This window comes from Bos indicus x Bos taurus, chromosome 11 (genome assembly GCF_003369695.1).
Source record: "Bos indicus x Bos taurus breed Angus x Brahman F1 hybrid chromosome 11, Bos_hybrid_MaternalHap_v2.0, whole genome shotgun sequence".
Taxonomy (NCBI): Eukaryota; Metazoa; Chordata; class Mammalia; order Artiodactyla; family Bovidae; genus Bos; species Bos indicus x Bos taurus.
In genome coordinates this window covers 13788531-13932709 of record NC_040086.1, presented here as the reverse complement: position 1 = coordinate 13932709, position 144179 = coordinate 13788531, and the positions used below count along the sequence as shown (strand labels likewise).

General features: G+C 45.0%; 1 protein-coding gene across 2 annotated transcripts; it reads right to left on the bottom strand.

Moving 5' to 3' along the window:
• Positions 1-23886: 23886 nt before the first annotated feature.
• TGFA (transforming growth factor alpha) lies at positions 23887-142560 on the bottom strand. Of its 2 annotated transcripts, none has more exons than XM_027554949.1 (6): positions 142285-142560; positions 104820-104873; positions 44549-44669; positions 31443-31592; positions 30190-30299; positions 23887-28056 (listed from the first exon to the last, which is right to left on the bottom strand). In XM_027554949.1, exons 1-6 carry the CDS (start codon positions 142322-142324, stop codon positions 28049-28051), a joined length of 483 nt encoding a protein of 160 aa, XP_027410750.1. In that variant the 5' UTR covers positions 142325-142560; the 3' UTR covers positions 23887-28048. The 2 variants fall into 2 exon arrangements, with proteins under 2 accessions (XP_027410750.1, XP_027410751.1); XM_027554950.1 differs by having other exon boundaries at positions 44549-44666; positions 142285-142558.
• Between the last annotated feature and the right edge of the window lie 1619 nt (positions 142561-144179).

Sequence of the window (144179 nt, the reverse complement as noted above, 5' to 3'; positions counted from 1 at the left end):
TTCTAGGCAGAAACACCTTGAAGCAGAACCTAGGGACAGAGGCTTTTGGGGTTAAGAGTGAAAAGTTGGTGGGAGAGATAGAGACAGGATCTTGGGCTTTTGAGGGAGAGATGCTGAATTCTTGTCTAGGTGGTAAACATGAAAATGAGCTTAAAAAGCACACTATAGGAAAGAAAAGCCTGAAGAAGAAAACCACTCACAACTCTGCTATATAAAGAAACACTACTTTTTAATCTTTTCTTTTATGGTTTTTTTTTTTTTTTCTTTTTCTCTTGCAGTCTTCTTTCATGACTTTAGATTGTGAGCGTCATTAAAGCTTTTGGCACACTTACTTTTGAATGGCAATAATTTAAATTTATTAAACGTACAATTTAAATCTATAAATAATTTAAATCTATGAATGGCAATAACTTAAATCTATGAAAAGTTATGACCAACCTAGACAGCATAATAAAGAGCAGAGACATTACTTTGCCAACAAAGGTCCATCTAGTCAAAGCTATGATTTTTCCAGTAATCATGTATGAATGTAAGAGTTGGACCATAAAGAAAGCCGAATGCCAAAGAATTGATGCTTTTGAACTGTGGTGTTGGAGAACATTTTTGTGAGTCCCTTGGACTGCGAAGAATTCAAACCAGTCAATCCTAAAGGAAATCAGTCCTGAATATTCATTGGAAGGACTGATGCTGAAGCTGAAACTCCAGTACTTTGGCCACCTGATGCAAAGAACTGACTCATTGGAAAAGACCCCGATGCTGGGAAAGATTGAAGGCAGGAGGAGAAAGGGATGACGGAGGATGACGTGGTTGGATGGCATCACCAACTGGATGGACATGAGTTTGAGCAAGCTCCGGGAGTTGGTGATGGACAGGGAAGCCTGGCATGCTTCAGTCCATAGGGTCACAAAGAATTGGGCTGAACTAAACTGAATTTAAATCTAATACTAAGGCCATGTCTCATGTAACCCCAAATATTCTAATTCTGTCAGAAAAAAAAAAAAAAAAAACTTCTTGAATCTTGGCTGGTTGCTGTGTTCACTACATGTGTCACTGGTCAGTAGGATGCCTGCATCCCACGCTTGGGAGCAAAGAAGTGGGGTGATAGGAAAGAATAAAATCTGGCAGACAGAGAAATCTAAGGAGAGAACCAAGACTAAGCCAGTCACCGGAGATCTTTAAGTGGAATTTAAATGCCAAAGTGGGATTCCCTCTATGAAAGTTTAACTAAATAAACATCCTGGTGTAAATTGCACAGGCTTCCGGGCTCCTTAGGGGCTCTGGGAGTGGGTGGGAAGTGTGTACATATTCATTCTGCTAATGTTACTCTCAGATCACCAGGTTAAGAGTGGAAGAAAGGGTACCAGCAAATCCATTCCTGGTCAACTCAAAGTACTCACAGATGGCCAACAGGCACATGAAAAGATGCTCAATATCGTTAATGATTAGAGAAATGCAAACCAAGACTACAATGAGATATCAACTCATACCAGTCAGAATGGCCAGCACTTAAAAAGTCTGCAAATAATGAACGCTGGACAGGGTGTATTCTCCACACCCCCTACATTGTGGGTGGGAATATAAATTGGTGCAGTCACTATGGAGAAAAATATGGAGGTTTCTTAAAAAGATAAAAGCAGAATTACCATATGATCCAGAAATCTCACTCCTGGGCATATATTCAGAGAAAACTCTAATTTGAAAAGATACATGTACCCTAGTACCCCATAGTGTTCACACGACTCAGCGACTTGACTTTCACTTTTCACTTTCATGCACTGGAGAAGGAAATGGCAACCCACTCCATTGTTCTTGCCTGGAGAATCCCAGGGACGAGGGAGCCCGATGGGCTGCCGTCTATGGGGTTGTACAGAGTCGGACATGACAAGTGACTTAGCAGTAGCAGCAGTAGCAAGGCATAGAAGCAACCTAAATGTTCATCAACAGATGAATGGACAAAGAAAATACGGTACATATATACAATGGGATATTAACTCAGCCATAAAAAGAATGAAATAATGCTATTTGCAGCAATACGAATGGACCTAGAGATGATCATACTTAGTGAAATAAGTCGGAGAAAGACAAATATCACTTATAAGCGGAATCTAAAAAAATACAGATAGATGTATTTACAAAACAGAAATAGACTCACAGACACAGAAAACAAACTTATGGATACTAAAGGGGATAGTGTGGGTAAGGACAGGGAGAGATAAATTAGAAGTCTGGAATTAACATATACACAGTACTATATAGAAAATAGATAAACAACAAGGACCTACTGTATAGCACAAGAAACTATGTTCAATATCTTGTAAAAACCTATAATGGAAAAGAATCTGGAAAAAAATATATATATAACTGAGTCACTTTGCTGTACACTTGAAACTAACACAACATTGAGAATTAACTATACTGCAATTTTTAAAAATGGTTTAAAAAGTCTTGCCGAGGAGCAATTTCCCACAGTTAGTCAGCGAGTGAGGTCCTCTAGCTGTCCCCTCCCGGGCAGGTGCCCTGGGGCGGGCTGGAAGGGGTGCGAGCAAGGAGGGCCTACACGAGTCCCTGAGGAATCAGGTGGTTACATGGCCTCTGAGTCTCGTCTTTGTGTCTGTCACCTCTCACTGCCCTCTGGTTCAGGGGTGGGGGGCCCTGGCAGACACACTATACCTGTTTGTTATTATGTGAGTCTCCCCGAGGGTATGTTCCTGTGCCTTGTGCAATGACGCTGAGTGGCTGGGCACAGGTCTGCATGCATTTCCCAGGCAGCTGGCGTGATGAAACCTGGCTGGGCCAGTTCCCCAGTGAACACTTGGCTCCCCTCGTCTCTACCATGTTCCCTTGACAGACACCTGACCTGGTAGAGGGAACCAGCTTCAAAGATCCTTCACAACACACCTACACTAAGATCTTGCTTTGTGTGCATGTAACACAATTCCCAGGGATCAGTGAGGGTGAAACCAACCAAACTGATGTGCAGGGCAGATTGTTTGTACTGCTAATAGTAATGAATACAATAGTTATTTATTGAGCATTTGCTATGTGCCAGTCTTTGGGCTAAGGGCTTTTATGTATTAACTCATTTAAGCTTCATGAAACTGCTCTGAGTTTTAATAATGAGAAAACGGAGGCCCATGAGAGCATACAACAACCAACCAAAACAAAACACCTCCAGCAGGCCAGGAGGGCTGAAGGAGAGCTTCCAAAGGAAAGGACACGAGCTAAGACCTGAAACGTTACCAGTTTTTGTAAAGCTTATATTTGGTCAACAAACTGAATTCTTTAAATTAATTGCAATAGAGTTTTTAGTTGCTTTGCTATGGTTTGCTAACGGTACAGTTTAACCACTTGTAATATTTCTTCTTTAAAAAATATTTATATTTCTAATTAAGGACAAGAAGCAACAGTTAGAACTGAACATGAAACAATGGACTGATTCAAAATTGGGAAAGGAGTATATCAAAGCTGTATATTGTCACCCTGCTTATTTAACTTATATTTTGTACATTATGCATAATGGGGGGCTGGATGACTCAGAAGTCATGTCCGACTCTTCTGCGATCTCATGAACTGTAGCCTTCCAGGCTTCTCTGCCCATGGGATTTCCAGGAAAGAATAGTGGAGTGGGTTGTCATTTTCTTCCCCAGGAGATTTTCCCACCCCAGTGATTGAACCTGTGTCTCCTGCATTGGCACGTGTATTCTTTACTGCTGAGTCACCATGGACTATAGTCCGCCAGGCTTCTGTGTCCATGGAATTTTCCAGACAAAGAATACTGGAGTGGATTGCCATTTCCTTGTCCAGGGGATCATCTCAACCCAGGGTTCACACCCACATTTCTTATGTTTTCTGCATTGACAGGTGGGTTATACATGGGAGAGATCTGGAAAACTAAGCAACTCACTGAAATGGCTGAAGCTCTCACCGTCTTCAGCTAAAGACATACCATCATACCATCTTCAGCTGAAGACAAAGGAGGTGGTGGTTTGGGGCTTCAAAAGCAAAGGCCATTCACATGGAGATGAAAAAGCAAGTGTTTGGTAAATAAATGGTTGATGGACCATGCAGAGACAATGGGACACAGAATTTTAATTAATAGACTTTGCTAGGTTCCTCCCTGCCTACACACCTGGTTCAAACTATAGTTTTCTATGGTGATGGCTTCCTTCCTAGAAAGCTCCTCTATCTATTTCAGGCAGTTAGAGGGAAGATCAAAGTTTCTTCTTGAGTTTTTTTGGCCTTGATTGTCTTCAGCTTGAAATAATCTGCATGACAAAGAGACATTTTGGGGTGGCAAATTTTGTTGCCCTACAACCCTATTGGTTGTGGTATTTTTTCTTTAAATGGACTTCAAGTTAAAAAATCTAAAATTTCATTTAGAATTTTTCAGTGTTCATCTATAAATGAGACTGAGCTATAGTTCTCTGTTTCTCCTTCCCTAAGTTGTTTTTGAACATCTTGTTATTTTTGCTTTGAATTTGAAATGAACAGTTCTCTAAGCTCTGGAATGATTCTAATTCATTGAAGGAGAAAAGGAAGACTTTCCTAAGCAAGACAAGAAACCCAGAAGCAATTAAGGAAAAAATAGACAAAATTGACTACATACATAACATTTTTAATGCAGTATGCGTGCATGCTCATTTGCTTTGTATCTGACTCTTTGCAACCTATAGCCCACCAGGTTCCTCTGTCCATGGGATTCTCTAGGCAAAAATAATGGAGTGGGTTGACATGCCCTCCTCCAGGGGATCTTCTCGATCCCGTGATCAAACCTGCATCTCCTGTATTGCAGGTGGATTCTTTACCCACTGAACCACCTGGGAAGCTCTACCACAGCACAATACACCATGAAGTCAAGAGATAAACATGTTGGGAAAACATTTATAATACAAATGACAGAAAAATAGTTACTATCACACAAAAAGTTTCAAATTATAAGGAAAAGAAAAACAGTTGATTAAAAATAAAGAATTTGAATAATAATTCAAAGAAGAGAAAATCTAAATGGCCAATTATCATATAACAAGATGTCCAATGTCATTAATTGTCAGAAAATGTAAGTTAAAACATCACTGATACACTTTTTCACGTATTATGAGGCAGGAAATAGATGGGCCCCAGGGTAAGCAGCTGGAATTCGTTCCCAGTAGACAGAAACTCCAAAATAGCAGGAGCAAGAGAGGAGGCTGGACCCTCCCCAGGTAAAAGAGAAGAGATCACATATTTCTCATTCTCAAATTCAAGGAACACTTCCCTATGATAAAGCTCCTTGGAGGTCCAAAGTGGAGTGATGTCAAGCTAGCCATAGGTCTCTTGACTGGAATCCAGCTTGGCTAAGAGATGGGAGAGCACACACATGGGAGGTTCCTGATATACCAACTGCAGACTCAGGACCAGGCAAAGCAAGATGTTTGGCCAAAGGGACTCAAAACTCCATAAAAGCTATTCAAATTACCACAAGGCTGTGGCTCTCTCTCTGAGCCTGCCTGTGTCTATCCACACGTACTCTTTTCCCTCCTAATAAACACTTGTTTCACTACTGTCCATTTCTTTGTGGATATTCATTTTCTGCAAAACTGTACAGGCCAAGGCCTTGTCACTGGCCACTTCTAGTGTCCAGAACTCAGCAGTCTCTCAGCTGTGGCCTGACTTCAATCCCTGGCCAGGAACCGAAATCCTGCTTCAAGCCACTGCAGGCCAAGGCCAACTTAGATCAATTAGATCAGTTAAAATGGGAAAGGTTTTTTTTTTTAAACAATATATAGAGGTTGCCGGAGAAGGCAATGGCACCCCACTCCAGTACTCTTGCCTGGAAAATCCATGGACAGAGGAGCCTGGTAGGCTGCAGTCCATGGGGTCGCTAAGAGTCGGGAACGACTGAGCAAATTCACTTTCACTTTTCACTTTCATGCATTGGAGAAGGAAATGGCAACCCACTCCAGTGTTCTTGCCTGGAGAATCCCAGGGATAGGGGAGCCTGGTGGGCTGCCGTCTATGGGGTCGCACAGAGTCGGACACGACTGAAGCGACTTAACAGCAGCATAAAGGTTGCAAAAAATAGGCACTCAATCTAAAGATAGATACGTGAATTATTATAATTTATTTAGAACCAATCCTAGCACGTGTGCTGTACTGCTAAGTTACTTAAGTTCTGACCGACTCTGCGTGACCCTGTGGACTGTGGTCCGCCAAGTTCCTTTGGCCACCCAATGTGAAGAACTGATTCATTGGAAAAGACCCTGATGCTGGGAAAGATTGAACACAGGAGGAGGAGGGAATGACAGAGGATGAGATGGTTGGATGGCATCACTGACTCGACGGACATGAGCTTGAGCAAGCTCTGGGAGTTGGTGATGGCGTGCTGCAGTCCATGGGGTCGCAAAGAGTTGGACACGACTGAGTGACTGAACTGAACTGATGGCAGACACTGTTAGTTGTGTATCCAGCATCCACAGCTTTTTTCACGGAATGCTTTATCCTGTTTCCTCAATCCGGAATTTCCCTGAAGGCTCACTCTAGGTGGGCGACTACAGTGGGTTGCAACTTAAGCCTTTGTATAACTGGATAATGAGCAACACTCTGTTCTTTTTGTTCACACTAAGGATATCAGCAGAAAAACATATAAGAGCTTGGGTTTCTCAAGCAATACCTAATGTTACTTACCTCCAGACCCTTGTTATAGGAGGAAAAACAAATCCTTATTTGTTTAAGCCTTTGTTAGTAGGATTTCTGTTACTGGTAGCTAAATATACTTCTAAGCAGACACATGCAAAATTTTGACCTAGCCATTCCCATGTGAGATTCCATCCTAAAGAAATTAACATACCAGTATATAGAAATTTATGCGTAATATTGATTTTTGGAAGCAAAGTACTAAGAACAAATGGAATGTCTATCAAAAGCCATACAGCTCAATAAAATGTATTTAGTATATTCGTACAATAAAATGTATAACTATTAGAATGATTTGAACTGATATCTATTCACCTTGAGGGGTGTTCATAATGCATATTCTGTGAAAAAGAGCAAATTGAATAGTTAATACTTATAGTATAACCTATTATTTGTGAAAAAACTGTACAAGTGTATAAATGTTTGTGTATGTCTAAACAGCACAGAAAAGATAAAATGATAAAAAGATAAAAGGATAAAAATGCCTATAGGAATGAGGGAAGTAACACAATTGAGTGAAAAAAACCCAGTAGAAAAAATAATCTGCCTTAAGTTATCAAACTCTATTTTTATTGAACTGTGAAGAAAAACATCTAATGTGATATAAATATACATGAACAAATTAACGAATTTCAGATCATCACTTTTATTACTAGAAAGCTGATTTTTGTGTAGGAAAGTGAGCCATTATTTCTTTTTTTTCAAAGTTATTTCTTGTCGAATAAATTTCCCAAAGACACACTTTGTCTAGAACGAAAAAATCAAATCACACATTTGAGGAACTACAGTACTTGTGAATGCCCTTCAAAGTCGTTTTGGAGATATTATCTTGACAAAGGAAAATGCCAAGGCTTAATCCTATTTTAATTAGTGAGCAGAGGTAGGCACCTTCCTTCAGATGACGTGGGCAGTGCAATTTTTCCCCCCTCACAGTTAAAAAAATTCCATTCATATTAAGACACTAGTTAGTTACATAACTTCTGTGTAGTGCTGCAGCCCGCCATATTGTGCTGCCAATTCATTGTGTATTGAAATGTCTGGGTTAAGCCAGAGTGGGAATCTAGTATACAGAGTTAATTACTGTAGTCATCAGTCATCAAAATTACTGATGACTACAGTAATTTTTTTAGCAAACAGTAATTTTTTTAGCAACAAAGAGATTCCTGGTGAATGACACAACAAACTTAAATTCTCTTTCCATACTGAATGAGGCCTCCATCAAATTGCTTCATACGAAATGCCAGCTTAACAGCAACATCGCAACAGCACTGTTTGTAGTTATGCTGACTAATTTTGACATTTGCACATCAAACTTTTCAAGAATGTTCTCAATGCAAAATAATTTATTTCTCAACTTTGTGCTAATATGGTGATATGTCCAAACACTCTTTGCTCATGCTAACTGCCCCCGCTCCCACCTAAAGACCAAAGCAAACGATACCTTTGGATTCCATGAATAGGTTCACTTAAATGTATATTAATTATATTTATGCTCTTATCAGTTACAAGAAAAAAAAATCACAAATTATCAAATTGTTTTCACCCACTTGTCCTGAATGTTTTAAACCCTATCTTCATCATGCTGAGCAATAGTATTTTCAGTAAATGTGTATTTATGTATAGTTGAGACAAAAACAATGGAAATAGTGCATTTCTTCAGTTCGGTGATTTTTTTCATCTGTTTTTCCTTTTCTACACAATGGGGTTTTTAGTTATCTCTTTTGTTTAGTAATAGCTTTATTGAGATGTATTTGCTATACCCTGAATTTCCCCCCATTCTAAGTATACCATTAGCAGTTTTTAGTATACTCACAAAATGTGCCAATGTACCATGACTGTTGCTTTAGTACATATCTACCTTCCTCCACAAAGAAGCCCTGTGCCCGTGAGCAGACACTTTCCTCTCCCCTCCTCAGATCCTGATAACCACTAATCTACAGTTATTTATTTTACATATTAAGCATTTCATGTATATAGAATCATACCAGTGTGTGTCTACTGTGACTGGCCTCTTAGTATTGTGTTTTTAGGATTCATTTATGTTGTAGAATATATCAGTCCTCTATTTCTTTTATGGTGGCTCAGGTGGTAAAAAATCTGCCTGCAGTACAGGAGGCCCTGGGCTTGATCCCTTGGTCAGGAAATTCCCCTAGAAAAGGAAATGGCAATCCACTCCAGTATTCTTGCCTGGAGAATTCCATGCTCAGAATTCCATGAGCAGCCTGGTGGGCTACAGTCCACAGGGTTGCCAACAGTAGGACACGACTGGGCAACTGACTAATACCTTCAGTATGAATATATCACTTTAAAAAAATCTATTCATTCGTTGATTGACATTGGGTTTTTCTACTTTTTAGCTGTTATGTATAATGCTTCTATGAATATTCATGCACAAGTTTTTATGCTGACATATATTTTCAGTTCTCTGAGTTTATACTTAGGAGCCAAATTTCTGAGCCATTTAGTAATTCCATGGTTAATCATTTCAGGAATTGCTAAACTGTTTCCAGAGTGGTTGTGTCATTGTACATTTCCACCAGCTATGTATGTAGGTTTTAATTCCTCTACATCCTCATCAACACTTGTTATTATCTGACCTCTTGATAATAAAGTTTTGATTTGCATTTCTTTTTTTAATTTTTATTTTTTTTAATTACAAAAGTACGATAACACATTTACAGGAGACTTGAAAAATACAGAGCAAGATTACATATAGTTCCACTATATATTACATTTTTTTAAAGTAGATAAATTAAGACTCTAGTTGGAATTTCAATATCAAACTCTTGAAAATTAATAGAATGAATATACAGAGAAGTAAAAGGATATAATAGACCTGAAAAGCTCTGTGAACCAATTCAACATAATTAAGATTTATACAATTTTCATACAACAGTAGGATACAAATTCTAATGATTAATGATGCTGAGCATATTTTCATGTGTGTTGGCCATTTGTATATCTTTGGAGTGATGTCTATGCAAATCCTTTGCCTATTTTAAAATTGGGCTATTTTTTTGTTGAGTTGTAAGTTCTTCATATGTTACAGTATATTTGAAAATTCTTTCCTTCTGTGGAGTGTCCTTTCACTCTCTGGATGGTGTCCTTTTAAACACAAAGATTTTAATTATGATAAAATCCAATTTATCTAATTTTTCCTTTATTGCTTGTGCTTTTGATGTCTTGTCTAAGAACTTTGCCTAGCCCAAGGTCAAAGATTTACTCCTATGTTTTCTTCTAAGAGTTTTATAGTTTTAGTTCTTATATTAGGGCCAAGAGGCAACAGTTAGAACCAGACATGGAACAACAGATTGGTTCCAAATTGGGAAAGGAGTACATTAATGCTGTATATTGTCATCCTGCTTATTTAACTTCTATACAGAGTACATAATGTAAAATGCTGGGCTGGATGAATCACAAACTGGAATCAAGATTGCCAGGAGAAATATCAACAACATCAGATATCCAGATAATACCACTCTAATGGCAGAAAGTGAAGAGGAACTAAAGAGCCTCTTTGTGAGGGTGAAAGAGGAGGGTGAAAACGTTGGCTTACAACTCAAAATTTAAAAAAAACTAAGATCAAGACACCCACTCCCATCACTTCATGTGAAATAGAAGGGGGAAAAAAATGGAAAGAGTAACAAATTTTATTTTCTTGGGCCCCAAATCACTGTGGCTGGTGACTGCAGCTATAAAATTAAAAGATGCTTGCTCCTTTGAAGAAAAGCTATGACCAACCTAGACAACATATTAAAAAGCAGAGACATCATTTTTCTAACAAAGTCTGTAGAGCCAAAGCTGTAGTTTTTCCAGTAGTCATGTATGGATGTGAGAGTTGGACTATAAAGAAGGCTGAGTGCTGAAGAATTGGGACTTTTGAACTGTTGTGCTGGAGAAGACTCTTGAGAGTCCCTTGGACTGTAAGGAGATCAAACCAGTCTATCCTAAAGGAAATCAATCCTGAATATTCATTGGGAGGACTAATGCTGAAGCTGAAGCTTCAATACTTTGGCCACCTTTTAAGAGTCAACTTATTGGAAAAGACCCTGATGTAGGGAAAGACCGAAGGCAAAAGAACATGGGGGTAGCAGAGGATGAGATGGTTGGATAGCATCATCAACTCAATGGACATGGATTTGAGCAAACTCTGGGAGATACCGAAGGAGAGGGAAGCCTAGCGTGTTGCAGTCCATGGGGTCACAAAGAGTCAGACATGGCTTAGTTGCTGAACAGCAACAACAAGCCACTGTTTTAAGTTAGTTGTCATATGTGGTGTGAGATAGGGTCCAATTTCATTTTTTGCTGGTGGACATCCATTTGTCCTAGCACCATTTGTCAAAAGACTGTTCTTTCTTCATTGAATTGTCTTGGCACCCTTGTCAAAAACCAGTTAGCCATAGATGTATGGTTTTATTTATGGACTTTCAATTATATTCCTTTAATCTATTTTTAGGTCAATTTTGTTCACCCTTGTGCCTGTGCCACACTGCCTTGATTACCATTGCTTTGTTGTAAGTTTTGAAATCAGAAACAATGAGTTCTTTTTGTTCTCCTTTGTTTTAGCTATTCTAGATCACTTGCAATTTCATATGAATTTTATTTTTTAAATTTTGGCTGTGCTGGGGGATACATTAAATACATTTCTCAGAATTTTCCCTAAATAGAGTGATCTGCCTATTTAAATTTTCTGCTGGTGACTTACATTTTTAGCAAGAAATTGATCAATTTATGGAGGTTTAAAAGTCATTAGCATAATGATTAGCTTTCTTTGAAAATAAAATTATTCACTATCTATTATTATAATGCTTTATTACTTTAAATTTTGGAGTTATCTACCACTTTTTTCTTGTTTGAACTTGCTTGAGGTTTGTTCTAAGAAAACAGTCTTGAATTTATTCATTGAACTGAATGCTTTTTTCACTGTTGATTTATGTATTCCTGGTTTTATCTTTATTTTCTTCAGGCATTTAATCGACTCTTTTGTAAATTAATGAGGTGAGCATTTATTTTGTTTGTTCTTTGGTTAACTTAATAGAGATTATTTTACTTCTGAATCAATTGACTACAGCTTATACATTTTGATATGTAATGTTTTTCTGTTATTTTGTAGTTGGTTTTCAATTTTGTATTTATCCATCTGTCTCCTGGCCAAAATTATTTGAGGCTTTTTTTTTTTTTCCTTTTTCTTTTTTTATCTTTTGACTGCACTGCACAGCTTTGATCTTAGTTTTGACCAGGAATCAAACCTGTGCTCCCTGCATTGGAAGTGTGGAGTCTTAACCACTGGACTGCTGGGGAAGACCTTATTTGAGTCTTTTCTTAATGAAAAGAGTAAGTTGTTATTATTCTTGTAGATGTTCAAATTATATGATCAATTTATAATTTTAGCATATTGTCTTTAGAGAATGTAAATCATACACTTTCTGGGTCAACCTTAAAGTTTTCTCTAATTCAAAGTGCATGGCTTTATGAAAAAAAGATTGTTTCCAACTTACTTTATATATGCCCTTTACCCTATGTCAGTATTTCAAATACTCAAGTAAACACCCCAGTCACAGATTGAATGCTTTTGAGAGTGTTTATGACTTCTCAAAGTTCAACTTAAAAACCATACCATTGGCACTGGGTTCTCAGTACACTTTTACTAGAGTTACATCATCTGTACTTTCTTTTCCAGAATGAAAATAACATAGTGTTCACCTCTATAGAGTACTCATTAGTATGACTTATAGTGTGAAGCTGTTGCTACTGAATTATCTCACCTTTTGTTTGACTGCAAAACTATTTTGTCCTAATTGAAGATATTTTTAGTGGATATAGGATTTAGGTGCAAATGTCCTTAAGATCAGTGAATAGACCCCTGCAATATAACAAAATAATAACTCACTATCTAGTTAATTTATCCATTCAATTTATCTAGGAATTTAGCCATCATCCACCTATTCATTCATCCCTTCAATTAATTTAGATAACTGCTATATGTCATATTAATAAGTCTGATGTTAAATATTTAGTGGTGAAGAAAACAGACATAATTCCTGGAGCTATTATCTAGTGGGGGAGACAGACATTAATCTAGTCAAAAAATACATATATAATTAAAAACCGTGATGAGTGCAACTATTTTCCTAGTGAACATAATTCAATGATGAAGAATAATTGTAGTGAGAGGGCTAGTCAAGATAGATTGAGTGGAAAGTAAGGGCCTCTTTGTTGGGATGACATTTAACTGAGAATAAGGGATGAGAAGGAGCTGGCTACAGAAGAGTTGGAATGAGAAAGCTTTCTAGGAAAGCAAGGATGGTTCAATTTTGAGAACTATTAATATAGCTTATTATCTTACAAATAAAAGGAGAAAAACCGAGATAACAACCTCAAGAGATGCTAAAGAGGCATTTGATCTAGTCCAGGGTCTTTTGATTTTAGGAGATAAAAGTATATTCAAACTGGCTCAAGTGAAAAGAGAATTATTGTAAAAGTTCAGGGGCTCAATATAGCAGAAACTGCTGTATAGCCAGGTACCATCGGAGACTAAATTAGACAGTGCTTAGGAATGGGAATGACTTTATCTCCCTCCATTAGATGTGGCATGCTTTTTTTTCTCTTCTATGAATTATTTTTGCAACCTTTTCCTCAGTTTTGTTATCAGTTTGCTCAAAACCCATCATAGATGGCCCCATTTCCCCAACCCCATTTTACCCACCATGGTCTTTCTCCTTCCTGGTAATTCATGGACTAAACAGCAACTTATCAAAATTATTTGGCTTCTCAGAGTACTCAGGGCTGTCACAGTCTGGGGCAATAAGATGTGCTATCTTATAAGAAGGGATGCTCTCTGACAGGCATCTTGAAATGTGTTAGAGGCATAATAGAGTACACATTTGGCTGAATGCTAAATGGCTGTTTTTAGACTCAGTAGTGTACTAAACTGGAATATCTTCAAAAGGCAAAATGGGAACTTCTGGTTACAAGAAAAAAATCCAAATTTCATGAAAAAACTTGATTTTTATTACCTCTATTAATTAAAAATATTTAATTAATTATAGCACATGCCTTTTTTTTGGTCACATCATATGCTGTTGAACCATGTAGTTTCAGCTGTAGCTTTGGAAGATTTTTCCACTGTTAGCACTACACAGGTCGCTAAGATTTGTGTGTGTGTGTCTGTGTCCAGATGATGGAGGGTAGAAATGAATGATCCTATGGCAACTTCCAACCAGAGGATGATGGGAGTTGATAGATAAGTGCCCCAGATCTTCAGAGGCTCAATTCGGAGGTGACATTATATTGTTCCTCAGTGGTGACATTATGTGGTTCTTCAGTGGGAGCCCAGTAAGACTGAACGCCAATTTCACACTGTGGTAACTAGTTCAAGGTACCTGTCATTGGCCTTTTCTCATTCTTTTCCTCACTCTTTTTGGCCCTTCGCTCCTGCTTCCTGGGATTACCTCCAAAATAAATTATTTATCTTCAAGTTTTCATCTCAGACCTTGCTTTTGGGGGAATCCACATTTTAAAGTGGACAAATTTTAAAGTTTGGCATTATGGAAGGGAGATATAATTTTTTAGTGGTCAGTTGCTAGATTGCTCCTGTACTTGCTCTACTGCCTATTTCCAACATATAAAAAATGTTTCAATTGAAATAAGAGTGTAATTCACATCATTGCCTGTTTTGATTTGAGGTCTCCCTAGGAATATATAGGAATCCATAGAAATTATTACTGAATGCAAGTCTACATGCCCTACGCACAGTGAAGCAAATAATACCCAAGCGTCAGAGTTTGGAGCAGAGAAAGGTTTATTGCAGGGCTCATGCCTTAAAATCCCTGAACTCCCTCAAAAACTTTCAGCAAAGCACTTTTATAGGAAAGGTTTGGGGGCGGAGCATGGTTAGTTGTTGCAAACTTCTTTGTGTCAGATCCTTTATTCTTGAGTTCCGGTCAAGCTGAGGTTACAATGGTCCTGTAAACCTCACCAAAACAAATGTTATTCTGTGTTCTGACAAAAACGGGCAAGGTCCCAAGACTCGACTTTCACCCTCTGAGGTCCGTGTCTTGGCTAAGAGGAGGGGTCCCTGCACAGGCTGGTTACCTTGCCCAAGAACATTCACCCAGCACCCAGTCTGGGTCTTCCTGCCAGTGCTGAGGCCTGGCTGAGGAGGCAGATCTCAAGGCCAGGTTCCCCAGATCCCCCTCGGCAATCTTCACTGAGAGAGCCAGGCGCCCAGGACTCAGCTGGCCCTCAGGCTCCTCAGGCAACCCAAACAGGGGCTGGATCCTGCAAACTGCCACTCCTGGATACTATCACCACCATCAGGTCGAAGTGGTGGGGATAAGGGAAAGATTCAGCTGCTTTGAGGTCTGAGCCCAGCCAATGTACAGCCATGGCCAGGGCTCTGGAGCTCTGCTGGACACAGCCCTCAGCCTGCCCCTGGGGCCCCCAGCTCACTCACTGGCCCGAGGCCGTGCAGCCTGGAGGGCCCTGGGGAGAAGGTTGAAACCCACCTCTCACTGAACCTTCTGTCAGGACCATGGTGAGGCTGACAATTGGCTGAGTGGCTAAGTGTCTCATACCATTCATTGCATGCTGCAAGCCTGCTCCATCCCTATTACAGACAAACTCAAGAATGACTAAAGCCCTAGGATAAAACCCCTCCCATCATTCTCCTCTTATCTATACATATCTTCTCATTCCCAGTCAGAAGATGCTCACAGGGCTCCGGGCCTAGTAGTTAATTTACTAGACTAAAGGAAGTTTACTGGATACAGACTATCAGTGAGAAAATAAATGGAGCCATGGAGAGAGTGAACATTCTCCAAAGGCTCTACTCTTTTGTATGGGACTAACCTAGAGAGTAGAATGGTACAGGATTAAAAAATTCCTGTCACATTAAGTAGACACATAGACCAACGGAACAGAATTTAGAGCTCAGAACTAAAGTCTGCCTATACAGTCAACTACTATTTCACAAGGGAACCATGAATACTCAATGGAGAAAGGATAGTTTCTTCAACAAATATTTTTTAGAAAACTGGATAAAAACATGTAGAAGAAGGAAATTGGACCCCTATCTTATTACACTCACAAAAATTAACTTGAAATGGATTAACAGCTTAAATGTAAGATCTGAGACTGTAAAACTTTCAGAAGAAACCATAGGGAGAAAGGTCTTTGAATTGTTTTTGGCAATAATTTTTTGGATGTGACCCGAAAGCAAAGCAACAAAACCAAAAATAAATAAGTGGGAGTATATTAAACTAAAAAGCTTCCACACAGTAAAAGAAGAATAAAATGAAAAGGCAACCCATGGAACAGGAGAAAATATCTGCAGACCATCTATCTAATAAGGGGTAGATTCCCAAAACACATAAGGAACTCATGCCATGCAATGCGATCAGATTCAAAAATGGGCAGGGGATTTTAATAGATATTTTTTCCAAAGAAGACATGCAAACAGCCAATAGATACCCAAAAAAACACTTGACATCCCTAATCATCAGGGAAATGCAAATTTTAAAAAATTTTTTTCTAAAAAAATTAAAAGCAGAACACCCATTTATTTTAGCAATCCCACTTCTTGGTCTATAACTAAAGAAAATGAAGCCTGGTTGTCTTTCTTGTGCACTGCAGCATTATTCACAATAGCCAAGCTATGGAGACAACCCAAGTGTCCACCAGTGAATGAATGAATGAATAAAGAGGTACCCTGTACACACAATGGAATATTGTTCAGCCATGAGAAAGAAGGGAGCCCTGTCATTTGTGACAAGATGGATAAGCCTCGAGAGTATTATGCTAAGTGAAATAAGTCAGAGAAAGACAAAGACTGCATGCTCTCACTTCTATGTGGAATCTAAAAAAGTTAAATTCAGAGAAACAGAGCAGAGTAGGGCTGCCCAGGGCTTGGGGTGGAGTGGGGGGAGAAGGGGGAGAAGTTTGTCAAAGGATACAAACTCACAGTTGTAAGATGAATGAGTTCTGGGGATACAAATGTACACAGCATTGTGACTATAGTTAAAAATACTGTATTGTATACTTGAAACTTGCTGAGAGATTAGATATTGAATGTCTTCACTGCACACACAAAAAAATGGTATCCATGTGAGGGAGTGGAAGTGTTCATTTCTCTACTGTGGTAATCATTTTGCAATAGATACGTGTATCAAATCATTGCATTGTGTACCTTAAACTTATGTCATATCTCATTTCTATCTCTATAAACCTGGGGGGAAATATTTCTGTCAAATTCACCTGGATTGTGACAAAGTTCATGGTAAGATACTGGTCAGAAAATGTATTTCTGCCTGGAATCAAAGCTCTTACGATAGATAGGAAACCAGGGAGAATCCCAAAGACCTATCTGACCTGTGAGGTGCCTAATGGTAGCATAGCATCCAGGTCTGGATAACCTAGCCCCACAGGACCCAGTGAGCCCACATGACATTGGTCTCCTGCCTCCAGAGACAGACATTGGTCCAACTAAAGCCCTGTATAGCTGAGGATCTTGCTTAACAAAAAGTTATTGCATCACCTTGCTTCAGCCATCAGGCTAAATGCTCAGGCTACAAAGATGTATAGGAAAGAGGTTGTTGACCTTGAGAAGCTCATGACCTGGGACACAAGATGATCCTAGGTACAGGACAACTTGTGGAGAATTTGCTAACAAACAGTGGCAGCAAAGTGAGATGACTGTCTTAACATGAATATTAACACGTACAAAGTATTCTGGGTGCCTAGGGAAGGCGCTGCATGGCGGCTTCAAGAAGGCTCCAGAGAGAAAGTGAGGTGTGAGCTTGTTCTTGAAGGACCACAAGTTTGCTCAGGCCAAGAAGCAGAAAAAGCCATTCCTAGCAAAGAGAGCCGCAAATGAAGAGAGGTGCGAAGGGGCCTGGCAGACAAGCGAACAGCTTGAGACTGAAGGCTGCAAACGAATGGTGACCCGCAGACAGATTTCACTGGGGCCCCAGGGTGGTTTATGAATTTGAGCCATATTTAGAAATGGAAATATTTCATGAAAAATACAGATTTTCTGCTTCTTTTGAAAAAAAAAAGAAAATCAGACCACCTTGCTGGATACTCATCATGGGCTGGAACTGCGACATGATCACCCCCTTCAGAAGAGGCCTGTGCACCCCAGTTTATCCCAATGTCCACCTCCCACGCCAAGTTCAATCTACTCATGGGCATTTGTGCTGCCACCTAGCAGTTGCGCTAATTCAGATTAACAGCGTCACTCCTGGTGGCATTTGAATTTTTAGCCTCTCGTTAAGCACTCCTAGAAATTACAGAGCAAGGTGGAGGTTGAGGGGACCAAGATTGGCAGAATTAAAACTAGCAACTGTGGGGAGCCATTACCACTCAAAGCCAAAGGGACAAGGGGAGGAAGTTGTGTAAATGAAGTGTGATGAGAGCTGGGAGGAGGAAGGGCCCTGGAAGCCCAGGGCTTGGGGTGTAATTATTGGAAACACAGCCTTGGAACTGGAAGGGGGGTGGTTGAGACACTCATGTCTGACTCTTTGTGACCCTGTGGACTGTAGTCCAGAGGCTCCTCTGTCCATAGGATTTCCCAGGCAAGAATACTGGAGTGGGTTGCCATTTCCTTTGCCCGGGGATCTTCCCAACCCAGGGATTAAAACCAAGTCTCCTGGATTACAGGCAAATTCTTTACCCACTGAGCCACCAGGAAAGCCCTAGAAGGGAGTGGGGATAAAATACCTGTCTCAGATAAGCAATAAGAATATATTGTACAGCACAAGGAAATACGGCCATTATTTTGTAGGAGTTTTTTATAAGTTTTTTTTTAATGTGGACTTTTAAAGGCTTTATTGAATTTGTTACAATATTGTTTCTGTTTTATGTTTCGGTTTTGGGTTTTTGGTTGTTTTTTTTTTTTTGCTGTGAGGCCTGTGGGATCTTAGCTCCCTGAGCAGGGATTAAACCCATACCCCTCTGCGTTGGAAGGCGAAGTCTCAACCACTGGACCACTGAGGAAGTCCCTGATAGTCAGTTCAGTCGCTCAGTCGTGTCCAACTCTTTGCGACCCCATGGACCACAGAGCACACCAGGTTTCCCTGGCCATCCCCAACTCCCGGAGCTTGCTCAAACTCACGTCCATCAAGTCGGTGATGCCATCCAACCATCTCATCCTCTGTCGTCCCCTTCTCCTCCTGCCTTCAATCTTTCCCAGCATCAGGGTCTTTTCCAAGAGTCAGTTGTTCACATCAGGTGGCCAAAGTATTAGAGTTTCAGCTTCAGCATCAGTCCTTCCAATGAATGTTCAGGACTGATTTCCTTCAGGATGGACTGGTTGGATCTCCTTGTAGTCCAAGGGACTTTCAAGAGTCTTCTCCAACATCACAGTTCAAAAGCATCAATTCTTCGGTGCTCAGCTTTCTTCATAGTCCAACTCTCACATCCATACATGACCGCTGGAAAAACCATAGCCTTGACTAGACAGATCTTTGTTGGCCAAGTAATGTCTCTGCTTTTTAATATGCTATCTAGATTAAATGGAATATGATGTATAAAAATATTAAATCACTATGCTGTACACCTAAAACTAGTATAATGTTGTAAATCAACTATAGGCAAGTTTAATAAAACAGATGAGAATTGCACCATAAAAACAAGCAAATAACCTTGATCTCTCCTTCAGAGCCTCCCACAAGCTGAACCGGAAGCCAGAGGGCAAGAGAGCCCTACAAAGGCTGTCCACAGCCAGGCACAGGGAGAGAGGGGTGGAGAGTGGCTTGGGAAGGCACCAGTATATCTAGGCATGTGGGGATGGAGAAGAGCCAGGAAAGGCCCTCTCCTGTGATCCCTGCATAGGGGCCCTCCTGAATATGGTTAAGCCACAGACTCTGAAGCCAGCAGGCAGAAGGGAAGAGGGTTGGACAGGGCCTGAGATGCCCCTCCATCACCAAGAAGCTCCAGGAGGCTACAAGACGCACAGCAAAACAGGGGGAAGACAGAGGCTTAGGTCTGGATTCCCAAAGACTATTCTAGACGGGTGCTGTGGGTCAAACCTGTGTCTCTTTACCACTAGCACCACTTGGGAAACCCAATATCTCGCGGTTTTCTAAATGTCTTTGTTACTGAGTTTTAATTTAACTCCACTGTAGTCAAAGAACATGTTTTGTTATAATTTGAATCTTTTTCAGTTAACTGGGATTTGTTCTGTTATCTGATCTATATCATTGCTAGGTCTTTTTCTATGATTCATTTTTCTCCTAACGATAAGTAATATTTTTCTCCCTCACATGCCTGGTAATATTGAACTGGAGGTTAGACATTGTAAGTTTTATTTTGTTGAGAGTCTAAGCCTTGTTCTGGGATAGAGTTATGAAGAAATGTTCACTCTTTCCAGATCTGCCGTTCATCTTTATCAGGTGAGACCAGCACAGGCGAAATGGTCCTTCTGAGGACCAAGGCAGTACTCTTCTGAGTGCTCAAGCCCTGTTATCCCAATGTTTCTCAGCTCTGGTTGTGGAGAATGGAAACTGTCCCCAGCCCTCTGTGAGGCTTGGGAATTATTCCTCCTGCTCTTTCCCAGTGTTTCTTTTCCTTGCCCTCAGGAATTTTCTTCACATGCCGATTGCTAATCAACTAAGCTAACAGGCAAATTGCTGCAGCCCTCACCTCTCGGATTCTCTGCTTTGCACTTTCTCCCTACCTTGACTTCCCTAAATTCTCAACTCTCTCCTCACATCTCAAGGTGACTACTGTGCTCTGTTTAGGTTTCTCCTCCCTGAACTTCTGCCTGAAGATGCAACTGTAGATTTCCTTTATCTCCTTCTCATCTATAAGAGCATCATTCTCCTGTATTGCATTGCTGTTTAGTGTCTGAAAACCAGTCTTATTTTTTTCTTTTTTTTTTTTTATTGGAGTATAACTGCTTTACAAAGTTGTGTTAGTTTCTGCTGTACTACGAAGGGAATCTGGAGAAGGAAATAGCAACCCACTCCAGTATTCTTGCCTGGAGAATCCCATGGACAGAGGTGCCTGGCGGGCTTACAGTCCCTGGGATTCCAAGAGTCAGACATAACTTAGTGACTAAACCACCACCACCTCCACCTGAAGTCAGCAGGTGGGAGGGAAGGGGACCGGGCAGGGCCTGAGATGCCCCTCCATCACCAAGAAGCTCCAGGACGCTACAAGACCCACAGAAAAACAAGGGGAAAACAGAGGCTTAGGTCTGGGTTCCCAAAGACTATTCTAGAAGGGTGCTGTGGTAGGTGAAGGTTTGGAGTGCTGGGATAACACAGGAACTCTTGGGCTGGAGATGGTGGTCAGGATGCTGGAGGAAGATGGCCCCCAGAGGTCTTCTGGCTCACGTTGTAGCTCACCAGGGCACCCACTATGTCCCTGCTGGTGACCCAGTCTCTGCTTGATCACTTAGGTGTTAGGGAGCACAGTAGTCCAGGGGATGGCTCTAACCATGAGAAAGACCCGCTGCTGAGCTGAAGTCAACCTCTTTGTCTCTGGCCCGGCAACTTGAGGGCATATTGAATACCTTCCTATGTCCAAGGACACTCTTTCTCACTCCTCTGGGTCCTTAACCATCTCTCAAGGTGCTGCCCTGGGACCACGACCCTCTGAATGTGGCCCCTTTCGCCATCGGCTCTCTGGAAATATTTCTCCTACGCTCCTCCCCTATGCCTGCTTTTACCTTGAATTGAATGCCACTAGAGAATGGAGGAGGCCTCCCTTGAGCTGGACAGTTTATCAATGGCATTAGTTTTATTTCAAGAATCAGGCTGAGCAAGTGGGTGTTTATAAGTTTTATCTCAACAGCTCCCTGAGCTAAACAGGCAGGGACTGGAGGCTCAGAAAGACTCAACACCACCCCAGGTGACACAGCCCAGAAGTGAGGCTGTAACCATGCCCCGGTCTGCAGCTCCAGGCCTCTTTCCACCACAGGGACCCAGAGCCCCTGGGCTCTGTCTGGGGAGCTTCTTGTACAAAGGCAGGGGGAGACCACGCTGGAGGGCTGGGGCACCACTGTTCTGTTCTGATGGGACAAGGTTTAAATGATGCCAGCTTGTCACAGCACAGTCCTTCTGGGACGTCACATTTCTAGACCTGGGGAGAGTCCTTCCCTGGAATATGCAGGGCAGTTAAGCCCCGGAGTGGAGCTCTTCTCCTGCCCAGTTCTCAACCCCACTCCCCTGACCCTGAGAGGGGCTCCAGTGGCAGGCCTGGACTTGCCCTAGAGGGCCTCATGGCAGCGGGGCTCCTCCTGTCCTGGGGCACTTCGTGCTGCTGCGCCTCAGGGCCTGAAGCTTCCATTGAGTAAATGTGCCTGGAGAGAGGTTTTGTTTTTTTTCCTTCTCCCCAATCTCCTTTTTATTTTCAGGATAAATGTCACCACATTTTAATCTCACATCTGAAATCTGGCTCCTGAAAAGCCATTGTCCAGGCTTGCATGACCTCAAGTACCCTGCAGTACTCCTCAGGGGCCCCTGTTCCCACAGGTGTTCTCTCTGTTGCTTGCTTTAGATCATCTCCCTTGAAAGGAGGGCCCAGCCTCCATGTTTCCCCAGGGCTAACATCTGCTGGGTATTAAGGGATTCTTAAGCAGGGACTAGGGTGGCAAGCCCTGGGAGGATATCTCAGCTCTGGGCATCAATGCTCTCTTATGCTAAAGGCTCCCTGGGGCTTGGTGTATTCCAGAAGTCAGTAGGGATAGGATTAGAATCATGGGGAGAGATTTTAAAAGATGTTCAAGCTCCACCCCAACAGATTCTAGGATTCAATTGATTTGGGGAGAGAGATGCTAGCCTAGTAGAACAGGCATTGCTAGACCCAAAGTTGTGTGACCATGGGCATGTCATTTCCTATTTCTGAGGATAAAAGGCAGAGGCATAAGGCTCAAGACCTTGGAACCTAGTCCTGGGGAGAGCAAACTGGAAGACGGAATTTCAAGAGATGGGGAAAGAGAGTTGGGGTTAGAATTCCAGGCTGCTGCTGGGCAGGGAGCTCCAAGCTAGGGAGGGCAAGGCTAGGCCACACTTCAGCACCCAAAACTGGCCAGGCAGGAGGCAGGACACAGAGCAACCAGGCAAAGCAGGGGTCTGAAGTGTGGGCCGACAGCATCCACAAAGACCAGGCCCCAACTATGCACAGCATGGATGCGAGTGGGCATCCGCACATCACCTAGATAAATGAGGGAAGGTCTGGTTGATTCCAAGTTCAAGGGAGCTTTTTCCTGGGATAGGTCCTTCCCCACCACCCTAGATAGTCCAGCATACCAGACACCAGAAATGGAAGAGGGAGCCTTGGCAGGAAGGCTTGGAAATTAGGGAGAAGAAAGGGGCCAACTAGAAAATTCAGTGGTTTAGAAAGCGGGCCTGGAGATGTCCCTGAAGACTGATTAAGGTCATGAGGGGGACACTGAGTTCAGGTAGAGGTCTGTCCCCCCCTCCCCTCAGAGGTGGGTAAAGGCCTCCTGAGGGACAGATACCAGACAGGACACTCAGAACAAGGAGTTGCCTGGGTGGCTGTCTTCCCATGAAGCCAATGCTAAGACCTTTGAGGCCTGGACAGTGGGCTCCGCAGGCACCTCCTTCACTTCAGAGAGCTGGATTTGCCTTTCGACCTAGCTCTTGCTTCTCACAGCGACGGTTTCACTTTCCCCTGCTTCACCTTGCACACCAGCGGCCCATGCATGGGTTAGAATGGCAGAGGCTTGTATGGGAATTTAAGTGCAGTGAGGCTTGTAAGAACTGGGTTGACAGTTTTAGAACAAGTGCTTACAGTCAGAAACTGAGCAGAGGGGAGTGGGGGTGGGTGTGAGCAGTGGTGTGGAAGGAGATGGACAGGCCTGTTTTTTTTTTTCAACTAGGCTGAGAAGATCCAAATAAATGCAAGCCTTACCTCAAGACTGTACTACCTGATGGCTGTTAACCTTGAATGCTACGGGGTAAATTGTGTTAAGTTTCACTTCCCCTGAACATCCTCTAGAAAACCGTTCCTAAAAACTCTAGGCCCACATGAATTTGCCCTTCCTGGAATCCTATAGCACCATGGTTCTCAAACTCGAGTATGTATCAGACTCATCTGGAAGGTAGAGAGTGCATGGCATCTTGAGAGTTTAATAGGTCTGGGGTGGGTCCTGAAAATGTGCCTTTCTTAGAAGCTCCCAGGTGATGCGATGGTGCTGGTCTGGGGACCACATGTGGAGAATTACAGCTATTAACACACACACTCCTCTACATCACAATTTCAGGCTTTATTTGTATTTTGTCTGGAATGAGTCTGGAATTATTTTCTGCACGTCAGTTGATCTCAGGCAGATTCTGATTCCTTGGGGCAGGGGTTGTCTGTTTCGTCTTCCACACTAATTAGCGTATTGTTGGACATACAGTAAATGAAATATATATTGAGAAGAACTTCAGAGAATTTGGTTTTTACAAGCATATAGGGATCAACTAAAGTTAATTTTAGGATTCCCACATTTTGCAAAAGAGCATCTATTTTTTTTTTCGCACCATTCACATTTGCAGAGAAAAATCTTAATGTACTTCAGCCATCTCCCAACCTCATGAAAGAAAAGCTTCAGTCTTGATTTAGGAAAAAAAAAAAGAGTTCATTCCTTCATCCTTCCAAACAAGGTACAGTACAACTGACAACAATACACATTACTGAAAAACACAACGGCATTTTATATTGCTCACTACTCTTTAAATAAGTATAATCCAGATATTAAAGAAAGGAACTGCTAATCACATTAATGCATTACAGAAATCAAAATTAACTTACCACACAAAATAAATTAAAACATTAAATATTAACCTTTTCAGTGCAACATATACAGAAGTCAGAGTAACAAGTTCTAAAAAAAAAAAAGCATCAGGTTTGTTATAATAAGATAGTGAAAAGTTGAACACTTCAGTATTATTACACTAGGAAGAGGCGTTGTGTTCAGTACTGTGTGTGTTTACCATGAGACCTTTTAGAAAGCCTGATAAAATCAGTGGCTAGAGAACAGGTCTTCTATTGGAACATTAAGAACAAACATACGTGTTCTTCTTGTTTTTGTGATGTCCTCCTTTGTCCTGGGCTTTTGAATCACCCCCCTGCCCCCTCCTCAGCTGAGCAGGTTGGGAGAAATCAAAGCCCAGATCCCACTATGGGATCAGGATCTCCCGAACAGTGTTGGAGCCTCTTTGAACTGTTCCTGTCAAAATGGCCTGGAAGACCAGCCAGCGGTCCACGTGCACTGAAGCAGCCTGGACCCGGTGGAAGAGCAGCCAGAGGTACATGTGCACTGAAGCAGCCTGGACCCGGGAAACCTGAAGATGCAGACACGTGCTCCACCTGCATAGACCAGGCTCCCCAAAGCTCTGGAGGTGCACCTCCTCCCTCACCAATGCGGGTGGGGGTAATGTCAATTCTACCATCTCCTTTCATGGGAAAATAGAGTCTGGGGACATTCTGCCCCTCTCCTCTGCTGGCACACAAGTCTTGCTTGTTTACCACATGTGTTCAGATGTGTCTTCCCAATCAGGACTGGCTGCTGTATATCCTTCCATCTAGAAGAAGATGTTTCCTGCCAGCATGCTTAAAGAAGTCACAGCCTGTACAGCAGTGGGAAAATCCAGGCTCCACTGAAGATTTGGAAGCAGTCTCTCTCTTCCCCTGCCCCTTTTAAATGGGGGTTTTGCATTTCTCCTGAGACAGATATTGGAAACAGCTGTGTTCCCCATCCCCTGGTTTGCAGCTGCTCACCAGGTCAGATCTTGGGAACAAGTCCCTAATCATAATGAACTTGGCTTTGTAAAAAGCAAGGAAACACAGGGAACCTACAGAGTTGGATTAGAAGACGATTTTTAACCTGAAAAGGGGGCATTTTTATATCTAACCAAAGAAGTACCAATGCCACAAATGGCATAGGAATCCAATGCTTAGTGGCCATTCTGATTTCTGAGAGAGAAATCACTAAAGAAGCAAGGTTCTCATAACCTGGACATGGACAAAGGTCCGCCTTGATCCCAGCCTCTGCCTCCAACTCTCCCAGGGTGGCACACATTTGGGCCTGTGCACTGCATGGCTATATCAGCACTGGAAGCGGGGGGCACCGGCAGCTGTGACTGGAGCATTCACAGACACTAAGTATGAAGTCCCCATGGGAAATCAAGAAGGTTCTTGGTTCTCACCTCCTCACCCTTCTGCAAAGGCCCTTAGGTGCCTACAGACTGGACACTGATCCTTCCTCAGTAGGTGGAGAAAACCCCACAAGACATTCCCAATATCAGTTCTTGCTCTTTAAAGGCAACCAGACCTCAAACAGTCTCTAAAAGACTGAGGAAAGACTGTTCTAAAGTAAATATGTGATTTCAAGTTAAAAACCAATGATGCCACTCCACTTCCATTAGTCTCTCTATACCGGAATCAGACTTTCAGGAGAGCCCGATGAAAAAAGGGGGGGGGGGCGGCAAGCTGGGGTCCACAAACCAGTGTCAACTGCATCTCTGGGGGTGAAGCCCCAGCCCGCAGATCCGCTGCTGTAGGACCTGTGTAAGGAATGCGAACTTAAGCGTATATTCTCTCATGACTAGACCCCAGAAGCTATGTCAGTTACGCTGCTGGCGAACAGATCCCATTTCTAATCTCGGTGCTTTGGGTGCAGCGTCATTCAATACAAGTGCCAGAATTGCAACACAGGTCATATAATTTTCTTAACTGTGAGAAACACAGAGAAAATGCATTGAAATAGACATGCTGGGCAGAAGAATTCCAGCAGGACAAAATGACCTGGTAGGAATTTCAAGCTCACTTGACATATTTTAAAAGTCCCTTTCATGAAGTGAGGAGCTACAGGCACTGAAGGGTTAATAGGTAGAGATCTCCCATTTTTCAAATATTGGTGAATAAGAGTTCCCTCACATAAGGAGTTTACAAATTATTTCATTGTTTCCCTGTTTGCAAATTTTAATAACAATTCCTAGGGATGAGCTCCACCACGAAGTTGGAGTGAACCGGGGTTTCCCACAAGCAGGCCCATTGGGTTGGAGAGTACCCAGGAGAACAACTTCTCCTTCTCTGAGGGAAAAGCAAGACCCACGTGATGGAGGCAGCTTATTAAGAGTTTTTGTTTTAAAACAAAAAACAAAAACCTAGCATCCTGAATGGAAAAGAAAAATAAAATTACTGGAATATTTCTCCTAGTGCTTAAAAATAAATAGGAAAGTTCAATTTGTCCTTTTCAAAATAAAGCAACAAATCAACCAAGTAGCAACATGGAAAATAAGTGACTGGTCCCCTTTCATGGGTGCAACTCCAAATGCCTGTTGCTCTCTGCTAAAGCTCTATGTCTAAACAGATTCTCGGACGGCCCACCAGAAGGTTAATAGGTTTAATAAGAGCAGTGTAGTCACTGTCGTGTTTCCTCCTTGTAGATACACACACAGACTCTCTTCCTCTTCCTCAATAAGGTGCCAGGCCTCCACTGTAAGCTCTGCTAACTTTTCAGCAGGAATGTATCGTAGGGCATTTACCAGTTTTGTGTATTAAATGGCATGATCTCTGAACCCCAATCTTTGCTCCCATCAGTAACTCCTCCTCTTCTTCCATCTCCACCCATCCTGGTGCTTCCCCCACCACCGCCCCAAGTTTTAGCTGTCCCAAAGAGACCAGGCATTTCGAATCAGTCTAGTTTTTTGGCAAGCAATACATGGATCATTGATGTAGATGTCTGAAAGGCTTTTACACTTTTTACACTGACTTAAGAGATTAAAATAAATCATCATCCATCTAATAAATAAGAAATTAGCTCTGAGGACGGCAACAGCTCAGGAAGGTCTTCAACGTCATGTGTCCATGGAAGACACTGGGCTGCTTGAGGGTTTCCTGACAGAGGACTGGCATGCCTCCTCCTCCACTGGCATCTTCATGTAGCAAAAAGCAGTGATGCTTTTTTCCACCATTTTCCCCAAGAAGCAGATAAGAAAAAAAACTGTAACAATTATAGGAACTCCAGTGTCAGGCACGATGGAGACTATTCTGGGGAGACGGGTCTGGTATCCGTAACTGGCAGAACACACCTACACACACCTGGATGCAGATGACGAAGCACATAGGTCATTAGGTAAATAGGAGGTCCACCCCGTGCCATTCATTTCTGACCAGTCTTTAAACTGTGGTCCACCGATTTCTTCTCCAGGTCACACCGGATAACCCCAAGCAGACAGAGTTCTGGACAGAATTTTGAAGGAAGGCCCACGTAAGACAAAAAGCCTGCACAGGTGATGGCAGGCAGAGAAGGAAAGGCCTGCTGGCCCAAGCCTGGCAGCCCTTGCTGTGCCGAACTCAAGAAGCCCTTTTTCCCTCTGGCTGCTCCAGGCCACCTGGCAGAACTCCTCCTCTGGGCTCTTCAGACCACTGGAAGGAAGGAAAAACAGGTTAAGCTCTGCAGGCCACACTCCAGCCAGGCTGGGAAAACTGGCATGGGACAGAAACTTGGGGATGCACCAGCCCAAGTCACTGGGTTCTCTCGGGCAGTCAAGTCCACATTCTGCTGGTTCGACCACAGGGGCAGTAGCTCCTGAATCTGTGCTTTCAGCACCAAAGGAAAGAAGGGAACAGGGACACACACTGTTGAAGGCCTTCATTCAACTGGAGGTGATTCAGCCCATCTGCTGCCAGTTCCCTCATCAGCAGCGGCTTAGTGGGCAGCTCAGGAGCTAGTCAAGGGCTCTGGCAGCAGAATGGCTTCCTCTAAGGCCATGGAAGAATAGACCCCCTTATTTCTCAATGGGTGGGCCCTGAGGGCCACCCCACTCCAGTACTTTTGCCTAGAAAATCCCATGGACGGAGGAGCCTGGTAAGCTGCAGTCCATGGGGTTGCTAAGAGTCAGACATGACTGAGCGACTTCAGTTTCACTTTTCACTTTCATGCATTGGAGAAGGAGATGGCAACCCACTCCAGTGTTCTTGCCTGGAGAATCCCAGGGACGGGAAGCCTGGTGGGCTGCCGTCTATGGGTCGCACGGAGTCGGACACGACTGAATTGACTTAGCAGCAGCAGCAGCAGGGTCCTGAGGGTATCCTCTGTGCCTGTCATGGGGAAGCAGGGTGCACCCAGTCCCCAGCAGCTCCTGAGTCCAGTCCAGCCTGGACATCTTCCTGCACTGGTCTCTCCCGGGTTCCCTGGAGGTGGAGTGTACCCATTGTCTTAAGAAGAGGGGCTTTAGCCTTGGCCATCTCTGCAAGGTCAGACCCATTGCTGGGTTTAAAGCCAACATTCTCTCAAAATGTAGGTAGAGAAGAAGTGACATTAACAAGAAATTTACTCCACCCTAAATGACTCTGCCAAGGTGCAGACTGAGGGTACAAAAATACTATCAATTTTCTTAAAAAGCCATACACAATTTTTTTCTATTGGTGTTAAAAGACCAAACAAAAATGTTTATCTTCATTAGCTCAATGCATGGTACCGCGAGGTAGTGGAGGAAACGGGAGTGGGGACTTCAGAGGCCCTGGGTCTCATCCTAGCTCCCCCAGGGACTCAGACCTTCCACACAGGTCTTTGGCAGACTCAGTTTACCCACACCCTCTTCAAGACTACTGCGAGGATCAATGAATTAGCACATTCCTAAACCAAACGAACCGCTCATGCACAATTACTATGGCTCTTGAAATGAAGATCAAGTAACAGCGGCCCCTTGCCTTCAGTTCCCTCCAGGTCAGACCACCAGGAGGCCTAAGCAGTGCAGCAGGCACTTTCTCCCTGCCCTTTCCACACAACCTTGAGCTGACTATTTAGTAGAGAAGCCACCCTCAGGTGGATGAGGCTGGGGTGATTGTCTCTTGACGAACCACTTCCTAAAAAGGAACGCTAAGTTTACGACAGTCTTTTTGGTCAAACAAGCATTCCAGAAACTCACTCATGTGTGACTTTTCAGAGCCTGTCTGGATTAATTTGCTATTTGACTCCAGGAGCCTGGAGCTAGGGATGCTTGGAGAAGGCTCTGGAGATGTGAGTCTGGCATTCTAGCCAGATGTCCAGTCTTTTTCACGGATGTTGGAGAAAATATTCATGGAACAATGGTAAGCTGAATGAAGATCACAAGATTCTAAGAGTTCAGAGTCCTTCAAGACCTTCTAAAAGCCGCATCTATCATTTCACTGCTGGGAAAGGGAAGATGATTTCTCAAGAGAAAGAGAAAGGACATCTGTTGTGTGTCTCCAGTCTGTGATACACCAGGTTCTTCATCTCAGTACTTATTTAATTTGCACGACATCTTTTTAATGAGAAAACCAAGGCTCAGAGATGTTAAGTTACTTGTTAAAGGTCACACAGTCACAGGTAAGGATAACAGAGCCACCTTCTGAGGAAAAGACACATTGGAATAAACTGAATCTGACTTGGTAGGATAAATGTCCTCTTCTTTTTCTCCCTTCTTTCTGCTTCACCCTCCAAGAACTTCTGCCCTGACTTGAAACAGGCGGTCCTTTTCTCTACCCAACAGTGTCTCCTGAGGGAAAAGTCCTCCCTCGAGGCAGCCTCCTTACCTGTTTCTGAGTGGCAGCAAGCAGTCCTTCCCTTCAGGAGGGCGCTGGGCTTCTCATGCCGGCAGATGAGCGCCCGGCACCACTCACAGTGTTTTCGGACCTCGCAGCAGCTGCAAAGGTGCAGAGAACACGGGCTGGGTAGGAGCCTGGCAGGAGTGCCCAGCTGGGGCAGTGGCTGCCGGAGGGGCCTGCTGGGCAGCTCCGGGCTCTACTTATCCTTCCCCTGGAGCTTCCGGAGGGACAATCACAGCACAGGGCTGAGGGCTTTGCAAGGAGGTAGCCTTTGGGGCCACTTGCGGAAGGATCTGTTGGCCACCCCCAAAAGACCAGCTCTATGTGGCCGCTCCTCTCTGGGTTGGCCAAATAGGCTCCAGTTGACAGAGGGGACCAGTCATTCCACACCCCCCATCCCCACCCCGGTGGCCCAGCTGTTTGCTCCATAAAGCAGCAGTTGGGTCACTTAGAACCACTGTCAGGACTGGGCCAAAAAACCACTTCAGGCTGGCAGGGCTGCGTGGGTTCAGGATGGGGTCATCCATCAGGAGCAGCCAGCAAGCAGTAAAGCAGGGACTGTAGGTAGACTGTACGGACCCACGGAAGGAATGAAAGAATAAGCCAAGCAACTCCATGGCTTCAGATCTTTTTCTGAAGACTAACACTCTCTGGTCATGGCAAACTCATCCTCTCAGAGCACCTGCTACCCATATTTCCAGGGAATATTGGGCCAGTATTCTGGCCCAATACTGGAAATACAACCCTCGGGTCTGTCCCTTTGCAGAGCAATCCAACTGGGAGATATAGGCAAGCAAATGAGGCTAAGAACACCCGGAAAGGGGCTCAGGAAGGCTTCCTGGAAGATGCCAGGCAGCAACTGAGGTCTGGAGGAAGAGCAGAGGGAGTAACAGCAACAGTGGCTTTAGGATTTGCAGAGAGGAAGTGTGGCTGTTAACTGCACACAGGAGGCTTGGAGCCTTTCCAGTTCCCTCTGGAACCCCTGCACACCCCCATCACAATGGTGAAGACTCCAAGCCTTTGGCTCTGCTTCCAGTCAAGGCCCACTTGCTGGAGATCTCCCAGGCTGTGTGCCCTTCATACCGCTCAGCTTTCACCAAAATCCTTCTTCGCTTTGTTAACACCAATCAGACATCACAGCGGTAAACTGCCAAGGTGGCCCTGCTATCTGGGAGCGCTGCAGATAGCCCCGGGAAGGCAGGCAGGTGGGGGACCCGGCCTCAGGGGCAGTGAAGACTTACTGTATCAGCACACATGTGATGATGAGGACAGCCAGGGCCACGATGGAGACCACCACCAAGGCGGTGATGGCCTGCTTCTTCTGGCTGGCAGCCACCACGGCCAGGAGGTCTGCGTGTTCACAGCGTGCACCGACGTACCCAGAGTGGCAGCTGAGGAAGACAGGGACATCAGCACGCTCTCCAGGCAGAGGTCTCATTCACTGTACTCCCCAGGAGGACTGGACTGGAGAGACCCAAGCCCTACAAAAAAGCCCAAAGGGGCCCCTCCAGCCCTGGCTATTGGAGGCAAAGGTGTCGGTAAAATCGCCCCGACTCCCCTGCATAGGCTTCTCTTGCTTGGAGAACGAGGTAACTCATCAGCTTATCTGCGGAGGCAAGGTGCTGCTGAAGCACTCTGTTATCATGGTTACTATGCCAGATCCTGGGGGAGTGAGGAAGGCAGCAAATGTGTCTAGGACGTGAAGCTCATTTTGGCAGTTCATAAAAAACCAGGTTATTTTTAAACTAAATGTGTGTATTCAGAATTCCCAGTGATGAGAGAAAGAAAACACACTAAACCATCAGGAGACAAAGACTGTGGCTTGATTTTTATATTCTTTGTCAGGGTTAATTAGTCCTGCAAGCATTTACCAGGTGATCCAGCGCACAGGGGCACGTACTGGAGTAGAACCAGCAGCACTGTCTCGTAACTGTAGGGCCTGAAAAGCCCCAGGGGTCTTACATTTGTGATTCCCTTAATCTGGGGGCTTCCAGACCCCAGATGCCAGGAGTCACAGGATAAATACAGGGTATTTCCTGGAGGATAGCTTTTGCTCCATGTTAACAAAATCTTAATCATTTTAATGTTAAAAGAACAAGTACTGTATGGGTTTAAAATTAAGGCAAACAGGAGATGTTGCAAAAATGGCTGCCTAAGGCCACAGCCTGGGATACTGGAGCATACAGCTTCAGTCTCTAAGACTGCTTAATGGTAAAGTTTCCCACTGGTGCTCTTTATTCCAAAGCTCAATCGTTATGTACCTCATTTAAAGGCATTTTTAGTTTGAATTCAGGTACTTGCTTTCAGTTAAAGATTAATTTACATTTGACCCATGTTTTCTCATTTAGTTTGCACAGAAAAGTCAAGTCATTTGCTTGTGACCACCATGCCAGGGAGGCTCAGGAGGTAAAGAATCTGCCTGCAATGTGGGAGATCCTGGTTCAATCCTTGGGTCAAAGAGATCTCCTGGAGAAGGGAATGGCCACTCACTCCAGTATTCTTGCCTGGAGAATTCCTTGGACAGAGGAACCTAGTGGGCTACATAGGGTTGCAAAGAGCCAGAAGAGAGAGAAACATATTCCCAGATCTGTGGACCCCAGGGTCTGGGTTACGGCTCACTCAGCAGCTGCTGCCCCTGTATACTATCCAGGATTGGGATAAAAACACTGCAGATTAAGCTCTTGATCTTAAAACAGTAAAGGAGACTTGAGGTTCTAGGGCCAACAATGCAGGGTTCTCCGCAGACCTAAGGAGGGAGCAGGCTCTGGGGAGGAGGAAGATTCGGGAGCTCTGGCAAGAAGACTTTGCTTGAAAAAGGATCTGGACCACGGAAGTGTGAATAACAGCGCAGACTCTCACAGGCTCAGGCTAGGAGGGAGATGACTTCGGGGTGGGGATTATGAAACAGGGGCAAGTTTTTTTTTTTTTTTGGTTGGTTTTAATAACAGGATCACGTGAAGGCCAAAGTCAGGAAACAGCTCACCCTGTACGCAGGGGAGAAAACAAAGGCACTGGTCCCTTCCCACCAGGAGAAAGCTAAAGTGTGGACTGAACTTGAGACTGAGAGGCGATAAACAGCAGGCACAGGTAATGCACAAATGAAGCTGTGAGTGTCTACAGAGAATCTTGCAAAGGGTGCCACCTCCAGCCATTGTGAGTTTTCACTCTGCACCCTGATGGCTCTCACCTGGGTTGTGGGCTTCCTCCTCTTTTCATTTAGCATCCAACACCCCATATCTGCAGGACCCTGATCTACCCCCTCTACTTTATCTTCTGTCACTTAGATTTCAGCCAACCCATCAGTCCTCCACCCCCCAGTGTCAACTAAACTAGTGCCAGCACATAGACACTCAGGACACACACCTGTTTGTGAATGAATGAGTGAATGAATGATTACCTTCCCCTTGTCCATCTCAGCTACTGCTACCTTCTCTGCCTGCAACATTATTCCTCACTTCCTTCCTCAAACTCCATCTCAAAGACCACATTCTCCAAGAAGATATAATTTGAAGACTCATTCATTCATCCATCCATCCATTTTCCAAAGCTCTTTCCATGGATCTCTATAGCCTGTCTTTCCCTAAAGGCCCTCAGGACAATGCCCACCTCTGTGACTGCCCTTCCTGCCAGCTTCACTGGAAGCCAGCATCCAGGCTCCTACAGGCAAGACGGAGCTCTACAAAATTTCTGGTGAACCACTGAACAGAAGAGGGTTGGGGAGCCTGGGCTTTGTTAGATGTCTAACCAGGAATTGTGGCCAAGTCAATGAGACGTCTCTGTAGTTGGGTGTTGGTGTTGTTTCCTCCTAGGGAGGAGAGTGTGATGACAATTTGCACAGCCATTATAAAGATCCAGGCCATAGGAGAGGCAATTTCACCCAGCTTAAACTCCTCTAATCCACAGGCTCTGGAAAGGAGGATTCAAACATCTCCTCAATTGCCTCAACTGCTTAGTTCTGGAAACCCTGCTGCTGCTGCTGCTGCTGCTGCTAAGTCACTCCAGTCGTGTCTGACTCTGTGCGACCCCATAGATGGCAGCCCACCAGGCTCCCCTGTCCCTGGGATTCTCCAGGCAAGAACACTGGAGTGGGTTGCCATCTCCTTCTCCAATGCATGAAAGTGAAAAGTGAAAGTGAAGTCGCTCAGTCGTGTCTGACTCCTAGCGACCCCATGGACTGCAGCCCACCAGGTTCCTCCGTCCATGGGATTTTCCAGGCAAGAGTACTGGAGTGGGTTGCCACTGCCTTCTCCGCTGGAAACCCTATGAACTAACAAATCAATGCTGGGGACTCCAAGAAATCCTATTTAAATAAAAGAGTGGGAGCCTAGTGCTAATTACAACATTAGCTTATTGAAGGCTATGCTAAACTCCTACATGAATCATCTCTGTTAATCCCAACAGTAACAACTGCATGGGGAAAGAGGGTGGGGAGTGGATTCTAGAGTTTAAAAACTAAGGATCTTAACTGTGAAGGAGACCTTTCTGGTGTAATGCAAATTGATTTGGAAGATACTCTGGGATATTGATTCAATGGCAAACTCACAAACCACATAGCAAAAGGGAAGATGGGCTGCTGACTGCCCTGTAAAGAGGTCTTTCTGCTGTGGGTATAGCAAATTGCAAAGATGCCCCCAAACAATGCCATCTTAACTCATCAGGAAAGACAGCCCCCAGACTGAGTCACACTTTGCTGACTTTCTTGTTCTTCCTAACATGTGAGTGCTGGGCCCTTCACAACCAGCCTTGCTTCAGAACTGCTCCAGTGGAGGTCCGAGCCTCTTTGTCCCCTTAGGGTCACAGCTGCAAACATTCAAACCCCAGTCTCATTGAAATAGGGTGCTCAGCGTGTTTATGAATGAAACCTTCCCTGGTGAGGCACAAGAATTACATGAGTTGTTGCCAAATATTGGGTTGGCAAAAAAGTTCATTTGGATTTTTCTGTAAGACCTTTTGGCCAACCCAGTACATGAGACTCTAGGTCACGGCCTAGGTGAGCTCTTAGAGTGGCGAGTCTTAGCACCAAGCAGCCCAACTGCAGTGGGAGGCAGAATAGCCTGTGGCCTAGATACTCAAGCTCTTCCCAGGACCTCGAAGATCAAAGCCTCTGAAAACGGGGCCTGGGTGTCTTAAAGAAAAGGCTGAAGGTATTCTGATGAAGCCAAAGTTGAAAGCCACCATGAAGGCTGACCAGTGAAATCAACTCTAGCTGCACATTGGAATGGCCTGGGGAGCTTGGAAAAAAAAAATCTTGATGTCCAGGCCACACCCCAGACCAACTAAGTCAGAGTCCCTGGGAGTAAGGACTGGCATCAGTATTTTTAAAGCTCCCAGATGATTCCATTGGGCAGCCAGGGTTAGACTTTCTAAGGCAATTTAGACTTGCTGGTTTGGGGATGGACAGAGGTCCTTTTTTTCCCCCATCACTCATTTGGAATATAGGCAGCCTTCTCAGTTGCTCTTTACTGGGGTGGGGGGGGGGGCCAAGAAAAGGTTTGGTTACAAACATTTTTTTTAAATTTCCTAAGCTTCTACTAATATTAGGCTTAATTATGCCAATTATTGTAGCATAAATCACACAGTGAGGGGAAGCATCACCTCACCTGGTCACAAATGACTCACGCTTGACTCAGCTGCTGTCTTGACCTTAGGTAGGTACCAGATCCCACCTGGCTGCACATCAGAATCACCTGGGAAGCTTTGGAAAATGCCAAGGCCATGGCCACACCCTTGGAGATGCCCCTGACCAATTGGTCTGGGCACCCAAGTGACTCTAATGTGTGGCCAGGCCTGAGAACCACTGAGGCAGAACGGTCATTTAAGCTATAGACTCGAGAGCAACACTCCAAAGTCTGCCCCTTTCCCCTCTCTCCCCTCTCTCCCCTCTTCCTCTCTCTCTGGGCATTTCCCTAGGGTGGGAGCTGTACAATGGGTCTTCTCATTCAGGTGCAGGAGAAACCCGAGATGCAGCACCTCTGTTTAAGAAAGGAATCTGAATAAAATAGGAATTATTCTGTCACCACGGGGAATGGCAAATGTGTAAGCCTGAACATTTTTTTATACCATTTGATTATTCAATTTCATCTGTTGAGAGTGGGTATTGTCAAACACAAGGAATGCTGAGTTTGTCTTCATAATTTTGAAAATGAGCCTCTGGAATCATATACAGGCTGTTTTCCCCAAATAAGAACCGAAAAGAAAGTAATGCCCCAAAAAAGACAGGGCAAAGTGCAGCACAGGAGGGGCAAGGATCCTGTCTGAGCTGAGAAGCCGTGGTGGCTGAAGATGAGGGGCAATGTGCTCCAACCAGGGGGTCCCTGGGACCTTCTCTGCTGTGTGCTGATTCAGTCTGGAGGTGGCTTTGGTGTTTTCTTAGGAGCAAACGACAATAATTAAATTATGAACAATATGCCTCTCTTTCTCCTCTGTTCAGGGCTTTCAGACCTTCTAGCCCTGTCCAGTTGCCCAGTTTTTCCCCCTAAGTCCCCTTTGCACCTGGTTCACAGTGCCTTTTAAAATTTTAAGGAAATGGTGATAATGCATGTAAGCTGTGCTCTTACAATTTTTTTTTCTTCTTAAGGAAAATATCCTCTAATTAGAAAAATAATGGTTCTAAGCAAATTGGAAAGTACATAAATTATAAGAGAGTGGAGAGAAAAAGAAAGTTCACATTACTGCACATCCGACCACCTCAAAGTCGGACAAGTAAGTACTTCTATATAGTTTTCTTAACATAGTTAAGATTTTTTTACAAATATTATTTTGTATCAATTTTTCAATTGATCAATCAATTGTATACAAATTGTACAATTTGTATCAATTTTTGTATCAATTTGACATCTCTTCACCATTTTACTATGTCATTAGAAACATTCAGGAGCTGTTTGAAATGGTTGTAAAGTAATTTATACAGAGTTTGCTTCACTGAACCCTTACCATTTAGACTGCATCCAATTTTGATTTCATAAATAATGCCAGTGGCTTATCTTTGTGTATATACTTTGCTTGCATTTGAGATTACTTCCTCGGGATAGGATCCCATAAATGGGCACAGCATGGTATATAGACTTGGAGCCAAATTGTCATGGGTTTGAATCCCATTCCCCACTTTATGCCTGTGTGACCTTGAGCAAGTTACTTAACCTCTCTGTGCCACTGATTCTGTGTCAGTAAAACACAGAGTAACAAAACTTACCTCATAGAGTTATGAGCATTAAACGAGTTAACATCTTGTGAAGTGCCTGACACAAAGGAAGGGCTGTATGAGTGCTAAAAATGTAAATAAAAGAAAGAGAGCATTTTAAAGGCTCTTGAGAGACACTGTCTTCATAAACAATGATGTACTCTCTGGCTGGAGGCTAGTGTTCTGAATTTCAGTCAAGGCTTTTGGCATGGACCCTAAGATAAAGTCTTTAATATGGGGGCCAAGGACAAAGTTGACCAACAGTTAGGGACTAAGGTTTTAGAAAAATATTTATACCAACTTGCCTTAACCGTGGAGAAAATCCACAGGGTTGCGGTAGGAGTGGGGACACTGAGCCGCAGGACACTTGTACTGGGTTTACCCATCCTTGGCCTTGGGGTTTCCCTGCTAGCTCAGCTGGTAAAGAATCCTCTTGCAATGCAGGAGACCCTGGTTTGATTATTGGGTTGGGAAGATCCCCTGGAGAAGGGATAGGCTACCCACTCCAGTATTCATGGGCTTCCCTGGTGTCTCAGATGGCAAAGAATCCACCTGCAATGTAGGAGACCTGGGTTCCATCCCTGGGTTGGGAAGATCCCCTGGAGGAGGGCATGGCAAACCACTCCAGTGTTCTTGCCTGGAGAATCCCCATGGACAGAGAAGCCTGGCGGGCTACAGTCCAAGGGGTCGCAAACAGTTGGACACGGCTGAGTGACTAAGCACACATTCTTGGCCTCAAGAACAAGATTTGCCATGACCTATAGCCTCTCTGCTTGGGGCACTTGGGGAGGAGTGTACTGGAGGGGTAGGGGCTTCCTCATGGCACATGGTCTACTCGACTTTCACTGTCCCTTCAGCAGGACCTGAATCCTTCAGCTGTGGTCATGGTTAACAATGTACTGATCACAATGGTGATGGTGCTGATGAAGGCTGCTCTTATACTCTGCTGGGAACTGGGCTTGAATGTTCTCCAATGCTGTAACAGCATCTTATGTAGTAATTCAACAGATGAATGGATGAAGATGTGGCACATATATACAACAGAACACTACTCAGCCATAACAAAGAAATAAATAAGTCATTTGCAGGAACATGGATGCAACTAGAGGTTATCATACTAAGTGAAGTAAGTCAGAAGGAGAAAAGGCAAATACCATATGATATCCCTTATATGTGGAATCTAAAATACGGCACAAATGAATTTATCTACAAAACAGTAACAGACTCAGAGACAGAACAGACTTGTCTGTTGCCAAGGATCAGCGGGTGGGAGAGGGATGGACTGGGAGTTTGGGGTTAGTAGAGGCAAACTATTACACAAAGAATAGACAGACAAGTCCTACTGTATAGCACAGGGAGCTCTATCCAATATCCTGGGATAAACCATAATGGAAAAGAATATAAAAAGAATACAAACATGTATATAACTGCTACTCTGCTGTATAGCAGAAATTAACACAATACTATAAGTCAACTCTACTTCAATAAACAATAAATTTAAAAATAACTTTCTGTGATGATGCAAATAGTGTCTGTATGTGTGGCATCTAATATAGTAGCCACTCGCTGCCCAGAAGTACTAAGTTCCTGAAATGTGGCTAGCGAGACTGAAAAATGAAATTTTAATTAAATAAGTTAAATAGCCTCACATGGCTAGTGGCTCCTATCTTGGACAGCAAAAACTCTACATGCGTTATGGTCACTGGGGCCTCCTTACAATCCTGAGAAATACTCATCTCCCCATTTATTTTTTAATTTTAAATTTTATTTTATTTTTAAACTTTACAAAATTGTATTAGTTTTGCCAAATATCAAAATGAATCCACCACAGGTATACACAAAGAAACTGAGGCTTAATGGTCCTAGGTCACTTGGGTCTGTCTGACCTTGAAATTTATGCCTTTAACTGCTGTGTGACCCTCAGTATCTGCTTCCGGTGAGGGCAGAGAGAAGGCGTGCACTTCCTCAAGATCTGTGGTTGGGTGATGTCCTAACTTCTCCCCCGAACCCCACCACCTGCTGGTTGTTGAGGTGAAAGATCTACATGAAGTGGCTTAAGTACCAGCAGGAAAACCGCCCCCAACCCCAGTCTCTCGGGAGGCATGTTCCCATTTGCACGGGCAGCCTGCGGGCTTACTGAAGGCGGTCACCCCTCTCTGGGTGTTCGACTGTTCAGATCCCAGTGGATGGCTCTGTGGCCAGAGCCAGGTGGAATATTTTCCTTGGCCAACAGCAATGTGCTTTCACACTTTGCTGTGGGAAAGTCAGGGAGTTCAGTCACCGAGGGGCAATTTGGGCTGTGAGACACTTCAGCAAATTGCCACGGGCTCCCAACACTGGAACCCTGAAAACCTGTCACCTGGGTGGCTTTCTTCAACTGTTTTCCTTTGTTTGAAGGTTCCTGCAAGCAGCAGACCAACACTTTGCAGAAATTGCCTCAGGGGAAAAAAATGGTGCTTGAGTCCTAACCTTGCATTTCTCTGGTTTTACTAACTGCCTTTGGAAATTCTTCGCCTATTTGTTTTCTAAAGTGGTTGGTGCCTAGCAGGGATTTATTAAAGAGAGACCAAAAAAATGCAATCTAGGGTTCATGTGGAGCATAAATATTTCAGGATGATGTTCACTACCTTTGGCAATTTCTGACTAGTTATTTAACTTTTTTTCTTAATTTCATATTTTAGTGTGAGATGCCATTTTAACTCTGGAGACCCAAATACTAGTGTTCTTATGGAAAACAAAGCTTAAGAGCCTACAGTATTTTAGAAAGAACTCCCTCTTTTCAGACTATAATCTTTGGCCCCTGTGGGTTTTCCTTGTAAATTCATGACTGACATGCCCTTAACCTCAAGGTTTGTGAGTTTTACTGATAGAATGAGTGTGTCAGTTCCCCCAGAGCTAGGGCGGTTCTTAAGAGCAGGAACAGCAGGCTTTGCTTTCTCTGCACAGACACAGAATTTCTGATCTAGTGGCAATGAATGAATTAGAACACTCTTCTAAGTACTGAAAGTACAAAAAGGTATAAGGTATGGTCCTGCCCTCACTGAGCTTAGAGGCTCATGTCGCGACAGAAATGATCAAAGCTGGCAGTTGTGAGCAGAAAAGAAGGGCGACAGGATGATGGACTGGCCGCAGCTTCCGTGTCAGGGAGCAGTGGGCAGAGGTAGAAACTGGGGAACCGGAGAGGGCAGGCTGTGCTCCAGAGAAGCTGGGTATCTGCTTGGAGTTGTAAACCTGACTTCCAAAATGCAAGCAATTAATTAAAACCACCAAAGAATAATTCAGGTTCATCTACTGCTACATGAAACACGTCTGCGTGCCAAGACCCAATGGGGAAACTGAGGTAAAGACAAGGTAAAATCTTGCATGGCCATGCCTCCCCAGAGACGGTCAGCTTCCCCAAACTGCAAAAGCAGATTCTATAGACTCTGCCCTTGACCCAGAGGAAGGAATCCTTGAGAGTCTGTGCTCAGGGCAACAAGGTTGGGAATGACCCTGACGTTCCCCTGGAGGAAGGTTTGCCTGCAAAGGGGCAGTGCCAGTACCCTTCCTGGAAACAAAAGCTTAGCTTTTTGAGGCGAACTCTGTGAGGCTGAGGCAGAAAGAGTGCCCTCTGGGGCAACAAAACAGAACATGGGTTTGGGGGGCTAGAACTGATGGGACTGAATCCCAGCTCCACTGTATATGGGCTCCGGGACTCTGGGCAAGTTGCCTAACTTCTCTGAGCTTTAGTCTTCTGATTTACACAATAAGGGCGAGAATCTCTACTTGAGAGGAAGGATGAGAGAACGGCATGCGTCACTGTATGCAGAGCTGGGGCTGGCACACAGCCACAGTTTTTACCCAGAGCTCACTATTATCATTTATAGTAATAGTTACAGTGTGAGTGGGGAGAGAGGCGGCCAGCTGTCCAGAAAACCAACATTGATGGCGTGTAAATGTGATGGACAATGATCTCCTTGAGCCAAAAGCAGAGCTTGGCACCCAGACTGAGGAGAACAAGAGCGCCCCCCACGCCCCACTCTCAGAAGGCTTCCACCAGCCAATGGGGCTCAGCCACAGGTCGGGTTATCGCTCTGGGTCTCTGCTGACCCAGGCTCAAGGCTGCCAGCTCTCAACATTTAGAACAGCCCCTGATCTGCTGGAAACACTAACTTTCTGACACAATTTTGGCCAGAACTGTCCTCTCTCTCCAAAGAAGACCCTCTCATCGCATAGCCGGGGGTGGCCTGAGGTCTTGGCACTAGACGTGACTGGAAGGAAGAAGACCCTCCACCTGCTGCACTGGAGACTTCCTGAGATCTGGGCTAAAAAGTCGCGCTTCCTTCAGGGCCAGTGTTTTTCCACAATGATCGGGCAAGTAACAAAAACAATCCTATCAGTCCCCAAGGTTCCCATGTGTATTTTCATAAGAGTGGTAATCATGAATGACAGTGACTCTTGTCATCAGTGTGCTTTGTATTTATGGGGTGGGCAGGAGGGCTCTTGGCTCTGCAGATGTGACCTGGGGCCTTATCCAGTTCTCCTGGAGGAAGGTGGCCAGTGTGCCCCTCCAAGTGAGGCCCAGAGGCACCCCAAGGGGCCACTGCACAGTCTCACATAGCTGCACCTCAGGAAAAGGAGAGTCCTACCCACCACAGCTTACTATGGCAGGCTCTCCCAGTCCCCTCGGCTACTCCTGATATCCTTCAGCATCGTGGATAAGAAAGCAGCTTTAGGAGTCAGACCAGCCAGGTCTGAATGTGCACTCTCCTCTGTGATCAGGGCACAACCTCTCCATGCCCTAGGGTCATCATGAGAATTACATGAGTTAACATGTGGATCATGCTTAGAACAGTGACTGGCATGAAGCAAAGCTCAATAAACACTGGCTTTTTATTAACATTTAGTATTATTTACCAGTACCAGTGGCTTCCCAGGCAGCGCTGGTGGTAAAGAACCCACCTGCCAATGCAGAGACGTGTGTTTGATCCCCCAGGTTGGGAAGATCCCCTGGAGGAGGGCATGGCAAGCTACTCCAGTATTCTTGCCTGGAGAATCCCCATGGACAGAGGAGCCTGGCAGGCCATGGCCATAGGGTCAAAAAGAGTTGGACATGACCAAAGTGACTTAGCACACACACACTGGTACTATTAGGTTGGATCATATGAAATTGCTGACTTCTATTTTCCACCTATAAAAATGGCATTTTCGTAGAGATGGATGGTTCTTAAAGGGGGTGGAGGACAATTTTGCCTCCTCCACAAAGCCCCCCACCCCAGGGTACATTTGGTAATGCCTGGAGACATTTTTGATTGCCACGACTGTTGGGGGAAGTGGTACTGGCAACTGGGGGGTAGAGGCCAGGGATGCTAACATCCTTCAGCCACACAGGCGTGCCCACACAACAAAGGGTTTACCCAGCCCCAAATGTCCACAGTGCCAAGGCTGAGTACAGGGCCAACTTACAGTATTCCCCCATGTACAGGTTAACTTTCTTGAAACATCTCTTTCCCAAACTGATGGCTCCCACTGGCTAGAGAATAAAGGCTCACTTCCAACAGGCCCTGGCCTCCAACTCACCTGCAGGTTTGTCTCCTCCCTGCTGTGGCCACACTGACCCATAACAGTATAGTATAGCTAATAAAATAAGCTGGAAGTGAATGCAAAGGGTTGGGATGCATGAGTGTCAAGGCCTGGAGTAACTTCTCTGCTTTCCCCATCAGCCTAAGTCCAACACCTGCTCTAGAAGGCTTTACTTATGTGCCTTTCTTGCCCAGTTGGGCTGACCACTGCAATCACTGCTGCTGCTGCTAAGTCACCTCAGTCGTGTCCAACTCTGTGCAACCCCATAGATGGCAGCCTACCAGGCTCCCCCGTCCCTGGGATTCTCCAGGCAAGAATACTGGAGTGGGCTGCCATTTCCTTCTCCAATGCATGAAAGTGAAAAGTCAAAGTGAAGTCGCTCATGTCCAACCCTCAGAGACCCCATGGACTGCAGCCTTCCAGGCTCCTCCATCCATTCGATTTTCCAGGCAAGAGTACTGGAGTGGGGTGCCATTGCCTTCTCTGATTGCAATCACTGGTGGCTTTTAACTAATGTTATTCCTGGGTCCCATTCCTAGAGATTCTGATTCAGTGGGTGTGGGTGGGCTCAGCTATATTTTAAGAAGCAAGCCTCCCTGCACCCCACCCCCGCCCCGCCTCATGCTGGGCCTGCTATGCCCATCTTTGTTCCCAAGTTGTTCTGTCCTGTTGCCAATCAGGCATACCAACCCTTTGTGTGCCCTTCTGGCTTACTTTATTAGCTGTGCGGTAAAGATGCCGGAGGGCACAGACTTCATCTCAGAGATACTGGCCACTCAGAGGGATCTAACCCAGTGTCTTGCTCTCCAAAAATTCTAAGTAGTGAATTAAACTTGAATTCAAGATTAGGAGTTTGGGATTAAGAGATATATACTACTATATATAAAATGGGTAAATAATAGGGACATACTGAATAGCCCAGGGAACAATATTAAATATCTTATAATAACCTATCATGGAAAAGAATCTCAAGAAGAATACATGTATTATATATATAAGTATATAACTGAATTGCTTTGCTACACACCTGATACTAACACAACACTGTGAATCAACTATTCAGGTGCGCTCAGTCATATCTGACTCTTCTGCAACCCCACAGACTGTAGCCTACCAGGCTCCTTTGTCCCTGGGATTTTTTAGGTAAGAATACTAGAATGGGTTGCCATTCCCTCCTTCAGGGGATCTTCCCCACCCAGAAATGGAACCCTCATCTCTGGTGTCTCCTGCATTAGCAGGCAGGTTCTTTACCACTGAGCCACCTGGGAAGCCCAAGTCAACTTTACTTCAATTTAAAAAAAAAAGGAAAAACCTCACTTGAATCCAGGAAGTTTTAGACTTTGCTGAACCCAGGAGCCACCTGAGATGCTTGTTAAAAATGCAGACACCCAGGCTCCACGTCCTAGGAATCCAGCCTCAGTGCCTCTGGGCCGGGACCAGCAGGGTTGAAGCAAGGTGTCCCTCAGCCCACTGTTCTGATTCTCCATTATGTTTGGGTCCAGGGTTCTCAGGCGGCTCTGGCATGGCTTGTGGAGGTAAATGCTGTTTTAAGTGGTGGCTGGGATGCCTGCAGCCCCAGCACTGCAGACCATAGGGGACACTTACACACACGCTGGCTTCTCCTCCTGCACCAAAAACCTGCAGGTTCCATGGAAGCAGAACTGACTGTGGGAATCTGGGCAGTCATTAAAATGGGACACCACAGCTGCAGCCACGGGCGGGTCTGCTGGGGAGAGAGAAGACATTCGGCTCAGATTCAAGGCACAGCAAGACATCCCACAGGTCCCCACCCCCGTGGAGAAGGAGCCCGGATGGCTGGGGTTTCTAGTCCCTACCAGCATCTCCTCCTCAGCTCTCATGAATTATCTAACGGCCAGTCCAGAACCTGCTTGTGAGCTTTCCAGGGGGCTTTACTTACTTAGCTTTGTATGAAACAAAACAGTCTCCCCCAAAGCCTCAGTGTAATTCAGATATATCACAGCAATTTTACTATTTAAAGCCTATTCCCCAAGAATGACCTAATTTTACTTCTGCAAAATGACAGAGATCATTTTTTAAAAAGACAGCCTCCATAAAAATCTGTTTTAAAGGCAAGAAACTGAAGAAAGTTACAAAAAAGTACTATTTAACCATTCAGTTGATGCTGAGGAAGAATTACGATGCAAAAAGATGTTCATGATATATAACTGTAAGAGAAGCAGTGCGTTTCCAATGTGGTCTACATAGTATGAGTCTATGCAAACACACAGAAATTTAGACCTGAAGAAGTCTGGGAACGATTTACAGAAACATGGTGGCCGGGTCTCTCTGGGGTGGTGGGATCAGTTGTGATCATGACATGAAGATGACTTAATGCATCCAAGTCCATCTGGGAGTGGCACAGGCAGGGCTGGGAAAGCCAGGGTGGCGGTAGGGAGAGGTAACAGAGTCAGGTCCACTCAGAGCTCTGTGACTCTCAGGAGCTTGGGCCATCATGAGACTTCTCAGGCTGCTCAGAAGCACTGTAAGGAACCACACGTCACCTACTGACCAGCCCAAAGGGATTTATTAGGCTCCAGTAGTCCTGTTTTGTCCAAATAACCCTTCAGACACAGTAGGTAGCTATTTCAAGATGGCATGACAGATGTTTTTGTTGCATCTTTCAAAAGGTTCTCTTATATTTGTGTTTGGGCATTTAGGGAGTAGGTCGTTTTCATATATTTTGGGGGTGGAAATATATGTGCATGAGCTCTTGTGTTTTTGAGTGAATTAAACTCCAATTTCATATTGTAAGATTTTCAACCATCATGAAATAGTAAACTCATGTTGCTATCTATTTATGATTTGCTTCTAGAAGTATCACAATTTTGGAAAACTCATAATTCTAATGGAAAAAACAGAGCCTAAAAAGTACAGCTTTGATGCTTTCAAATTATGGTGCTGAAGGAGATTCTTGAGAATCTCTTGGACTACAAGGAGAATAAACAAATCAATCCTAAAGAAAATCAACCCTGAATATTCATTGGAAGGACTGACGCTGAAGCTCCAATACTTTGGCCACCTGATGTGAAGAGCTGATTCAATGGAAAAGAGCCTGATGCTGGGAAAGATGAAAGGCAAAGGGAGAACGGGGAGGCAGAGGATGAGATGGTTAGATAGTGTCACCACCTCAATGGACATGAAATTGAGCAAACTCCAGGAGATAGTGAAGGACAGGTAAGCCTGGCGTGCTGCAGTCCGTGGCGTCACAAAGAGTTGGACATGACTTAGCGATTGAACAACAACAGAAAAAACAGCAGAATCCTTGATGCAGAGCCCTTAGAGGTCATGACCTTGGGCTGAGGAGGCAGAAAGACATGGATTAGGGTCCTACCTCTGCTGCCTGGATGCCATTCTGAGCTTCCACCTCTGTGAGACAGCGAGTCCTCTGCCTCATGGTGGCTCTGAGGTTGAGCGAGGCCAAGCGTATTAAGTACTGTGCTCACTGTTAGCTCTTCTGTTACCAGCATCCACAATCCTATGATGCTAATGAGTCCCACATGTGACCAGACCACTCTAGTATATAATCTCCTCCTCTCCCTGTAAGTTCACTGCAGTGCAACTAAAAGTCCAGGGGTGCCTTTCATTCACTGAAGATAGTGATTTTCACATGTGAAGACCAGCAGAGAAGCCCAAAGCCAGGTGAAGGTGGCAACCCAGGACAGGTGGCCAGCCCTGCTCCTGCCCGCAGCACGTCCCTGCCCAGCAGTCACCTCTAGGACACGAGGGCTGATTACAGTTACCTGCGAGTCCTGGGCCCAGGTGGTTCATGAGTGGCTTGGCCACTTGCTGACAGCAGACACTGGGATGATAAGTTGAGGCTGAAAGTGTCTGCTGCAGGTCACATAACCAGCACTTCTGTGCTCACTAAACTCGTCAAGGGGCAAATGTGGAGAGAAGAAGGGACTGGAGACCAGTGGATCTAATTTGATTAGATGTCGAAAAAGGCTTTTGATAAGCTCTATAAAAGGCCTTTTAGACAACCCTCTCCAAGTGGCTATTGCGAGTCCCTTGTCAGGGCTCACAGCCAGGCTCCTTCACGTGTGATCTGTGGGCCGACAGCTTCACATCCCTGCAGCTTGTCAGAAAGCCAAGTTGCTGGGCCCCACCCTAGACTATGGGATTAGGATCCTTGGGGTGGGGCCTAGGAATTTGTGTGACAAGCTGCCCAGCCCAAGTGATTTTTTTTTAAAGTCAGGTTTATTGAGACAGAATTGACATACAGTACCTTTTGCCCTCCAGGTGATTCTGATGGGCACTCATCACCAGAACCAAGCTAGTGTCATCAGGAAACAATGGAGAGAGACAAGAGGCCTCTCAGAAGAGTAAAACAACAGGGCTCCTGAAAGGGACACTTGTTGGAGCCGATCATCTTCCAGCTCTCCAAGCTCCTCTGTGATACTAAAGCCTAGAATCCGCTGATGGTCTTGGTGGTGAAGTGTCAGGTCAACAGAAACATATTAAAAGGAACACTTGGAATCTGTCTGTGGGAACACTACTCCCCAGAGCTGATGAGGCAGGAGGAGACTCGGTGTGGCGATCTTGTTTAACCTGTATTTATGGATATTTTGCCTCATCTCATAAATGACTTGAGGCTTTATAAAAATAGGTACCACAGAAAGGAGATGCAAGTGGGAAAGGTGTGTGTGTGTATGAGAGAGAAAGAGAGAGAGAGAGAGATGGAGAGGGAGGGAGGGACTATTGGGTGGGTCGGGGGGAGGAGAAAAGATACACGGAAAGGACACAGGGAAGGAGAGACAGAGATGGAGATGGGGGGCGGAGGAGGGAAGTGGGGGAAAGAGGAAGAAACAGAAAGAGACAGACTGGCAGTGAGAATGGGAAGGGCAGAGCAGACAAAGGAATACAAGGGCAGGGGTCTAAAAGAACCAAGAAGTCAGGTATCAGGTTACACATGAAGACACATCAGAGGCCTGAGCACATGCTGATGTTCCATGCCTCCAGTCCATCTAAGCAAGGATGCATACAGTCCATTAGATAGAAATGCACCCATTTTGCTGGAGAAGGCAATGGCAACCCACTCCAGTACTCTTGTCTGGAAAATCCCATGGATGGAGGAGCCTGGTAGGCTACAGTCCATAGAGTCTCGAAGAGTAGGACACCACTGAGCTACTTCACTTTCACTTTTCACTTTCATGCATTGGAGAAGGAAATGGCAACCCACTCCAGTGTTCTTGCCTGGAGAATCCCAGGGACAGAGGAGCCTGGTGGGCTGCCGTCTATGGGGTCACACAGTTGGACACGACTGAAGTGACTTAGCAGCAGCAGCAGCAGCACCCATTTTGCATATGCAGGACAGGGTCAGCTTTGCCCAAGTCTATGGTCAGAGGGTAATTTCTACAGCTGCTTTTGAAGGGGACTTCAGGTGTTATGGGGAACGACATCTTCCAGGAAGACAGGGCAGAGACACTTGCCAATGTCACCGTCTGCTGTTCAACAGCTAAGAGCCAAAGAGCCCAGGCGATGGGGAAACTCCCTGCCCTTGTCACAGTGATGAAGACGAACACCTGCTGGTTTGCTCCCTGCAGTCAGAGAGCAGGATGAGGTGGGGAGTCTGATGCTTAGAAGGTAGCCTCCTGGTCTTCCACAACCCACTGTTCTGACTCAACCCCCAGTGCTGAGGGGACCAAGGGATGCTAGGTGATGATCATGATCACTAAAATATTGTTTATTTTAAACCCCCTTTTCCTGACTACAAAAATGATACATCACTGTGGAAACCTTTTGTAAGTGCCAATGTAAAATAAAAAACATTTTCGAGAATAAAACTCATCCTTAATCCACCACTTTGGGAGAACTGGGCTTGCCTGGTGCCGTCGTTGTTAAAGAATCTGCCTGCAATGCAGGAGACCCCGGGTTGATCCCTGGGTTGGGAAGATCCCCTGGAGAAGGAAATGACAATCCACTCCAGTATTCTTGCTTGGAGAATTCCATGGACAGAGGAGCCTGGTGGGCTACAGTCCCACATTGCCTGTGCGCCTGCACACACACACACACACACACACACACAGAGACATACTCATGAAAACTTTTTATTTCTATTCTGTCACATGAGCTTGACCTCACATGACATCCCAAACATTTTAAGAGTGAGCATTTAGTTTAAGGTCTGCATTGGGTGCCATCCTGGTGCTTAACCCCGAGCAGCTCAATGTGTGCAGTGAGGGTGGGTCCTGTTTCCAGTCCAATGGTTCTGGGGGTGTGTGACCTGTGCTGGGGAAATGGATGGAGAGGACGAGACCAGACATGGTCCGAGGCTGGGCCACCTCCTGGCCCTCTGCACTTGCAGCAACCTCAGGGGGCAGCCTGGCTAAGCCTCCTGGGCTGAGAACCCTAAAAGCCCTATGCAGCATGCGAAGTTCCCTACAGGTCAGGGGGAGATTTTATTCCTGTTTTGGGGCTTTTATAGGTATTTGCCTCAGGTACCACTAGAATCTGCACTGAAAACCCCAACACCGCAGCACGGTATGCTCACAGACGAGACCTGTCCTACTGACGCGAACACCAGCTCCAGGGATGCTGTGGAGAAAAGGGGCTCTGGGCGCGGCTGGGAGGGGAGAAGACGGCTTTGCTTTCTGAGTGTGCCTTACATGCTGGTTGCTGGCCTTATAGCCAGGCAGGGTGGGCGGTCACATCAGGTGGAGGATTTGCTGGTGACTTACATAACTATGGGACTTCCCTGGTGGCTCAGATGGTAAAGCATCTGTCTACAATGTGAGAGACCTGGGTTCGATCCCTGGGTTGGGAAGATTCCCTGGAGAAGGAAATGGCAACCCACTCCAGTCCTCTTGCCTTGAAAACTCCATGGACGGAGAAGCTTGGTGCAGACTACTATCCATGGGGTCGCAGAGAGTCGGGCACGACTGAGCGACTTCACTTTCTTTCTTTCACTTACATAACTATGAGGGGCTTCCCTGATAGCTCAGTTGGTAAACAATCCGCCTGCAATGCAGGAGACCCCGGTTTGATTCCTGGGTCGGGAAGATCCACTGGAGAAGGGATAGGCTGCCCACTCCAGTATTCCTGGGCTTCCCTTGTGGCTCAGCTGGTAAAGAAACCGCCTGCAATGAGGGCGACCTGGGTTTGATCCCTGGGTTGGGAAGATCCCCTGGAGAAGGGAATGGCTACCCACTCCAGTATTCTGGCCTGGAGAATTCCATGGCCCATGGGGTTGCAAAGAGTCGGACACGACTGAGCAACTTCATTTTCACACATAACTATGAGCCATACAAGGAAACTCCCCGACTCCCAGCATCTTCCCAGAGAAGGAGTCTTTCAGCCTGCCTCTGTCCCTCTGTTTCCCTTCCCCCTCTTCTCTGTCCTTGTTTTTGCTCTACCCTCCTCTACTTTCTCCCTCTTAGTTTTTCTTTCTCTTCTTTCTGGAAACTCCAGTAAATATCAAAGTGAAGGAAGGAAAGGTCTAGACACTTAAAACAGAAAACCCCACCTCACTTGGAAAAGAAAGGTGAGGCCAATAGAAACTCCAAGGAGCCCCTGGGGGGTCCAGGCAGGGAGGAGTGAGTAGGCTGCCCCTCCCTTGGGCTCCAGACCCTGCCCTCCTCTCCTCCATGCATTGGGTCTGATGCACATGTGATTGTGCTGATTGGAAAATCAAATGCTCTGGTTTGCGGAACAGACCTCATACCAAGCCCATCTGCAGTTGGAGTTTTGAAGCCCTTCAGTTCCTGTTGCTCTGAAATTTATGAGAGGCCTCTGCAGCTTGTTAACCAAACGCGTATCTCACAGACACCGCTGTTCTCTCATGAAGCTATGAAAGCTTTGCCTAGAGACCACAGACCCACTAATAGGGCCTGGAACCCCTGCCCCACTCACAGGAAGAAGGTCTGGAATAGCAATCTAGAGGGTGTGGAAACCGCAGATTCAACTCAAGCAGGGGTCTCTGCAGTCAGAAGGGTCGGAGGCAGCCGTCTGAACACCGCCTTCTAACACCCCTGCTCCCCCAGGGGTGTGGGGAGGGGGCGTCCACACCACTGAGGACAATCACCCCCTTGAAAAGCAGCCCTAATTGGACTTTCTGCGGGGCTGGTCCCTCGGAGCCGACTCCTCAATTCTCTTCTCCAGACATCAGCAGTTGCAAACACGTTTGCCTGTTGTGAAGCTTACATCATTTACAGCCATTTCATTACTTCCTCAAATATGGCTAACCTTCTGACAGTTTAAGAATGACACCTGTTTTTTTAGTAGGAACTTTCAGACAGGTTTTTCACCTGGGGCTGAGTATTTTCTCTTCAGACACTAAAGTGTCTAAAGCCAAGTAATGCTTCTGGAATGTCTAGGAGAAAAGGCAATAGATGAATTTTATGAAGATGGGAGCTGGTCAGCAGCCCCTGTAAAGTTAGGGGAACGGATGGAGCTGAGTGCATCTGAGATCAGCTTGCTGGTGCTCCCAGGGCCAAGGCCAGCAGCACAAACTCCTCTGGGGCTCTGTTCCTGGGTGGAGAAGGCTCGCTTTAGGCTCCCAGTGAGCCCATTTTACAGGGATGGAACTCCAGGCTTACATGAGCCAACACATGAACCTGCAGAATTAGCCAGCATGTGAAGGGAAGGCTGGTACAGAGGCTTACACCTGGGCGGCAGAAGTGTTAAGCCAGGGCTTAGAGAAAGGGGTGGTGCAGACAGAGACTGGTGAGCAGGGACCCTGGTTCCCCCGGACATTAGGGGAGTGAGAAAAAGAACTATCACAAATTTTAGAAGTGATCCTGACGAGGAAGAGCACTGTCAGCACTGAGTGTGCTAATGCTTCTGACCTTTACCACAGAGAGGAAGGCAATCAGTGAGGGCATTTCCTGTGCCAGTGTGAGGGGCAGCTGAACAGGGCGTGGTTTCAAGCCAACAGTGGGTGTCAGCAGAGTACAGGAGAGTAGTCTCAGTTACATTCACAGGAGTAAGAAGATACATCTCATTCCTAATGGCTACTAGTCATCACTTCATGGGAAATAGATGGGGAAACAGTGGAAATAGTGACAGACTTTATTTTTTTGGGCTCCAAAATCACTGCAGATGGTGACTGCAGCCATGAAATTAAAAGACACTTACTCCTTGGAAGGAAAGTTATGACCAACCTAGATAGCATATTCAAAAGCAGAGACATTACTTTGCCAACAAAGGTCTGTCTAGTCAAGGCTATGGTTTTTCCAGTGGTCATGTATGGATGTGAGAGTTGGACTATGAAGAAAGCTGAGCACTGAAGAATTGATGCTTTTAACTGTGGTGTTGGAGAAGACTCTTGAGAGTCCCTTGGACTGCAATGAGATCCAACTAGTCCATTCTAAAGGAGATCAGCCCTGGGTGTTCTTTGGAAGGAATGATGCTGAAGCTGAAACTCTAGTACTTTGGCCACCTCATGCGAAGAGTTGACTCATTGGAAAAGACTCTGATGCCGGGAGGGACTGGGGGCAGGAAAAGAAGGGGACGACAGAGGATGAGATGGCTGGATGGATCACTGACTCGATGGACGTGAGTCTGAGTGAACTCCGGGAGTTGGTGATGGACAGGGAGGCCTGGCGTGCTGTGATTCATGGGGTCACAAAGAGTCGGACACGACTGAGTGACTGAACTGAACGGAACTAGTCAATTGAGGGGAGCTCAATTCTGCTGAGTTTGGGATGTGTGTGGTGGTGGTGTGATATACTCACTCAACTCATTCACAAACCAAGGGCAGTGAACACTTTAAAAAGGACAGATATAAAGCAATCTGAACGTAGTCTGGCTTCACAGGACCATCATTTAAGGGGCGATGATCCTTTGTCACCGTTAAGCAATGGGAGAAAAGTAACTCTAGAAGCTCTGCCACCTCCTGCCATCCCGCTGATGTCACTGATTCACCGTTTTTGTCACTACCACCCCTACACTAAGACTCGTAATTTTCTGAGAGCAAATCTTATACATCAAAGATAATATACTTTTCCTATTACATGATCCCCGAATACAGATTTACTCAGTTTTAAGCAATTTTTTTTCCAACACTGGCTAATTTTGACCCTAGTTGATCTTTACCTTCCCCTGGTCTTAATCTGACTTTTACACCCTGCCCACTGCTCCACCCCCATTTAAGAGCATGGAGACCATATTATCTCCTTAGACCTCAAACCACCTGTGGGGTCAACATCACTATTCTCTATTTTTCAGATGAGGAAACAGAACTAAAGCTTAGGTAAACTTGCCAGTGCAGCTAGAAAGTACTGGAACTAGACTTTTATCTCAGTTCTCTTTGATTTTAAGAGAGTTAAGGGCTATAGAAGATTAGAACACTATTCAGTCCAGGAGACAGATGCTGAGAAGGCACATAATCAAACTCAATCAGACTCTGCAAGTCATGTGGCTGTGAGGAAGGGGAATACTTAGTTTCTTAGGCAGTTAGGAAACTAGATGACTTTCTAGTAATCAGAAAGGGGCACTTTTACGAGAAGCAAGAGGAAGTATTTCTTTATCTGGGGGAGGAGTGGGGGACGGTACATGTGAAACTTATTATTCCCATGAGGGAGCAGTGACTGCAAAACATAGATGAAAAAGAGATTTCTGTCCACAGATGATGGTTAATTGAGGAGTAGTTGCAAAGAGGGTGGGGGCTGGCCCACAGGATACTACCAAGGATCTCACAAAGCCTGCCCTCCCCAGAGCCCAACCTCTGGGCTACATGATGCTCATGTCCAAGAAATTGGGAGCTTCTGGCTCAGAGCAGGGCTAAACTGGACTCTGAATTGCTTTTGCAGCTTTAAACAAGATGCTGGGTGGGGGTGGGAGGGGAACCTAAGGGAGCATCTGAGCTCATTTAATCCCCTCTGAGCATTTCTCTCTTTAGGATAAGACTCAAGGGGAATCAGATGTGATGGAACCAAATTTAAAGAAAGGTATCGGTGAAGAAACAGACAACATATTTCCTACAAAGATATTGGCTTTAAATAACACAACACCTGTGTGCATGTGAAAGAGACAGAGAGAGAGGGAGGGGAGAGGAAAGACAGAAAAGAAAACAGATACATATTCAGAGAAAAAAATCACTCATTGGTGGTATTTGACACCAATGGGGTTCATCCTGCTTGCGGTTATTTCTAAGGCAAAGGCAGAACTTGCATTACTTTCGGTACCTTTTTCTAATGCAACAGAAGAGAATCAGATAACATGAATATAAAAACAATTTGACTGCTTCATGTCCCATCTAAGGCAGGGCTCCCCAACCTCCAGCATCTAACCTCAGCTCATCTAATGAGCTGGTATAATAATAATAGAGATAAACGAAACAATAAATGTAACACCTTGAATCATCCCCAAACCACCACCCCCACTCCCCACCCCCCCAGCCAATCCCGGTCCATGGAAAAGCTGTCTTCCACGAAACTGGTCCCTGGTGCCAAAAAGATTGGGGACTACTGACCTAAAGTACCTGGGTTTATGATGTAAAATGATTCTGAAAAAGGGACATGTAGATAAAAAAGATTTTTGACCATTGTCCTTAGGTAAAATATAAGGAGATGAGGTCCAGTGTATATGAGGTTGGTTGCCTTAGAATAGAAGCTCAGATAATGTATTTATAAGAGTCAAGAGGAAGGTAGCATATAATTGAATGGGTGCTGGCAAATTGGTAGATAGAGTTGTAGGAGTCTGGAGGAGTTCTCTTCTGATGGCTTAAATTTTCTGAGTGAAATAGGAAGCAAGTTCATCTAAAGTTTCCCAGTAAGTTTGGTGTTTGCAGCAATTTTTTTTTGACCAATACTCTCCTTGAAATTAAAGCACCATTCTATTCCTAAAAAACAAAGTACTTGGACTTAAATTTTTTAACCCAATATGGGTTTTCTGAAGTTGGACTGTGGTGATGCTAATAATGATGATTACTGTTATTATTAATAGTAGTTATAGTAGCAGTTGTCCCTCGGACAGCAAAGAAATCAAACTAGTCCATCCTAAAGGAAATCACCCTGAATATTCATTGGAAGGACTGATGCTGAAGCTGAAGCTCCAACACTTTGGCCACCTGATGTGATGAGCCAACTCACTGGAAAAGACCCTGATGCTGGGAAAGATTGAAGGCAGGAGAAGGAGACGACAGAGGATGAGATGGTCGGATGGCATCACCTACTCAACGGACATGAGTTTGAGCAAACTCTGGGAGATGGTGAAGGACAGGGAAGCCTGGTGTGCTGCAGTCCATGGGGTTGCAGAGTCGGACACGACTGAGTGACTGAACAACAATACCAGTAATACACTGTCTACTAAATGCAAGCACAATACCCAGCATTTTATACAGAGAATTCTGTTTAATCCCCACCAAAGTCCTGTGAGGTGCTCATTACTACCCCAGTCTACAGATGAGGAAAGTAAAGCCAAGGGAGGTTAAGGATGTTCAATGTTGCTAAGTTAGCAAATGGTAGAGCTAAAACTAGAACTCATGGGTTGGCAGAATCTAAAGCTCCTGAGGGTGTGTCACTTCAGAGAGGGTGTGTGTGTGTGAGAGAGAGAGAAAGGGAGAAAAAAGACGGAGACAGAGAGACGGGGTTGGGGAGAGGGAGAAAGAGCCAAAGAGTGAGGTGAGGGTTAAACCCTCATGGGCACCTTCTGCAGTTAAGACAACGCTTTCATTTGATGAGTAAACTAATTAGGAATTACCATGAAATTCTCAGGGCTATTTTAGAATTAAAAGAGCTAAAAGTCCCAAGGCAAAATGGTTTTAATTAGCAAAGAGGCTTTAGGAATCTAAAATACAATTTCATTGACATCATGTGAAGTGTGGGCTACTCATCTAAAGATGCGCAGCATTATGAATTTCAACTTGGCCTCTTACGTGTGTCCAGCTTCCACCAGTAATACCACCTCCTCCCCTAAAGTTCATGGGGAAGGGAACGAGAGGCATGCGTGAGATGCCCCCAAGTAGCCCCCAAACTGCATTTTAAGTCCATGAGTTGGAAAAAGAATGGAAATACACAGGACACAGAAGATCACCCATCCCCAGTCATCTCTTCTTTCTCTTGCAGACCCCATTCTCTAGCCCCCTGATTGCTTCTTCTCTACCTTGGCCTTCATGATTTAAAGCAAAAAACCAAACTAAGAAAATTGCCAGTCATGACTCTGCTTTGAAGACTGAAAGTCAAACCTCCCACCTCTGTTACAATTTAATAATTTGATTTCAAAGAGAGAGATCATTTCTTTATTCTACATCTCCAAACCAGAAAGCCCCTTGTTCTAATTACATCCTCTTGGGTGTCAACCAGCATTTTGAAAAGATTTCATTTCAAACTTCCGTTTACAAAGTAAACAAGGATGTCTACCTTTGGCTCTCATCAGCCAGCTCTGAATCCAGATGTGAACGGCTCTGGGAACCACAGCTGAGCCCTGCTAGATGGGGAATTCTCTTTTGACTTTGTTGAAGGAGCAGCCCCGTTGGAGCCTGGGGCTACCTGGGTTTGCAGTCTCTGTGTGTTTCTGTTCTCTTTATTAATATCAAAATTGTTAGGTGAAGAGGTTGGCAGGAAACCCTCAATTCCCCCTTAGGAAAAAATGCTTCCTCTTGTTGAGTCTTTGAAGCATAATCCCTTCAAACCCTCCACATTGAGTATATGTAAGCACTATTGGGATGACTGTTTTTCTAGAACATTCTATGCCCTCAGAACTTTTGACAGATGCCTTTTTCTTTTACAGTCTGCAGATGCAGTCTGGGTAGATGAAGGACACTCCTCATTGTAAAGTGAGGAAACAGAGGAATCCAGAGATAAATTTAAGGCAAAGCTCAACAGCTTTAAAAACTCAGATGTGATTTTTGTGGCTGGGACTTTGTCCCATAACAAATACATTACTTGTCCTTTTCAACCTGGGTGTTATATTGATGGTTTTTAGCTGTCCTTAGATAAGAGTCCTTTAATCAAGATTATATTCCAGAAGGAAAACCATGAGATGTTCAGAGAGTGGTGGGATTATGGGCAATCATTTTTTTTTTAATAATTTTTCAAATTTTATAAAGTGAACATTTAGAGTTTGAAAATAAACATAATTTAACATTAAAATTGCACAATATTAAAAAGGTAAAGTTTAAACAATTTTTATATAGAAGACCAACCTTTAGAAATTTAGATTTGAATCTGCACGGCATGTTCCTGCCTTGTGTTTTATCATTATAAAGGACGAGGAGGAGGGAGACACAAAATAAATGTTTAGAGAAGACAGATGATGCTCAGATGAAAGACGTTTAATAAAAGCTGACCTCAGGCTTGGCCTCTTAGGCACGTAAACCTCACATGCTTCCACCATCTACTCCACTTCCAACTCCTACACTCATGTCTTTTTTTTTTTAACTGAAAGAGGACAGTAAGGAAACCATTCTGTGAAGGAGGCAGGGAATGAGAAGGAAAAAATCTGCAGCAGAAACTCCCACGAGTTCCTCCAAACCTGTGTTACTTTCCTTCCTAGACACACAGACTACACTTCTTGGACTCCCTTGCAGGTAAGTGTGACCACGTTATGGCCAATGGATGTGAGCAGAAGTTATATGCACCACTTTGGTCCACAGAAGCCTCTGCAGGGGGATCTCCCTTTTTCTTTTTCCAGCTGCTGGCTAGATGTCCTTCCAGGGGCACAGAGCCTGGGTCTTTGGATAACTGCAAGGGAAGAAGTTTGAAGGGCCAGGAACACCTGCACAGACTTTGAAATACGCAGGAAGTAAACAGCTTGGAGAATCCCAAGGATGGAGGAGCCTGGTAGGCTGCCGTCTATGGGGTCGCACAGAGTCGGACACGACTGAAGCAACTTAGCAGCAGCAGCAAACAGCATTCAGGGCTTGTCTGTTGCAGCAGGGAGTGTAACTCAAGTGCTAAGTCTGAAGTATGGACAGTGTTTGGGGGTTAGTGAATTTCTGATGAGGGAAAAATCCTCTTAATAAATCACTTCCTTTTCTCCTTTTTTCCCATAGTCCTTTCTGGGAACCTCATTCAAATACTAACATATCTTACACTTAGAATCTCAAGTCCACCTGACTCTTATTGGAAGCCTCCAGTTTGAACCCTTTGCTCCTCACCTTAAGGTATGTTCTGTCCCCTCTTCAACCTACAAGGGTCAGATCAATGCTCACACCCCTTTGCAGGGTTGGTGATAGTCTTTGGGGGGCCAGGAAGGACCTGTCCTTACAGAATGTTTATGAGACCAGCATTTGTAACTGAGCAAAGGCTACTCCTTCAAGTGGAAGTCTGAGAACACGACAAAATATAAAGCACTGCTGCCACAACTTTACAGCAGCCAAGGTCCAGCTGTTTTGACTGAAATGAGACAAATGATATGTGTCAATACCAGGTTATCAAATCTCTCTGGACAAAAAATCACCAAGGCAGGATAGCACCGTGTCTACCATATCTTCAGTCCTCCTGATACAGAAGGTGGTGCCCTACAATTTCTCCAAATTGCTACCTCTTGTATCTCACCAGTCATAAAATCTTAAATCACCAGAAAAAAAAAACAAACATGACCATCTACATCAAAGGATCTCGATAATATCAATATCACTGGGGGCTTTCCACGCAGCCTTTAGTTTTACTGGTAGTGTGTTATTATAAGACAACTTTTATAACAGTGCTAGAAAGAGCTTTATAATTTGTTATTTAAAAAGTAACACATGTTCATTGTAGAAATTTTAGAAAATCTAAAAGTGCTAAGAAAATTAATTGCCTTTGCTGAGAAATAACCACTACTTTCTAAAATATTTTACAAATGTTTATTTTTTCTAGTAGTTTTCTTTTTTCTGTTGTTGCTGTCCTTTTCAGAGAAGGCAATGGCACCCCACTCCAGTACTCTTGCCTGGAAAATCCCATGGATGGAAGAGCCTGGTAGGCTGCAGTCCAAGGGGTCGCTATGAGCCGGTCACCACTGAGCGACTTCACTTTCGTGCATTGGAGAAGGAAATGGCAACCCACTCCAGTATTCTTGCCTGGAGAATCCCAGGGACAGGGGAGCCTGGTGGGCTGCCATCTATGGGGTCGCACAGAGTCGGACACGACTGAAGTGACTTAGCAGCGGCAGCAGCAGCAGCTATCCTTTTGCATCAAGAACTATGTTTCTTTGACTGTTCTCTTTTAATGATCTAGAATATACATATTCTCTTTTAATCTATTGATGGTCGTCTTTAAATTTAAAATATTTATTTTCCCTAATTATCAAAGTTAAGAATGAAACTAGACATTCTTTTAGATAAGAAATGTAGTGTGCTTTTACTTCCCCCTTTCTCTTGTCCCCAGTTACCAGTTACTACAGTCCCTGGTGGCTCAGAGGTTAAAGCATCTGCCTGCAATGTGGGAGACCTGGGTCCGATCCCTGGGTCGGGAAGATCCCCTGGAGAAAGAAATGGCAGCCCACTCCGGTATTCTTGCCTGGTGAATCCCATGGACGGAGGAGCCTGGTGGGCTACAGTCCACGGGGTCGCAAAGAGTCGGACATGACTGAGTGACCTCACTTCACTTCACAGTCTGATTTCATGTCCCTTTTAATTATTTACATATGTAACTTTAAGAATTAATTTTGACATCTGTAGTAGGGTAACTAAATCAACAACCGTTACTTGGACACACATCATCACTGCTTTTTCTACACCACATCGTCCCCATTTGGGGGCTTTTAATCCTGATACACGTGCTATCTAGCCGTAGAGGATATTTGAACATTTTCAGGAAGAGCCTGTGAGGGTATGTCTACATTGTGAAATATTATGTGTCAGAGAACACCTTTCTGTTTACTAACCCATGTTTATGGCTTTGTATGTGAATAACACTTGGGTCACAATCTGTAGCCCCTGTAAGGCCGCCTACCACTGACTTGTGGCTTGTAGTTGATGAGGGGCCTGGAAGCTGGCTTCATTGTAGTATTCTTTCTAAGAAACCTGTTTTTTGTTTTCACCTGGATGCTTATGAGACTTTTTCCTTTGTAACGAAAACTTGTCAAGTTACATTGAAAGTTAATGCTTTCATTCTTAAGGACACATCTTTTTCAGCTTGAGTGAGTGAAAGTTGCTCAGTCGTGTCCGACTCTCTGCGACCCCATGGACTATACAGTCCATGCAATTCTCCAGGCCAGAATACTGGAGTGGATAGCCATTCCCTTCTCCAGAGGATCTTCCCAACCCAGGTCTCCTGCGTTGCAGGCGGATTCTTTACCAGCTGAGCCACAAGAGAAGCCCAAGAATACTGGAGTGGGTAAGTGGGTAACCTATCCCTTCTCCAGTGGATCTTCCCGACCCAGGAATCAGACTGGGGTCTCCTGAGTTGCAGGCAGATTCTTTACCAACTGAGCTATCAGGGGAAAAGTTCTCTTTAATTAATTCATCCATGACTGTGTCAACCTTAGTTTGCTCTTTTCTTTCTTCATTTGGAAATATTATTATCTGTATATTGGATCACTTAGTTCTGTTTTTCACATTTTTCTCCTCAGTAATTTTATCTTTGTGTCCCTGAACGCCTAGTGCTATTTCTCAGGTTATTAAAAAAAAAAATCCAGTGATTTGATTTACAGTCATATCCAACCTGTTGCTCATTGGTCCATTGTGGATTCAAAATTGGTTGCCATGTTTTTTCATCTCCTTGCAGGTGTGTGTGTGTGTGTGTGTGTGTGTGTGTGTGTGTGTTTACTAATAGCTCCCTGCTGTGGTTTCATAGATGCAATGTCAGCTGCAGTCTCAAAGACACAAATTAGAGGTAATTCAACATCTTCTCCATGAAAAAGAATCTCCTGCAGATTCGATCCCTGGGTCAGGAAGATCCCCTGGAAAAGGGAATGGCAACCCACTCCAGTATTCCTGCCTGGAGAATCCCATGGACAGAGGAGCCTGGCAGGCTACAGTCCACAGGGTCACAGAGAGTCGGACACGACTGAAGTGACTTAGCATAGCCCTAGCATAGAGACACTTACTGAAATTCCTCAAGAATATTCTTCTCATATAATAAATCTTTTCATGCGGCCAGTAAAGTCTTGCATCATCATCTTTACAGACAAAGGCCTACCTTGTAGAGTGTGATGGAGAGTTAAGATAGGTTCCATTAGAGACTGTGTGGCCCTGTTCAACACTTTGGGCCCAGATAAAGATAGAAAAGGCAAAGTTTAAGTACTGGTATTAAATATCTGAGGAATCTGTTCAGTAGGAGGCAGAGCAAGTACAGCAGAGGGTTTTATCTTTGTGCCAGTTTTTTCTTCTCTTGGTTACTAGGCACCCATGCCATGGCAAGAGTAAGAGCTGACCAAGCTCATCACTCAGACTAGTGTCCTTTCTTGAGGTTTAGAGAGGATCCAGACAGACGGACCTCCCCTCAACCCACTGCACATAGCCAGCTCTCACCCACATACCCGGGTCTTCCAAGGTGTTGATTCTGCTCCTGATAATCCCCTCACCTCCTGGAGCGGGGGTTGGGGGGGGGGATGCTGCTCTGGGGCAGGATGGATCCCATCTGTACATTCACTGGCAGAAATTTTTCAGAGCTTCTAGTACTGCTGAAAGTTTAGAAATAATTTCATGTTCCGTTGATCACTCATTTCAGTGAGCGTCCAAGGGCAGATGGGAGGAAGAAGGAATGAAAATGGTATGCTCAAGCCTCCCTTCCTGTAGGAAACGGCATTTCCTACATTATGTGCACACAGGGTGACCAGTGTAACACTGTCTCACCACCCCCATCAACTACTTAAGTTTTTCCAGGAAGCTATTTTTACCATGAGTGCATTCTCAGTTCTCCCTATGGAATCCCCAGTGAAGTGTCAGCGAGTACTTTCCGCAGGCTCAGAGTGGATTGGTTTCCCCCTGGTAGATGTCTGAACCAGCCAGTACCCCCAGAACTGTATCCTCACCCCTCTCTCCAAGGTCTGCTGGGATTCCCAAAGAGAAAAACTCAGTCCTGCCCCTTCCAAGATCTAAAGCCTTTGTCTCATAAAAAGTTGAGAATTCCTGGTTTAAACCCCACAGTTCAGTTCAGTCGCTCAGCTGTGTCCAACTCTTTGCAACCCCATGGACTGCAGCACGCCAGGCTTCCCTGTCCATCACCAACTCCTGGAGCTTGCTCAAACTCATGTCCATCAGGCTGGTGATGCCATCCAACCATCTCATCCTCTGCCTTCCCCTTCTCCTCCTGCCTTCAATCTTTCCCAGCATCAGGGTCTTTTCCAATGAGTCAGGTCTTCAGATCAGGTGGCCAAAGTATTGGAGCTTCAGCTTCAGCATCAGTCCTTCCAATGAATATTCAGGACTCATTTCCTTTAGGATTGACTGGCTTGATCTCCTTGCAGTCCAACAGACTCTCAAGAGTCTTCTCAACACCACAGACTAAGTGTAAACCAACCACATCAGAACTCTGTTCTTAAAAGGAGAAATGTTAGGGGATTCCAGAAATACCAAGGTAATTTTACCTGTTAGTAGTTTTTCTAAGCCACACTGGTTCAGAAACAAAGATCTTATATTTTGATGGAAGTTCTTTTCCACCAAAAGCAAAATAATAGAAATAAGGCTGAAAAGGGTCCCATGTCCCCAGATTCTCCCCTAACCCAGAAATGAAATATTACAGAGATGGAGGTGCTCATATCTAAATTTATGGCTAGCCCAGAGCCCATCCCTCCATATGGCTTCCCTGAGGGGGGCATCCAGCTGTGCTTGACTCTTCTTATACACACTCACTACCCTCTAAGGCAACTCCTTCTACTTGGGTCAGCTTATTGCAATGAGGTTCTGCCTCAAACCAAGTTGACTTATGCCTCCCTGAAAACTCTCTGGTTATCAGTTTGACTCTGTCCTCGGAAGCCACACAAAATGTCTCCCTCTTCCAGAAAACAGTCCTTTCATGTATTTGCAGTCAGCTTCCAAATGTCTGAGACTCTGAGGTGATAACTCTCAGCAAAGCTGGCCTTCAAGATGGGTCCCAGTGATCCCCAGCTCCTGGTATCCATGGCCTTGTGAATTTGCCTCCCATACTATGTCAGGGGTGACCAATAGAATACAGATGGTATGTGACTTCAGAGGCTAGGTCACAAAAGGCACCGTAACTTCTGCCTTGCTTTCTCTCTGATCATTTACCCTGGGGGAAGCTAGTTGCCAAGTCATCAGGACACTCAATGGAGAGGTCCACATGGCAAGAAACTGAAGTCTTCACCCAAGAGTTATGTGAAGGAGCCATTTCTCAGCCCCCAGTCAAGCCGCCAGATGACAGTTCAGCCCCAGTTGACATCTTGAAAGCAACCTCTGTAAGAGACCCTGAGCCAAAACCTCTCAGGTAAGCTGTTTCATAATTCCTGAGTCTCAGAATCTGTGTGGGATAAATGTTTACTGATTAAGCTGCTAAACTTTGGGGTAATTTGTTATACAGCAATACATAACTGCTGCTGCTGCTGCTAAGTCGCTTCAGTCGTGTCTGACTCTGTGCGACCCACCAGGCTCCCCTGTCCCTGGGATTCTCCAGGCAAGAACACTGGAGTGGCTTGCTATTTCCTTTTCCAAAGCATGAAAGTGAAAAGTGAAAGTGAAGTCGCTCAGACGTGTCCAACTCTTAGTGACCCCATGGACTACAGCCCACCAGGCCCCTCCGTCCATGGGATTTTCCAGGCAAGAGTACTGGAAAGAAAGGGAAGTCGCTCAGTCGTGTCCAACTCTTAGTGACGCCATGGACTGCAGCCCACCAGGCTCCTCCGTCCATGGGACTTTCCAGGCAAGAGTACTGGAGTGGGGTGCAATTGCATAACTAATCACTCCAATTCCTATCAATGTTCTTTAAGTGGGAAAGTCTGTAAACTTTTTACCTCAGGACAGATCCTGACTTTTTTTAGTGCCCTTCTTAAAATAGGCCTGCATGATAACAACAAAAACTACTATTACAAAAACGACTTCACCAAATACTTTGGGTTTCCATGCATCATCTGAGCTAATTCTTACAAAAGCCCTGGGACATAGTTCTAGGACTCTAACCATTTAAACTCAGCAGAGGCCACAGGCCTGGAAAAGGTCAGTTTTCATTCCAATCCCAAAGAAAGGCAATGCCAAAGAATGTTCAAACTACTGTACTATTCCACTCATTACACATGCTAGCAAGGTTATGCTCAAAATCCTTCAAGTTAGGCTTCAACAGTACATGAAATGAGAACTTCCAGAAGTACAAACTGGATTTAGAAAAGATAGAGCAACCAGAGATCAAATTTCCAACAGCCGTTGGATCGTAGAGAAACCAAGGGGATTCCAGAAAAACTTCCTCATTGACTACACTAAAGCCTCTGACTGTGTGGATCACAACAAACTGCAAAATTTTTCAAGAGATGAGAATACCCAGACCACCTTACCCTGCCTCCTGTGAAACTTGTATGCAGGCCAAGAAGCAACAATTAGAACTGGACATGGAACAAAGGACTGGTTTAAAATTGGCAAGGAGTATGTCAAGGCTGTATATTGTCACCTGCTTATTTAACTTATATGCAGAGTACATCATGCGAAATGCTGGGCTGGATGAATTATAAGCTGGAATCAAGATTTCCAGAAAAAAATATCAAAAACCTCATATATGCAGATGATACCACCTTAAAGGCAGAAAGCAAAGAGGAACTAAGAAGCCTTTTGATGAAAGTGAAAGAGAAAAGTGAAAAAGCTGGCTTAAAACTCAACATTGAAAAAACTAAGATCATGGCATCCAATCCCACCACTTTATGACAAACAGATGGGGGAAAAATGGAAACAGTAGCAGATTTTATTTTCTTGGGCTCCAAAATCACTGTGAATGGTAACTGCAGCCATGAAATGAAAAGATGCTTGCTCCTTGGAAGAAAAGCTATTACAAACCTAGACAGCACATTAAAAAGCAGATACATTGCTTTGCCAACAAATGTCCGTATAGCGAAAGCTATGGTTTGACTATAGCCATGTATGAATGTGAGAGTTGGACCATAAAGAAGGCTGAGTGCCAAAAAATTGATGCTTTTGAACTGTGGTGCTGAAGAAGACTCTTGAGAGTCCCTTGGACAGTGAGGAGATCAAACCAGTCAGTCCTAAAGGAAATCAACCCTGAATATTCACAGAAAGGACTGATGTTAAAGCTCCAATATTTTGGCCCCCTGATGCCAAGAGCAGACTCATTGGAAAAGACTCTGATGCTGGAAAAGATTGAGGGTAAGAGGAGAAGGGGGCGACAGAAAATGAGATGGTTGGATAGTATCACTAAATCAGTAGATATGAGTCTGAGCAAAATCCGGGAGATAGTAGAGGACAGGGAAGCCTGGTGTGCTGCAGTCCATGGGGTCACAAAGAGTTGGACATGACTTAGTGACTGAACAACAACAGTAACTACTTCTTAAAAGTCTACTACTTAAAAATCCCCAACAGGGATGGAATGATTTTTCTACAAGTTTCCTTAGTACACTGAGATGTAATTCACTTGTAACCCTGAACATAAAGTCATTTACAGCACTAGGTGGTCTTTTACTAGGATCCTCTCTAGACTATTTCTTATTTGCCAAGTTTGTTTTATCTTCTCTAGTTTGAAGAGCTCTCTCCTTGACAGAAAAGAGGAAAACAAAATTACAGTCAGTGGTAGTTTTTTCTTGGTTCTGCACTAACCTCATTCCAACTGCCCCAAAGAATGGATACACTCCTTCCTTTTTGACCTGTCTGCTCCCAAACAGAGCTTTAAAATCCCTTTTTTCATGTGGCCAACAGCCATGTGCTGCTGCTGCTAAGTCACTTCAGTCGTGTCCGACTCTGTGCGACCCCATAGACAGCAGCCCACCAGGCTCCCCTGTCCCTGGGATTCTCCAGGCAAGAACACTGGAGTGGGTTGCCATTTCCTTCCCCAATGCATGAAAGTGAAAAGTGAACGTGAAGTCACTCAAGTCGTCTCCGACCCTCAACGACCCCATGGACTGCAGCCTACCAGGCTCCTCTGTCCATGGGATTTTCCAGGCAGGTGGGCAGGCCTCTATTTCTCACATCTTTCAGTTTTCCTGACATTCTTGTAGTCACCTGCCAGCACCCAGGGTAACACCTGCCACCTAGGAGGCACCAATGTGCTTGTTCACTCAACAAAGTGCCATTTAGTACTGGTCTTTGTCATATGTCTTGGGACATGTCTTTCTTTTTATCTTCTCTCCACAACTTATTACAGAGCTCACCCTCGGCAGATACACTCAGGTCTTCTTTAAATGTTTATTCCTTGTTTTTCTCATGTACCCTCTGACTATGAACTCAGAATTATCACAAGCCTTCCAACCTCCCCAGGCCACATTCCCTTCTAGAATCCTAGTCATTGGATCACTTTTGGTTTTTCTCTGAATTTTTGGAGACTCTGCTTTTCTGAAGCTGCACTATACCTAGTGTTTCCTTGTTTCCTGTTGGAAACTTTGAACTGACACAGAGACATGCTAGCCTGTTATGCTTTCTGGTCAAGGCTGCATTCAAAGAAGCAGGTGTTTCTGTCTTCTCCAGCTTCTGAGTAATCCAACAGGTATGCAAAGAATCTTTCGGGTGTTCCATTTGTGGCATACTGAGATTTCCAGAAAATGTATCAATCTGACATTTGCTGTCAAACCACATTCTATCCCTATGACTACTTTGTAATCAGGATCCATGCAATATTAATTATTTGGATAAACCATCTATCTGTAGAATTGATCCATGATGATATTACTCTTGATATTCCTTTAAAAAAAAACACACATGAATCAAACATCCACGCCTCTGTTAAGCTTATGGTCAACAAATTTAGGGCTGACTGACAAATATTTCTCCACTTTCAAGCAGCACCCAGATTTTCTTTTCCATGATGGGCTTAAACAGGTTTATGGAAACACCCAGGCACCTACCCTCCCTTATGGAATTTGCATCTTGAGAAGACACAGAGATAATGCAGGTAGAGTTCATATAACACAACTGCAGCATGTTGAACACAGTTCCGTCCTGAGATGCCTGGCTTCCTGGAGGCATCTATTTCCAAGTATGATTCTCTAGCTTTCTTGCTGTTTTGTGGGCTTAACAGCCTTCCAACAAGGTTGCATTTGTTTACAGTAGCCAGAACTGATCACTGCAACCATAAAAACCCTAGTTGATATACTCCAGGACAAGGCATATTCTCCAATGACTTATTCCCATGATGTTCTTTCCACCCAGTCTGTAATGCCCACAGCATCTTGGAATCACCCATTCAATTCACTGGACTCATCCATCTATTTGTGTTTCAGAAACATTTCCCTACTGAGCCCAAATGGCATAAACTGGATTAAAATATGAAGTTTAATTTATTCATTGCCCCCAAGCAAACTCTAAGACTATAGTTACCCAAGATTTTAGGTATTGTTTATATAGTGCTGTGTTCTGCATTATTCCTGTCCTTTGTTAAGCTTTCCCTTTCTAAATTGATAAATATAACTTCACGGTCTCCTTTAATGTGTTGAGAAATTTAAAAATAAATACAATATTATAACAGAACTGAGAATCAACTCAAAGGGGCTTAGTGCAGCTTAATTTTCAAACTATACCTGCCACCCCCTCCATAGCATCTGGCTTTATATTTTTATTTGAATCTTCATCTTTCTTACCCCCAAATTTCTGTTTAAGGACATACTGACTAGCTGGGGGCCTCTTTTGCCAAACACTTGCTTATTTCCCTGTTTATACATGCTACAGTCCATCTCTTGACAAATCTTTATAGGCTATGGTCATATAGATATATAAAGTCTATACAGGCAACAATCTAATTTTGCTGGTTGTGTTGGCCCTTCTCTATCGTGTCTCAGATGGATGGTCAAGAAAGACCAGATACCTACCAATTAGCTACACGAGGGTCAACTACACGAGGGTCAGCTACACTGCACTCTTCAACAGGAAGTAACATTTCACATCTGTACTGCCTTTCCTGGAATTGAGGACTCTGAGGGTCTTCTACTCTTCCAGGTGTGGAGGTGATGGTTGGTATTCGAAAGACAAAAGCTCACATAAGTCTCCATTAACCTGTCCTGAGGATATTTTTCCTCACCTTCCAAGTCAAGAAGTCATTGCTTTCTACTACCCGATGGAGTGCAGGTGTCCTGCATGCAGCCACTTGCAAGACACTTTTTGTGAATGGGGAAGGTCTATGTTTGCCTCTGGCAACGCAGCAGAAATGCCTTCTGTAGACCTAGATGGTGAAACCACGAACATCCTGATCTATTCCACAGCGCCCTTATGGGAAGGAGGGCCTGGGAAACAAGGGCAGGACGTTTTAAGTGCCCTGATCCTGGTTTGGGCAGCTCTAGGGAGCACTCCTCCCAGTGCACTAGAGGCCACGTACATGGACTCTCAAAGACAGCTGAGCAAAGCCCACCCAGATTCTTACAACTCTACCTCCTGCCCTTCTTTTTTCCTTTGTTGTGATAACTTTTGAAATTTCCAAAAGCAACATATGTTCAAGGCAGAAAACTTGAGAGAATATAAAAAGCCCAAAGAAAGGAAAAAAACCAAGTCACCTTTAAGCCCATCACTCATAAATAACCACCACTAGCCCATCACTCAGGGATAACCCGTATCAGCACTTTGGAGGATATCCTTTGTCTTCATTCTGTCCCCAACAGGAATCAAACAATGCTCTCATGAACATTTCTCCAACCCAGTAATATTTTATTTCAATCTTTAAATTTTTTATTTTGTATTGGGGTATAGCCAATTAACAATGTTGTGGTAGTTTCAGCTGAACAGTGAAGGGACTCAGCCATACATATATCCATTATCCACTATCCCTGAAACCCTCCTCCCATCCAGGCTGGCACATAATATTGAGTAGAGTTTCATGTGCTATTCAATTGGTTCTTGTTGGTTATCCATTTTGAACATTGCAGTCCAACCCAGTAATATTATTGTACAGGGTAATCTTTAATGGCTGAATTCTTTGACACATTTTCTTTAACCAATCTCCTCTTGTTGGACATTCTGATAGCTTCCTAGTAACTCACTCTTGTAAATAATACAGAACTGAATATCCTTCTACATAGATCTTTGTTTATGCACACTTATGATTATTTTCCTGGGAGCAAAATTAGCATGACAAAGGAGTTCTCATTTCTAAGACGTGAGACATTCTGTCAAGCTGCGTTCCAGGACATTTGTAACAACTTAGACTTGTTAAGAAGCCATTGGAGAAGGCAATGGCACCCCACTCCAGTACTCTTGTTGGAAAATCCCATGGACGAAGGAGCCTGGTAGGCTGCAGTCCATGGGGTCGCGAAGAGTCAGACACGACTGAGCAACTTCACTTTCACTTTTCACTTTCATGCACTGGAGAAGGAAATGGCAACCCACTCCAGTGTTCTTGCCTGGAGAATCCCAGGGACGGGGGAGCCTGGTGGGCTGCCGTCTATGGGGTCGCACAGAGTCGGACATGACTGAAGCGACTTAGCAGTAGCAGCAGCAGCAGACTTCTTAAGAAGGAGATGAATATTTCTATTCCTTCCCAACACTGAATATTATTTTCCCTTTCCCTCTTTGTCAATTTCATGGAGGCATATTGGAATCTCATAAAAATTTGCATTTTCTTGATTACTTAGGATGCTGAATGTTTTTCTAATATGATTAGTAGCATTTGTATTTCAACTTTGGTGAATAAGCTGCTTTTATCTTTCATCCATTTTTGTGCTGATATGTTCTTTCCTGTTCATTTGTAAAAGTTACTTAAAATAATAGGAATAATAACTCAGAATCCTGTTATATACACATATTGCCAATAATCTGTGTTTTGTGTCTTCATCTTGTCAATGCAGAAATAACCTCAGCATTGTGATGAGATGCCTTCCCTTTCTTAAGATTATAAAAATATTTACCTAAATTTCTTTCTACTGTTTCATTGTTTACATTTAATTCTAAACAATCTATCATTTATTTTATAGTATGTACTTTATTATTTTCTAAACAGTTTTCCCAATGCCATTTATTGAATAGTTCATAATTTTCCTAATTATCTGAAATGTTACCTTTATCATAACTATACTTATTTTTTGGTCTTTCTATTTAGTTCCACTGAGATTCCATTTCTATATCAGTACCAAATCACTTTACTTATTGTAATGGTGTAATATGGTTTAATATGTGACAGTACAAATTTACCACTCTCTCTTGCCCCCATCACTCATTTTTAAAAAACAGATATTTTCATCTGTTTATTTATTCCAGTTGAACTTCAGAATCATTGACAAGTTCCCTTCCTAAAATATCCAAATCTTTTAGAGACTGACATTAGAAATTAGAGATAACTGGCCCATTTAAATATGAAAATTTCCTAGTCACAAACATGCTGTGATTTTCCATTTATTCAAATTTGCTTCATGCATCCTACAATCAAGTTCCAAGGAACTCTGCACTCAACAACCGTCGCTGTTGTGTAATGCCCTTGGCTTGGTGTGAACCATCCCTGATACGATCTGCAAAGGCCTCCAGCCTCACTGGCCTGCAGCAGCACTGTGCACAAGAGGCTGGAAGGATGGCAACACAAAACACTGAGTTGGCAGCCTGGGTCCCACTGGTGACTAGGACACTCACTCGACTTTGGCCAAGCCACTTCCTTCCCTGGGTCTCAGTTTGTGGTTTGTGTGTGCGTGCTAAGTCACTTCAGTTGTGCCCAACTCTGTGCACTCCTATGGACTGTAGCCTGTCAGTCTCCTTTGTCCATGGGACTCTCCCGGCAAGAATACTGGAGTGGGCTGCCACGCCTCCTCCAGGGGATCTTTCTGACCCAGGATTGAAACCACATCTCTTGCATCTCCTGCATTGGCAGACAGGCTCTTTACCACTAGCACCACTTGGGAGGCCCACAGGTCTCAGTTTACTCCTCTGTAAAAGTGATTTCCAAGGTTCCTTTCATATTAAAATTCTGATTCTATCAAAAGTGAGGTGGTGGATGAGGGAGCCCTTTAAGGATCATGGACTCTCATAGAAATGTCTATTATTAATGGTAAGCTTAGGTGCTGAAGCAGAGACGGCAATGGCAACCCACTCCAGTACTCTTGCCTGGAAAATCCCATGGACAGGAGAGCCTGGTAGGCTGCAGTCCATGGGGTCACAAAGAGTCGGACACAACTGAGCAACTTCACTTTCACTTTTCACTTTCATGCATTGGAGAAGGAAATGGCAACCCACTCCAGTGTTCTTGCCTGGAGAATCCCAGGGATGGCGGAGCCTGGTGGACTGCCGTCTATGGGGTCACACAGAGTCGGACACAACTGAAGCACCTTAGCAGCAGCAGCAGCAGCAGTAGGTGCTGAAGGAGTAACAAATAAAGGATGATTATCTTAAAATGCAGCTAGTTTAATCTGAGAAAGCTTTCTGGAGAAAAGTGAGCTTGAACACGGGATCTCCATAAGGGCACAGCAAATATGTGCAGTCAGTCCCCCAGTGTGGAGCGATGTGCAAATGTGCAGAGGCAAGAGGTCGAGGAAGCGGGCAGGGGAGGCAGAGTTGACTTGATCTGATGTGACCATCACTTCATGGGAAATAGATGGAGAAACAGTGTAAACAGTGGCTGACCTTATTTTTCTGGGCTCCAAAAGCACTGCAGATGGTGACTGCAGCCATGAAATTAAAAGATACTTGCTCCTTGGAAGGAAAGTTATGACCAAAACCTAGACAGAATATTAAAAGGCAGAGACATTACTTTGCCAACAAAGGTCCATCTAGTCAAGGCTATGGTTTTTCCAGTAGTCACGTATGGATGTGAGAGTTGGACTATAAAGAAAGCTGAGCACAGAAGAATTGATGCTTTTGAACTGTGGTGTTGGAGAAGACTCTTGAGAGTCCCTTGGACTGCAAGGAGATCCAACCAGTCCATCCTAAAGGAGATCAGTCCTGGGTGTTCATTGGAAGGACTGATGCTAAAGCTGAAACTCCAATACTTTGGCCACCTCATGCAAAGAGTTGACTCATTGGAAAAGACCCTGATGCTGGGAGGGATTGGGGGCAGGAGGAGAAGGGGATGACAGAGGATGAGATGGTTGGATGGCATCACTGACACAATGGACATAGGTTTGGGTGGACTCCGGGAGTTGGTGATGGACAGGGAGGCCTGGCGTGCTGCAGTTCATGGGGTCGAAAAGAGCTGGACATGACTGAGCGACTGAACTGAACTGAACTGATGTGACCAGAGAGTGGAAACCACAGTGGACTGAGTTTTCATATGTCTGTTACTTTTAGCTCAGTCTTGAGCAGCTGTTCTACAGAACTCACCCACTCTACAGAGAAGGCCTAGTCCAGAAATTCCAGTTCGTTACTAAGATTTCCTTGGTCCAAAGATGGCCAAAACATCCAGGTAAATTAGTTTAGGGGTCTTGGCCTTGAATCAGACCTTTCTAGGCACTGAGAGGGCATGGGGAACACAGAACACAATGACCTTTCATAGGAGACAGGACGGGGCCAGGGGACCGTTGATGGGGTCCCCAGCATGCGAGGCCAGGGCAGGAGCTGCCCCTCTAGCCCACAGCTGGGCCCCAGAGTGAAGCACAGACAGGCCACCCCGCAGAGCTCGGCTGGGGCCCTGCACCATGCTGCTTCACACTGCCTGCCTCCCCGGGCAGGTGAGCATCTTCTCCCACCAGCTGCTGGGGAGGTGGGCGTTGGAATGCTGCTCTGAGGCACCCCGGCCTCACTCAACCTGGCATTTCACACACCCATCCCTTAGCCTCATTCTCAGCCCATTTCATTCCTCTTCCCACGCAGTGTTTACCAAGATCTCTCCTCCCCACTGACGAAGCACGAGACCAGGGTTCCCGGGGCTGCATAGGGAATGTTCCCACAGCCAGGCGAGCCGCCAGAGTGCAGACACAGGTCACCACCCCATCGACAGAGGCCCTTGGCCACGCACTCAGGGGAGATGGACCCCAATCTCCACCTTGGAATGACTCACGTTCTCATGGACAAACCGTCAAGCAAGGTCTGAGAAAGAAGGGCTTTTCCTTTGGGGTTTGCAAACAATCATTAAAAAACCTCAGAGGAAAAGGAAGATGAATTCTGGTAGCTTTGCTGTTTGTTTACATGGCGGGGGACAGCAGTCAGGGGAGCAGCGAGAACCTGGGCAGCATGTCATCATGACTGTGTCTGCCATCCGGCATCTAGCTGTAGGGTCTCTTCTATAGTCTGGGACCTCACTGTTCAGTGTGGTCCATAGACCAGCAGTATTGGCACTGCCCAGGAGCTTGTTAGAATGCAGAGTGCCGGTCCCACCTGGAGCTGCTGAAACAGAACCTGCATTTTAACCAGACTCCCCGCCCACTACATCCCCCATGGAGGGAGCATTGTATACACACTGCAGTTTGCTAAGTGCTGCTCTGGACCAGCACTTCTCAATCTTGGCCACACACTGGAATCACCTTGCAAAAGTACCTATGCCTGGGTCCACCCCCAGAGAGGACCATTTAATTGTTCTTGGGTGCTGCTGGGACCATGGGATTTTTTTTAAGACTCTCCTAGTGGTTCTAATATGCAGCAAAGATTTAAAACCACTGGTCTCATATATATAAGTAATTTAAAAGAAAAAATTAAGAAATTCCTTTTGGCATTCCTAGACTATATACAGAACCATAGAAATCTTTGCAAACAACTAAACAAAATTCACTGAAAAGAAATTGGACATATAGCCACTGATGTGATGTGCCTTGCTATATGGTGCCAATCAGTGATGTCCTTAAGCAGAGAAAAATAAAAACAAAGTTGAATCCTACTCTTTGCCTCTCTCTCATCTCCTAGTAAAATCAAACCTTCTTCATATAACAATTTTCAAACCATGGGAAGTGGGACTATTTTTGTGCTCCAGTCTTATTAAAACAATTTTACTTCTGTGTCACAAATTTTGGGTCTGATAACACGCTCTGCACTTCGGTCCCATAAGCACAGTGGAAGTTCTTGTGTTCACTTGTAGAATACAGAGTTTCCTTTTACTCACATACTCCTTTAATGTAGTTGGACATCAATCTTTCTAGCCTAGAAAGGAGGTTTTATTTCATTGCCAGGGAACAGAACTTCCAAAAAACACAAATGTCTTTCAGCATCATGTTGGGTAAATAATCAAGGAGGGATGAATTGGTCTCTCTCTGACTTCCTGCCTTATTTTGCTTTAAACTCATATGTGAGCTATGAAAAGACATCTGCCCTTGCGTTCCAGCCACCTAGGCAGGACATCAGCCTCAAAGCCAAGTCTCGGCTTACAGGGCTTCCTGCACTTCACACGTTTACCTGGCCCGGGAGCCAACATGACACGGCGTGGACATATCTGTGTACCAGTGAGTGCCTTTCCCTTCAATTCAAGCCATTCATAAAAGTGACTCAGGAAAATAAAAAGTGACTCCTGGCTCGGGTTTCTCCAACCATGGCATGTTTGACATATGACATGACCATATTCAGTGGGAACCGACAGTGGAAAAAACGGCCAGTATTCAGTAATGTCAAGCCCAGGGGCCACACAGAGTTCACCACCTACCCACCCATCTTTAATTTAACTCCTAAAGAAGGTACTGTTAGCTCCCACGCCCCATCAGAAGCCCAGCATGTTCTCTAAGAGCTGGGCTGAGGACAAGGGCCGGAGCTGCTGGATGGTGCTTCTCCTGGGCTGTTCAGCCCCAGGTGTGCAGCGTCAGCACTGGCGCTGCAATGGGGACCCAAGGACACACCCATGTTGAGGCAGGGAACAATGAGGCGTCGGCAGGTTGGTCAGGAGCGGCGGCTTACGGTGTGTGGGGGAGCCAATAACCTTCCAGGCCAAATCAGACTTTCCAGCGTGGCACAGTCCAGAAGTCACATCACCATGCAGAGGAACACCACTCTACTCAAGAGGGCCCACTTGCACTTCCGTGAGTCTCCCTGGCCTGCGGAATGACCTATAAGACAGCTGGTTTTTAAAGACATTCATTTCCTTCATCGTCTTGAGAATTCATAAGGAACATGTGTATACTGTGAGATGTCTCCCTTTTACCAGGCCCCAGCCAGCCAGGCCTCCTTCCTGGAGACAGTGGCCTAACAGCGTTTTATGCACAGGACTGTTCCTTCCCAGAAGGGCTCTACTCTGACAAGTGAAAGGCTTTCCTTACTCCCCTCTTGTCCCCTGAGTTGGACCATAAAGAAGGCTGAGTGCTGAAGAACTGATGCTCTTGAACTGTGGTGCTGGAGAAGACTCTTTAGAGTCCCTTGGACTGCAAGAAGATCAAACCAGTCAATCCTAAAGGAAATCAGTCATGAATATTCATTGGAATGACTGATGCTGAAGCTGAAGCTCTAATACTTTGGCCACCTGATGCGAAGAACTGACTTCACTGGAAAAGACCCTGATGCTGGGAAAGATTGAGGGCAGAGGAGAAGGGGACGACAGAGGATGAGATGGTTGGATGGCATCACCAACTCAATAAACATGAATCTGAGCAAACTCCGTGAGATAGTGGAGGAGAGGGAAGCCTGTTGTGCTGCCGTCCATGGGATCACGAAGAGTTGGACATGACTGAGCGACTGAACAACAACAACAATGTCCCCTGCGAAAAGGCTCATATTTAGTTTCCTTGCCATGTGGAAGATACCATGACTCTGTCTGTATCTGACCCTTAGGGACTCCTGGGGCACCAATCCACATAACCTGGACTAAGAGCTTACACAGCCCAGGAAATGAGTTGCACAAAGGTATATCTCCAGTGTCCTGGAGGTGACACTGCCAATTCTACAATTTTTTTTTAAAGAAACAAATATGAGCTATTTATCTGTGCAGAAAACTCACTACAGAAGAGAAAAACCTGGCCTACTTTCAAGGATCTTATGCTCAGTTGAGGTTACCACCCTCACTCCCAATTTGTGCTGATACAAAGCAAACAAAAATAAAGGTATCTAGAGGGCTGAGAGGAAAGGAGGAAAGCCTACAGAAAAAACCTGGGCCTCAACTCAGTAAGGGACAGAAGAAAGGCAAGAAGAGCACCAGAGGTTCTCATACTGAGGGAGCCTTCCACAGCCACCTTGGGCCTTGACAGGTACTCAAATGTGGCACTTCCTTCTCCACAGCTGGCCAAGGTAGGGCTAAGGGGAGAGGACTCTAGAGCAGATATTAATGAGCTCCATCTTGGACTGCAGTCAGTTGAGCATGGCTCTGGCATCTTCTTAGCTGAACTGTACATCTGCTGAGGTCAGGCACAAATAAGGTGAGTGGGTGCATGTGTAAGCCATCATCCCTATTTCTCACTCCCCACCAGACAAGCAAGTATTTTTCCCCATTTAACAGACAAGGAAACAGACCCAAGAGGTTAAGTGACTCGCCCAAGGTTGCTCTGCTGGTTGGCCCCAGAGCCATGACTGGTTAATCAAGCCCTGAATTTTTTCTTCCTTTCTCACTATGCAAGGGTGTTTTGTTCACCTCAGTGTTCGTTGATATCCCTTTTGATTATCGAACTGACTCTGTGTAAAGTAGGGGTTTTCCATATCCCCATGTTTAACTTCAAAACCTCAGCTCCATTTCACAATGTTTCCACACGTTGGGATAACAAGTTGTAACGACGACCCTCTGGCATGCCTCTCAATCACCAATTGTGCTTCCAATGTGCTCTGAAAAACAAGGGTGTCTTTCATGTCATTCCCTGATAAACACGACTTTACTTTTGGTGTGAATGTGCCCAATGGCGATAAGATGAATTCATTCCCATTTTAAAATGTAGCACTGATTTCTTATAGGCACAAACTTTAATTTGAAAACTGCTGCTGCTGCTAAGTCGCTTCAGTCATGTCCGACTCTGTGCGACCCCATAGACGGCAGCCTACCAGGCTCCTCCGTCCGTGGGATTTTCCAGGCAAGAGTACTGGAGTGGGGTGCCATTGCCTTCCAATTTGAAAACTACATGTATATATTTATCTTTAACACAGTCAAACTTAAATATAAATAGATATCGCTTGTGGTTCTTATGCTTATATGCAGAGGAAATAATGTATGTGATAAAACTCCAAAATACCCATGTGGTGGTGGTGGTGGTGTTAGCCGCTCAGTCGTGTCCGACTCTTTGTGACCCGACCCCATGGACTGTAGCCTGTCAAGCTCCTCTGTCCTTGGAATTCTCCAGGCAAGAATAGTGAAGTAGGTAGCCTTTCCCTTCTCCAGGGGATATTCCTGACCCAGGGATCAAACCCAGGTCTCCTGCATTGCAGGCAGATTCTTTACCATCTGAGCCACCAGGAAAGCCCCAAAGGCCCATGTACCACATTATTAAACATGCATACACTCTGTGGTATCAAGTGACAACTCTCACTGCTAAGGTTTTGAACTGTTTTCTTCAGCAACATTTACTGTGCACCTTCTGGGAGCCAAAATGCAGACCCACTCTCCCTCCTTGGCAGGTCCCATGGGTCTGCTGGACAAGTAACTATGGACACTTGGGCTGCTCTATGGCAGGACTTTGATGTGACATTATAATCTCAAACTTCTCATTCTGTATGTGCAAAACTTTGCCGCAATTTGGAATAGGGGGTCTGAGCAGGAGAGATATAGAAAATCCTTCTAGAAAGATCTCAGATCACCACAGGAGAGTCCATCAGGCCTGCATGCCCCATCTTTGACATTTTGCAATCCGTTTGTTGTAGTTCTAATGGCCTCTGACCCACTTGACTCTCAGCACTTACTGTGATATCCCAAGATCTGCACATGAGGACGCACCACACACCCAGGCACACACCCCAAAAAGCACAATGCTAACAACAGTGTAACCAGCCTCCAAAACAAATCAACTGGAATCTACTCACTAGCCTCACCCAACTTACCAGTGTCAACACATTTGTTACCTAATGACGGTAAACAAATGCTGAAGGAGGACCAGGACTTTAGAGCAAGAAGTGAACCTTAAGGATGAAGAACCAGAGACCTAGAGAGGCGACTTCCCAAGTTCATGACCAGAATCTACATCTCTGAACTCACCCATAGCATAACTAATGTATAACGTAGTAAAGCTAATGTATAACTACGGCTCAAGTAAAAGTTTGATATTTCCTCCTTTTCTAAATGTATTTTTTTCTACTGCTGCTATGCCAAATTACCACAAACCACATGGCTCTTAAAACAACACAAATTTATCATTTTATTGTTTTGTGGGTCAGAAGTCTGCAATTAGTCTTACGGAGCTACGATCCAGGTGTCACCAGGACTGGTTCCTTCTAAAGACTCTAAGGAGATCTGTTTCCTTGCCTTTCCCAGCTTCTAGAGTCAGCCAGAGGAGAAGGCAATGGCACCCCACTCCAGCACTTTTGCCTGGAAAATCCCATGGACAGAGGAGCCTGGTAGGCTGCAGTTCATGGGGTCGCGAAGAGTCGGACACGACTGAGTGACTTCCCTTTCACTTTCCACTTTCCTGCATTAGAGGAGGAAATGGCAACCCACTCCAGTGTTCTTGCCTGGAGAATCCCAGGGACGGGGGAGCCTGCTGGGCTGCCGTCTATGGGGTCACACAGAGTCGGACATGACTGAAGCGACTTAGCAGCAACAGCAGCAGCAGCAGAGTCAGCCAGAACCAGTCTTTGACTGGAGACAGCATCACTTCAATATCTGCTTCCTTCATCTCCTCTCCTGCTCTAACTTGGGGCTCATACCTTCCTCTTGTAGGGGCTCTTTTGGTGACACTGGGTTTACCCAGGTAGTCCAAGATAATCTCCCCATTTCAAGGCCCTTAATTTAGTTAATTTGCAAAGTCCCTTCTTCCATGCAAGGTCGAATATTCACAAGTTCTGGGGTTCAGGATGTGGACGTCCTCGGGGGACCATTATTCAGCCTACCACACCTAACAAAAGAATTCTATCTTCCCAGTAATCTATTGTCTGCAGAAAAATATTTGCAAGTTTGATGGGCTTCGCTGGTAGCTCAGCAGTTAAAGCATCTGCCTGCAATGCTGGAGACCCAGGTTCGATCCCTGAGTTGGGAAGATCCCCTGGAGAAGGAAATGGCAATCCACTCCAGTATTCTTGCCTGGAGAATCCCGTGGACGGAGGAGCCTGGTGTACTACAGTCCACGAGGTCGCAAAGAGTCCGAAACGACTGAGTGACTTCACTTTAAAATGTAAAAATGGGTAGAGCAGGAGGAAAGGGAAACCTATACTTTTTGTTTTTACAATCATAATCTGAGAGCCAACATAGTTAGAAATTCAATCAAATGACTATGTCCACATGTACTGAACTAACGTAAGCAAGTGTTCAACAGTTCAAAACCGTAAATGAGAAATTTGGACCCTAATTCATAGTAACCTGAAAGATACAAGCCTGAAACCCTTCCATCAAAACAGAAAAATAAAACTCTAAACATAGGCCATCGAATGTACCACTGCATTACCTGTATGCTTCGTTGGCCGCTCAGATGGTGACCTAAGCACTAACTTTTCCGTATCGTCCAGCAAAACAGACACAGGCTCTGCCCATCCACTTCAAACAACCTGAAGTCCTCCCCAGCACCTCCTACCATCTCGACATTTGGAGTTCTCCTGATAAATATCTTGCTGCAGTGAACCTCATCATAGCTAGGTCACACAAATCAACTCATGCTTATTTCCTTAGGATAAATTTTTAGAAGTGGTATTTCTGGATCAATGGGTAAGCCGGCCATTTAAAAATTTTATGATAAGTATTTCCAAAGTATTCTTGTGCAGGTGAGAGAACTTACACACCCAACAAACAGTACAAGTGTCCAACCTTATCTACTTTGCACACAATACTTATTTTTATCTTAGCTAATTTGACCAATGAAAATGCTATCTTGAGTTAATCTGCATTTCTTTGATTACTAGCAAGGCTGGATATCTTTTCTATGTTTATTGGCCATAGGTACTGATTATTTTGTGACTTCTCTATTCAAATAATTTGCTTGTGTTCTTACTGGCATATCAAAATTTCTGTTAATTTTGTAAGAGTGCTTTATGTATTAAAGACATGACTTCTTTTTAGGATTCAAATATTGGTAAATATCTATGACTTTTCTTTACAATGTTCTTTCTATGATATTCAGAAAATTATAGTTTTATATATCTATTTTACTTTATGGTTTCAGTCCTCAATGTTCTGATTAGTTTTCCTTTTATATAAATTATATATTCACCTTTATTAATATTTTTTAGATAAACTCTGTTTCCGTTTAAAAATATTCCAATCAGCTAGAACTTACTTTAGAATATCATTAAGTTTTCATATCCAGTTGTGTTTCTTTTTCAGTGTTTAGCCTAAGATCCCAGAATCATTTGTGACATCATCCTCTCTTTCCTTAGGGCTATGAAATGCCACTTTGCATCACATCAACCTGTTACATGTAATTGGCTCTCTTCTGGAGCTTTCCAGGCTGGCTCATGAATGTATCTATTCGTGTGCCAGGATCATAACGTTTTAATTAGTGCAGCTTTATATTAATTGTTAACATTTGATGGTACAAATCCCTCCACCTTTTAAATCAACATTTTCTCATGCTTTATTCTTAAAGCTAAACTTTAGAATCATTTACTCAAATTCCCCGTTCCCCATTCTGATCCCGTGTAAAGACTAACTAGGGCCTTCCCCTGGTGGCCCAGAGGACAGGAATCTGCCAGTGCAGGGGACACAGGTTCGATCCCTGCTCCAGGAAACAGCCACATGCCTTTAGGCAACTAAGCCCATGTGCCACAGCTACTGAGCCCACACACTCCAGAGCCCTTGCTCTGCAACAAGAGAAGCCACAGCAATGAGAAGCCCACACGCCATGACTAGAGTAGCTCCCACTTGCCGCAACTAGAGAAAGCCTGTGAGCAGCAATGAAAACCCAGCACAGCCAAAAAAAAAGTGACTAACTAGGACTACTTGGGTTTATAAAGTAATAACGAGCAGAACTTACAGTTCATATCATCGTGCTTTGCTATGGAGACATGGTTCTCTTTAGTCAAATCAATTACCTCAAAATGAAAGCTTTGCAGTATTCTTCAGACTGAGCACAGCTTTTAGAGTTTATTCCTACATAGTCTATAGTTTATGTTTTGTAACTATTTTGAAAGTGGCCTTCCTCAGTACACTTTTAATTGGATATTAGGAAACCACTGATTATTTCCTTGCAGAGCTGTGTGCTGTGCTCAGTCACTTTAGTCGTGTCCGATTATTTGCTACCCTATGGACTGTAGCCCTCCAGGCTCCTCTGGAGGGATTCAGTTCATGGGATTCTCCAGACAAGAATACTGGAGTGGGTTCCCATGCCCTCCTCAGATGGATCTTCCTAATCCAGGAATCGAACCCAAGTCTCCTGCGTCTCCTGTGTCTCCTGTATTGCAACCAGATTCTTGACCACTGAGCCACGGGGAAAACCTCTGATTATTTTCTTATTTCTAAAAATTAGCCTTTAAGATGTGTGTTACATCTCAAAAAAGACTCACCCACAATCCTCAGGCTCAGGCAAATGTCTGTAACTCCCTCCAAAATATGCTTCTGCTGCAACACTTCCTGGTTGCCACCAGGTTCTTTTGCACAAAAGGATGGGAAATGATCTATTTCAAGGACCATGGACAAGAAGTTTTGAGCCACAGGAACAAACAAAATACTTCCTATTCATAAACCCATGAAGGAAGAGAATAAGGCAAAAAATTGAACCATAACATCAGCAGGCAGGCAAACTGAGATCAAATCTCAGCTCTCTGTTACTAATTTTGACCTTGAGCAAGTCCCAAAAACACTCTGGGGACTCTGGGCCTGAGGTTCCCCGAGCATCAATAATGAGTGTTGTAAAGATGCAGTGGTGATGTAAAGGGCAGATTCATTCATTTCTTCATTCGCTCACTCATATAAATATCAAGTGCCTTTTATGTGCCAAGCAGATTTCTCTGGTGGATCTGTCATAAAGAATCGACCTGCCAATGCAGGAGACGCAAGAGATGCGGGTTCCAACCCTGGGTTGGGAAGATCCCCTGGAGAAGGGATGGCTACCCACTCTACTGTTCTTGCCTGAAAAATGCCATGGACATAGGAGCCTGGCAGGCCACAGTCCATGGAGTCCCAAAAGAGTCAGACACAGCCTGGCGACTAAACAACAACGAATGTGCCAAGCATCGTGCTGGGCACAGGGAACCATTACTGAACTAGCCAGACAAGATCCCTGCCCTCAGGGAACTTAGGGAGGCTGGGGGAGGCAGGCAAAGGACAAGCAAATAAAAACATGAAATCATTACAGGCAGCGGTGAGTGCTATGAAGAAAAGGAACAGAGGTGTGATGGAGAGCTGCTGTTGGAGGTCACCGTCCAGGGAAGAGCGCGTGGAGAAGGGGAAGAAGATTTGAGACCCAAAGGACAGAGATAAGAGTTATGGGAAAACTGTGGAAAGAGCACTGCAGGCAAAAAGAAGAGCAAGTGCAAAAGCCTAGCAATGAAGAAGGGTCCGACATATCTAAGAAAATGAAAGGAGGCCAGAGATTGAAGCACAGGGGTTAAGGAGGAAAGGGGTATGATCTGCAGCTGGAGAGGGAGGTGGGGGACTGCCCCCCTGGATTTGTGCAGCAGGGCCTCGAAGGGTAGGAGTGATCTGGGTCTATTGCTGCTGCTACTGTGGCTGCTGTTCTTGCAGCTGATGGTGACACGGGAGATGCTGCATTGGGTTGCAGTTCAAACCAGAGCTCAAATAGTTATTCAACTATCTTCGTTTGCAAGAAAGCATACCAAGGAGATCTGATTGAAGGAGGCTTATCTTCAGTTTGCTAAGTGTTTCTGTTTAATTCAGCGAATCTCTGAGCGACTTCACTTTCACTTTTCACTTTCATGCATTGGAGAAGGAAATGGCAACCCACCCCAGTGTTCTTGCCTGGAGAATTCCAGGGATGGGGGAGCCTGGTGGGCTGCCGTCTATGGGGTCGCACAGAGTCGGACACGACTGAAGCAACTTAGCAGCAGCAGTAGCAGCAGCTGATGTCTGTAGGAGACCTAACACCATGCACATATCAAGGGAAAATACCAACTGCACCTACCACATGGGAGATGCTGGAAATAAGGAGAAGCTGCACGCACAGCCCCTGCCGACAAGGAGATGAGTCCTGGAGCTCTTTCCCTTTGGGAACGTCTCACTCCAGCCCGGCTGACCTCAGAAAGAACTAAGGTGAAGAGAACGTTCTGGCAGATAAGCAGGACAGAAGTGGGCTCCAACTTTTGGGAAGGTTGGGGTGGCCTACAATCTGATGCCTGACATAAAACCTCCATTGCCAAGTTCCTCAGCTGTATTTGCTGGACCACTAAGAATAATTTCAAAGGATCTGTTCACAGCTGTCTAGGCTGATGGATGCTTTCAATCCTTCTACAAAGCCAACAATTCATATAAAAGCACAGGTCTATATTTTCATATGTAGTATGGCATTTATTTCCTGCAAGGTACTCCAAAGAATTGATGCTTTCAAACTGTGGTGCTGGAGAAGACTCTTGAGAGTCCCTTGGACAGCAAGGAGATCAAACCAGTCAATTACAAAAGAAATCAATCCTGAATATTCATTGGAAGGACTGATGCTGAAGCTGAAGCTCCAGTACTTTGGCCACCTGATGCAGAGTGGACTCACTGGAAAAGAGCCTGATGCTGGGAAAGATTGAGGGAAGAAGGGGAAGAGGGCAAGAGAGAATGAGATGGCTGGATGGCATCACCGATTCAATGGACATGAACTTGGGTAAACTCCAGGAGATGGTGAGGGACAAGGAAGGCTGGTGTGCTGCAGTCCATGAGGTTGCAAAGAGTCAGACATGACTTGGCGACTGAACAACAACCAAAGGTACCCTTGGCATTGTTCTGCTTTGGAAGTTGTTAGACATGAGAGGAAAAATAATTAAAAACAGCTTATTCCAGCCTAAACGCTCAACTCTGTCAGTGGAAGAAAGCCAATGTGGTACTTCTGAAACTAAAGAAAACTGACTTTGGAGACCAATCCCAGGTTACAGAACAGCAGCATTACAAGAGGTTGTTTGCAAACTCAGGATCTAACATGAAACAAAATATTAAACCACAGGAAACGAGATATTCTAAAGAGTGGGTGAGAGTGCTAGGCCCGTTGGCCTAACCAATAGCACATCTCATCTCTCAGAGTGCGGCTGAGTCAGCCAGTCCTAACAATACGGCTATGTGACAATGCCTTGAATTTGAATATCCTCAGAGTATAGATGTCTAATGCTGCTCAACTCATCAGAAAGCAGGGAAGGGGCCTCCCCAGAGCCAGGGTGCTTGCTGCATGCCCTGGCACGGGACTAGGGTGTCAGAGGGAAGAGCTTTAGGGAGAGGTTGGAGATAGGGTTGTAGGAGATTAGAGGCATAAGGTACGGAGTGACGGGTCAGTGAAGGGAGGGGCCTGGGAAAGGTGAAGGCACAATTGGCCTAGGCTAAGGGTTCTGGAACAGAGACGGAGAGGAAAAAGAAGTGGGGAAGCATTTTTTCCCTCCTTTCTCTTCCTTTTATCATGAAGATAAGCAGAAGGGGCCTTGCCACCCCCAGGTTACTGACTGAAAAGCTGGCAGAGGCAAAGGTGTGGAGGATGCTTTCCTTTCCCTCCTGGCTTTGGGGGTGCCGGGGGCAGGGGACGAGGAGGGACAGAAACCACGTGTGCATGTAGGAATGTGCCCGACTCCAGCTTATAAAAAGTCCACACCTGCCAGTGAATAAATATAGCTGATATTTGTTCAATACTGCAGCTGACAAATATTTTCACATTTGTTTGATCTTGACTGCTGCCGACAGGCATGCAAACCAAGGTTCAGTCTGCGCTAGAGTCAGGATCCAAAGGCCCTTGCTCTTTTCCCTGCACCTGTGGTTTTCTACTCTGGCCCCATAGGAGAATCCCCCAGGAAGACTAAATAAATGCTAACGCTTGCACCTCTCCCCCAGCCTCTGCGAATGAGGATCTCTGCGGGTAGGCCCAGGGCACTGGTGTTTTTGAAACTCCCCAGGTAATTTCAATGTGCAGCCAAAGTTGAAAAGTTCTGTCCTACCCAATGGCCCCCTAATGTCAGTGTGAATACAGACCAGCAAGGAGCTAAAAATGTGGATTACCTGGCACACACATTCTGGGCACACAGGCTTGGTTTCTCCACGCCCTTGTACAAGGTGCCATATGAATTACTTCAGGCAATGAAATGGGGCACTGAAAATTGACCCATATGTGGTGAGAACATTCAACTGGAGGGAACAGACCTCACATTCCACTGCAGGTTTAACCTGAACCACCCAGGAGAGTCATCCAAGGGCCCACAGTGGACTTCAAATTCATGAGAGAATTTTTCTATGAAGGTAATGAAATTTTGTTACTGCAACATGACGTAACTTCTCCTGACCGAACCTGCTAGTTAAGAGTGAAGCCTAGGAATATTAAATTTTTATAAGCATCTGGTTGATTCTTATGTTAGCAGCCTGTAGTCTCTACTTTTAGAAGTGAACACAATGCTATGCTAATTTTCTGTGTTTCATGTCTTTATAGGGACACTGGTGTTCTAGAGCTAGTGTTCGTTACTCATTCAACCTCTACTGCGCTCCCATTGTGTCAGGCATGGAATAAAGCGTTCCTCTTATACAGAGATGAACAAGACACAGTCCCTTAACTCTGCTCAATGTTCTGTGGCAGCCTGGATGGGAGGGGAGCTTGGGGGAGAATGGATACACGTATGACTGAGTCCCTTTTCTGTTCGCCTGAAACTACTGTAAATTCTTAATTGGCTACACTCTGATATAAAATAAGAAGTTTTAACAAAATACACAGTCCCTTGTCCCCAAGGAACTACCAGAAGAGAGGAGGCAGCAGGGGGGAAAAAATATTTCCCCCCAAACCCCAAGTATTTCAAAACAAAGGAATGGGACAGAGGAAGGACAAATTAATTTTCTTCAAAGATGGTAGGGGAGCTCTAAAGGAAGAGATGTAAGACCTAGAGCTTAAAGGACAAGTCACCATTCCCTAAGCAGATCACTGTCACACGTTCAGGTACATGAGAAAGCACTAGACATGTGGGCTGGAGCAAGATCTTGGGATGAGGTTGACGAGAGATGTTCTAAGGGGCTGGCTTTTAGGGGAAGATCCAGGATGGGAGAAGTGATGTGAGCGGGAACAAATGTGCTGTTAGGCCCTGGGGGCGTGCTGTCCAGTAGCAAGTATGGTGAGCCAATGAGGTGATTTGACATTTTCTAAAAAACTAACCAAAAAAAAAACTTCATTGCCACTTCATGGCAAATGGATGGAGAAACAATGGAAACAGTGACAGACTTTATTTTGGGGGGCTCCAAAATCACTGCACATGGTGACTGCAGCCATGAAATTAAAAGACGCTTGCTCCTTAGAAGAAAAGCTATGAGCAACCTAGACAGCATACTAAAAAGCAGAGACATTACTTTGCCAACAAAGGTCCGCCTAGTCAAGACTGAAGTGACTTAGCAGCAGCAGCAGCAGTCAAGGCTGTTTTTTTCCAGTAGTCATGTATAGATGTGAGAGTTGGACTATAAAGGAAGCTGAGCACTGAATAATTGATACTTTTGAACTGTGGTGTTGGAGAAGACTCTTGAGAGTCCCTTGAACTGCAAGGAGATCCAACCACTCTCTTCTAAAGGAAATCGGTCCGGATTATTCATTGGAAGGACTGATGCTGAAGCTGAAACTGCAATATTTTGTCCACCTGATGCAAAGAACTGACTCATTGGAAAAGACCCTGATGCTGGGAAAGGGTGAAGGCAGGAGGAGAAGGGGATGACAGAGGATGAGATGGTTGGATGGGATCACTGACTCGATGGACATGAGTTTGAGTAAACTCCAGGAGTTGGTGATGGACAGGGAGGCCTGGTGTGCTGCAGTCCATGGGGTTGCAAAGAGTCAGACATGACTAAGTGACTGAACTGAAAAAAAAAAAAAAAAAATCACCTTTTGGAAAAAAAAAGTGAAATTGATTTGAATATTTTATTTTACCCAATATAATCAAAAGAGTGTCATTTCAATAAATGACAAGTATTAACATGCAGTTATAAGATAGTACATAAAAAGAATAAGAAGTCTTCAAAATCTGGTGTTTATATTTTAACACATCTCAACTTGGCTCCGTAGCCACTGGTGGCTGTTGCATTGGACAGAGAAGTTCTCAATAACTGCCAGAGGCTTCTAAAGACACACTCTCTTCAAGGGGGATACACTGAGCATTGATCACTCATCTACTTAAAGGCAAACCATGAACTGAGCATGCTCCATAAGCCAGAGTTTTGATTACATAAGCCTTTGAAGACAAATACAAATACACTGATATTTAAAAATACTGACATTGTCAAAGCCTCTCCCCAAACAACATCCTGGCTCAGGGGATTGTATTTACTCACAAAGTTATACTACTTAAACCAATTTTAAGAAAGAAGTCAACTTTCTGTAGCATTAGTGGTAAAAATGTACCTTTGAAGAATTCCTTTGACTTAATTAGCCAATGTGAGTTTTTACCAGAGTGACGATTTGGATAGCTCTGTAGTACCAACACTCTTTGGGCTTCTCTGATGTGGGTAAAAAAAAAGCTGCCTGCAATGCAAGAGAAACGGGTTCGATCCCTGGGTTGGGAAGATCCTCTGGAGGAAGGCATGGCAACCCATTCCAGTATTCCTGCCTGAAAAATCCCATGGTCTACAGTCCAGACAGTCGCGAAGAGTTGGACACGCCTAAGCACACAGCACATCAACACTCATTACCAAGATTGATATTTTAATTAGAAATTGACCAGAAGGAAACAAGGCCAGCTCAGCTGACCTCCTGCCTCATGTACAGTGAAGACAGGCTGTGTATGACTCCTCCACTGTGTACTAATCGAAGGTGCCCCTCACCTTTCTAAAGGAGCTAATGGCGGGCATGACCAGCACAAGGCACACCATGGTGCACACGGGGAACAGAAGGCCTAGACTGCACCTTATTTCAGAATTCCTAACAAATAATACATTGCATTTGCTGAAAAATGGTCTGGAGGCCATATCCTTTTCCATGGTTCACAGAAAAGAGATTCTGGACTCGAAACCTCTCAGGATCCTCCAGACACACCTTTTCAAGCCTCCTGTTGTAACTGAAGCTGATTCCAAGCTGAGAAGGCTGTCCATGGAATTCACTCCTTTAAGGCACCTTCTTCAGTCCCTTAGGCAGTGGACAGTCTGCACCTGGCCCTTCCTGACATGGATTTATTTATAATTCTGGTGGGCAAAGTCATTTAACTCAAAGAAGATTTGAAGCTTTACTCCTCACTTTTCCCAGTAAAAGGGCCCGGAGGGCAGGGACTATCCCTTGCCCATCTCTGATGCTCAGCACAACTGTCTGTAGTAAACCCTCACAGTCAATCATAAGAATCTTTTTTTAGAAAAAAATTAATAACGGGGATTCCCTCATAGCTCAGTGGTGAAGAATCCACCTGCCAATGCAGGAGACATTGGTCCCTGGACCCCTGGTCCAGGAAAATCCCAAATGCCATGGCACAACTAAGCCTGTGGCTACAACTATTGAGCCTGTGCTCTAATGCCTGGGAAATGCAGTTATTGAAGCCTGAGTGCCTAGAGCCTGTACTCCGCAACAAGAGAAGCCACTGCAACCAGAGAGTGGCCCCCGCTCACCACAACTACAGAAAACCTCGTGCAGCAACAAAGACCCAGAACAGCCAAAAACAATAACTAATGAAATCAAGAATTTTAAAAAACTAACAGAAGAAATAAAGTCAACTCAAATTGGGCTAAAGATCCTGTCCGTATCATATCCTCTTTCTCAAGGGTACCACAGAACTTTTTTTAAATTTTGAAATATTATTTTCTTCCATGTTGTTACCTGGATGGTTAATCCAAAAGTCATTTAATCCCAGTAGCTCTTATTCCTTAATTGGGTATGCTCTCTGTTTAACCATCTAATTATTTCTCCATCTTCATACATTTTTAACCTGGGCTTCCGGAGAAGGCAATGGCACCCCACTCCAGTACTCTTCCCTGGAAAATCTCATGGACGGAGGAGCCTGGTAGGCTGCAGTCCATGGGGTCGCTAAGAGTCGGACACAGCTAAGCGACTTCACTTTCACTTTTCACTTTCATGCGCAGGAGAAGGAAATGGCAACCCACTCCAGTGTTCTTGCCTGGAGAATCCCAGGGACGGGGGAGCCTGGTGGGCTGCCCTCTCTGGGGTTGCACAGAGCCAGACATGACTGAAGCGACTTAGCAGCAGCAGTAGCAGCAACAGCAACCTAGGCTTCCATTCAGATTCTAAAATCATTCAAATCTAAAGAGGAATTAGGAGTGAATGCTTCTCTTAAAATCACTACAAATAGCTCCCATGTGGGATCACCAGCCTCTTCCTGAGGCCTTCACAAGAAGGGAGGGCAGCCCATTCTCACTTTATTTTAAACAACAGTGTCAAAGGCTGTCCATGTGACTCCCTCAAGCATGTGACTGAGCGTTTCCAACTCTGTGCTCCTGGGGTCTGTGCCAGGCACCCCAAACAGGGAGCTGAGAATTTCACCTCACTTTTCAGCCCACTTGTGCCTCAACTTCTTGTGGTGGTTCAGTTTCTTGAGCTTTACTACTACTACTACTACTATTATGTCCCTCCTAAATCTCATGGCTCAGGATAGAGCACAACATCCCACGCCTCCCATCACTGCCACTGAAGGGTCAGGCTGTGTTTCCTCTGTGTTGGGTACCACAATTCTAAAAGGAGAATTTCATGGTGGGGCATCCTCGAGTGGCAGGTTCTATAGTACCACTTCCCAACAAGCCAAGGGGGGGCTTCCCTCTGACCTGTCCTCTGAGTTTCAAGGGCAAGCCCCTGGGTGTGGAATATGTGGCTCACCCCCAGCGTGGTCCTTTACAACTTTAAACTCAACTCACATCCTGGCTACTGCTGTTGCTGCTAAGTCACTTGAGTCATGTCCGACTCTGTGCGACCCCATAGACGGCAGCCCACCAGGCTCCCCCGTCCCTGGGATTCTCCAGGAGACAACACTGGAGTGGGTTGCCATTTCCTTCTCCTGCGCATGAAAGTGAAAAGCAAAAGTGAAGTCGCTCAGTCGTGTCCAACTCTTAGCAACCCCATGCACTGCAGCCTACCAGGCTCCTCCATCCATGGGATTTTCCAGGCAAGAGTACTGGAGTGGGGTGCCATTGCCTTCTCCGCACATCCTGGCTACCAACTGGCTAAGGGCATCTTGGTATTTCAGGTATCATTTCTCACATGTATATCACTGCTTTCTCAATGTTTTTGAAAAGATCTATGTGACTAATACACAGGCCTTACTATGCACTGTTTGAACATGTTACATGCCAACTCTTTAATCCTCACAATGACCTTATGAAGGACACTCTGCTGTTACCTCTACTTTACAGATGGGGAAACTGAGGCACAGAGCAATTAAGTAACTTGCCTAAGGTCAGAGTTCCCAAGGGGCGCAGTTCAGTCTTGAACCCAGGCTGACTCTAGAGACTACTGTAATTACTGTGTTATCAGCCTTATGATCTTTATTTTTAGGCACCTTTGCATCAAGCCACACTTAAACAGGTGAAAAGGCATAATTCTCTCACCTGCAAATGAGAAGCTAAAATCAAGTAAAACTGAAGCTCCAAGAATAACTGAGAATGTCTAGCCTAGAAACCTCTCCCACTGCATATACACCCAAGGCAGCGAGCAGACAGGACCACCACTTGTGCTAAAGCTGAAGGGTGGGAGGGCTGTGTTATTATCCCCATGGACTTTGTGACCTTGGAGCCCTAAAGATTTAATCCTTTGTGTTGCAAAAGCCTACTGACAGCCATCTTAGGTAAATCCGTGAAAAGCTTCCTTTAGGAAGCACCTCTCTGTGATTAGATCCAGGCGAAACACCGACAGTGCTAATAATCTATACACCTGAGAACAAAGTCCACGTGCAGTTTTGCTTAACTAGCTACCACTTTCTCCCAGCCTCACCTCCACACACCTGCAAGCACGTCCTCACCCCAAAGTCTGCCTGCCTAACTCCATCTCTTCCTTCAAAACTCAGTTCAAAAATCACTTCTTGTGAGAAGCCTTCCCTGATGCCTCCCAAAGAGCATGCTGGGGTTCCCTCTCCCCCTCCGTTCCTGGATTCAAAGCTCAGCCCTGCCACTTTCTGTGTGACCTTGGGTAAGTTACTTCTCTCTGCCTCAGTTTTGCCAACTGTAAAATGGGACTAAGAGTAGTACCTTTTCCCTAGAGTTGTAGGTATTAAATGAGGATAGGCAGAACAGTATCCAGCATATGGTGAGAATTCTGAAAGTGCTAGGTCAGGTCATGTTACTACATGAATTCTATCGTGATCAATGAAATACAAATTTAAAGAGTTCCTGAGTTCTCATAGCAACTTGTATATACGAATTTAATATTAAAGGAACAACTACTGTCTGTGGTGCATCACAGATTTTTGACGTTCAAATTGGATCTTTATTCTGAAAAAGGTTGTGAAGCACTGACCTATGGTTAAATCCTTAGGAAACTGCCTATAACGACAATGATGAAGTGATTATCTTTTGGTTAGATGTACATCTAGATTTCCAGAGCCTCTCACTGCGCTGGGCTGTGGTTATTTAAGGGAATATTAGGTGGACAGTCTGCTACATCCAGATTGTTATAGATGCTCCTGTTGACGGTCATGTGATTCATAATTATATTTCCATTTGTCATGCCCCAGAGCACCTGAGAGACTCATTAGTGGCAGATTTCTGAATAAGATCTAACATTTTTCACTTTCAAGATTCCAAAAGTGCCTTTCTAGGTCTACTGTATAAGGCAGGGAGAGATGTTTATTATATATATCCCAAGCCCCCAGTGCGTGCTTAGTCACTCAGTCGTGTCCGACTCTTTGCAACCCCAGGGACTGCAACACATCAGGCTCCTCTGTCCCTGGGGATTCTTCAGGCAAGGATACTGGAGTGAACTGTCTCCTCCAGGGGCTCTTCCCAACCCAGGGATCGAACCCAAGGGATTGAACCTTGGGTTCAATCCTCCCGCATGGCAGGGGGATTCTTTACCGTCTGAATGACCAGGGAAGTCCAAGAATACTGGAGTGGGTAGCCTATCCCTTCTCTAGGGGATCTTTCCGACTCAGGAATCGACCTGGGGTTTCCTGCATTGCAGGTGGATTCTTTACCAGTTGAGCTCCCAGGGAAGCCCCAAGCCCCCAGTAGTTGGGACAAAAAAGGCCTAGAAAGAGAGCTTCCCAGCCAGGCTGCTAAATGACAACTGGGAAGAAAAGCATCCCTCTTTGAACCCCAGCTCTATGGCATCGGTGTGAGTGAAACTGAGCCCCCCCATTCTATTTTGTTTATCCATTTTCCCCCTTGATTTGTACTAGCACGTTTCGGTATTTAAGAAACACTTTAGTCAATGCAGCCTAACAATACAATGATCAGACATGTGAAATCACCTTCTCTTATACTTAGAAAAGAGATTCAGAATGAACAGTTACTGCACTGCTAAGGAGGACATCTGAACCTGGCTCCATCAAAACAGCTAAAAAAAAAAGTGAAGTCGCTCAGTCCTGTCCGACTCTTTGCGACCCTGTGGACTGTAGCCCGCCAGGCTCCTCTGTCCATGGGATTCTCCAGGCAAGAATACTGGAGTGGGTTGCCATTTTCTTCTCCAGGGGATCTTCCCAACCCAGGGATTGAACCCGGGTCTCCTGCATTGCAGGCAGATGCTTTATCCTCTGAGCCACCAGGGAAGGCCACCAGGGAAACCCACCAGGGAGAGAGGTTGAGTCCTGCATAAATGAATCCTACATGATAGGAAAGGTGGAGAAAGGGGTGTGAAATAGCTAAAGGTCCTCCATTAGTAAATAACTAGACACTCAAGGCTGTTACCCAAACTCAGAAGCAGGCAGTTTGGGTCAGGCTCTCAGAAAACAAAGCTGAAGCCTTACCCCACAGCCACTGTGTTCATCATTTCATCACAGCAAGGATAAAGAGAAAGGGTAAGCTTAGGATAAAGAGAAAGGGGATGCTTTGAGGTGATGGCCCAAGTTCTGAGGTGTTGGATCATCTTACCAAGCTTCTGGGTGGATGCTAGAAAGTTAGTCCTGGAACACAAACATTTCACAGACTCCCATAAACCAGCTCTGTCCAGCAAAGTGGATTAAGAATTCCAGGGATGGGATGAGGTTGCTGCCTTAAGGAGAAAGCCTCTCAGCCTACAAGGGCATGTATCTACCACTCAGCTTCTTTCCCTTGGGCCTTAACCACATTTTGCTGAAAATCAGAAGTGCCGATTTCTGGGCCACAGGCTGATGAAAGTCCAGGAATCTGCATTTTAACAATCAGCAGGATGATTCTTCTGCTCATTGGAACATGAGAACCACTGCCTGACAACCAGATTGCCGGTGATAAAAGCACCATGAAGACACAGACATGCGTCGGGATCCATGCATCACCAATGATACAGTAAGAGGAGCAGCAGCACAGTACCCAAGTGTGTGTGCACACAGCTGCAGGTGTTTAACATGTCACCTTTTAATGCTCACAACAACCCTAAGAGCAGGTCCCATCATTATTCCTCTTTCATAGATAAGGAAGCTGAGGTACACAGAGGTTAGGCAATTTGCTTAAGGTCTCACAGCTAGTAAGGGGCAGGGGGAGAGTCTGAACTCTGTCCAATTCCACAGTGCTCACATTCTATCTGGAGACTGACTCTAGGGCCAGGGGCCCAGAAAAGCCCAACCTCTCCACTGAAACCCAGAGATAAAAGTGAACGGAATTGCAAGAGCAGCACTGACATATATAAACTATCATGTGTAAAACACAGAGCTAGTGGGAAGCTGCTGTTTAGCACAGGGAGCTCAGCTCAGGGCTCTGTGATGACCTAGAGGGGAGGTATTTTGGGGGGCATGAGACCGAGGCTCAAGAGGGAGGGGATATATGTATACTTAGAGCTGATTCACATTGTTGTACAGTAGAAACCAACACAACATTGTAAAGCAATTATACTTCAATTAAAGATAAAAAAGTAAAAATAAATAAAATTAACAGCTTAAAAAAAAAAAAAAAGAATGGATCAGCATTTAGGAGCCAAAGGGCCACCAAAGGAGAGTTTGGATGAGTATCCCCAGAACTTGGAGGTGAACTGGCAAGTATTCTGTTGGGGTCAACCTCCGCAGACAGCGAGGTCCCTGGAGGTGGGCGCCAAGCATGCAGGCCAGAGTGGCAGGTCCCTCTGCTCCACAAACAGCGGCACTGCCTGCACCTCGTGACGGCCTGCAGTCAGCTCACACGGGCCAACAGACCTGCAGGGCAGGACGTCAGCCACGGCCTTTTCTGTCTTTTTAAAAAGGTAGCTCCTTTTATTTCTGACTATAGTATTAAAAATGCTCACTGTAGACAGGATAGGAAAAAACAGGAAAGTACAGAGGAAATTACAATCAGCTATATTCCCATGCAGTTCAGTTCAGCTGCTCACTCGTATCCGACTCTGCGACCCCACGGACTGCAGCATGTCAGGCTTCTCTTTATATCACCAACTCCCGGAGCTTGCTCAAACTCATGTTCATCGAGTCAGTGATGCCACCCAACCATCTCATCCTCTGTTGTCCCCTCCTCCTACCCTCAATTTTTCCCAGCATCCAGGGTCTTTTCCAATGAGTTAGTTCTTGCCTGGAGAATCCCAGGGACGGGGGAGCCTGGTGGGCTGCCGTCTATGGGTTCACACAGAATCGGACACAACTGAAGCGACTTAGTAGTAGTAGTAGTAGTTCTTCGCATCAAGTGGCCAAAGTATTGCAGTTTCAGCTTCAGCATCACTCCTTCTGATGAACACCCAGGACTGATTTCCTTTAGGATGGACTGGTTGGATCTCCGTGCAGTCCAAGGGACTCTCAAGAGTCTTCTCCAATACCACAGTTCAAAAGCAGCAATTCTTTGGCGCTCAGCTTTATTTATACTCCAACTCTCACATCCATACATGGATACTGGAAAAAACATAGCTTTGACTAGATGGACCTTTGTTGGCAAAGTAATATGTCTGCTTTTTAATATGCTGTCTAGGTTGGTCATAGCTTTTCTTCCAAGGAGCAAGAGTCTTTTAATTTCATGGCTGCAGTCACCATGTGCAGTGATTTTGAAGCCCAAGAAAATAAAGTCTGTCACTGTTTCCATTGCTTCCCCATCTATTTGCCATGAAGTGATGGGACCAGATGCCATGATCTTCATTTTCTGAATGTTGAGTTTTAAGCCAGCTTTTTCATTCTCCTCTTTCACTTTCATGAAGAGGCATCAGAGATAATTAATGTTAATACTATATGATGCTTGCCTTTTATTTTTGCATCTGTGTGTACAGTGTATAAAATTGAGATGTTCTATTCAATTTTATATACACCTTTTTCTATTTATTTACATGAGATATTATATTCAATTTTATATAGAACCTTTTCTCCCATATCATTAAATATTCTTCATCAGCATGATTTTAAAGGGCTTTTATTTAAAATCTAATCACCTGTCCCATAACTATTTCCCTCTTGCTGACATTTAAACTGGCTGTATTTTACTACAGTGGATAATAACCTAACATCCTTGGTTATTTCTGTAAAACAGATGGCTAAAAGTGTAATTGTTGGATCACATGGCATGGACAATTATAAGGTTCTTACAAATACTAAGGAATCAAGTTCCCAATTAATATTAAACTCTTTCCCAGAAAGCCAACAGGCATACCCATAAGCAATATACATAGTTGTCTCACCTCACACACACCAGCACTCAAAGTTGCCATGCTCAAAAATATGCCAATTTGGTAGATTAAAATATAATAGTATGTCTATCTTTCCCAGTAGAGTATAAGGTCTTGAGAACAGAGATTTTGTTCTCATCAAGGTCTGGCACATAGTAAGTGCTCAATAAATCTTTGCTGACTGAATGAATGACTCAAAGAATGGGTCTGGACCAGGAACGCTGGTCTTTGCCCCCTCCAGGTCCCCTGAGGGACTCTGCCCTGTACAAGGCCTACCCTGCTCTTTGGCATCTTGTTACCTGCAGCCTTCCCCCCACCCCCACCCCCAACCCTGCCACAGCTGCTGGGCGACCACTCGGACCAAAGGGGACACACCGGTGCAATTCTCTCTCTTGAGACTCTGAGTTAAGAGGTACAGAGATGGAACGAGCTGGTGTTAGGATAATCTTCACTGTAGGTACAGAGTAAATGGCCACAGACCACGGGGCCCGACTACTACTGCTACTGTGGTTCTCTGCAGGCTGACTCTTTTGGCTGAGGTGTGGTTAGATTCTGCTCCTGCTATATAAGGTGCCTGCCAGAAGATGCCCTTTATGCCAGCTTCACAGAGGACAACCATAGCCCAGAAGAGTGATCAATCACATGGAAAACCAGCTCGGCATCACAAGCCAAACTCAGCAAGAAGCAATTTATTGAAGAAAAGAAAAAGTACACAGTTTGGCACTTGGATTAAAACTGGGAAGTCTGAATATAGTAGAGGCGGGTGTTTTCTTCAAAGAAATCCATATGGTGGATCACCTGTTCTGTGTTCATGATTTTCTTTGAGATGTAAAAATCATCAACATCACTGGCCTGACTCTATGCCCTCTGATGGCAGGGCTCATATTGACTTCTCATGTATATCTCCAGGGCCCAGCACAATGCCTGGTAGAAGGTAGTACTTAATAAGTGGGTGCTAAGTAAAAGTCAAGAGCTAAAGAGTAGGAGAACAGTAAGCTTCTACAGGCCTTGATTTTTAGAAATCCAGGAGTTGTGTCACTCACTCTGGTTTTTCAAAGCTGGTAGATGTTCACTTATCTGAGCTCAGCTTAAACCATGGCCTTGATTTACCCCATCCATCCTCTCCATTCCTTTGTTAAAACATCTATACCAGTGTCCTCAGCACACAAAAGCTCAATCAGTTGGCTACACTAGTTTACCACCCTTTTCTGTTTTTAACAGTGAAGATATTTATTTACCAAGACAACACATGTGTTTGTTCCCAAACCTGCTCATGTCAATCACACTCATTACTGTATTTACATAACTACATATTACATATACTAATGAAATATCTATGCATAAGGAAAGAGCTGTTGTTTTTATTTCAAGTGCAGTGTTTTGGAAACAGTTGATAAAGGTGAAAAGTATTGCTGTCAATTTAGGGGTGAATAAGATAGCTATGAAAGACTAGGTGTGGAGGGGAATGTACAGGTCTGCAAAGTTTTAAGGTGCTTACTCTGCAAGTATCTGAATTATTACACTGAAGAAACCAAATATGGAAATTATAAAGGATGCAATATGGGTGCGGCTTACACAAGTAAACAAATGCAGAATGCCAATATATAAATCCATGAGTAACTGAGAGTATTATGAGACATTATCTGACGTTCCTTCACGTAATGCACTCTGAAATTCTCTAGTCTAATTTCTTCAATCGCATTTTAAAAAAATGTTGGTTGTGACCCACTAGAGCGATTTTGTGACTCACGGTTTGAAAAGACACTGCCTTAATCCAAGTCCTTAACTTTATCCAGGGGGGAACTGGTGTTAAGAGCACTACAAATGTCACCCAGCTAGTGAGTCAGAATTATGATCCTGGATTCCACATTCTGTGGTGTGTCTACTACTCTGAGCAACCTGCCTTCTGACCCAGCACCGTTTCCTCTGCAAAAAGTAGAAGGTAAAATGAGGAATTGTGTGACAAGCAGAAATCCTAGAAAGGAAAGGAGAAACACACCCTCTTTCTCTCCTGAGGCTCCATGCTCCTCTAAGCGTCCTCCACAGTGAGCTAGTCCCCACACCGGCTGTCTGTGTTTTTCGCCCCTAACGAAATCATACCAAGTCTCTTGTGCTACAGACACATATTTGGAACTGTGAACCTTGTACCTGGGCAGAACACGTGAGCTTGCTAATTTTAGAATGACTTCAGCCCCACGTGGGAAAACTCCAGACAATGGAACGGGGAAGCAGGTTGCAATTCTGAAAAGCTTTTGTTAGGCGAGGTGAGCAATAACCAGATCCCTGGCTTGCTGGCTGACCTGTGTTCTACCTGTTTTCCAAACAAAGTAGTGTCTTCAAAGACTGCTCCCTATAATCTGATTTGCCCTCCCTCCACACCCCCAGCCCAAACTTGCCCTTAACAGTTAAACCCAAAGCCCCCACCAAATCCAACCACCGTCTCCCCATGCAAGCTGATAAGAGGGACCATCCCTCTGAATGACGCCACCATGAATGTTCCATGGTCTTTCATCATCACCTTTGAAAAGTCTCCCAGATGCTAAATTAAGTAAGGTTTCCAACATTGCCTGGTTCCAAGTGGGTGTCAGTAGACACAGGCTAGAGGAAGGAGCAGAAATTCAGAGGTTTAGAGAACCACCCTGAATCACCCAGGAATTAGGCAAAGAACAGTAGGAGCTTGGCTCCCAGGTGTCTGAGCAAGGCCCTCACCACACCCCTGAATCATTAGAATGAGTCTCATGAAAATATGAGAACCAGATGGGCAGCCTGGGAACGAGGCAACATGGTGCAGGGTTAAGCAAGCAGCCACCCAACAACTTAACCAGGGTGCATTCTGTCCCCAGTCAGGGGCATGAAAAGCTGCCTTTGAAGACAGGCCGTGACTCTTTCCTCACGAAGGTGTGAGGTTCTAAGCTGCAGGTGCTGGCATCCTCACCTCGCCTCCAGCTAATGTTCCTCTGCAAGCTTTACAAACTGACAACCAACCAGATACAAATTTTCTGTCCTGGCCCGCAGACCACCGACTTCTTAGAGCAATGATTTTCTAAATCACACACTAAGCAGTCAGCTGTGGTTGCCGTCTGTCACTGCGAGGCTCTCACTGTGGGGTCACCTTTGTGCTGGAGACAAGGACAGAGAAGTTGTCCAGCAACTACAACGTAGCCTGTGTGTGTGTGTATGCACGCGTGCACACACACTCAGTTACTCAGTCACATCTGACTCTTTGCAACCCCACGGACTGAGGCTCACCAGACTCCTCTGTCTGTGGAATTTTCCAGGTGACAGTACTGGAGTAGGTTGCTATTTCCTACTCCAGAGGATCTTCCCAATCCAGGGACTGAACACAAGTTTCTTGCGTCTCCTGCATTGGCAGGTGGATTTTTTTACCACCGCAACACCTGAAAAGCCTGTAATGTTAGAACCTGAATGTAAAGTAGCATCTGGCTCCAAAAGAACGAGACACAGGGCAGTCACACCACCACCAGCGTATCTGAGGGTCATGGCAAGTTTGACCACCGCCATACATTCCGAACATTACTTTGCCAACAAAGGTCCGTCTAGTCAAGGCTATGGTTTTTCCAGTGGTCATGTATGGATGTGAGAGTTGGACTATAAAGAAAGCTGAGCGCCAAAGAATTGATGCTTTTGTACTGTGGTGTTGGAGAAGACTCTTGAGAGTCCCTTGGACTGCAAGGAGAGCCAACCAGTCAATCCTAAAGGAAATCAATCCTGAATATTCATTGGAAGGACTGATGCCAAAGCTGAAACTCCAATACTTTGGCCACCTGATGCAAAGAACTGACTCATTGGAAAAGACCCTGATGCTGGGAAAGACTGAAGGCAGGAGGAGAAGGGGACAACAGAGGATGAGATGGTTGGATAGGATCACCGACTCGATGGACATGAGTTTGAGTAAGCTCCGAGAGTTGGTGATGGACAGGGAAGCCTTGTGTGCTGCAGCCCATGAGGTCACAAAGAATCGGACACGACTGAGCAACTGAACTGAAATGATACTTTGAAGGCTGCCTTCAAAATCCTCATCAAAGCTTTCTAAGCAGTCTCCATCAATCCATCAGAGTGGTCATGTGAAAAACTTCACAGGTCATTCCTAAGTCAAGGCCAACATCCAAACAGAAACCAGATGAATAACTTGCCTGAGGACACGGCAGAACTGAGACCAGATGGGTCTAACACGCAGAGCTCCCAACCTCCAGCCTGAGGCATGTATCCCTCCAATGTCCCACCCGAAGCAAATGTCTGAGAAGCATTTCTGATGATAATAATGCCAGTTTCCATGCCTCTGGCATCATCTACCCTCCACATTTGGGGGGTTATAAAAAGGAGGATTGAAAGAAGCCAATGAAATCTCAAACAAGAAAGCCAAGAGCAACTATGAAGTCATGAGGCCACGGGACTTTTTTGGGGGAAAAGCACAAGAATGCCACATGGGATCAGCCCCTGTTCCGTCAAGCCCATATTCCACTTTTGATTGGCATATGGAGTTTGCAATTTTCTGTCTATGCTGCTCCATCAAAATGTTAGAGCTTAATTCTGAGTAAGTCTGCAGTCCTTTGTTCCAGCACCATCAATCAGGAATGTACGAAAACCTTCTTGTGTTCATTACTATTTCTCATTGCAATTAACTCTCAGAGTGAAGAGATCTGCATGTGGTGAAGCTCTCGTAGCTTCTATCCTAAAATTACCCATCTTCACACCTAGATAGTTTCCGTAACTGAGCCCACCAACCTCCAGAGCATAAGGGTTAGGAGGGACTCCCTTCACTGCCTTCACTCCTAGATGTGAAAGTCAGTCACCCAGTATACAAATGAGTACATTTTATAAAAGCAGTGTTGACCTGAAAGGAAATATAACTAGAAAGCAAAATATGAAAACATCAAAGGCAATGTGAATTAAATAAAATGCCACAAATTTGAGTTCAGCATCATCTACCCTCCATATTTAAGAATCTAATAAAAAAGAATTACTATTGCTTTTGTTGGTATAACTGAACTATGGTTCCATTTTAAAAGTTCTTATCTGTTAGACACAAGTAATAGTCACAAGAGAAATGGATTATGTTTTTTGTTGTTGTTGTTATGCATGTAAAAGTTTATTTTAACACAAAGATTTATTTAACTTGTTAATGAAAGTATGTATTAATGCTAGCTCAAAGAAGGATCTGAGAGACTAGTATATACTGTCACTGAAAGGAAGAATGCTGAAATAAGATCGCTAAATTGCTGAAATATAAAACAGGTGAATGTCTTACAAGAGAATAAAACTATTGAAATTATCTTTTTCATGGGACAGCAATTATTTGTATTTCTACTGACAGAAATCACTGGCAACTTCTACAAGTTAACTTGCAACTGTGCAGAATCCTCACCTTAATAAATAGTAAATCAGGCAATGGCATGTTACTCTATTTTTTTATTTTTAAAAATTTTTATTAAGGAAAAATAATCCTTCTTTTTAAAATACTCTTCTTCTCTTTATTTTTCAGACCATTGTGTCCAGGGCTGACTTTCACTAGTATGAAACGCCACCCAGAAGCAGGTCACCTATCAATGGTTTAGCACCACGTTCCGCACGAATGTGTGCTGCGTGACCCACGAGGGGGCGGCCGCCTTTCAGGCCGTGCCCATGTCCTACGAAGAAGGGCACTCTGCACCCAGTCCCAACGCGTGGCAGGGCGCAGGTATGTTACTCTAGAGCAATGATTCTAGTGTGCTCCCCAGACCAACAGCACCAGCATCACTGGGATCCTGTTAGACATACAATTACTTAAGCCGCACTCAAGACCTACTGAATCAGAAACTCTGGGATAAGATGCAGCATTATGGGTTTAAGAGCCCTCCAGGGCATTCTGATGCTTAATGAAAGTTTGAGAACCACTGACCTAAAGAATTAGTAATAAATAAGTAAATAAATTAATTTTAAAAAGAATTGACCTTCAGGCAATAAGTATATTGCCAATATCCCAGTATGACTTTGCAAAGATATGTAGTCATCCTTTTGTCTATTTCTAAATTTTGAATAAATTTTTTAGCCTGTTTTTCAGTGTCACAGTTTGCAAGGGAGTCTTCAGAACATAGATTTTAATATCCCAGCCTCTGTAGCACAGGACAGGACATGAGATCAGTGTTCTTCATACTGCAGGTCATAGCACATTAGTGGATTGTAAAATTAATTTAAGGAGTTATGACTCATATTTCTCAATGAAATGGAATGAGATGGTACAGATTAGAAAACATAACAGTTTTCTAATCTAAGAAAACATCACAGTAACCTATATTCAGGGTTACTATTGTTTCATGGAAATTTGGTTGCAGTCATATAAATAGAGAGAATGTAATATGGATGGTAGTGGGATACTGTTTTAAATGCATTTATCACTACAGGTTCCAATCCAAAAAAAATTTAAATTATAGTAGCACAGTGGTTCTCAAACTTTAGCCTGCATGAGAATCCACACACATATATGTGTGTGTGGGTGCGTGTGTGTGTGGAGAGAGAGAGATCTCGCTATTTAGTTAGACCAAACTACACCAACAAAGAGCAAACTCAAAAAGGTGAGAAAATAGATGAAGGAAAAATGGCAGAGAGATGCTAGTTGTTGAAGTTGGGTGATGGATACATGGGGATTGATGTTGCTATTATTTCTTCTTTTCTATGTATGAAGATTTATATTATAAACATTAACAAATAGTTTTGCTTGCTGAATTAGCCAAGAGGTAAACACACATATATTTCAATGCTAGTGTAGTGGGTGTGACTGGTGGGGTCTCCAGTTTGAGCTGTACCCACAACAAGATTTCAGCCATGTCCGGAGAGGACAGAGTTCGGGTAGGGTTGGCAAGGCCTACAAGGGCCTGGGGAGTCTTCCAGAAAATGGGAAGGTCACCCTAAAGGGAAAGAAAGTTGAGCAAACAAGCCTGATTTAGTCACAAAGCCCTAGCTCCTGGACAAGTGGCTCTGACATGGCCATCACCATTTGGACTTGTCTACTAACTAACCCAGCTCTCTCTGGATTCATATCTTGGTCCAGCAGGGCAGGGCAGAGAGCAAGTGAACATGGAAAGAACTATTCCATTAACCTCTCTGGGGCACAAGTACCACAGCTAAGTGACCCATCAGAGAGCAGTGCAAGAGGCCAGACTGGCGGGCCCCCTGCCCGCTCCCACATGTCACCAACCAATACCAAGATCTCAATGCCCCTTGCACACTAGAAGGTGTGGCTCTACCCCAGCTCTCACCCACCACATTGGGCCACAGAGCAGCACTCAGCCAGTTACAGGGTTGTGTGCAAACGGGCAGGCCCACCTACTGTTTTCTGAACCTAAGTCCTCAGGGGGAGAGTATGTCCGATATCAACCTAAGACCGTCTCACAGAAGCAAGGCCAGAAAAGAAACACGGAGCAGAGGTCGGTCATGACCGCAGCAAGCATTTTCTGGATAAATATCATTTTCTGGATAAATATCACAGGTTTCCCACGTCTGCCCAGAAGAGCCTAGGGAACCCTAAGGGGCCTCAGCAGGAGCCATGGCAGGCCCCTAAGGGGACTGGCTCAGGTACAACGTCCCCTAGCTTTCCTGTGTGATGGATGGAATGGGAGTAGGGGGTAAGATAACCGTCTCCCTGGGGGCAGCATTAGCCTCTGCATCACCACAAACTGTCACCTACAAGTGACTCAGAGGAGAACCCGGCTGTTGGCCCACCAGGTCCTACAGTGAGGACCACGATGGGCTGGGGGTGCACCCGGAGCGTAAATGCATCCCAGGATGAGGGCTGGGTCAATTGTGAAACTAGCAAGGGTCACAAAGCTATCCCCTCCCCCCTGTATATGCACATCTGAGCCCTTTGTGATGGGGGAAGTAGTTAAAAAGTGAAAGAACTACTTCATGGAAACTCAAGTAGACCCTGGACTGCCAACGCACTGCTTTGGAACGGACGGGCGCTTCCACCCCCAGTCCCAACGAAGTATAACACACAGGGCAAGAGGCAGTTTCTTTTGTGGCATCAGACACCTTAAGGGTTCAAGTGCATCAAGGAGAACAGCTCCGGGCGGAGACTGTGGGGTTGCAGAAGCGCTAGTATCCAGTGGGAGCAGCAGCAGCATCTACTATGTTCGGACGGAAAGCTTTGGAGAAGAGCTAAGTACCAGGAACACTGTGTGGTGGTCTGAGGATGTATGAATACAGAGCACCACCTCCTGCCCTGGCACCTCCCTGAAATAACTAGGGAGACGCAGTGGGGGCCACTGCAGTAACAGATGGGAACATTATGTCAACGAGCGAACAGAGAAACTGGCAGACTGGTACACTGCTGACATAAAAACCAGCTCAATTCATTTGGAAAGCTACTTAGCAGTTTGTTACAAGAGTCGTAAATATACACTCTTGCTCCTAGAGCTATGTCCCAAGGAAAGAATCCAAAAGAAGGAAATAGTTTCTAGGCATCAAGAAGGAGCATTATAATTCAAACTGAAGACAACAAAAATATCCCATGGGAAAAGCCTAATTGTAACATGTGTCCACTTGAATGAAACATTATGACATTTTAAAAAGATACATTTCAAGACATTCTAGCCACATGGAAAAAAGCACAACTCCAAACCCTGAATTTAAAAAGCAGGCACCCAAATCACTTCTTCACCACGACTAATTGTATAAAAATATTAGTGCACATGGACAAATGCTAAGAGCTGTGAGCAAACGTCGCAGGGGACGCTTTTGTCAGCCTCTGCCCACGAGTAGTTTGCCACCAACGTTTCCCAACTTTCCAATCTGTTGACCCAGGATCTCAAAATGCAAAAAAGGAAATGCAACTACAAATGTCCAAGGAGAAACTGGAAAGTATTAATAACTAAACAAAGATTCCCAGGCAGAAGGAGACAAGAGGGTTTAGGATTCTGGGTTCTTCTTTAGATGGATTATGAGGCTCAGCTTGCCAGCAGCCTTGCCCACAGGGACTGTGCTGGGATCAGAGCTGGGAGAGGGCACACCCTCGGCGAGCAGAGCAGGGAACGGTCGCTGTGGGCCGGCGGTTAAGACCTCCCAGGAGCACTCCCCAGGCCCTGGGACAACGTGCAGGAGGCAGATGCATGGGAGCTCAGCAGGCAGGAGGCCGGGGGGAAGCTTGTAGCAGAGGCTCCACAAAGCAGCCAGGGGCTGCTCCCATCCATTCTCCATACACCACCCCACGTGGAGGGGATGGGATGGGACTCACCACTCAGGGCGGATGTGCTGTTCTCCAGGGCCTGGCACACGGCCAAGAAAATACCTGTGAAGAGGAAGAAAAGAAGACAGGTGAGAGTCTGGCCAGCAGCCAACTTCTCAGCCTTCAAGGATGGGTCCTTCTCAAGGGAAAGAGTTGATAGTTTTACAAAGTGGCCAACAGGCAGTCGAAGCAACATAATACAGAGTGGTGGTGGTTTAGTCACTAAATTGTGTCCAGCTCTTTGCAACCCCATGGATTGTAGACCGTCAGGCTCCTCTGTCCATGAGGATTCTCCAGGCAAGTGGGTTGCCATTCCCTTCTCCGGGGGATCTTCCTAACCCAGGGATAAAACCCTGGTCTACCACATTGCAGGCAGATTCTTCACCATCTTGAGCCACCAGGGAAGCTCAGTACAAAATGAGTAAGTGGGACCCTTTGTGCAAAAAGCAGGAAAAAAGTGCCTATTAGCATTACTAAAATCTCAAGCTTTTTCTTTCCTGGTCTCTCTCTCTCTCCACTTGTCATGATGTTTCTTGTTTTAAAACACCTTATAGATATGTTTTATTGTGATAAAATATACATAGAAGTTACTATCTTAACTCTCTTTAAGCGCATAGTTCAGTGGCTTTAAGTATGTACATGATGTTGAGCATGTCATGATACTTGTTACGTGCTCTTTCTGGTCTTGCTCTCTCTGGGGTGTGAGGAGACTTGCAGGGTGAGCCCAGCTCCCCAGAGGCACCCTGGGCCCCAGCAACAGTACCCAGGCGTGCACGGGATCCCAGACAGCTGGGTCCGCCAAAAGAGGGATGGATGTGCGGATGTAAGCGACCCAGCTGGGGGCAGGGAAGCCAGACAGAGGTTTCTTCTTCCCAGAAACCAGTTGCCCCAACCCACCATGGGCAGGTGACCTTGAGGGTGTCGCAACATCTACCCGGGGGTACGTGGATTAGGGGAGAGGAGAGGCTCGCCCATGTCCGTCTTCCACAGAGATGCAGCTGGGCTACCAGCCTCGATGGGGCAGCTGCCACCATGCCCTACCCAGGAGGGGCACACACCTCATTCCAGCCTTTCTGGTGTCCAGGTCCCAGGTGGCAGGGGTGAGAACCCACCCAGGGGAGGCAGGGAGGTGGCAGTAGGTGGGATCACAGGAGCCAAGGCCCCAGGGCCCTGCACACACCCCACTGTCCCATTGAACTTCATTTTCCTTTCACATTTATAATGTGAAAGGAAAACCATTAAGTATGTCCAGACTGCGACTGTGTGGGCATGAGCCCCCAAGCCCAGGGCCCACTTGAGCAGGAGGCTCTGGGACCACAGGGGTCGCATATTTCCAAAGCTACCCCCGGCCAGCAGATGACCTTCTGCGCCCGCACGTTACAGCCCCAGAGGAAGCAGAGCAGCATAATTTTGTCAAAGAAGGAACCTCTAGGAGTTACGCAATCAGCATGAACTAAGAATGATTCCCTAAAACTGAACTGCAAAAACATGCCGTGGTGGTCACGCAATGAGGCCGGCCTGCCTGCAGGCTAGCCCAGAGGCAGCACAGAAAGAGGCAAACCTCTGTGCTGTGACCCCACCCCAAGGCTCAGGAACAGTACACCCCTTGCCATGCAGGCTGTGAGAGCTCCTTTCCCCCATCTCTCAGGGTGTAGACACGCCAGCCCTTGACTCTCAAGGGAGAAACATGCTTGGAACAGATAAGGCAATCTGCTCAGGACTTCCTTTTAAGCCTTTGACTTGAGAAATATCTAAAAGCTTCAGGCTGCTCTCACTGCTGGCCTGGCATGAATTTCCCAAATACTCCTACAGAGTCCCGAACCTGACACTTGGTGCTGGAGTTGGGTGGGGGGAGACCAGGAGGCAGTGGCAGACGAGGACGAGGAGAGAAAGTGAAATCACATGTTGGCCTGTGTAATTCCTTCTTGCTGCCCAATAGACACTACCTTTGGAAGCAAGGTCTCAGGGCCCCCCTGGGCATTACCTAAAAGGCCGAGTGTGTAATCGACACACCAAGCACTAAACTGAGGGTTTCCTACCAAAGCAAGGAAAAGTCTCAGAGGTTTCTCCCAGTCAGCTGGGGACCTGTCACAAGCTGATTTTACTGGCATCACCACAAACCACTCGGGGCCAAAGGTGGCCAGTGACCTGTGGAACCAAAAGGAAAGACTCACAGATGCTCTGTAAACAAACCTCTTGAAAGGAAGCGCCACTGGCCTGTCACAAACAGTGTATGAACAAATGCATCTCCTTCCCCTTTCTGTCCCAGCCCCGTATCCATCCGTCCGTCCGTCAGTCAGTACAGTTCCTCGGCTGCACGCTGACCTCTGCTTAAGCAAAACCTGGACTAGACAGCAAACACTGTCCAACCTCAGCCAGGAGAGAGCGGAGGTGCTCCCCAGCATCCAGGGCGTGTGGAGAGGTGTTCCCTCAGCCTTGGGGCGAGTCCATTTGCCATCCCACCCCCCAGGTTCCTTACCTGGGAGCTCTCAGCTGCTGAACTTGCAAAGATGTTTCGGGAACTAATTAGGGGTTACAAAACCACCATGTTCCACAGAGGAAGGACACTGGGTTTTTAATCATAAGTTGAGCAGTACAAGAACAGTTCCTTTCTGTTACCCGCCACGGTCCCATGGAAAAACTCTTCGGTGCCCTGGGCTCTCTCTGCAATTTCTGTTTAGACACAACTGCAGCAGGGGCCCTGTGATGGGAGATGAGCCCTTTGCTTCTCCTTCACCATGTGGTGGGCTCCCTAGGAGGGTCCCAGATCCAAAAGACAGGGTCTGACCTCTGTCACGTCTCACGGGGGCACAGGTGCCACTTACTGGGCAGGTGGCAGTCCCAGGCCCACCACTTGGCTTTTACATGCTTTATCTTATTTAGTCCTCACCATACCCATGACACTTATTACTTATTGGAGAAGGTAATGGCAACCCACTCCAGTACTTTTGCCTGGAAAATCCCATGGACCAAGGAGCCTGGTAGGCTGCACTCCATGGGGTCGCTAGGAGTCGGACACAACTGAGCGACTTCTCTTTCACTTTTCACTTTCATGCATGGGAGAAGCAAATGGCAACCCACTCCAGTGTTCTTTCCTGGAGAATCCCAGGGACAGGGGAGCCTGGTGGGCTGCCATCTCCAGGGCCGCACAGAGTCGGACACAACTGAAGTGATTTAGCAGCAGCATACCCATGACACAGGGCTCCTCCCAGCCTCCCTGCCTTCTGGTCCAGTCTATGGAAACACCCCCATTTTACAGATGAGGAAACTGAGGCTTAGGTTGAGAAATCTGCCCAAGTTCCTGCAGCCCAATTCAGACTCAAGTCTATCCAACTCCTATGCCTGAGACAGTGTTTAATGACCACCCCACACACCAGTCCTTCTGTCATGGGCTGTCATGACACACTGGAAGGTACCAGCTATGACCACCAAAAGAGTCCAGACAACAGATTCAGGGGGCCTAGGCACCAGGTTGATCCATCTCTTCCAGAGGCTCCATCTGTTGCCTCTTGTGATATTTCCACTGCCTCCAATCCCCCCACTATGAGCAAGGTCTACCGAGAAGGAGCAAGGGTGTGAACGTCCAGACTCCCCACAGCATAACCTCCATAAGCCCAGCTGCCCAGACTTCCAGCCCCCTGGGCTTTGCTTGGAACAGCTGGACCATGTGAAGGCCAGAAACACATGGCCTTGGCAGGCTCTGAGACTCATCAGAGGCACAGGAATCCTCCCTGGAGCACCTGCTTGGGTTCAGACATAGGCATGGCCGCCGCCAGTGGCCCTGGGGAGACAACGCACAGTTCAGACGGAGACTCAGAGGCTACAGGTGCCTCTCACCTGAGGTTCAAAGCCGGGCCTTGCCTGCCCCGAGGCCATCCAGCCAGCCTCCCTCCAGGCAGGAATCCCTTCTGGGTTGCTCCTGCCATCCCATTTTGTCTAAATAGCTCCAACGAGGGAACTCTCAAGATTGTGAACTCAGTAAAGGGAGGTGGTGGCGAGGGGAAAATCTACACGTAATGGAAGAAAGACCTTGTGAAAGACGGGCCCCAGCCTCGAGGTAGAGGGAACCCAGGCGGCCCTCCAGGAAGGACAAGGTCTGCAGAGGTTTTGCTTCAGCTTTCGGGATGCAGATGGCTGCTTCCAACAGGAAGAATGGCCAGAGAGAGGACAGCCTACTTACCTGGGAGCTCCCAGGTCAGGGCCAAGGGGAAATGTTGCCGATGGATGCTGGACACCCGACCACAGAGCAGGATGCCTCGTCTGTGCAGCCCCACATGCATGCACGGGGTTGGGACCTGGCTGTACCTTGAGCACGGGACACCCTCCATCCTCTTCTACCTGTCGGCCTGGTGACCACTTCACCTCCTCTGCAGACACTCAGCTCTAAGGCCCTGACCTGGAAGAGGCATCGTCAGGCCCCCGGCCACCCCGGCAGAGGTGACCATGCCCTGCTCTCACCTCCACTACAGCTGGTATTTGCTTCCAGGCTCCCACCTACTCTACTGTGTAGATCAGCTGCTTGCCCTAGAAAATCAGGCTCCACAGCTCATCCACTTTCAAATCCCCTAAGCCAGGCTTCCTGAGCAAAGGAATGAGGGTGAGGTTTTGGCATCAGGGAGATGCGGGGAGGGTGGAGAGAGGTTGCAGCAGGTCCTTTTGGATGAAAGATATCTTAGCTTTAGTGGAGCTGGTGAGGAAAGGCCCGCGGGGAATGACCTAATGCAGGTGGAGGGGCAGGAACCAGTGGAGAGACAGGCAAAAGCGAGTGTGGCCATGTGGAGGGCAGCCAGGATCTCACTTCCTCTCCTGCCATGCTTGGGGCTGCGGGGCCATGAGGCTCAAAGCAGAAGCTCAGGAAGTGAGGATGGTACCTACAGCTCGAGGTCTTCAGGTGACACCCATGAACAGCCATGTACGGGACAAAAATATGTGGAAATGGGTCACAGGGAACCCAGGGTCTGCTGGTACTAAGGTAACTTTTGGTACCAGGTTCTAGGGTATTTTCTCTTATGAATTATATTCCAACACCTGAAATTTCTCTACAAATATGGCAGGATTTTTAACTGCAAAACCTGCAATATTGTGTGACTTAGTATTTTTCAACACAAGAGGTTTGATAGCCAGGTACAGATGCTAGCTTCAGGGTCAGAAGTGATTAGGATGAAAAAGGGAACACACAGTAGGCAGGGGCAAGGAGGGAAGCTGGCAGGACCAGTAAGACCAGGAGACCCGTGCCTGACCCTCCTGCGAGAACGGCCATAAATGTCACATCGAAAGCAGCCACGCGGCATCCTCAATCACCCCAGTGCAGAGTTTCTCCCCAAGGAAAAGGTGACAGTTCACAAGTGCCCCTGCTTACAGAGACACCGGTGACACTGGCTTCAGAGGATGGCAGGCAAAGCAGCAGAGGAATGTGTGGAGTAACTGGCCGGACGGGATCAGGAGAGCTCAGGGGAAGGCGAGGAGGGTTTAGAAATATGTGACACAGAATGAATCACTTTGGGCCGAACAGCTCACGGGACAGAGGGCTCTTTCTCTCTCCATCCCAGCATCTGGAACTCTGCCTTCAAAACACGGACTAAACTTTGCTACCCCAGGAAAGTCTTATCGAGAAATTACTTGAAATGGTTAGTGCTGGGTTTCAGGTGGTAACTCTGCAGGGAAGTGGGTAGCTCTTGTGACAAACCCATCCAAGTGAGGTTCTGACCCTGCACCCAAACAGCTCCACAGACATGTGAACCAGTATGTGAACCAGTACACACCTGTACGCAGCAGTGGGCGTGAAGACCACAGGCGTCTGACTAGTGGCCGAGAGCATTATTAACAGTAATAGCAGCAACATTTCAGCACTTACGACATGCCCTGCATCATCTCATTCAGTAAGCAAAGCCAGTCCTAGGAGCAGGTACTGTTCAAGCTCCCAGTTTGGAGATGAGAAAGTCCAGATATAGGAGATTAAGTCACTTGCCCAAGGTCACCCAGCTTGTAAGTGACAGACATGGCAGCTCATGTTACAGGGCCCAGCCAGCCACCCTCTGCTTCCCCCTATCCTGTGGAGCGCAGCCAAAGGACACAGACACTCTAGAAAAGTCTTCTCCTGGATCTAAGCCAGATGTGCTGTGATACGGAGATAAGTCCAGAGGCTAGGGTCGTCCGTGAGTGGTGTCACCTTTAGCAAGTCCCTTCACGGCTCTCAATCTCAGGTTCTTTATGTTTAAATGACAGAGTTGCGTCAGCCCTGTCCCTAACTTCTGGGATGATATGGGGCTGGCATCTTTCTAAACCATCTGTCTGGGGAAGAGGGATATGGACATACTTGGCCTCATTCCGATGCTCTGTGTGCAGGTGGATCGCTTGCCTTGAACCAGGATCAGGCAAAAGGCTGCGCGTGCTTGCCTCAGTGAGTGTGCGCAGTTTGTTATAATTTTGTCTTTCGATTTAGCATGTCCATCGAATATCAGAAGATGGGAGAGATCCGAAACTAGAACCTAAAAGGGCACTTTCCATTTCTACATTTTCAATGCAGTCTTGACGTGGGCTTGAAGATATATTCGAAGCTTACAGTCCAGGAGCTTGGGACCCTCAGCTGCCCTTCCTAATGACTCGTGGGTAGCCAGAAGCAGCAAAGTCTAACTTGATGAGTCTAAGGCAATACTTTATGACTATGACCTCCTAGAAAATAAGCCAGTGTTACTTGCATGCTCATGGTATTTTCCATGTCTGTTTGTATATCTGTGGGTGGGAAAACCCAAAGTGTTCAGGTTGAACCTTCAGGATCAGGGAGGTAGAAGAGACAGGCAGATGGGTGTCTGCACTGAAACCCTGTACCACTTTCTAATCCCAACTTAGGGTCTATTATGGCAGAGAAAAAAGGAGCCCTGCTGTCAGGACTGGGTTTGAACCCTAGCTCTGCCGCTCCTTAACTGTGAGACCTTAGCTGTGTTATCTAACCTCACTTTGCCTCTGTGTCCTCATCCATAAACAAGGACAACACTTCCTCGCATGACTTGAAAGGATTAAATAAAATGAAATAAAGTATGCAAAGTCAGAGGAAAATGGACTCTCCCATACTACATGGAAGGCAGATGAGTAAGGGCTGCTAAAGCCAGCCCACAATCCCACATTCCCATCGACACTTTCCCACTTCCAGGCCCCAAGCACTGTTTCCAACCCTGACCTTCTCCAAAGGCTTGGACCTCAGACCTCATGTCTCCTGCCCTTCTCCACTCCTCCTCTCTGGTTCTAGGTGGGGCTGAAGACCAGATACCATCATTGGCCCCTCCCTCTCCTTTGCCCCATCACCAAGCCACAAAACCTCCCACAAGTCTTGCCTCCACCTCACCCATCTTATCCATCCCTCTACATCCCTACTGCCATTGCCAAAACTCAGGCCTCATCATCTCTTCTGGGTCTTCACAATAGTTGCCTGACTGGTTTTTATGACCAAAGCATTTTCACCTCTGCTCCTCTGCCAGTGAGCTTCTAGAGCACTTGGACCACCAGACCCCTTCCCTCTAAACTCTGTTCACAGAGGCCCATCTGAAGTCCTGCCCAGAGACTTTAGGCGCATAACCTAGTCCTAAACCCCATTTCTATTTGGCTCCGCCCACCCATTCCTGGCAGGCACCAGCCACCTTCCCTGCACACGATCTGTCCTCACTCAGCTCAGTGTCTCAGACTCACGCCACTAAGGTCCTAACTTGAGTCCTTGCAGTTATGCAACCTTGGCCTGTTGCCAGCATCTCGGTCTCCTTCACTATGAAAAAGAGAGAAAGATATCCATCTCCCACACGGGATTATTGTAAAGAATGACTGCAGGGACTCAGGATAAACAGGCAGTACATGGGGTGGCTCTTGATGAGGGTGAAAGAGGAGAGTGAAAAAGCTGGCTTAAAACTCAACATTCAAAAAGCTAAGATCATGACATCCAGTCCCATCACTTCATGGCAGATAGATGGGGAAACAGTGGCAACAGTGGCTGACTTTATTTTCTTAGGCTCCAGAATCACAGTAGACTGTCACTGCAGCCATGAAATTAAAAGACGCTTGATCCTTGGAAGAAAAGCTATGACAAACCTAGACAGTGTAATAAAAAGCAGAGACATCACTTTGCTGACAAAGGTCCATCTAGTCAAAGCTATGATTTTTCCAGTAATTGTGTATGGATGTGAGAGCTGGACCATAAAGAAGGCTGAGCACTGAAGAATTGATGCTTTCGAACTGTGGTGCTGGAGGAGACTCTTGAGAGTCCCTTGGACTGCAAGGAGATCAAACCAGTCAATCCTAAAGGAAATCAACCCTGAATATTCATTAGAAGGACTGAAGCTGAAGCTCCCATACTTTGGCCACCTGATGCAAAGAACTGACTCATTAGAAAAGACCTTGCTGCTGGGAAAGATTGAAGGCAGGAGGAGACGGGGATGACACAGGATGAGATGGTTGGATGCCATCACCGACTCGATGGACATGAGTCTGAGCAAGCTCCAGGAGATGGTGATGGACAGGGAAGCCTGAGGTGCTGCAGTCCATGGGGTCACAAAGAGTCGGACACCACTGAGTGACTGAACTGAACTGAGATGGGTGGGATGGGCTAGGAGGTGGGAAGGACGCTCAAGATGGAGGGGACGTATGTATACCTATGGCTGATTCATGTTGATGTATAGCAGAAACCAACACAATATTATATTTATCCTTCAATTAAAGATAAATAAATTAAAAAGAAAAAGAAATGACTAAACGAGAAAGCCGTAGAGACCACGGTAGGACCAGGTGGGTGCTGCATTGTTGAGAAACCTTTGTTTCTTAAGGCCCGGTAGGTGTGATGCAATGCCTCACACTGCTACACACACATCTTCCTCTCTGCTCCCCACAACCCTCACCCAGGTCAAAGCCTTACAGCACAGGGCTACCTGCTAATATGGTGGTCTGAGAGGACCCCCACCCCCACACCCCGCAAAGCAGACAGCACACAGGAGCAAAATATCTCTGTAAAACAGTTAACCAGGATGCACCAAGCATCTCCTCTGGGTGAAACAGGCCCTGTGCCCACTCCCATCCATGCCCCGCTCTTTCTTATTAGGAGGAAGCAGAGTGGAAGGTTCATCAATGATCCTGGACCAGGGCTGGGGACTGAGGCAAACTTCCTCTTGCACAGGCCCTGTTCCAGTCCTAGCAGGCCAAGGGCCTCGACGGGGACTGCAGAGCAGCTGGGCGAGTATGACTGAGCTCTCCTGGAGTTTCCTGGCTGCTGAATCACCAACTCACTCTCCCAGCGCTGAGCTCTGAGGCTGCAGGAAGCTGTGACAAGCTGAGGTGCTCACACCCTGTTCCAGCCGACTGACCCTCATGTGAGGCATCAAGGTGTCAGTGCAGAGGGCCATGCTTGACTTTCCCAGAGTCCCTGAGGAAAGAAGGGATGGGAGAGTGGACCAGACACAGGGCTGGGATCCAGTGGGAGGCGCAGTGACACTCCCTGCAGGGCCAGGGTCCCACAGCTGCCAGCAAATTCAGGAATCAAACACCAAGCCCCGCCCCCTCCACGGAGGCCCACTGGCCCTGTCCCAGCTTCCCCTGGCCTTGTGGTGGCGCCCAAATGGCCATCCTCGGGGCCCAGGGTCAGCAGAGGCTCTGCCCGTGCAGACCTCAGCCCAGCAGAGGTAGCCTGTTGGCAGCCCCAACAAAGGCGGACCCATCCCTCAGCTCTGTCAAGGCCATGAGTGCACACCACTCATCACCAGTGGCTTAGAAGTAGGCTACGAGAGGGGAGGAGGTGAAAACATAAGCAATCCTTGAACTCTGCCCTATTTCCTCCACGTGATGATGACAAACTCATCCTTCCCACCACTCGGCTCGAACACCCTCAGAACCACCCTGCAGGAGGCACGGCGAGGCTGGGGTTTGAGCCAAGATAAACACCAGTGGGACTTGGCCACATTTCAGATCAGTGTAGCGTTGGCCTTGGGGGCTGGGGGAGGGCTGGACAGAGGGGACAGCCCTGCACCAATGCTCATTGCCACCATCAGGCCTCTGTCACCTTCTGGGTTCTCGGGGCTGACTCCAGAAAACCCCTTAGGAGAACTCACCTGACTGCATAAAGACCGCTGATTGAGAAGCAGAGCTCAAATGAGGACACAAATCCCCAGAAGATGCATTTTCAAGAATTAAAGGGGAAACACCCTGAAGTTCTTGGAGCCCTGCATCATAAAGCAGGCTGGGGAGAAGTCTAAGTCCTCCTCCCCTGAAAGTGAGGGGGAGGAGGAGGAAGAGAAGAGAGGAGATGAAGAAGGGCACGGAGGAGAAGAGCAGGTGCCAGCTGTGAGAAGGGCCCAGATGAGAAGTGGGTAAGAGGCACTCAGGGAATCCTCTTTCACTAGGAGAGCCTGACCAGCCCACCCCTAGCCCAGGGCTTCTGCCCACTGGCAGTGCATCCTGGGGGCAGTTGGTAACTGGTGGGGTAGGTTTTGACTGTCAACAATGACATGGGGGCTCTCCTGGTATTTAGTGGTTAAGAGCAGAGATGGTAAATTGCTGTGATGCACAGGAGCTTGTCCTCCTTAAGAGGCTAACAGTGCACCCTGTCGAGAAATTATGGACCCAGGCACGGAAAGTCTCTCAACTATAGGTCATTCAGCCTCCAACTGCATGTGCGCAGAAGCACCCAAAACTCAAGGGAGACAGAATAAGCCGGCGGTACATGAATGGACAGGGTGGCTCAGGAAAGCCTTGCCAGCGGCCTGGGGGAGCTCTCAGCGGGCTGCAGGATCAGCCTGCCTTTAGGTAACTGGGCTGCTTCCTTCCCTGACATTCAGTAATTCCCTCCATTCTGTGTTCATCTGTATGCTTCTCTATAATAACCCAGAGCATCTGGGTTGCACAATAGGAAGCCAGGCTATAAAGCAACAAGACCAACGAGCTGCCAACAAGCGTGCACCCAGTGATTTATAGTCTCAGGGCTCCAGACTGACTCCTGGGGGCCTGGAGAGGGAAGGAGGGGAGGTGTGGCGAGGAGGGCAACTGCCTCTCAGTCCACTGCCTGACTTCAGAGCCCCTGAAGTATTTCCCTCTGGCCAATGGATGTTCTTTCGGCCACACAATACAAAGCTGCTCGGTGAATGCCCCCAGTGCACTTAGTCTTATAGGAAGAGTTTCTTTTGCTGATTGGAGACACATCAGTGAGGAACAAGGCACGCCTGACCCCACAGTTTCGGGGTGAAGAGCACCATGTACCTCTCAGTGGTGTCAACTTAAATCATTTTAAAGAAAGAAAAAAAAACCACCCTGGGGAAGCATGGTAGCATTCCCCTACCAAGCCTGCTCCTGCCTGTCCCCATCTACCTTGTTAACTTTGGGGTGGGAGGATGGTAGAGATAGGAAGCAAAAGAAAAGAGGGAGGGAAGAGGAAGTTTTCTGCTCAGATGGTTTAGCTCTAGCAAGAAGAGGAAAATGACAGGAAGAAGAAGGTGGACAGCATCCCTGGAATATTCAGTGTGTTTCCAAAGCACTGCCCAGAAAAATCACTCGTCCAAGTCAAAGTAGGGCAGGAACCAGAACCAGCTGATAGAATGGTATAGCCACTCTGGAGGACAGCTTGGTGGTTTCTTGCAAAACCAGACATAGTCTTACCATTTGGTTTGACAGTCAAGCTCGTTGGTATTTACCCAAATGATTGAAAATTTATGTGTACACACACACACACACAGAAAGCTGCACACACAAATATTTATAGCAGCTTTATTCACAATTACTCAATCATGCTGCTGCTGCTGCTAAGTCACTTCAGTCGTGTCGGACTTTGTGCGACCCCATAGACGGCAGCCCACCAGGCTCCCCCTGGGGTTCTCCAGGCAAGAACACTGGAATGGGTTGCCATTTCCTTCTCCAATGCATGAAAGTGAAAAGTGAAAGTGACGTCGCTCAGTGGTGTCCAACTCTTCGTGACCCCATGGACTGCAGCCTACCAGGCTCCTCCGTCCATAGGATTTTCCAGGCAAGAGTACTGGAGTGGGGAAGTAACCAAAATATCCTTCAGCAGGCAAATGGATAAACTATGGTATATTCAGACAATGGAATATTATGCAACAATGAAAAATGAACTCTCAAACTGGAAAAAGACATGAAGTAACCTTAAATGCATGTTCCTAAGTGAAATGAGCCAATCCGAAAGGACTATGTACTGTGACTGTGTGATTCCAACTACATGACATTCCGGAAAAGACCTAACTATGGAGACAGTGGAAAAAGATCACTCGCTGTCAGGGGTTTGGGATGAGAGAGAGAGAAGAAGGGAGGAACAGGGGGAGCACAGAGCATCTGAGCGAAGTGAAACTGTCGTGTGTGATACAATGGTGGATACACAGCATCACACATTTGTCAACATTCATAGAATGCATAACACAAAGAATACACCCTATTGTAAATGAGGGACTTTAGTCTGTACTCTAGTTAAAAAAACATTAACTTTCATTAAAAATAATGTTCCAATATCAGCTCATTGATTACAACCAATGTGCCACACTCAAGCAAGATGTTAGTAACAGGGGAAGTAGATGAGAACTCTGTACTTTATGCTCAACTTTTCTGCAAGCCTGAAACTGCTCTAAAAAACACAGTCTAGGGACTTCTCTGGTGGTCCAATGGCTAAGACCCCATGCTCCCAAGGCAGGGGGCCCGGGTTCCATCCCTGGTTAGGAAACTATATCCCACGCACCACAGTGAAGGTCAGAGACCCTGTATGCTGCAACATAACTAAGACCTGGCACAGCCAATACGTCTCTTAGACAACTGTGTATTGATAGTGGCTGCCAGGGAGCAGCTTTGCTCAGCAGCTGATCTGACTAGGCTGAGCCACCTGGACCCCGCGTCTCACTCTCGTACTGGGGGGCATGTCAGGATGGGAGGAAGAGGGAGAAACCCTCTGGAAATAGGCCATGGATAAGGCAGATAGGAACCTGGAGGGGAGGAAAGGGAGGAACAATGGGTGAAGAGTCTTCAGAGAAGTCTTTCAATAGAGAGGCTGACAGGCACTGCCAGGAATCCGAGCAGCTTTTGAAACAACCAAGGAAATCCAGTGTCCCGGCTTCCAGCAGCCGGCCTTGCTTCTGTGGTTTCTGACGTAAACCAGATGCGTTCTAGATGTTCCCTCAGATGACGACAAGTGACAAATACAGCTTTCAATCTGTTGCCAGCCAGCAGTCAGCTCTGAGATGGAGGGGGCAGAATTCAAGAGTTGTTGAAGGATGGTTTAATTCTGCTTCTGGACCCTCCAGCTACATCCAAGATGGGGGTTCCCATGCGGATACCAAGCGCAGCCTTCGTCATAACGAAACTCAGCTACCACCACAGAGAGCTGGTCCATCTTCCCCTTCCTCATACTTCCTTTCTCACACTTCAGGCAGGAAAGGAATAAGAGAAATGGAGGCATTTCCACAGCCTGAAAGCATCCTTCTGTGATGACGACCTGCAAGGTAACGGAGCTCCCCACCCATCCCCTCCGCTGCCACAGCCTGACATCTTCCTGCAGGCTTGTTGGCCTATTTTGGCACCAAGCGGGGGTGGGCGAGAGATGATTTTTTTGGTTCACTGTATTTCCAGTGCCTAGAACAGTGCCTGACATATAGACGGCTCTGAACCTCCGGAATGAACTCAGGTCTTTTTTAAGCCAAACCTGGGAGACAGTGCAACAGAGATCTCTGGCAATCGTGAATCAAAGGAGGTGAGACTTGAACTCCTATTTAAGCAGAAGCACTTTCGAAGGACTTTGTGGAATTTAGGTTCTTTCATTCCAGAATAAGAAGACACCATCAGAACTTTGCTGTGATGACAGTTCTTCAAGAAATGATGCAGACACTGGGGCATTTTCTTCATCACAGGTGTGTGCATAGAAGGATAAAGTCATCACAGATGTCCTTTCTGAACAGGTGACGTCTAACAAACACCTAAATTAAGTGAGGGAAGCAGTCCTGCAAGTATGTGGAAGAAGAGCAGTCAAAGTGAAGGAAGGCAAGTGCACAGCTCCTGAGGCAGGACTGAACTTTGTATGTTCAAGAAACGGCAAGAAGGCTGGTGCGGCTAAAAGAAGACAGGGGTGGGAAACAAGGCTGGAGGGTGCTGTCTCTCAGGGGAGCGCAGGAACCTGAATTTTACTCCAAGCTGGGCAGCCTCTGCAAGGTTTTGAGAAGAGGAGCCACAGCGTCTGATTAGAGACATCACACGGGGTGCTGAGAACGGAAGAACTTATAGAGGCAAGGCCGGAAGCTAGCGGAGTGGGGACAAGGCTACCGCAGAGTCCTGATGGGAGAGGGCGTGAGGAGTGGCCAGGTGGAGAGCAGAAGCAGCCAGCAGGACTTGGGAACGCAGGAAGGCTGAGTGTGGGACCTCCTCTCCCCGCCTCATCTCTGCCTCCACTATTTCCCTTCCTTCTTTACCTTCAAGGCCAGCTCAAACACCAGTGTCTTCACAAACCTTTCCTGACCACCTCAGAGGGAGTATCCCACCTCCAACCCCACCCCACCCCCTGCCCCAAAATTAAAATACCAAGTCAATGAGTCAACAAGGACAGAGGTCTGAAGAAACCCATTAGCAAGCTCAGTGCTCACAAGCACCAAAGCCACACAAGTCAGTCTCATTTTGGTCGTGATGTTCTCGCATTTCTCTAAAGAGTGTTCATTAATGGTTCCTGTCTGGGGTCTGCCCACTACCCCCAAGATCCTCCAGGATGCTACAGGCTGGCATGAAGGTTCTGGCCCTGCTCATCCCCAGACAGGGCCTAGGAATCCCAGTCCATGGCTTTCCTGTGAGATTCACATTCAACATCCAGGATAAGTTAGCACACAGACAACAACAGTGTGCCCTAGGTAGGCTTTCTAGAGGCTCACACAGCATCTAATCCTGCTCACCACACTCCCCTCTGATGCCACCATGGGCTGGCCTATAGCATCCCAGACTCAGGAGTGAAGGACACACAAGGAGCAAAGTGAACAGACCAGGGCATGTCCAGCTGCAAAGTTACAGACCCAGAGACTATTGTCTGCTCTGGGCTTCTCTGCCTACACATCCTGCCTCTGCCGCAACCTCTATGCCCATTGTGAACACAGCCCTTCTCTCTACTTTCCTTCTTATCTGTGGGGGACAACTGAACAGGGATGGCTGTCCCCACTGATGTGGGTCTAAGGATACTGATGGCTATTGGGCGGGAGTGTCACAACGTGCTACACACACACACACACACACACACAAAAATATATATATATATCTTCTAGGGAAAGGAGTCCTTTGTTCCAGGAAAGCGAGATGTCAGTGTTCCCTTCTTACTAGCAGGCAGCCAGAACATTCCTGCTAATAACCCAACAAGCCAAGATGGGCAGATGTGAACATCAACACAGAGTTTTGCTATCCAGCGATACCTATGGTTTTCTGCTGCTTATTCTGAAAGAAGGCAAATAACCCCATGTTCTGGAGGATGTACCAGCCCACATGCCCATAGGCTCTCTACCTCGCTGGATGCTAATTCTGCCTAACAGGACTCAGTAGTACTTTTGCATGGTTATGATATGAGGTTTATGGAACACCTTTTAAAACTTGGAGTACTGTATTTTTTAAAAGGCAGGAAAGGGACTCCACTAGCGGTCTAATGGTTAAGAATCCGCCTGCCAATGCAGGAGTCATGGGTTCGATCCCTGGTCCAGGAAGATCCCACCTGTTGTGGGGCCACTTAGCCCATGTGCCGCAACTACTGAGCCTGAGTTCTAGAGCCCACAAGTTGCAACTGCTTAGTCCCAACACCTAGAGCCCATGCTCTGAAATGAGAGAAGCCACTGCAATGAGAAGCCCACGCACCACAAAGAAGCGTAGCCTCTGCTCACTACAACTAGAGAAAGAAAGCCCGCTCACAGCAACAAAGACCACAATGCAGCCAAAAATAAATAATTACTTAAAAGGCAGGAAATATAAGCAACAGAAGTGACAACATCTTCAAGTAATTCCTTAGAGATGCATGTCTTTTTATCGTTCTTAAGAAAAAATGACCCACCATCTCAAGCAGGAATGGAAATACCTGCATATGTCAGACCACCTCCAGCCTGTACCCAGAGCAGACATTACTAATTGATCACAGCATTATTTCCAACTGGACTCAGATGCAACCTCCAAATCCTTAGAAACAAACACTTTCAAATGATCGTGGTTAGCCCAGAAGATGGAACTACTTCCCACTTCAGCTCAAAAAAAACCTGCTGCTTTGTCAATGATGTTTTGAAAGTGACAGGTGGAGAGGGGAAGGGAGGAAGAGAAAAGAGAAATGAAGAGAGAGTCTGGGCATAGATTATTCGTCATCAATAAAAACGTAAGGATCAGCCATTAAATGTTAGGATTATGTGAGGCACTGCAGAAGCTGAGGATAGGGGCAAGAGGAAATCTGAAAAAAAAGCTCAAGAAGTAGGAAATGAAACCTCTAGATGAAACACATGCACACATTCTCATACCCCTGCACACAATTATTGTCAATGGAGTAAGCTGCCATTTGTTGGTATAAGGGGCAGCACCTGAGAACATCAATAGCTATTCATACCAATGTATCCACCTTCTCAAAGGAAAACGTTTTAATATAAATCAAAGCCCTTTGTTGTTGTTCAGTCACTCAGTTGTGTCCGACTCTTTGCAACCCCATGGACTGCAGCATGCCAGGCTTCCTCGTCCTTCACTATCTCCTGGAGTTTGCTCAAACTCATGTTCAATGAGTTGATGATGTCATCCAACCAGCTCATCCTGTTGCTCACTTCTCTTCATGCTTTCAGTCTTTCCCAGCAACAGGGTCTTTTCCAAAGAGTCGGCTCTTTGCATCAGGTGACCAAAGTACTGGAACGTCAGCTTCCACATCAGTCCTCCAATAAATATTCAGGCTTGATTTTCTTTAGGATTGACTGGTTTGATCTCCTTGCTGTCCAAAGGATACTCAAGAGTCTTCTCCATCACAACAGTAAGAAAGTAACATTCTTCAGCGCTCAGCCTTCTTTATGGTCCAACTCTCACATTCATTACATGACTGCTGGAAAAACCACTGCTTTGACTATACAGACCTTTGCAGATTTTCAGAAAATTTCTGCCTGTGAAGCCTCTGAAAACAGCTCAGGTGATAAACATCCCAGGTGAAAACAATGACTGAACCATTCATAAAAGAGGTTAAGGTGGAGACAACCAAGAAAAGCACAGAGCTAGGTAGTTAGAACAATGCAGATCTAACACTTTCTAATTCACTTCCTAGGAACCAAAACATGCTTATTCATAAAAGTTGACTACTTTATCTTGAAGGCCAAACAGTGAGACCATTTGCCCATTTTTGCTCTGCTTGTAGTAGAGTCAGATGATGTCACAGCCCCCAGGGGAGACTGAGGTTGAACCAAGACTAACCTCTGGGGTTACAACATGTTCAGGAATGAGACCTGGTTGGCGGGGGGTGGTCTCTCCTTAAGCCTGACCCTCTCCCCTATTCAGCAGGGCAGCCAATACTTGCCTCGTTTAAGGAAGTATGTGTTTTGCAAGGAAAGCTGCATATCATAGCCTCTTTTCTGGGATTAAAAACATGCCTCCCCACACAATCCAGTGGTTCACTTCTCAAGCCTGGGAGCTCAGATAAACTCCATCCACAGGGCGGGCTTGCGGGAGCTCCCAGCAGTGGGGGCTGCTTCTCCATCCTTGGCCCATGAATAGCCACCCACTGGAGCAGAACCCTCTCCCTGCTTCAGGCCACAAAGTGTTGCTCCCTGATTAGTCAGCGAAGCACATGTGTAAATGGTAAAGCAGATTTATTTTCTTCCTGCTAGAAAACAGTTAGGCTTATTTCACCAAAGTCTTTGCCTTGTTATCACACACCAGCCCTGCGCAGTTTTGGTTCCTTGGATTCTGAACTGCAAGCTGAAAAGATGAAGGCATTTTGTGCCTGAAGGATTGCTCTGTTCCAAAAATGTTAAATCTTTTTTCTTTCCTATTGAATGTCACAACTAAAGAGCAGCAACCGGAGGAAGAAATGTTAGATGACAGGTCACTAAGAGATTAGATGACACAAACAAAGATCAAGAAAGTCTGTAGCTGAGTGTGGAGACCTATGGAAAATTTAAGCAGGGCTTCTGCTCTGAGAACAGCAGGAGTTTTATAAGGAGTGACTATCCATGCATGTAACTCTCAGGAGAGAGTTTAGTTCCCTGACTCAGTTCAAAAATCAGCTTTTTCTCCCCCGTGACCAGCTTAGATGGGCTTTTACACAATTCCCAAGTAGTCAATGTTGTTTTGAGGGGTGCCACCACAGCAGAAGCAACCTACTTTGAACACTTTGGATTTACAAACCAATTAAGAAGAAATGGTTCTAGAAAAAGAGTATCAAATAAGGTCCTTCAAACAAGATACAGATATATATACATATTTTTCCCCAGAAGTTCACTCACTGCAAAAGTGGTGTGTCTTACTGGCTGCTTTGTGTCTTAGTAATACACTGATTGCCAATGAGTCTGACCGCATTACTTTTACCTAATGGGGAAAAAAAATCCCCTTTAATCAACCTTTGTAGACAGTCCACACCTGAGCATCTGATACTCAACCACCTATTCAGAGGTATAAAGGCCATCGAAAATGCTGCCAGCTGAATACAGTGAAGTGAAGTGGCTCAGTCGCGCCCGACTCTTTGCAACCCCATGGACAGTAGCCTGCACCAAGTCCCTCCATCCATGGGAATTTCTAGGCAAGAGTACTAGAGTGGGTTGCCATTTCCTTCTCCAGGGAATCTTCCTGACCCAGGGATCGAACCCAGGTCTCCCTCATTGTAGACAGACACTTTACTGTCTGAGCCGCCAGGGAAGTCCAGCTGAAATGAAAGAAGTTCCTATACACAACTGAAACAGTAAATGCTCTTTGTGTTCTGATCTGAGATTCCATCAGGTCCATGGAGATGCCTGTGTTGTCTGTGGGCACATGTCATCACCGCAGTTGGGAGGAAGAGTCTGAAAGTGAAGCCAGCTATTAGCAAACCTGCTAACACATATTCTATCTTTGGTTGGACTGAGAAGAACTAAAAATATAAAGTAAAAGTGTTAAAGACTCTTCCACCTTCTGCTCTTTCTTTGGGAGAAATGTCGACTGGGGAGGCGTGAAAGGAGGGTGAGGAGGGTGAAGCCAGCCCCCCAGCAGAGGCCTTCAGGCTGCAGTGCCCAGGCACTGCGACTTTCAGGCACACCACCCATTGGAGACAGGCTGCCTGCAGAAACAAGAGAGATCGCCCTTTAAAACAAACACCTTTTAAAAAATGTATGGCAGAAATGCAATCAGGCCTCTATTAGCGAATTTATTATTAGAGGCTCCGTGGTCGCAACACAATGTGTCACACACACCTCCTGTCTTCTGAACAACTGAACTTCTGATTAAAGAAGGGGAGAACAACTACCACACTTGTTTCTTTCTATTTCATGCTTTTGGAAGTAGAATGTTTCTTTTTGGCCTTCATGGCAATGACTGTCAACACGGTAAATATTTAGAGGAGCAGCTGTCTGAAAGCCTGATTACATCTAATGTCTGCTACAAAATGGCGCCCTCACAGGAGTGAAGCCAGGCCCCTCAGGAGCCACAGCCTTCCATGGATGACATGGAGAAGCAGAACAGGGAGATGGCCAGGATAACAGGCAAGGGTCCTGGGTTCAAATCCTTGTTCTGCCCTTTGCTGGCTATAGGAGCCTCAGCAATTCACTTAACATTTTTGTGTATCAGTTTTCTCATCTATAAAATGGAGATAATCACAATATCTCATAGGATTAGTAGATGGGTTAAAGGAATTTGTATAATAATAGGCACTTAAAAAAATTACCCATCACTGTTCTAAGTGATGGCCATTAGCTTCTTGAAGACTGCCATGCCCTGTCATACAAAGAACTTTCCTTTGGTGGGGGGCGGGGGTAGGGGTGTGGGGGGTGGGCAGGGATTGCACTGCACAGCGTGTGGGATTTTAGTTCCCTGACCAGCGATTGAATCCAGGCCCTGGGCAATGAGAGTGCAGAGACCTAACCACTGGTCAGCCAGTGAATTCCTTCAAGAGCCCAAGATGTTCACTGTGTATCTCATGTCATATTATGAAAACCTGTGTTTGCTTCTGCTGCAATCTACAAAGAATTCAGGGGCTGGGGGCGAGGCCAGTCATGGCTTTCTTCTGAATTAATATCACCAAACTCAGCACAAGGTTTGATACACAGTTAAATGTTTGCTGAAGTGAACAATCCAAGTATAATATAACCTAACCAAACACACAGCATCCCTCACTTTGAGCTATCAGATCTTTTTTTGTTACTCATCCTTTGGCTTTGTAAGTGAATAAAGTAGCTTCCTTGGGTGAATTAAGAATAAACGTTATGTCAGGCCCAGTTCACAAAAATCACAACTCTTTGATCACTTGGATGTATTACATGAGATGACAGATGAGATACTCCAACTGCTCCTGTTATCACTGTTAAAAGGAAAGTGTTCTGCCTTTTATCTGAAATCCAAAAAAAAATCCAACTGAGTCAGAAGAGCTTTTATTTTCCCCTTTATTCCACAGTAAGGGAAAGGGGCATTTCACAAGAGCATAAGCTCATATTACATAGTGAGATGATGCTACTTTGCTAAGTGTAAATTTCTAACTCTCACAGGATGTCTCAAAGGGACATAAGCAATTCACTGAAACCTTCTACATCCTACATTCAAAATAAGAACTGATTTGAAAGGATGCCCTCAATCAAAGAAGGCCCCACTATCTGGATCCTAACAGAGCCTTAGTTCAGGAATTTGGAGCGATGTCTTTTATGTTTTTTTCTCCCCACAAGGCAAGTTAAAATTGAGACCAGCTTATCTAAGCCAGGAATAAAACTTTCCTCATTTCACAGGTAGTAATGGAAGAAAACTTTCCTCATCTCACAGGTAGTAATGCAAGTTTTGTACCATAGGCACCACGTGGGAAGAAAGAGTTTACTAGTGAAGATCTTTAGCTGCTGGGAGATCCTGAATCATTAAAAAAGCATTAATGAATGATGAAGTTATGTAACAATATAGAACCTATATGCACCTACCAATAAAATGCCAAAATACATGAGGCAAAAATGAACAGAACTGAATCCACTATTATAGCTGGAGGTTTCAACACCCTTCTTTCAGAAATGGACAAATCCAGCAGGCAGAAAATAAGTAAGGACATAATTGCACTCAACACCACCATCAACCAGCTGGATATAATGACACCAATGAGCTATTTCATTCAACAACAGCAGAATACACACATTCTTCTCAAGTTCACATGAACATTCACCAAGACAGACGACATTCTGGGCTGTAAAACATACTTGGACACATTGAAGGGCTTCCTAGATGGCTCAGTGATAAAGAATCCACCTGCTAATGCAGGAGAGGGAGGGTTCAGTCCCTGGGTCAGGAAGATCCCTTGGAGGAGGTAATGGTAACCCACTCCAGTATTCTTGGCTGGAGAATCTAATGGACAGACAAGCCTGGAGGGCTACAGTCCATGGGGTCATAAAGAGTCAGACATGACTGAGCGCACATTGAAAAGAACAGAAATCATACCATGTCTGCTCCCAGACAATAAAGAAGGTAAACTAGGTAACAGAAATATAGCCAGAAAATCCCCACACACTGCAGATTAAACAACATTTCTAAATAAAACATGGGTCAAGAAGAAATCTTGAGAGAAGTCAAAAGTATCTTGAAGTAAAAAAACTGAAACACAACCAACTCATCAGAATTTGTGGGATGAGGTAAAAGCAGAGTCTACAGGGAAATTTTTAGCATCGAATGACTATGTTGGGAAAGAAAAAAGATCTAAAATCAATAATTAAGTTTTTACCTTAGGAAAACTTAGAAAAAGAAAGGGAAATTATATCCAACAGAAGCAGTAGAATGGTGAAGTCATTCATTTTAGTTACTATTCTGCCCTACTCTAAGTATCTGAAAATTAGTCATCCACTTGAGACAGTACTTCTCAAATTTCTCCATTAAAACCCCCAAAATGGCAAAGAGAAGGAACTCATATCTGTTCCTCTAGAGTATGGGGGCACAGCTTGAAACAATCAAAATTTTTTTAAAAATCACAATTTATTTGAAGACTTATACCTGGATAACTAATTTTGATATTTCAATCTTGCATTCTATTCACTAATATATTTGATTTGTTTTAATATAGAAAACAATGTTATGCCTGTCTAGTGAAGCTCTTTTCTGATTCTTTAATTATTTCTTTTACTATATCCTAGGAGATGTGCCAGGTTTGTCTGTGGCTCTAGGTATGCCGTGGCAGGCCCCCTGGTACTCTTGTTTGAGAAGTGGACCTGAAAATATATGGTTTTTATTAACCTGAATGTCACATGGAGGACCACAGGCCTGCCTCGTGACCCCAAATTCCTGCAAAGCACAAAGTTCCAGAAAGAACAGGAGGGCAGAGGCAAGTTCACCACACCTTTCAGGATAGTGAGACCCAAGGTCCACCCAATGCCTGCCTACTTCTCACGATTTTTCTGCCCCAGCTTCCTAGGGCAATGACACATTCCCAGCCCCAGTGAATGGTTCATTACAGGACAAGTCTCAGATTAATGGAACTGAACAGAAACTCTAAAAACAGATTCAAGTACTCCTAAGAAAGTCTCAAGTGGCAAAAATTCGAAATCTGTGAGTAGAGAATAAATTATTCAACAAATGGTGTTTGAGGAACCAGATCATTTTGACAAAAAGGCAAGTTAGATTCCTATCTCACATCTGAAACCAAAATGCACTCCCAAAGAAGTGAAATTTAAATCCCCAAAGCAACAACATGAAAGTACACAGGAAATGAGAGATCAGAGAGTTATAGAAAATCTCTTCCTACTCCAAGACAAAAGTAGAAGTCACAGAGAAATAATGAAATGATTTTAAGTCCTTAGAAATCAAAAACATAACAGAACCATATATACATGTAAATTTAATAGCAAAATGACACAACAAGGAAAATATTTCATATATCTTTTTTAAAAAGCTGCTTATGAATCAATGAGAAAATAACTCACCTACCCAAAACCTGAACTAAGGACAGAAATGGGTAAGTCTCAAGAAAATAAATTCAAATACTCAACATGAAAAAGCATGCAATTGTAGCAAACTTTGGTTTTAGCCAAAGAAGTACAAATTAAAATGAGATATCATAAGGCAGTTCTATTTCCAGTTTTTTAAGGAATCTCCACACTGTTCTCCATAGTGGCTGTACTAGTTTGCATTCCCACCAACAGTGTAAGAGGGTTCCCTTTTCTCCACACCCTCTCCAGCATTTATTATTTGTAGACTTTTGGATCGCAGCCATTCTGACTGGTGTGAAATGGTACCTCATAGTGGTTTTGATGTGCATTTCTCTGATAATGAGTGATGTTGAGCATCTTTTCATGTGTTTGTTAGCCATCTGTATGTCTTCTTTGGAGAAATGTCTATTTAGTTCTTTGGCCCATTTTTTGATTGGGTCGTTTATTTTTCTGGACTTGAGCTGTAGGAGTTGCTTGTATATTTTTGAGATTAGTTGTTTGTCCATTGCTTCATTTGCTATTATTTTCTCCCATTCTGAAGGCTGTCTTTTCACCTTGCTAATAGTTTCCTTTGATGTGCAGAAGCTTTTAAGGTTAATTAGGTCCCATTTGTTTATTTTTGATTTTATTTCCAATATTCTGGGAGGTGGGTCATAGAGGATCCTGCTGTGATGTATGTCAGAGAGTGTTTTGCCTATGTTCTCCTCTAGGAGTTTTATAGTTTCTGGTCTTACGTTTAGATCTTTAATCCATTTTGAGTTTATTTTTGTGTATGGTGTTAGAAAGTGGTCTAGTTTCAATCTTTTACAAGTGGTTGACCAGATTTCCCAGCACCACTTGTTAAAGAGATTGTTTTTAATCCATTGTATATTCTTGCCTCCTTTGTCAAAGATACGGTGTCCATATGTGCATGGATTTATCTCTGGGCTTTCTATTTTATTCCATTGATCAATATTTCTGTCTTTGTGCCAGTACCATACTTTTTTGATAACTGTGGCTTTGTAGTAGAGCCTGAAGTCAGGTAGGTTGATTCCTCCAGTTCCATTCTTCTTTCTCAAGATCGCTTTGGCTATTCAAGGTTTTTTGTATTTCCATACAAATTGTGAAATTATTTGTTCTAGCTCTGTGAAGAATACTGTTGGTAGCTTGATAGGGATTGTGTTGAATCTATAAATTGCTTTGGGTAGTATACTCATTTTCACTATATTGATTCTTCCAATCCATGAACATGGTATATTTCTCCATCTATTAGTGTCCTCTTTGATTTCTTTCACCAGTGTTTTATAGTTTTCTATATATAGGTCTGCCTTATGATCCAGCAATCCCACTGCTGGGCATACACACTGAGGAAACCAGAAGGGAAAGAGACACGTGTACCCCAATGTTCATCGCAGCACTGTTTATAATAGCCAGGACATGGAAGCAACCTAGATGTCCATCAGCAGATGAATGGATAAGAAAGCTACATATACACAATGGAGTATTAATCAGCCATTAAAAAGAATACATTTGAATCAGTTCTAATGAGGTGGATGAAACTGGAGCCTATTATACAGAGTGAAGTAAGCCAGAAGGAAAAACATAAATACAGTATACTAACGCATATATATGGAATTTAGAAAGATGGTAACAATAACCCGGTGTATGAGACAGCAAAAGAGACACTGATGTATAGAACAGTCTTATGGACTCTGTGGGAGAGGGAGAGGGTGGGAAGATTTGGGAGAATTACATTGAAACATGTAAAATATCATGTAAGAAACGAATTGCCAGTCCAGGTTCGATGCACGATGCTGGATGCTTGGGGCTGGTGCACTGGGACGGCCCAGAGGGATGGTATGGGGAGGGAGGAGGGAGGAGGGTTTAGGATGGGGAACACATGTATACCTGTGGCGGATTCATTTTGATATTTGGCAAAACTAATACAATTATGTAAAGTTTAAAAATAAAATAAAATTTAAAAAAAATAATAAAAAAATAAAAATAAAATAAAATATAAAAAAACTTACATTAAGAATAAAAAAAATAAATTAAAAAAAATGAGATATCATTTAATCAACATGATTCACAAAGTCTTGAAAATCATAATGTTCATCAAAGGCAAGTTTGCTGATAAATAGGCACTCATACCCAGGATAGAAGTATGAATTTGTCAGCCTTTTCTCAAAGGCAGATTGTCAAAACATATTAAGAGGTGGAAAAGTGTGTACCTTTTGACCTAGTAATCCATTTCTGGGGATTTGATCATAGTAAATAATTCAAAGATGCTGGTAATAATTTAGCTATAAACATTTTAATTTCAGGTTTGAGTATTTAAAAGGTTGAAACAGCATACATCTCTATCAAAACAGGTGAACAAATAACAATGCCAGAGCTGTTTAATGGAATGTGTTACTCATTAAAAATAGATGAATAGACATATTTGTATCCTTGCCACAAAAACATTTTCCCTATATACTGTTAAGTGAAAAGCAGATTTTAAAATACCCAATGCCATTTTTGAAGGAAAAAGAGTGAATATACAAATAAATCTGTAACCACACACAGAAAGCGATATGGTAAGAGCCCTGACAGTTAAGCCTCGAAAAAGAATGTGTCTGGTGAATTGAATGTGAGGGTATTTTCCAGACTCTTGTTTGTAGATTCTGATTTTCTATTTCACTGTGGAAAAAGAATGAGTAGGATTTAGCAAGGTTGACAGAGAAGGAGGGTGTCCTGAGTGGCCCACATGGGGAGGTAGCAACCAGAGGCTGTACGTGTTCCGGTAACAGTAAGTGGTCTGCTTGGGTCAGCACAAAAGGTGTGTTTGTTTGGGGGGTTTTCTTTGTGGGGGGCAGAGGGACACAGGAGTGGTTGATGAGGTTTAGGGAGTGTCCAGATCCAGAAGGATTCCCCACCTACATGATCTGTGAGTTTACCTCATCTCCCTAAAAGAAATGCTCAGGTCCAGGGCTTGCTTTCATTCTAGTTCAGGGACCTGTGAGTCATCACCCAAAACCTTAATTATAACACCCAAGGTCTGCTATGTGCAAAAACCCACCTGTCATTGTTCAAATGTGCTGGCAGGGAGTGTGTACAGCATGCAAACCAGCCTGTTGAGGTGCTCCTTCAACGCAGCAGTGGTAACCCAGAAACCCGCCCAAGGTGACAGGTTCCTGAGCCCAGAGCTTCACGCTGGGCTCAGTGACAAAGTGACCAGGTGACGTTCCTCCACAGCTCCCATGCCAATTCCTCAGAGCCACGGCCTCGGTGAAAGTTACAGGTCTTATGTGGTTTCTTTCAACCAAGAAAAGTATCTGAAGTTTGTCTTTTCCCTGTTGCCAAGGCCTGGCAGAGGGAAGCAGAGTGTGTAATTGCAAACCTCTCATTTATCAGCTTCAGCCGCTTTTGTGTCACCGCATTATGTATGCCGTTTGGCCAGTTAATCTCCCAGACCTCTTGGAAATATAATAATTACACAGAGAGGGCCTCAGCCCTAGAGAGGGATGACGAAAAAGCTGTCAAGGTACACCTAGTCTCCAAGTACCCAGGAGAATTGTTTACTAACCTCGTTCAAACTCAGATTAAAGACCTAAAATCCAAGATGAAGACATGGTCTCTTTGTAAGAACACAACATTTTTCAACTAGAAGTACTGATCTTAAAGGCAAATCAATCAATCAATCAATCAATCAACAAAAAGCAAATGAGCAAGCAATAGAAATCTCCTATCTTGTTCCAAACACTACAATAGCATCTAATGAACACAACAGTGTTTTTGGAGGTTTTGAAACTTTTTAAAACTTTTAAAAACATAGTCAAAGCTATGGTTTTTCCAGTAGACAGGTATGGATGTGACAGTTGGACCACAAAGAAGGATGAACACCAAAGAATTTATGCTTTTGAACTGTGGTGTTGGAGAAGACTCTTGACAGTCCCTTGGCCTGCAAGGAGATCAAACCACTCAATCCTAAAGGAAATCAATCCTGAATATTCATTGGAAGGACTGATGTTGAAGCTGAAGCTCCAATACTTTGGCCACCTGGTGCAAAGAGTTGACTCATTAGAAAAGACCCTGATGCTGGGAAAGACTGAAGGCAGGAGGAGAAGGGAACGACAGAGGATGAGATGGTTGGATGGCATCACCGACTCAATGCACACGAGTTTGAGCAAGCTCCAGGAGATGGTGAAGGACAAGGAAGCCTGGCGTGCTGCAGTCCGTGGGGTCGCAAAGAGTCGGACATAACTGAGCAACTGAACAACAACAACAAAAATTTTTTAAGCTTAAGAAACCATCAGGAAGCTAGTTAGCAGCCTCTGCTAGAAATTACAGTGCCATACATCATCCAAATCAGAAATGACATCATTATAACAACACTGGACGTGCCTTTATGCAAATAAACTATCAGATATGAAACTTTGACTTGAACTTGGTTAATGACTAAAATGAAGTTTTTATAATTATTAAGAAAAACAAATTAACAATGTATGTTGGGGGCCAAAGTGCTTATTTTTGTTTCATATTTGGTAAAGCCATATTAACTGAGGTTGCAGGTATAAAAAAAAATTTTAATTAAAAGGAGATCATTTATTAATCTATGCTAAAGCTTTAGAAATCTGAATTGAATAGATTGTGAGGAAAATAAATAATTACGAAAAATGATTCAAGAAGTAGAAAACTTGAACTGACCACTAAAAACAGACCAGACTCAGAAGTTTCATAAGCAATTTCTTTCAAACCTTCAGACCAACATTTGATTTCCATGATAATTCATCTACTCCAAGAATAAAACAGATGGAACAATTTAATATTTATTTTACAAAGCTGACATAACACTGATATCAAAACCTAAAAAAAGAAAAAAAGGGTTCAAATAGATCAAATCTAGCAGTAGATACAGAGAATAATACACATGGCCAAGAAGGGTTCATTCCAAGAATTTAAAAGAATGGCTTTAATTTAATTGAGTAAAATATCCTCAAAACATTTCAGGAAAAAAAAAAAAAACCCAACACATTATCTCCCCTGCCTTAAAAAACAAATCAACATACTAAATCTTTTAGTAACTTATGAAGAGAAGCATATTTTATTAAAATGAAAGTTTATATGTATGTATACACATAGAAAAATATACATAATATACATGTGTATATTATATATAAATAACTGAAAAATCAGTCTATTATTTGATTGCTAAAAGCAATCATTACAAACATTACAGTACGTCAGGAAAAATACAAGGATAGCCAACTGCTTAAAAAAAAAGTGTTGTTCTTAGAAGTTTTAGCCAGCATGATAAGAAAAAGTAATGAGATGAAAGGGCTTCTCAGGTGGCTCAGTGGTAAAGAAACCGCCTGTCAATGCAGGAGCCATGGATTCGATCTCTGAGTTGAGAAGATCCCTGGAGGAGGAAATGGCAACGCATTCTAGTATCCCTGCCAGGATAATCCCATGGACAGAGGAGCCTGGCAGGCTACAGTACATGGGGTTTCAAAGAGTCGGATGGACTGAGCACTCACATGTGCAGTGAGATGAAAATATAAAAGGAAAGAGGCAAAGTTATCGCTATTGAAGATAACGTGATGCAAGGAACCTCAGAGAATCAGCTGAAGGAATATTAAAATTAACAAAGCCTATTACAAATTACATTTGATCCTTGAATAACACACCTTTGAACTGTGTGGGTCCATTTACATGTGTGAATTCTTGACAGTAAATACCGAAGAACTCGGAGAAGGCAATGGCACCCCACTCCAGTACTCTTGCCTGGAAATTCCCATGGATGGAGGAGCCTGGTGGGCTACAGTCCATGGGGTCGCTAAGAGTAACTACACGGTCAGCGTTGATTGAGTCTGCCAGTGGGGAACCCTGGATATACAGAAACCTGTGATGTGAGGGCCAATCATGAATTAAAGGTGGATTTTTGGAGTGTTGGCCCCCTAACCTTTGTGTTGTTCAGGGATCAACTGTAAATATAATTTACAGATATCTAAAAAGCTTTTAGATATCATCAATAACCAAAGCAGGGGAAAAAGTCTCACCCACTAGATCCATGAAAACAGGAATCATTCTTGGCCGATTTCCTAGTACCTAGAAGCAGTTACAGTGCAGAATAGGTACTCAATGAAAATTTGTAGACTACATGAATGAGCAAGTTCAGAATAACGACAAAAATATAAAATAAAGGAATCAAACTGAAATTCCACAAATTCAAGTACTTAGAAGGATTTAGCATATGATAAAAAATGGAATTTCAAACCACAGTAGGAAGGAATAGATTATTCCACAAATGACAACTGAGAATATTAATTGGTTAACTGTTTTAAAAAAGTAAAACATGAGTTGACCTCACACTACACATTAGAACAAATTATAGGTAGAATAGTTCAACATAATGAGACCACAAAAGAATTAGAAGATAGGGAAGGTTTTCCTGATTACATAAGCAAAGGTAAAAAGCTTAAGGGGAAAGATTTATAGTTTCTGCTACATAAAAACAAAAACAATAGGCATGTCAAAAATACCACAAACAAAACAGTAAAAGACAATAAATGGGGACTACTTGCCAAGTATTAATAACCTTTTTTATATACAGTGTGTTATAAAGCTCTAAGAAAAGGATGAGCCATCAATAGGAAAAATTTTGAAAAGATGAAGATGCAAATAACAAGATGACGTACAACCTACTCTAACAAATATTAAAGATGAAACTGGGCTGAGATTTTTTCCCCCAGTCAAGTTGGCAAATGTTAGAACTAATGTCTGCTTATAGAAGGGCCCAAAAAGTGAGCATTCACACACTGCTAGTGGGAAAGAAGGGTAATTTCTAGAAACTTGCCCTTAAACAATCAAAAATGAGCCAAACATTTATGTACAAGAATTTCTGTTGTATCATTTATGTTCCTTGATTTTAGCCTTACAAATTTAATATATAATTGTTATAAAAAATTAATCAATTCAAACTGTAGCCCTATACTATATATCTAGTTCTAGAACCTGCCTTTTTGAATTTAAAATTTTGAAGAGACCTTTATTTTTTGAAAATAGTTACATAGGCAGAAAGTGAAAAAGAACTAAAGAGCCTCTTGATGAAAGTGAAAGAGGAGAGTAAAAAAGTTGGCTTAAAGATCAACATTCAGAAAACTAAGATCATGGCATCTGGTTCTATCACTTCATGGCAGATAGATGGGGAAACAGTGGAAACAGTGGCTGACTTTACTTTTGGGGGCTCCAAAATCACTGTGGATGGTGATTGCAGCCATGAAATTAAAAGACGCTTACTCCTTGGAAGGAAAGTTATGATCAACCTAGACAGCATATTAAAAAGCAGCAATATTACTTTGTCAACAAAGGTCCATCTAGTCAAGGCTATGGTTTTTCCAGTGGTCATGTATGGATGTGAGAGTTGGACTATAAAAGCTGAGTGCAGAAGAATTGGTGCTTTTGAACTGTGGTGTTGGAGAAGACTCTTGAGAGTCCCTTGGACTGCAAGGAGATCCAATCTGTCCATCCTAAAGATCAGTCCTGGGTGTTCATTGGAAGGACTGATGTTGAAGCTCCAACTCCAATACTTTGGCCACCTGATGCAAAAAGTGGACTCATTTGAAAAGACCCTGATGCTGGGAAAGATTGAGGGTGGGAGGAGAAAGGAATGACAGAGGATGAAATGGCTGGATGGCATCACTGACTCGATGGACGTGAGTTTGAGTGAACTCCAGGAGTTGGTGATGGACAGGGAGGCCTGGTGTGCTGCGGTTCATGGGGTCGCAAAGAGTCAGAGACGACTGAGAGACTGAACTGAACTGAACATAGGAAATCATTGTATTCATATATAAAAATACCTATGTAAGGAATCTCCTTAAAAAAAATAACCGGTACTGCCAACTTGTCACTGTTATAAACAAGTCAACAACCAACCACCATCATTTACATTTTTCTCTGCATCTTCAGGTAAGTATTTATATAAGTATAATATAAATATATATATCAAAAAGTGAAATCAATGACCCAAATTATACCCACTTAAAATTGATAGCAATTGCCACGTTGACTTCCAAGAAAAGTTGTATCAATTTATATTCCCAATAACAGTGTGTGGATTATTCATAACAGTGAGAAATAAAAATCTATATGGTCAAAGGATTTCAAAATTATAGTAAACACAATCAAGGGATTATTTTTCCCAGCTACTATGGATGATGTTATGGAAGAATATTTAATGACATAAAAGCTTTATTATGAAAGATTTTTAAGTTAAAAGGCAAATAAATTAAACAGTGTGAGTCCCTCAGAATTCATACAAGCTTTTACAGAATATTTATTGATCTATACATTCATCTGAAGGCTTCTCAGGTGGCCCAGTGGTAAAAATCTCCCGGCCAATGCAAGGAGACACAGGAGATGCCAGTTCGGTCCCTGGGTAGGGAAGATCTCCTGGAGGAGGAAATGGCAACCCACTCCAGTATTCTTGCCTGGAAAATCCCATGGACAGAGGAGCCTGGTGGGCTGCAGTCCATGGGGTAGCAGAGTCAGACACGACTAAGCATGCGTGCACACACGCACACTTTCATCCATCAGACTGTGCAACAGAATGTTAATCATAGTTATCTTTGGGTGGTGGAATTACAGGCCATTAAAATACGTTTTCTTTTATGCTATCCTAGATTTTCTATGTTCTAGAGAAAAAAATTTGCCTTTGCAGTCTAAAACAAATCATCATCTGCTGCTGCTGCTAAGTCGCTTCGGTCGTGTCCGACTCTGTGCGACCCCAGAGACGGCAGCCCACCAGGCTCCCCTGTCCCTGGGATTCTCCAGGCAAGAACACTGGAGTGGGTTGCCATTTCCTCCTCCAATGCATGAAAGTGAAAAGTGAAAGGGAAGTCACTCAGTCGTGTCTGACTCAGCGACCCCATGAACTGCAGCCCACCAGGCTCCTCCACCCATGGGATTTTCCAGGCAAGAGTACTGGAGTGGGGTACCATTGCCTTCTCCGCATCATCTACTAAAAAACAATAAAACACTATCTGAAAACAAGTTGCATACAAGCATTTATATGCAACCCAACCTTGATGATCATAATAAAGAGCTTTTCAAGATGAATGTTACCTGCCCAGCCAAGTGTTTGCCAACTGAGTCTACACTTGGATTATTCAGCACAGGGCATCCTGAGGAATCATCAAGTGCTCACTGGTCTCCCTGGAAGGTCAGCCTGTGCTCTGGGTGCCAAGGGCAAAGATGAAGACCAAGGGGTTCTGCCTTCTAGAAGCCCTCAAACCAGCAGGGAAGAGGGGGCAAGCACCAACCCACATGAGTTCAAGACAGGACATGGAGGTGTATCAGGGTTCCCGGCCAGAAAAGTCAACATGGTCAAAAATTAAAACCAAAAGAGGAGAGGCAATAGCAGGTTTGAGTTCCACAAAGTTATACAAGCTTGTTACACAAAGGAGTTATGTGTCAAATCCCTCCTTGAGGAAGCCCTAACCAGCTACAAGTACTTCAGAAATGTAAGTGGGGAAAACGGAAAGATTTTCAAGGTAAGAGGACAGCAAACTATTAAAGGCAAAAGCACTGGGCATATAATACAGCAGGCTAGTGTGTGTTAGTTGCTCAGTCGTGTCTGACTCTTTGCGACCCCAGGGACTGTAGCCTGCCAGGCTCCTCCATCCATGAGATTTCCCAGGCAAGAATACTGGAATGGATTGCCATTTCCATCTCCTGGGGATCTTCCTGACCCAGGGACTGAACCCAGGTCTCCCATCTTGCAGGCAGACTCTTTACTGTCTGAGCCATCAGAGAATCCAGTAAAGAAAAAGTTTGTTTCCTCTGACTTAAGAGAAAGAAAGTACTAGCAAATCTATACAATTCGATTTTAATGAACTTCCAACTTTTTCTAAGCCCAGATAACAACTATTTAAGTCATATTTATCCCAACTAATTCATAATGCTTCAAAAGACTTTACCCACATTTTTAGAATTGGTCTGAAGGGAAACATACATTTATGCTTGAAATGAAGAGTTCCTAAGAAATGGTTCTAGTAGTCTAGATTTCTGGCTCCTTTCCTGATTCTACAAAAGGATTTTTATATTTAACATTTCACAGATGAAAACAAAAAGCAAAACAAAAGTCACCATAAAAGTGCCCCAATCCTCTATCTAGACGCAATCTGAAACATACTAGCTTTAGCATAGAATTAAGTTTATACTTTAAATGAGATGATGAAAAACATTTGAAATGGCAGGAAAACAATGGTCAATTTTTGGTGATCAACCAAAAAAAAAGCATGGCATGATTAGCGTTGGTCTGCTGGAGTTTAATACTGAGTTGATCATTACATTTTCCATAGGTAAAGTACAAGAACATGTAGGACAGTTAAGAGTTCTCAGCATGACTTCTAACTCTGCTCTGGTCAACAGGACAGGCAGAAGTGCCTTCAATAACGCTCATAGACACACAGCAGCATTTATAACACCAAACGTACTTCAGACAAAACATAACTGGTGAAGTGAGAAGTTTCCCTAACCGCACTGATTGCACAGCTATGGCTCTCAAAGGGTCCTTTTCCTCTCTTCCCCACCAGCAGCAGTCACAAGCCACACGGGGGGAACTCTCATTAGACAGGCACACTTGCCCGCCTCCTACCCAGCCAACAGGGTACCAAGTCCTCCAAGTGGTTGTGATTTGAGGGCACTGCTGTGGAAGAGACTACAGAGGTTTTGAGGGAGAAGCAGGCACAAGACGCCCAGTTCGTTAGGCCAGTTCCATTCTGGCTGGCCCAATCTCCACTTCCCATTGCCTGTCCCTTTTAGCCGGCAGCCCAAAGAGCAGGACCCTGTTCAAAGTATACTTTCAAAAGGTCTTTAGAGATAGGTCTAATGGAAAAACCATCTATTTTTCATATGTTACCACGGAACATGAAGCATCATTTACTCCTATAAGAAAGGTCCTCTTTGCAGGGGACACTGAGTATTTGCAGAAAGATTTTCACTTTATCCTAGGAAACCAAATTTTGGAAAAGTAAATACAGGAAACTCAGCCTCTAAGTCTTCCATATACACCTTTACAGCCCTTGTTCAAAGTGAACTTTCCCTAATTATGACTGTCCAATAAGGAAAACATGTGTCCTGGGCAAAGCTCCACTGTTCACTCTGAAAGACATCATTTCTATGTAATGGAGAAGAGAACCAGCTTACTTCATGCCCCCTGCTGGTCCCTCTGCCCCAAATCCACTGGGAAGCTGACTCGCTTCCTCTCTCCCCATCCTTCATGGCATTTTGTGTCCAGGAACATGCTTCTTTAGTCTACATCTAGTCTTACTTCTGGGAGCTGCCATAAAAGTAATGATGTTTATTTCTGGATTATAAGATATATTACAAAATCAATGTCATTTTGTGTGTAGCCCTTTATTTTTAAAGTTTATAAGTAGCTTCCATATTTACCATCTCATTTGATTCTCATAACAACCCACTGTGTAGAGGTGTGTAGAGTTTCCACTTTACAGATAAGGAAACTAGAACTTAGTGCTAACTTCAATAAACAACCGACCACTGAACAGTAAGGAGGAAATACAAATGTTTTGCATCAAAAACTAAAGAATTCACTAGATTCAAGAGAACTCCCAAACTTTCTTGAATTTGTCATCTGCCAAAAGAGATTTGCCAAAATCTCTAAGGTTTTTAGTTTAGGTAGTATTTTCTGTCTTAGGAAGGGTGAGGAACTGGGAGATAAGTAAGACAAACTCTCAGTTATGGAATGGACATATCTGGAATGCTATGAAGTTCAAAGTGACAACAATAATGATTGATTAAACGCTTACTATGTGCCAGGCACCATTCGAGGTTCATTAATTATATTCAATGATCCTATTAATATCACTATTCTTTAGATGAGGAAAACAAGGTACAAGCTAAGTAACTTGCCCAAAATTACACATCTTGCTCCCTTAAGGATGACCTGGGATTGGAGGAGCCAAGACCCTAAGTAGTTTGCCCAGCTAATGAGGGGAGCCTGACATGAGAGGGTAGCCACCACAGGAACCCAGATCAAGTTCCCAATGTTGCACTGAATTAAGTCTCCACACTCTCACCACCAAAACACCAATCAAGTAATCAGAAGAATCAACAGGGAATCCTAATAGTTCCTTCTTAGACTGTCCCCACTGACATGGGGGAAGAAGGGGAAAGACCTCATTTTTCTAGATCTTGATTACTGACAGAACACTGGCTGATTCGCCTAGAACTGCCTTCAACTAATTTAAGAAAAATTAGAGAGGAAAGCAACTCTGGAGGAAATGTGCAGAATAAAGATGCATGTGGCATTTATGGGTATTCAGCAATCTATTGGAAAGTGAGGTGGGAGGCAGAAATTGTGGTCAATGCACAGAACTAATAGCCTATATATATATATATATATATATATATATATATATATATATGAAGGAATCCTTACTGGTGTAAATTACTCTTGCCTTCTTTCTCCTCTACTTTTTTCATTTGCTCATTGCTTGGAACTGTATAGGCCAGTTGATTAATCTTTGTTAAGTTTATACACTCTTTTGTTAAGGAAAGAAACAAAGATTAAGTTGAACTCGGGCAAAGAGAAAAATTCCATGATGAATGAATGCAGTCTTCATGGGCAAGTCCTATGCTGAAGGGCAGGAGCAGCTTTACAAAGCTTCCTCGAATTTGCTTACTTTCATTGTTTCTTGTTTCATTGTTCACTGAATAACCTGAGACTGCCCTGAGATCCGGTGAATCCAAAAGAAAACCCTGTTTAAAGCAAGTTCCAGGGTATTCATCCATCTCTACTGGAGAAAAAGTCCCAAATTCAGGAGATGGGACTACGGTGACCACAGTAAGTTGACTTTTAATATCAACATTCCTTCTACACTCATAATTCTGACCCAGCTACCTACTAACTGAGGGCCTATATGCTTCACTTCCCCCTTCCATAAACTGGGGATGGTAATACCGTCTTCATCATCAGGTTGGTGTGAAAATTAAATGAGCTGATACATATACAGTACTCTGAACAGTGCCTGGCACAGAGTAGGTGCTCAAATAGTGTTAGGTTATTATTATTACTTTCAGCATTTGCAAACAACATCATAACAGGGACCCGAATACAGGAGACTTCTACTGTATTGGTAATGTAACTGCTTTAAAAAAAAATCTAAAATTAGAACTATTAACACAAAAATATAAAAAGGCTTGGGAAAAGGAAAAAAAAAAACAAAAGCCACTAGGAGTCATGCCACCTGTTGGTGAGTTTCAGGTGAGGGTACACCTCAGAGCTGCTATGGAATCCGGTTCCACGGCTGCCCCGTATTTCCCTTAGATGATGCCTCCACTTCTTAATCAGCGTTTCATGGGCAGGATTACGGGCGGGTCTGTGAACCCCCTGAAACTGTACACGGAACTGGGTGGGGCTGAGGCTCTGGGCATTTAGGGGGGGAGGGGAAGGGTTCCATAGCTTTTCTTGAGCTCTAATAAATCATCCTATAGCAAGCAACTTGCTTTACAGAGGAGACAGTGACTGAACAATTCACTTCACGGAAGCTAGGCAATGACCAGGACACCTGGGCTGTTAATCTGTTCTCTCAACACCAGAGAGACCCGGCGCCGCAAGGGGCAAGAGCTGGCCGGGCAGTGACCTTCACCTTTGAAAAACTCACCGGCTCCCCAGACCCGGCCCAGGTTTGCCGGGCTTAACTTCCCCTCCCTTCCCCCATCCCTCGTTCTCTTCCAAGAACAAACTCAAAGGAAACTGGCAGCACTTCGTCTAGGGTTTCACTCCTGCCCTCGGCTGACACTTAAACCACTTCTCCCGGAGAAGTTAATCAAAAGAACAATTAATCCGCACAAAAATCCAAAACCCACCCGAAAGCTTCAGAACTCGCAAAGTTAGAAGATCGAGGCGCCGCTGCTGATGATGAATATCTACGGGTCGCTTGGGCTCAGGGGTAGGCAGAGAGTACGAAAAGGAAGCAGCCAAGGTCTGGCCGGAGGGTCGAACCCCGGCCACCCTCTCCGAATCTACGCGCTCCGTACGCTGGTGAAGACTGGCTTGGAAGCAGCCAGGTAAGCAGGTAGGTGTTGGCAAGTCTACGAGCCGCGGCGGATTAAAGTTCAAGCGCGTTCACACACCGCTCCCCCTTCCCTGGCGGGCGTTCTCACGCACGGCCCGCCGGCCACTTCCCGGGGAACGGCTGAGCGCTCGACCGTCCCCCTCTTTGGAACAGGCTCCCCAAATCCCCAGTAGACACAAGTGATTCCCCTTGCCTCCTCGCTTGCAAGCGTCGAAAAGCATTCGCCTCCCTCTCCTCTCCTACGCGAACGCAGAACACCCCCGAGACAGAGAAATGGAGGGGACGAGGGGAAAGCAGGGTGTCCCGGAGGGCAGGTGGCGCCGGGCGCGCCACAGGCAGCGTACGTACCCAGCGCGAAGAGGGCGAGCTGTCCAGCCGAGGTGACCATTTTACGGGCGGCGGGCGGCAGGCGCTCCAGCCTCCTGCCCTACCTGCGGTGCCCGAGTGGCGAAGCGGCGCCGCGGTGCGGGGGAAAAAGGCGCCGGCGAGGCAGGGCCAGCCCCCGGCGCGGGCGGGCGGAGGGAGGACCGCGCGCCTCTGCTGGCACTAGCCGCGCCGCGCCGCCGGCCGGGCGGAAATGGGAAGGCGGTTACCGTCACCTCCGCCACTCGGCGACCGGGCGCGGCAGACCACCCTCCCGCCCCGGTGGGGGTGCCCCCCTGAGGGCACGGGGTGGGGTGGGGCTGGGGCGGGGACGCGGCGCGCACCGTGCGGGGCGCGGGCGGCGGGGCGGGGCGGCGCGGGAATCTCGGAGCCCGCCGAGCCAGCCGGGCATCCAGGCCGAAGGAAAGGCAGGAAGAGCCCGATTTCAGACACCACCCTCAGACTAGCCGCTCAGATCCGAGCCCGAGCGGCCGGGCGCAGCGGCCGTTTCCAGGATCTCCACGCTGGAGAGGAGCCGCCCCGGCGTCTGTCATTTGCGCCGACGGCCGCTGCCGAGGGCTCTCCCTGGCAAGAACTGGGACGCGGCCCGGAAGGGGACCTGCGAGCTTCGCCTGCCCTTGCCAAGACGTGCCTCAGGGAAAGTGCGCCCCACAATCGAACAAATTCAACCAGATTCCCCACCTGCGCCCCCATCCGAGAGAACACTGGATTCTCCAGATGCCTCCCGCCTGGAGCGCGGCCACCCCAAGTTCTCAGGCCGACACGTTGTGAAGATCAGTAGACCTTCTTACACCTGGTCTGGTGCTGATGATGAAGATGGGTCACCTGGTATTCCATCACCACCAGTACCCCAGACCACCCCACCCCATCCTGCCACAGTCAGCTGAGGCCAAGAGCAAGGTGGCATGCAGCCCCGTGTCTGAGAGAGGGGTGAATGGGCGGGAGCTACCTGGATGGTTTTTTCAAGGATTTGTGGCCTTTAGCTGGCCCCAGGTGCTGGAATTTGGAGAAGTTAGAGAGGCAGAGGGAAGACTTTCTGGGTAGAGAAAGGAAGACTCATAGGTTCCCTGGGAACCATGGATAGGCGACAGTGTGCTCCAGAGAGGCAGTGATCAGTGTATTCTCCAGATGCCCCCAGCTCAGGGATTAGTTTAGTTCAGTCGCTCAGTCGTGTCTGACTCTGGGATTCCATGGACTGCAGCATGCCAGGCCTCCCTGTCCATCACCAACTCCCAGAGTTTACTCAAACTCATGTCCATCGAGTCAGTGATGCCATCCAACCACCTCATCCTCTTTTGTCCCCTTCTCCTCCTGCCCTCAATCTTTCCCAGCATCAGGGTCTTTTCACATGAGTCAGCTCTTCGCATCAGGTGGCCAAAGTATTGGAGTTGTAGCTTCAACATCAGTCCTTCCGATGAACACCCAGGACTGATCTCCTTTAGGATGGACTGGTTGGATCTCCTTGCAGTCCAAGGGACTCTCAAGAGTCTTCTCCAACACCACAGTTCAAAGCATCAATTCTTCAGCACTCAGCTTTCTTCACAGTCCAACTCTCACATCTATACATCACTACTGGAAAAAACATAGCCTTGACTAGATGGACCTTTATTGGCAAAGTAATGTCTCTGCTTTTTAATGTGCTGTCTAGGTTGGTCATAACTTTCCTTCCAAGGAGTAAGCATCTTTTAATTTCATGGCTGCAGTCACAATCTGCAGTGATTTTGGAGCCCCCAAAAATAAAGTCTGCCACTGTTTCCACTGTTTTCCTATCTATTTGCCATGAAGTGATGGGACTGGATGCCATGATCTTAGTTTTCTGAACGTTGATCTTTAAGCCAACTTTTTTACTCTGCTCTTTC

Excerpts from the sequence above, each read along its gene's own strand:
- TGFA (XM_027554949.1), bottom strand. The coding sequence starts at position 142,324 with ATGGTCACCTCGGCTGGACAGCTCGCCCTCTTCGCGCTGG. Across the intron at positions 44,670-104,819 it reads CAGCACATCCGCCCTGAGTG|CAGACCCGCCCGTGGCTGCA; the intron begins GTGAGTCCCATC and ends CTCTCTCCCCAG. Across the intron at positions 31,593-44,548 it reads GAGGAGAAGCCAGCGTGTGT|CTGCCACTCTGGGTACGTCG; the intron begins GTAAGTGTCCCC and ends TGTCTTCCTCAG.